We start from the raw sequence: 140,378 nt of genomic DNA, 5'->3' as shown, positions 1-140,378 counted from the left end.
TAGCCTGCAAGACACCGGCTGCCGGCGGGTTTCCGTAGTGTAGTGGTTATCACGTTCGCCTCACACGCGAAAGGTCCCCGGTTCGAAACCGGGCGGAAACAGCGCGCAGCTCTTTTTTGTTTGTTTGTTTCCTTTCTTTTTTTCTTTTATTGTAAACTCTGTTTCAATCCTATAGAAGAATCCACCAAGATAGCAGGAAGATCCCAGGACTCCAGGGTCCGAGGTGAGTGATTAGGACCTAGGCACAGACCGGAGATGCCCAGTGGCTCTCTGCAACGCGCGCAGGAGGCGGACAATGGCGTCCCCTGGCGGCAGCGGCTGTCGGTGACCGGGTCCTTCGAGAGCAGTGAGACTTGAGACCTACGGCGCCGTTCTGCCCCGTCAGTTTGTGTCGAGTCTTTTCTGACACGCGGAAGACACATGACACATTGGGAGCCGGAAATGGCTACTCAGTGAAGTTGTCGGTTCGGACCTGGACCCCTGAGGACCAAGTCCTGAACAGCTGGTCCCTTTTTCGGACACTGCTCAGGTTCCAGCCTCTTCGGCCGGAGCCACGATAGGTCCGTCTGTCTCTGCCAGAGAGATTATGATTATCTCGCTTTGTGCTGATTCCGGGTGTCATTAGCCCTGCAGTCCGGACCAAACTTGGTGTCAGAGCCAGGATCACAAGTCGCTCTACTCTATCACCCCCACCAAACCTACCTTTACTGTGTTTCTTTTCTTGATTTAAGTTGTCACCAACCAGTTCTCAGTCATGAAAATCGTTAGTTCTTTCTCTCTCCCTACTCTCAGTGTCTCCCCACGGGGAATCTTAAGATTCTTGCTTCTAAATTAGGTGGAAACATGTATATTTTTAAATTAAAAGATTATTTTCACAACCCCTCCCCAAAGGGGGGCAAAAAATTTTAACAGACACTTCACCAAAGAAGATATATAGATTGCAAATAATCACATAAAAAGATGTCCAACAGCATTAATCATTAAAGAAATGCAAATTTAAAACACAATGAGATACCACTACACACATATTAGAACGTCTAAAATTAAAAAGACTGACCATACAAAGTTGGCTAGGACGTGGAGGAACACTTATACACTGCTGGTAAGAATGTAAAATGGTATATCCACTTTGCAAAATAATCTGGCAGTTTCTTAAAAAGTTAAAGTATTAATACTACAGTATGAACCATTCCATTCCTAGGTGTTTACCCAAGAGAAAATAGACATATGTTCATACAAAGCCTTATACCCAAATGTTCACAGCAGCTCTATTTGGAATAGTCCCAAACCGGAGACAACCCAAATATCAATCAATAGGTGAAAGATAAATCCATACAATGGAATATTATTTGGCCAAAAAAAGAACAAACTATTGATATACACAACAACATGAATCTGAAAAATAATTATGCTGTGTGAAAGAAGCCCAACCAAAAATGAGTGCTGTATAACTTCATTTACATACATTCTAGACAATGAAAACCAGGCCAGGTGTGGTAATCCCAGCTATTCCAGGGGCTGAGGCGGGAGGATCACTGGAGCCTAGGAGTTTGAGGCTGCAGTGAGCTATGATTGTGCCACTGCACCCCAGCCTGTGTGACAGAGTGAGACCCTGTCTCAAAAAACAAAACAAAACACCTAAATGACAGAGTTCAGAGAGCTTCTGGCTTGTTGAATACATTAAGGTGCTAGGAGGGTAGCAAACCTGGAGAGAGCATGGAACCTCCAAGCCCCTCCCCCATACTTGCCCTCTGTACCCCTTCCATTTGACTGTCCATCTATAAACTTTGTAATATCTTTTATAATAAACTGGTAAATGTAACTAAATGTCTCCCTGACTTCTGTGAGCCATTATAGCAAATTATCAAACATAAGGATGGGCATGGGAACCCCCAATTTATAGCCAATTGGTCAGAAATACAGGTGACAACCTGGAACTTACAATTGGCATCTGAAGTTGGGAGTAGTCTTGTGGGACAGAGCCTTAACCTATGGGATCTGCATTAACTCCAGATAGTGTTAGAGTTGAGTTAAATTGTAGGACATGCAGTTGGCATCCATTGAGAAGTGAATTTCTTGGTGTGGAAAACCCACATTTTTGGTACCAGAAGTCTGTGAGCAGAGGAAACAGAGTTTTCTCTATTATGTTAAATGTGATAAGTGTTAAGGAAAAGTAAAGAGGGCAGCAGGATATGAAATATCTGGGTGAATATGTATGTGAAATAGTGTGGCCAAGGAAGGCCCCCTGACAAAATGACTTTTGAGTTAAGACTTGAAAGAAGTGAGGGAACTAGCCATGTAGATATCTGGGGGCTACAAGTACAAAGGTTGGGTGGCAAGAGCAAGCTGTTGTGTTCCAGAAATAGCAAAAGACCAGTGTGGCTGTATCAGAGTGAGCTAGGGGTAGGTAAAGGGCCACGTAAGACATAGTAAAGATTTTGGTTTTCACTTCACATGAGATGGAAGCCTGGAAAATGCATTTTCTTGCAATGCACAGAGTGCAGAAGTAGGGCAGAGAGTGGATCTGAGTGCAAAAATGTAAATAACCAGTACACACGGTTTCATTGGGACTTCTTCAAGGCATGGGAGAGAAAAACTACAGCCAAATAGCTGCAATCAACCCAAAGTGGTTGATTCCTTTCCCTTGCCCTTGTCTCAGACTAACCACTCTAGCACCCCACGGTCACCCATTCTACTAGCTCCTTTCTAAGCAGACACCAGTAACCTGGGGCAGTGGGGGAGGAAGAGGATGGGGCAAATACCTCAGAGCTCTGTGGACCTTGAAAAGAGTCCATCCCTGTTGGTCAGAATATTTCAGGACTTTATGGAGAATACAGAGAAATAGTAGAGTGCTGGGCCTGCACCACCCAGTTGGGCCAGGATCTTCCAAAGTATGATCCTTGGTGGAAGGTGAGAGGGAAATCCAGGGTCAGAGAGCCAGGCCTTGTTTATGAGAGGAGGCCATCGTTTTGGAATGAGCTCCTGTACTAGACCTCTACAGACCAAGTCAAAATAGAGTCACTTATGCCAAAGTTCCACGTCACCAACTAAAAACTAAAAAGTTATCTGACCTTTCTAGAAATCAGGAGAGAGAGAGAGACAATTGCAAATCCCCAAACAGGCCAGTTTTAGTCAGTGTGATAAGAAAGTTCCCTCTGCTTTAACCCTTAGGAAGAAAGTAACTTTGAAATGACCAATCTGCTTTTTGTTCCCTGTTTCTGCTTTCTTCGGCCCTTTTCTGCCTATAAAGCCAACCTCCTCTGCTCAGCGCATCGTTGCTAAATCTTTGGATCACATGTTCCTGATTTATGATTCACAAATAAATGCCAATTAGATCATTTAACTAAATTTGTTGAAATTTTGTCTTTTGACAAGTGGCCCTGAATTTGGCATTTCTCTAAAGGCCCAGGAGGTCTTCTCTCCCAGCTCCCTTTTCTGCTGCCATGTGGAGCCCAGGCTACCGTCATCCCAGGTTAGAGGAAAGTATGATGAGCCTTTGAAGAATTGCAGGGTAGAATCAGTGCGGCCTGCCTCAGAAATAGGAAAATGGCTGGGTCACACGTACTTTGGGCCTGAAAGGAGTGGTCTGCATAACTGCTTCCTATCGGGGGAGGCCTGGGGATCTCCCACGGAGAGAAAAGCAGCCTCGGCTTTCAAACGGTCCATTGCACAGGTCAGTAATTCCACCCAGGCTTCGGTACTTCAGGCAAGGGCCACCCATGCTCCTGAGGAAACGGCTTCTTCAGGCACGGGCAGGAGCCTCAGGTTTCATTATCCCGAGGAACTGCATTGAGAACGCTGGAAAGCCCGTAATCCTAGCACTTGGGAGGCCAAGGCGGGCGGATCCTTTGAGCTCAGCCTGAGCAAGAGCAAGACCCTCGTCTCTACTAAAAAAATAGAAAGAAATTATATGGACAGCTAAAAATATATATAGAAAAAATTAGCCAGGCATGGTGGCGCATGCCTGTAGTCCCAGCTACTCAGGGGTGAGGCAGGAGGATTGCTTGAGCCCAGGAGTTTGAGGTTGCTGTGAGCTAGGCTGACACCACTAGCCCAGGTAACAGAGTGAGACTCTGTCTCAAAAAAAAAAAAAAAACAACCACTGGAAAGATACTTCCTTTTGTTTAGAAAGAAACAGCCACTTCGTGGCAAGGGCCAGAAATGCATCTTTTAATTCTCATAGTTGGCCCCCCTGCCTATATTGGCAAAAAGCTGGAAGTACTTTAAATCCTGGCCATAGAAAGTTTTAAATCACTCTTCATTTTGCAAGTCATCCTGCTCTTGGACTGGTTCAAGACATATAGTTAATTGAAAAAAGACTCAGGTGCAGAGCAGTGTGTATAGCATGTGATATTTGGTTAAGAAAAAATGGAGGAAATATATGCATGCAATTATAAATATATACATACATAGATACAGTTGGCCCTCCACATGTGCAGGTTACACCATCCATGGATGGAAAATATTAAGGAAAAAAAATTAAAAATACGACAATAAAAAATACAGTATAAAAACAATTTGCATAGCATTTACATTGTAAGTAATCTAGAGATGATTAAAAATATGCAGGAGGATGTGCATAGGTTATATGCAAATACTATGCCATTTTATTTATTTAGAGCTGGATTCTCACTCTGTCGCCCGGGCTGGAGTGCGGTGGCGTGATCATAGTTCACTGCAACCTCCAATGCCAGGTGTCACGCGATCTCTTGCCTCAGCCTCCCGAGTATTTGGGACTACAGGTGCGCGCCACCACACCTAGCTAGTTTTTTATATTTTTCAGAGACAGGGGTGGGGTGGGGGATGCAGGAAGGGTCAGGGGGTGGTCTATGTTGCCCAGGCTGGTCTCAGACTTCTGGCCTCAATTCATCCTTCCTCCTCAGCCTCCCAAAGTGCTGGAATTGCAGCGTGAGCCACGGCACCCAGCCAGTGCCATTTTATATGAGGGACTTAAGCATCGTGTTCCCCACAGATACCAAGGAGGACTATGATCTAGGGAGGGCATACAAGAAATTTCAACAGTGGTTGCTTCTTGGAAAGGGAATGGGGAACTCAGGGTAGGTATGGAAAGAGACTTTCCACCGTGAATCACACCAAGGCGAGGCGTCCGGTGACCTCCAGGCCTGGGCTTCGCGAGGGCCCAGGCGCGCTGTCAGGCAGAGTCCAGCGCGGAGCCCCAGCGAACAGAGCCCGTCTCCGGAGCATCGACCCTACACATCGGCCAACTTCGCCAGCAGAGCCCGTACGTTGCGGAGACCCCAAATTCGATAGAAAAGGCATGAGGCTTGTTGAAAAAGTGATCCAGGGTTTCCCAGAAGCTCAAGGACGCCCAAAGGCCCCAGCCCTCAGCCCCCGCGTCGCGCTCCGCCCGGTGTCCCGGGACCGCCCTGCCCCCCTCACGCGCCCGTTTCCTCCCGGCTGTTCAGGCTTGAGTCAAGACCCGAAGGCTGGGAAAGGTAGATCTCGGTTCCCGACAGTGGGGACAGGACGAGATGTTACCGGCAAGAAGCCCGTGGAAGGGAAGCTGAGCACAGCGCGAGAGGTAGGGAGGAGGCGGAGAAAGGGCCGAGAAAGGGCCCCGCACAGCGGTCCCCCGGCTCGACCCTAGAAGGGCGAAAAGACCCTGTGAGTCCTCCCCTCGCGGGGGAAGTGGCGGTCCGGTTGACCTGCACACCTCGTACTCGTGCGTGCGTGGGCGTGTTCCAACAGAGTCCCGTCCACTCCAGCTCCTCGATCTCCACCCTAATTCTCTCTTACCGCACTCATAGGTGTGTTATTTAACAGGGTTCTGTGAAGTTATCAACCAGGGAATTTCTGGGTCCGACAGAATTCAGCCCTTCTCTTTAATTAAATAGTTTCTGGAGACTTTAATTTGCTAATACGCACTTTCTAATCATAACTAACGTTTGTTTTACATTTATTTTGTATCAAACTGAGTAATTTACAGTGTCATCTAATCCTTTTAATAATCTTATGAAGTAACCATTATCAGAATGTTACAGATGAATAATAAAGTTGTAAAGAGACATGCCCAATATCTCATTCCATTAATTAAATGATGATGTACACTAAGAACCAGGTGGGGAAAAAAACAAAAAAGTATTAAGTGATGGAGCTAGATCCAAACCTAGGTCATTTATACTCATTGTCCACAAATCCTCTTTTATATTGGAGCATCACTTGAAACCAGTCTTACAAAGAATGCACTTTATTTTGGAGTCCTTTGAGGGTGCAAACTGTGAGGTCCAAGCCAAATATGGAACATGAGCTCCAGCCCTACCATTGAAGGGGTGGATTGCCTTGCCTGGCTTCTGGCCACAAGGTAAGGCAGTGATGAAACTATAGGAGGTTAAGGTTGGGGTATCAACAATACTTCCTGCTGCCTTAAAGGAATATAGATGCCACCTCTACACTCCTTGTAGGACACTCTCAAATATTCCAATGAAACCCCGAAGGCAAGACTAGTGCTGGAAGGATTCTGAGCCTCCTGCTCCTGAGGGAATGGATTTTAAAAACCCTAAGAGTAGGTGGTAAGAATTTCACCCAACCCAATCAGGAATTTGGGGGCTGGTAAAGAGAGAAATGGTTTCTGAACAGATTTAACTCCCATATCCTTCCAAGGGAAGACACCTAGACAAGAATAAATGTCTTTTATAGAAATCTAGGAATAAGACAAAGAAGCCCATTAGGCAGGGGCTTGGCAACTAGATGGATGAGGTGAATTCATAGACTTGAGAAGTTCATGTCAGTATGCTACTACAAAAGGCCCCGCAGAAAAAGCTGCACCTTGCTGAGCACAAGGCCAGCCTGGCACAACTGAGAGCAGTGAGGAGCCAGAGTCCAGCCACAGGGACCTGAGGGTGCCTCCTTTTTCTGCTACTTCTGCATTGAAGGCTCCACCTTCACCAAGATGCTACCTTGAGGACAAGGGAGTGTTCCAATTATCCACTGCTGTGTACCAAACCACTTCACACTTACTGGTACAAAACAACAACAAGTTTATTATGTCATGGATTCTATGGGCTAAGAATTTGGAAAGGGTATAGTGGGGACCGCTAGTCTCTGCTCCAAAATCATTGGGACTTCTGCTGAGAAGACTTGGAGGCCAGAGGTGACTTGACAGCTCAGGCTGGAATCATCTGGAATTGTTCATTCACACATGCAAAAAGGTAAACTCAGGCACAATAAAAAATTTTAAAGAGTTTATTTGAGTAAGAAATAATTCATGAATTGAGAAACACCAAACTGTTATGGTCTGAGACTCGAGAAATGACCACCTAGAGACCAAACTGAGCCAAATTAGGAGTCTTTATTTGCTGGTCAGCGATTACTCTCAGTGCCGCCACCAAAGGAGAGCAGCATTGAGCTTTTGAAGCAGAAAGCTTTTATCATGAATGAAAAATCACTGGGGCAGAGCAAGCATGATTACAGGGGCAAAAAGCACCATTACATCACTCTCATGTCCTGGTGCAACAGGATCTGGGCAGTTTAGGGCTTGGTCATGCAGAACATGGGTGTTGCATTCCCACACTTGGGGCACTGTCTTTAGCAAGCAGTTTTACAGAGGTGAGATAGCAAGTTAATGATTTTTTGGCACAAAACTCACATTATGACATTATAGAAATAGCTTTGACAATGTTAAAATTTCAGCCTTTAACATTATATGGCCAAAAGTTATAACAGGCAGTAGTCTTGAAGCTTTTGGCCCTTAACACAAACAGAAAGAAGTTTAGTGTTCTGATGACAAATCGTCAGGGGCAAGTAATACAGGGTAAATACTGAAGCAAAATAAAGTATTTGATTAGTTGCAATAATATAGTTGCCTTATTTGGTCTATCCCATTGGAAAGTCCCTAGTTATATAACTACAAGCATATTGGCTACTCTAATAGGTTAAGCTTAAGTTCTGTTTTCCTTTAATATAGGCATTTACAAGAAATAGATCAAGATAAGTTTTGCTTATGTTTGCAAATTGAGCAAGATTGAGGTCACTTATGTGGCCTAACTGGTTTTGTCTGCTCAGGGATTCTTTAGGCCTGGTCTTCATTTTAATTTGCTTTAACACATGTCTGAGGTTATGCTGGGCTGTTGGCTAGGATCTTGGCTGGGATTGTCAGCAGGCAAGCTTACATGTGGTTTCTCCATGAAGTCTCTCTGCTTCCTCATTCCCAGGGTGGCTGGATTCTAACTGCATCTTAAGACAGAGGGGAAGATGTGTCACCATTTTTTGACCTTGCATCACTTCCCCCGTAGTCAGAGGGCCACCCAAATTCAAGAGGAGAGAATATAAACTTCACCTCTCAATGGGAGGAGTAACAGCATCACATTTAAGAAGAGCATATTCCTAACAAATGTGGGGTGATAAAAAAAGAAAGAAAGAAAAAGAAAAAAAAAGGACATGAAGAAGAGCATATGGTGTGGAATATCTTGTTACAACCTTCTTGAAAATTACAACCTGCCACACAGTGGGGAAGAAGAACCATGAAAGACCAAGCGTTTACCTGGAGGGACTAAGTTAATACTGAAATGCTAAGTCTTATTTACTTATTTCTGTATAACAATTTCAAAATTTAGTGGCTTAAAATAGCAATTTATTTCTCATGGTTCTGTTGGTTGGCTGGGGCTTAGCTGGGCTATTCTGATGGGCACTTGGCTGGGGCTGGAACAGTCAAGATAGCTTTAGGTCTCTCTCCACATGACCTTTATCTGTGGCAGAGTAACTGGACTTCTTACATGGTAACTAACTTCCAGGAGGGAGTGTTCCAACCAATGAAGGCAAAAGCTACAAACCTGTTAAGGCTCCAACCTGGAAGTTACATTTCAGCACTTCTACCCCATTCTATTAGTCTAAATAGAACATAGGACCAACCCAGATTCAAAGGGAGGGGAAATAGAGTCTACCTCTTGAAGGGTAGTTGTTCAGGTCACAATGCAAAAGGGATTATGGGATGGGAGATATTGTCATGGTCATCTTTAGAAACACAATCACCACTATTACTTAAATAAGAAGAAACTGAGATATCTTTAATTGTACAGTTAAAAACTTCCCCATTTATCCCTACTTTGTAGAATAAAGTCTTAAGAACAAGGTTAGATCAATTATAAAATTTGCTACTTTTTCCTCTATATATCTAAGAGTAATGAGTAAATTGTGAGCTACTACATATGTCAAAATACTGGTCTGAACTAGAAAGATCTTAGTTTTATTACAAGAAATAAAATTGAAGAACAAATTTGGATCAGGATGAGAAACAGGAAGATTGACTTTGGTGTTGCTACTAAAGCTTTTGTACCTGCATCTGTCCACCATATGTGTGTTTGATGTGACTTAACAAACACCCCCAAGGTGAGATAAATGATTAGTTGAGACCTTTAAACCTAATTCACTTAACTCTTCATTTCCTTTTCTCCCACCCTGGTTCAATCTACCATTATCCCTCACCTAAACTACAAGAAGATGCCTAATCAATTTCTGTGCACCCACACTTGTCATCTTCCAAACCATTCTCCATTTATGTATCTTTAACATATACATTTAAACATGTAATCCTAATAATATACCTTGAAGATCAAAAAATTTACATAACTTTCTTGTTAGTAATTTCATTATAATATTTGTAGTCCCATAAAGCTGGAAGGGAACTTAGAGACCAACTCTTTCATTCTAAGGGTGAGTAAACAACCTCATAGAAGCTAAATAAGTTGTTCAAAGGCATACTGGTTAGTAAGTGGTATAAAATAGAACATGACTTTTTTTTTCCTTTTTGTTCTCTTTTTTTCTTTCACAGATTGGAAATGGAAAACGTGACTTCTTAATCTAGTGATCTTTTCACTCATCATATTACCTTTCAAGTAAAGAGAGAAAACATAATAATAATACCTTATTTTTTATAAGCCATATTTATACTTTTCAAAACCTTTACTTGTTTAAAATCTGATTTTATCCTTATAACCATGTGAAGTAGGCAAGGTAGATGTTACTATCCTCCATTTGTAAATTAAGACAATGAAATACTTGATGACTTCTGCAAGTCCATAACTAGTTGGTAATAGAACTGGACCTAAGAATAAGGGTCTTTGGGCTACTCATTCAGAATGTCTTATTTTTAAAAAATATTTTTGTTACCAAAGAATTATGTGCTTATTATAACCAACAGAGAAATGTAAAATGAGACATTCTTAAGCAAGAATAACAAAACAAAATGGAAGAGCTACAAAGGAAAAGACATATTTAACTACCTTTTTTCGAAAAAAAGAAAAAACTAAGGCAAAATACTATAAATAACATTTAAAAACTAGAAAAATGCTTAGAGAAGTGATTCTAACACATATGACTGATAAAGAGTATCTCTAATATACAAAGAATACCTATAAATTGATAAGAAAAAGAAACAAACCAATAGAAAATGGGCAAAAGATATGAACAGGCAATTCATGAAAAGAGGAATTCCATGTAGCCAATAAACATACGAAAAGGTGCTAGTAGTCAAGAAACTGGAAATTAAAAGAATAATGATATATTGTTTTTCACCCATCAGACTGATAAAAAGAAAAAGAGTAATAATATTCAGGGACTGAAAGAATGGAAGAAAGAGGTGCTTTTGTATTTTCTGGTTGGAATATAAATTACTATAAAAATTTAAAAGTAATCTGGGAATATATTATTAAAAATAGAAATACACATTCAGTTTTTCCCAGCCACTGCACTTATAAGAATCTAGCCTACTGAAACAAACCATTAGAATATAAGGCCAAATATGCAAAGATGTTTATTACAACATTGTGGTGGCAAAAATTGGAAATATCTTGAATGTCCATAAATTATAGTATATCTCTACTGTGGAATATTAGGCAGCTGTTCAAAAGAAGGAGATAAATATATATATAAACTCATGTGGTTCTATTTTACTGAGCATTTCTGATTCCTTTAGGCTATTGGGTCTCTGAACCTGCTTTCTATGTTTGGGGGCTCTCCCTCCACCTTATAAGATGCAGCTTTCCTCCCACCATAAAACAACAGATATTCATTTTTCTAGCTTCCATTGTAGCTGGAAACTCTGCAGAGTAGATGCACTAGTCCCACATCTTGAATTGTTAACAGATGAGGAAAAGAAGGAGGAAAGCATTGAATTCATTCTGGTGAGGGTATGGCAATAGGGCAGCTTCATCCAGTTCCTAGAGGTAGTACTGACAGTGACTCTAATAGCAGCACACAATGACTAGAACCCAGGACCAGCTACATAATTTGTAGAGCCCAGTGCAAAATGAAAATGCAGGGTCCCTTGTTCCAAAATTATTGAGAATGTCAAGACGACAACAGCAGAGCATGAAACCAAAAGCACAGCCCTTGTAAGTGCAGGGTCCTGTTTGACGGCACAGGTCTTATGCTCACCAAGCCAGCCCTGACAGTGCCAGTAAGTCAGACATGCAAGTCCCAGTGGTTGTGCCCAGTGGCAATGTCAGTTCAGGGTACCACTTCTTCAAGATGGTCAGGAATGATTTAAAATCCAAGTCTAATTCTTAAGCCATCCAAAAAATTGTGCAAACTATCCAATGTCTTTTAATAAGTTAGTTTTCTACTTAATTAGCCAGAGTTGGTTTGTATTGCTTGCAGCTAAGGACTCTGACACTTCAATGATACATTATATTAAAAAGGCAAGTTGTGTGGAGTACAAGAAGGGAAAACAATCTGAAAAAATACATAACAAGCATTCAAGATTATTTAGTTGCCACTAAATGGTTGCCACAGTTTCCTGACACAATTTCCCTACCTACTTCCACAGTAATAGAATTTTTAGTTGGGCACCTGTCCTCTCAGAATAAAAACTCTATTTGCAAGCCTGCCATGCGGCCAGATATGGCCATGTAAGTGGAAATACCTTTATGTGGACAGCTTCAGGATCATTCCTTAAAAGACAGCTGCTGTGTGCCCTTGGGAACCACTGCCATCTTGGATTCTGAGGACCAGAGATGGAGGAAGAGTTATCTGGAAAGAGCCTAAGTCCCAGAGGCCTTCAAGCAGCATAGCTGCCCTAACAACCTTGATTGCATATCTCTGGACATTTACATGGAAGAAAAATTAACCGCTCTGTATTTTTAAGCCACTCTTATTTTGGATTTTCTGTCCCAAATCTACTTTAACTAGAATAGTTTTTTGCCCTAAACTATTGAAGTGAGATTGAAGTGGTATGTGTGTATGTGTAAGTGTATGTGTTTCTTTGTACATCTCTGTATTGTTTGATTTACTAAATGAGAATGTATTCCTTCTGCAATTAAAAAAAAAAACTTTAAAAAAAGACCCATGAAATTGTGTGCAGAAAACCTAGATTCTAATTCCAGCTCCAATATTAACTGATTATGGCCTTGGGCAAATCATTAAGTTTCTCCATATCTCAATTTTTACAATCTTCTAAATGGGAGAAAATAATTCAAATATTTTCTTAAAGTAGTTGAAAAAGGCAGACAAAAGTAATATTGCATATTAAAATTTTGCAACATTTGGGCTGAGAAAGTTCCTTAAAATGCTCCATGAAAAATAAATCCAGTGGCTAAATAAATTGAGGAAATGCTGTATATTATATTCCCCTCCCATTTTCAAAGAATCTCAATGCACATTAAGAAATTAAACATCTCGGCCGGGTGCGGTGGCTCACACCTCTAATCCTAGCACTCTGGGAGGCCGAGGCGGGAGGATCATTTGAGCTCAGGAGTTCGAAACCAGTCTGAGCAAGAGCAAGACACCGTCTCTACTAAAAATATAGAAAGAAAGTATCTGGACAACTAAAAATATATATGGAAAAAATTAGCCAGGCATGGTGGCGCATGCCTGTAGTCCCAGCTACTCGGGAGGCTGAGGCAGAAGGATTGCTTGAGCTCAGGAGTTTGAGGTTGCTGTGAGCTAGGCTGATGCCACGGCACTCTAGCCTGGGCAACAGAGTGAGACTCTGTCTCAAAAAAAAAAAAAAAAAAAGAAGAAGAAGAAATTAAACATCTTTCAGCTGAAAATTGGAAGAGGGGGGAAAATAAACAAACAAATAAAAAAAGAAATTAAACATCTGAGAATTCCCACAGGAAAGAAATTTGTTTCAATTTGTGTACCCAATCAAATTAAATGAAGGCTAGGGAGGGTCTGGGTTTCCAGAACAGGGAAGTGTGGGGGTTTGCCAGACAACCTAGGTTTGAAATCTGGTTCTGCAACTTAATAGCTGTGTGCTCTTAGAGAAATTATTTTAATAACTTCCCCATGCTTCAGTTTTCTCACATGTAAAATGTACTAACATTAGTCTCATTTTACATTGGGTTGTTGTAAAAATAAGTTAAAATACTTTGGCTATATTTTAATAGCTCCAAAATGACAAGAGTCATAACTCTGATCTAGATTTTTTAAGGAAATTACTGACTCCGTGCAAGATTTCTAACAAAAGAAAAGGGAGAGGCTAAAATTTAGGAGTTGTTTGAGGCAGAGATATGAGTGATGATTGAGTGATTTATGCACGTAAAAAGCAGGGACACAAACTTGGAGAGAAGTGTTCCTGGCACTTGTTGAAATGAGACATGAGATCTCATCCTAGCATCAGTCACTGGTGCCTCATTTCATTGCTCCTCGGCAGTCCTCAGTAAGGTTCACATTACTCTTTTTTCCTAATTTTTTTTATTGTGGTAACACATAAAGTTTACCATCTTAACCATTTTTGAGTGTACTGTTCAGTGGTATTAAGCACATTCATACTGTTTTGCAACCATCGCCATCACCCATCTCTGGAACTCTTCATCTTGCAAAACAGAAACTCTGTACCCATTAAACACTCCTCCTCACCCCTCTCCCCCAGCCCCTGGCAACCACCATTCTACTTCCTGTCACTGTGATTTAGACTACTGAAAGTATGATTTAAGTGGAATCATACGATATTTGTCCTTTTGTGACTGGTTTATTTCGCTGAGCACAATGTCCTCAAATTTCACCCCTGCTGTAGCATATGTCAGAATTTCCTTCCAGGGCTGAATAATATTGCACTGAGTGAGGTTCACATTACTTTTTGTTACATTAGGAATTATGGTCTGAAGGCTGGCCTTTAGCAACCAACATGTTTGGGGAAAGAGTACCTTTCTTCCTGGCCTATCTTCTTTGTTGATGGACTCCAGAGAAATATCTTACATTTTGCATCCAGGAAGAGTCACCACACCTAGTTAGCCCAATTTTTCCTTCCAGAATTTTAATGTGTCTGGAAATTAACCTCTTAAAAGGAGAAAGTGAAGGCACGACAAGGAAAGGTGTGGGAATTGGCAGAAATAATTATTCAAATGAGTCCTTTCCTGAACAGCATTCTCAAGCTAGATATGTAAAAGAGCAGGACTAGTGGTTAATTAAGGAATTAGATTTTATAGGATCAGAAAATGAATTTAGGAAACTGGGCCATTTTTAGTGTATATTTCTTCTTGTATTCTTTCTTTTTTTTTTTTTTGAGACAGAGTCTTGCTCTGTTGCCTGGGCTAGAGTGAGTGCCGTGGCATCAGCCTAGTTCACAGTAACCTCAAACTCCTGGGCTTAAGCGATCCTACTGCCTCAGCCTCCCAAGTAGCTGGGACTACAGGCATGCACCACCATGCCCAGCTAATTTTTTATATATATATTTTTAGTTGGCCAGATAATTTATTTCTATTTTTAGTAGAGACAGGGTCTTGCTCTTGCTCAGGCTGGTCTTGAACTCCTGACCTTGAGCGATCCACCCGCCTCGGCCTCCCAGAGTGCTAGGATTATAGGTGTGAGCCACCTCGCCCGGCCATCTTCTTGTATTCTTATTGAAAATTGTAAAAGGGAGAGGAGATACATGCTGAGGTGGCACATTCTCTACTGAGGGCAAGATTGCAGTGCCAACAGGGAATAAAGAAGAATGGCATATACTTCTGGAAACTGGGAGTAAATGTTAGGAAAAGTTCCACTCTAAAGGCTTCCCTGTTAAGGCAGTTCTCCACTGAGTAGTATCCACTATGCCAGGTCTGATGAGACCTATGGTAGCCCAGCACACAAGGACCCTCCCATCATACCCCAAGGGGCCACTTTCAACATGGGTTATCTCTGCCCCTCCCTGCCAGGAACTGCAGAGGCTGTGCCAGTACTTTTCCCCTGATCTTTCCCCTGCTCAGTCTCTGGGAAGGCAAAGCTGTCATCCATCTGACCTCAGTGGTCAGTGAGACTGGGATAGTCCTGAAGGATGGGAGGTACCCCTGGAGTTCACCCCATTACACTGCATCTGGCTCTGGACAATCACTCTTTGTGCCCTGCTCATCACCCTTCCTCGCCACGGTTTCTCCCTATGGCAATGCTCTGTAGGAAGCTATTTTCCTGAGTATGAAGCATTATTACTAATAGCATGTTAATCAGCTTTTTCTTGGCAGAGATAGTGGGAAATTTTTAACCAAATGGAAGCTGAAGTTCCTTCCCCATTCTTAATAGAATAACTCAAATCTTCTTGGCTCTTAGAGTTTCTCATCCCCCCACTTTCTTCTTTATTTTCTAGAAATTTTTTAGAGATGGTCGCTATGTAGCCCAGACTGGTCTCAAGTGACCCTCCTGCCTCAGCTTCTTGAGTAGCTGGTATTACAAGGCCGAGCAATCGCGCCCGGCCCACTTCCTTCTAAAATTTAACTTCGTCCCTGACTTTTTGCTATCCCATTGCTCAGTATCTTCCACCACATCCTCCTTCTCATGACTCTAACACCTATGTAATTTAGGGAATATAGCTGCAGGAGACAAGAGGCAAAGGATTTATTTTAAGACGGTGTTTTACAACTAGTTCCCACTAGAGGGAGCCTTAATCTCAAGAAAGAGAACAAGACACGCCATTTGTCAGGTTGAGGAAGTAGAGGTCTTAATTTGTTTACATAGCTTTTGTATTGCAGCCAGCTATCTCTTATTTTAAAAACTTTTTGTTGTAAAAATAAAGAGAATTCCTTTGTTTTTATTCAAGAATTGCTTTTTTAAAAACAATTTTGTTTTATAATTGTGTAGAATACTTACATTGTTTCAAAATTCAATTCTGCAAAACAAAGTATATCCAAAGAACTCAAAGCCTTTGACTTCTACCCCTGTCTCTGCCTTCCACTTTATGTCTCTATCCCTAAAGGTAATCACTTTGTTGTTAGAGACAGGCTCTTGCTATTAATATGTTGCTGAGGTTGGGCAATCATTTTCTTTTCTTTTTTCGTTCTTTTTTTTTTTTTTTTTGGAGACCAGGTCTTTTTTGTTTTGTTTTTGTTGTTGTTTTTCAGACAGAGTCTTGTTGCCTAGGCTAGAGTGCCATGGCTGGCGTCAGCCTAGCACACAGCAACCTCAAACTCCTGGGCTCAAGCAATCCTTCTGCCCCAGCCCCCTGAGTAGCTGGGATTACAGGTGCCCACCACAACGCTGGGCTAATTTTTTTTCAATTTTTAATAGAGACAGGGACAATAGAGACACTCTTACTCAGGGATCAGGCTGGTCTTGAACTCTTGAGCTCAAGCAATATCCTGCCTCAGACTGCAAGAGTGCTGGGATTACTGGCGTGAGCCACCATGCCCAGCCTCGGAGATAGGGTCTTGCTCTGGGCTAGAGTACAGTGGTGTCATCATAGATGACTGCGACCTCAGGGTCCTGGGCTCAGGAAATCCTGCCTCAGCCTCCCAAGTAGCTGGGACTACAGGTGTGCACCACCATGCCAGGCTAATTTTTCTTATTTTTTGTAGAGATAGGCTCTCACTGTGTTGCCCAGGCTAGCCTTGGACTCTCAGCCTCAAGTGATCTCCCACCCCAAACTCCCAAACTGCTGGGATTACAGGTGTGAGCCACTGCACCTGGCCTGAATTATTTTTTAAATATTGAAATTTACAAAAGCCATTCAAAGCATAACATAAGATTCAGAAGCATAGAAAGAAAGAGCAATAAATTTGACTACATAAATATTAAAAACATGTCCATAACAACAACAATAAAAAGAAAGCCACAAACAAAACAAAATCAAGTGACAAACTAGGGATAAATGTTTGCAACCTATTTGACAAAGGACTAATTTCCTTAATATATAGAGTCCAGGCCGGGTGCAATGGCTCACGCCTGTAATCCTAGCACTCTGGGAGGCTGAGGCAGGAGGATTGCTCAAGGTCAGGAGTTCGAGATCAGCCTGAGCAAGAGCGAGGCCTGTCTCTACCAAAAATAGAAAGAAATTATCTGGACAACTAAAAATATATATATAAAAAATTAGCTGGGCATGGTGGCGCATGCCTGTAGTCCCAAACTACTCTGGAGGCTGAGGCAGAAGGATTGCTTGAGCCTGGAAGTTTGAGGTTGCTGTGAGCTAGGCTGACACCATGGCACTAGCCCAGGCAACAGAGCACGACTCTGTCTCAAAAAAAAAAAAAAGAGTCCAAACAGATTAATAAAAATGATCAACAGCTCAGTACCAAATGGCAAAAGATATGAAAGGTCATTTTCAGGAAAAAAAGGAAAAGTAATAAAAAAAAAAGGCTTATATACATATGAAAACACCCTAATTAAAGAAATGCAAATTTAAAACAATAATATATCATGTTTAACCTACAGCTTAAGAGGCAATATGGTATAATGGTTAAAATTGCTGGCTCTAGAGTCAGAACACTTGGTATTTCATCCTGGCTCTACTCCTTACTGTGTATGCCCCAGTTTCCTTGGCTGGGTTGTTGTGAGAACTAAATGAGAAAATGTAATAAAAAGCAATTAGAACCATGCCTGCCATATTTACAGTAACTACTCAATTAACATGAATGCCATTAGTTCAATTAATTAGTTTGATTAAAATTAGTTCAGATTGACAAAAGCAGGAAAAACATTGATAAACAGTGTGGGGCCGGGCACGGTGGCTCACATCTGTAATCCTAGCACTCTGGGAGGCCGAGGCGGGAGGATCACTTGAGGTCAGGAGTACGAAACCAGCCTGAGCAAGAGCAAGACCCCGGCTCTTAGTAAAATAGATAGAAAGAATTAGCTAGGCTACTAAAAATAGAAAAAATTAGCCAGGTGTGGTGGTATATGACTGTAGTCCCAGCTACTTGGGAGGCTGAGGAAGGAGGATTGCTTGAGCCCAGGAGTTTGAGGTTGCTGTGAGCTAGGCTGACACCACAGAACTCTTGCCTGGGTGACAGAGCGAGACTGTCTCAGAAAAAAAAAAAGTGTTCAAAAGAAAGCAGAGAACTAGGCACTTACATGCTGTTGGTAGAAGTACAAACTGGTGCAATGTCTTTGAATGGTAATTAGGCATTATCTACTAACATTTTAAATACACAACCCCTTTTGACTTTGCAATGCACTTTTAGAAATATAGCCTGCAGATCACATGTTCCTAAAAATACATACATATGGATGTTAATAAAGATGTATATGTACATATGGATTCTCATTGCAGCAATGTTTGTAGCAGCAGAAGACTGTAAATAACCTAAATGGTCCTCCATGTGGACTTGAATAAATAAAGCTACGGTGCCTCTCAAAATGGAATACTATACTATCATGAAAAAATAATCCCCAACATATTCAAAAAAGCAAATCACAAAGCAAAGTGAACAGCTTGCTCTTACTAATGTCTGAATCCCTAGGGCATTTCTGAAAGGAAATAGAAGAAAATAGTAACAGCAGTTGCCTCTGAAGAGCAAGACCAGAAGTTGAAGTCAGATGGAGATTTGCTTTTCATTGAAATGTAAATCCTTCTGTAAACATGGACCGTCTTGCCATGCACAAGTACAGTACATTTTCTATTAAATAAAAACTAGTTTTTAAGAGTGCAGTCATCACATATCACTACATCCGTATCAGAAAAGCAGAGGGGACGTATACCACTGAAGACAGAAATTCTAAGAGAAATGATGCTTGCCAAACTACCATTGTGGTTAAGGACCAAAATGGATATCCTAGAGCACAGATAGTCCTTGGTTTAAATAACTCCTCTTTCCCATCACTCTAGAGGGTGATAAAAACCACAGGGGCTAAACACACAAGTTCTCTTTCCAGACCTCATATTATCCAGCTGTTAACTCCAGAGCCTATAAAACAAGACCTGTATTTACCTCTGTCTTCTAGAAGTGTTAGGAGTGTTCTCATACTTGGTGTGTTGGTTGGGATGAAGACTTTGGGGGAAGAAGGAAAAGAGAAGGGACTGACAGTTATCCTTTATAATGCTCTCCTGGTCTCAATCATCTATTTCTTTGGACAACTTATTTCTTTGCTTTTCCCTTTCAGCTTGACACCTTATATACAAACAGACTTTACAAATCACAAAGCAATTCCCATTCCACTTTCTCATTAATTCTCCTAACAACCTGGTAGATGGGTACTATAATACCATTTTATTATGATTATTATTTTTTTAGTATGAAGGGAGAGGATAGGGGTTCAATTTCTTTTTTTCTTTTCTTTTCTTTCTTTTTCTTTCTTTCTTTTTTTTTTTTTTGAGACAGAGTCTCACTCTGTTGCCCTGGGTACAGAGCAATGGCATCGTTGTAGCTCACTGTAGCCTCAAACTCCTGGGCTCCAGTGAGCCTCTGCCTCCTGAGTAGCTGGGGCTACAGGCACACGCCACAACACCTGGTTAATTTTTCTATTTTTAGTAGAGATGGGGTCTCGCTCTTGCTCAGGCTGGTCTGAACTTGAGCTCAAGCGATCCTCCCGCCTCAGCCTCTCAGAGTGCTAGGATTATAGGCATGAGCCACCGAGCCCGGCCTATAATACCATTTTAGATGAGTCTCAAGGGGGTTGCCTAGTTCCACAAATATTAGGCTTGTGTCCTGGCACCACCACTTAACTCCAAACCTGGTGCTTTCCACTCTGGGACTCTCTCTCATCACCCCTGATCAATCTCCCCGCACTAGCCCCTCATTCCATCTTATCCCAGACAACACTAAGCACCTGTGTTTTTAGACTCTGTAATTCCAGAGAGTTATTGAGAGGGAACAGAATCATTTAAGGATCAAGGATAAGTTTTTCCTTCTGGGGACAAATTTGAACTAGTCACTTTTTAAACATTGTCCCTTTGTTATCCTGCCTGAGGAAACGAAGTAGTGGGCCTTTTAAACAAGATGCTATGATATCGCCTAGACACTTTATTCACTTTATCTCACTTACCCTGTAAAGGCAGGCTCTATTATCTCCCCAATACATGAGTGAACAGAAATTTAGTGAAGTGAAGCCAGTAGTTTAATGCCATTATAGCTCCTGTGTTCGTTCCCCTGTTGAATGACTCAAACCCCAGTATCTGGCTCTACAGTCTGTGGTATGCTGCACCACACTGCCCAAAGAACACAGCTCTTGAGGTTACATGGTTTGTTAAAGTGGTTAAAAACCCCAGTCAAAGACAACCTGGCAGGAATAAATTATGCTAGAAAGAAAGAGAGGCTGTTATTCAGCTGTCTCACGTTTACTCAGTCAGTCCCTCCCTCACATTTCTAAATGAAAAGGAATCTAAATTTCCTAGAGAAAGGATGAAGGCAGTATGAGCCAAGGAAGTGAATAATTATAAGGGAAAGGCAGCCCCCTGCTGATTGGGAAGTAGTCCCAGAAGGTTGGCCTTCAGCAGTTGCCAGGCAACAAGTGTACACAGCACAAGATCATGGCCACTAACTACAGTGCTAACCAGGTAAGTTCCCTTTCTCCATCTCTTCAACATTTACTTTTGTCATCCATATTCTATCTTTGGATTGACCCCTCTCACAGGATTCTGAAAAGCTGTGAGTGGGTGAGATAATATTTCACCTCCTCAGGGTAGAGAGGGCCCAGGGACATGCAAAAGGCATCTCTGGGTTAAATTTGTAGAGTGTAAACCAGAGGTCAGCAATTTTTTTCTGTAAAAGGCCAGAGTAAATGTTTTAGGATTTGCCAAGTAGCAAAGTCAAAGGTATTATGTAAGTTCTTACATAATGAGAGGAAACATTTTTCTATAAAATTTTTGACAAATTCAAAATATAATAACTGAGTACATTTTTGGTACTACTAATGAAAAGAATGGAATTATTTTGGGGTGAGAAAAACATTTCACTTAACTGAGATTCAAAGTTAATGTTCCCTTTTATCAAATCAACTGTAGGCCAGGCACGGTGGCTCACGCTGGTAATCCTAGCACTCTGGGAGGGCGAGGCGGGAGGATCACTCGAGGTCAGGAGTTCAAGACCAGTCTGAGCAACAGCAAGACCCCCGTCTCTACTAAAAATAGAAAGAAATGATTTGGACAGCTAAAAATATATATATGGAAAAAATTCGCTGGGCATGGTGGCACATGCCTGTAGTCCCAGCTACTCGGGAGGCTGAGGCAGTAGGATCGCTTGAGCCCAGGAGTTTGAGGTTGCTGTGAGCTAGGCTGACGCCATGGCACTCTAGCCCGGGCAACAGAGCATGACTGTGTCTCAAAAATAAAAAATCAACTGTGAATGTTCGTAAAAACCATTCTTAGCTCTCAGGCCATCCCAAAACAGGCAGCAATATGGATTTGGCCCATGGGCCACAGTTTACCAACTTCTGGCCTAGACCAGTGCTACCTAGTAAAGAGTGAGCCACAATGTAATTTAAAATTTTCTAGTAGTTACATGAAAAAATTAAAAAGAAATAAAATTTTAATAAATTTGAGAGGGAAGAGGGTGATGAAGCAAAAAATATATAAATGTACTTACTACCACTGAACTGTACACTTAAAACGGGTAAATATGTACATATATAACTCAATAAATAACATAAATTTAGGCTGGGTATGGTGGCTCACCGCTGCAATCCTAGCACTTTGAGAGGCCAAGTCAGGATTGCTAAAGGCCAGGATTCGAGACCAGCCTGAAAAAAAGTGAGACCCCATCTCTACAAAAAAAAAATTGAAAAATTAGCTGGGACTTGCCTGTAGTCCCAGCTACTCGGGAGGCTAAGGCGGAGGATCACTTGAGCCCAGGAGTGTGAGGTTGCAGTGAGCTATGACGATGCCACTGCACTCTAGCTCAGGAGACAGAGAGAGACTCTGTCCCCCCCTCCCCCACAAAAAATATATACAGATAGATAAATTTAACCCAATAAATCAAAAATATTATTTTAACATTTAATCAGTATGTTAAAATTATAATCAGACATCCTATTTTTGTGTAAACTCTTCAAAATCCATATACTTACAAAGCATTTCAAATTGGACTAGTCAGAATTCAAGTGCTCAACAGCTACATGTGGCTACTAGCTCCATGCTAGACAGCACACAAATTACACCCTTGTTACGGGTGTAATTGAGTTAAAGACTACATGGTTGTTCAGGCCTTTGGTCTTCAAATCTAAAGAACTGTGCGTAGTCATCATTTCCTGGACTTGGGGCCTTCAGGCCTTACAGGGATTCTTATCTTTCTCTCCACAGTATGAAAAAGCTTTCTCTCCCAAGTATCTGCAGAACTGGTCTCCTGCCAAGCCAACAAGAGAGGTATTCCATGTTCAGTGCACCTGAAAGTCTAGTTTCTGGTAGACTTGTTCTCTGTAATTCTGTAACCTAACTCCTTTTAAGCCTTCTTTAAACTCCCATATCCTCTTTTCACCACATCCTTAATTCAAGCCCCCTGGATACTTCCCTCTTTTTCATTCATAAGCACTTCTCTCCCCCACTTGTACCCCAGAGCATCTCTTCTCATGAAGGCTACACTCAGATTATCGCCAATGATCGTGGTCATCTACTGCCTTCAGTGCCCCGTTCCAAGGTGAGATACCCATCTCCATTCCTATCAAGAAAGGTAAAGAACTGAGACATAGAACTAGGAGATTTGCAATCTCCCACAGCCACTATCTGGAAAATTAAAGTTTAATCTAATTCATGTTGTAATGTGAGAGGCCCCAAACTTCCAGCCAGCTTTTCCAACAGCACGGAGTTGTGTATAGCACCCAGAAGTCCTTAAACTGATGAATGATCTGTATAAAAAATGCCTTCCAGTGATATTTGTGTAGTGGGTACTTCTTTGCCACACTTAGCCTATGGATGCAGAATTTAAGTAGGCAGAAGGAAGGGGATAAAATTTTTTAGGGTAACCTAAATGAGGGAAGGGGAAAAGGAAGAGTGGGGAGATTATGCTTTCAGTCTTGTTTCATTCCCAAAGGTAGAGTGGAAATTAGCACTCCTGCCAATAGGTTACTGGGAGCGAGAAGTCCTGTTGAAGAATCCCTTTACCTTTTAGGCAAATCCTTGGGGTTCCTTCATGGGCACCTGGCAAATGCCTCTGAAGATACCCCCTGCTCGGGTGACCCTGACATCCCGTACAACTGCTGGTGCTGCCTCCCTCACCAACTGGATACAGAAAAATCCTGATTTACTCAAGGCCTCCAATGGCCTGCGTCCTGAAATCTTAGGCAAGGTATCTATTCTTCCCATCTAACCCCAAACCCTATTCTATTTCTTTTCAACCTCAAAAAATACCTATTGTTATACCAGCCACTATCCCAGCAGGGAGAACCTCTAACCAATTCCATCTTATCCTATCCCCTCCCTAATCACCTTCTGAGGTCTGAAGGGATGAGCTAAGGACATCTTACCCACCACAGTAGAAAATGATCTAATCTCAAGGGGAGTTTAAGGGGAATCAAATTTAACTCTTCTTATTTGAAACCTGACCTGTTGCCCATGGTATGGGGAGAAAGGCAGTTAGAATTCTGAAATGCATTGGAAATGATCTGGGCCTGACCAGAAACATGATTGTCTCTTCCACTGTACCACCAACAGCCCAATGATCCAGACTGTCAGAAGAAACTCAGGAAGAAGTGTATCACAAAGACTGTACAACAAACACCAAGTCCAGCTATAATTCCATGCTCCCCAGCTGCCAAACTCAATTCCCCAGATGAACTCCAAAGCTCACACCCCTCTGCAGGTCACACTCCAGGTCCCCAAAGCCCAGCCAAAACTCCTAAGAGCCCACCTGGAAGCCCGTTAGAACAGTGGGCAGGTCCTAATCTAGCTGAGGTCCAGAAATACAAACCTGGAACTTCAGAAGGAACCAAGGGGCCATACTGAGAAAACCTGTCTAGAGATGGAGTGAATGAAGTAAACAAGACACCCTAGTCAGGACTGTGGAACAGGGAAATCATGGGGTGAGAGTAAAAGCAAATTTGGAAAATAAACATTGTTTGTTGAATCTTTTACTGATCTGGATTTTCTCTTCTTGTTATGGCTGCCTCTTGTGGCACACAATTAGGAGAAGGAAGGTGGGGGTGTGGATAGAGTAGGGAAAAGAACATGACAGTGGTTCAGGGTGGAACACACTTCTATAAGAACTGAGTCAGTTACACTCCAGAAATGCCAAAGAGAAAGTTGATCTGAGTCTCTCACCCCTACCCACTCATTTTTCATCCTAAGCATATACAACTAACAACTTCAAAATCAGAAGCAGAATTGTTTAATAGAACATGTGTATGTGTGTTTGGAGAAGGTGGAGAAGAAAAGGTAAGGAAAGCCAAAGTCGAAAAGTAGAAGATACTATCCTTGCCTAAGACTTTATATCTGAGCAAAAGTACAAATACTGTTTGAAAACTGAAGATATGGAAAGGACTGGAAGACAGAGAAAAAAAAATTAAGATGGTAAATAGAGGGCCGGGTGCAGTGGCTCACGCCTGTAATCCTAGCACCCTGGGAGGCAGAGGTGGGAGAACTGCTTGAGGTCAGGAGTTTGAGACCACCCTGAGCAAGAGTGAGACCCCATGTCTACAAAAAATAGAAAAATTAGCCGGGCATGGTGCTATATGCCTATTGTCCCAGCTACCCAGGAGGCTGAGGCAGGAGGATGGCTTGAGCCTAGGAGTTTAAGGTTGCAGTGAGCTGTGATGACACTACTGCACTTTACCCAGGACGACAGAGCAAGGCTGTCTCAAAAAAAAAAACAATGCTAAGTAGAAATGGAGGGCATTTAGGGCAGAATAACAAACATGAGGTTCTGTCACAGACCCTCCTTCAATCACCCGAATGGTAAGAAAACACCAAAAAAAAGTCCCTTATCCATTTCCTAGCCTCCAACATCTGTTTATCATTGACCCCATTTTGCATTTTTTGGCACTGGCTGTTAAATTTAATGCCCTTGCCAAACCTCTCCTGGTCCCCATGCCAAAGTGTTCTTTCATGAACACTTGTCCCTCACTCCAAGGACAAAGAAGAGGACAGCTGGTATAAACTGGTAGAAGGCTACAAAGACTTCCCAGGGCCAGTATAGCAAAAAGGGAAAAGCGATCAGTACTTAGGGCCAAAGATTATCTGGGAGCTGGGATGAAGATTGATGAGGCAGCAGGTCCCCACTGTCTTAGCTTATCCAACTGACTCCAGCTAGAGTCATTATGACTCCTCTTCAATCCATGGCTTTAACTAGTTGGCCAACAACTCAAAGTGACAGAAAAGATAGATCTCTTACCCCAGAGTTCCCAAAGACTATCTAAACAGCAAGCCCGCCAAGGGATTGAGGGACCCAAAAGCCTAGCCTAACTGGATTATAAAAGCAGCAAGTTTTCTCAGTAAATTATAATTTTTTTGCCAGGTTTTCAGTAATCCCTTCTTTTTTTTTTAATTTCAGCTCTTCATGGGGGTACAAAAGCTCAGGTTATATACATTGTCCGTGTCCCGCCCACCCCCCTCAGGCGTGTCCATTCTCCAAACAGTGTGCCTGGCATTCACCATGTAGTCATACCTCCATCCCCTCCCCCCCCACCTCCCCAAGTCAGCACCTTCAAGCATGACCATTCCCCAGACGGTGCGCAACACACTCATCATGTAGGCATGCATCCATCCCCTCCTCCGACCCCCAGTCTCAGTCTGATATCCAGTTGGTACCCTTCCCCGATGTGCATTTAGGTGATGATCAGGGAAACCAATTTTCTGGTGAGTACATGTGATGCTTGTTTTTCCATTCTTTGGATACTTCACTTAATATAATGGGTTCCAACTCTCTCCAGGAGAACCAAAGAGATGTCGTATCACCGTTATTTCTTATAGCTGAGTAATACTCCATGGTATACATATACCACAGTTTACTAATCCATTCATGGATTAATCCCTTCTTTTTTTAATCTCTACTCTCCTTTCTCCCCAAATCTATATCTTTAGGTCACCATCCCTTAGCATCTACCTCCAGTGGTCCTCTATATCCCTCACTAGGTCACAATCTGCTGAACTGTACCATGAGACTTATATAAATCATTAACAGAATTTTGGAGCCTGTAATAACCCAAAAGCTCTCTACATGCTTAACTTCCTTTCTTTTTCTCCTTCTCTCTCTGAGACATTTAAATCTCGCACTAACTTGTATTCGATTCCCTGAAAATTGTTCCAGTGGTCAGTTGTAGGACAAACTGTGTCCCTCCTGGGAAAGGTCAGATTGCAGATTGGGATGAGGGTGTGTGTAAATGCCTGAGACCTAACAAGGGGGAGGAAATTTGCTCCTCCCCAGCAGCCATTCTCTTGGTTTCTCTAGATTTCAAGGAGAGTCAAAGATAAAATGAGTATTTTAATTCAGTTTCAGAAAAAGATGGTACATGCACTTGGATTAGAAAACATGAAATTAAGAGGTTTGTTTGTCCAAAAATACAGGAAAAAGAAATAACCCTTAATATGTTAAATGATAATTTTCTGGATCTTCATCTTACATCAAAAGCTGTAAATTTTCTCCCCAAAGCACCTGTTCCAAGAACCAACTCACCCTCTTTTTCTCCCTCTCTGGACAGGCTAATTCCCCTCCACCCCCACCTCTCCTCTTTCGGTCATACTGTGTAGGTTTTAAAAGCCTAGGCTCTGACCAAAGAACAGAACTGTCCTTTAAGCCAGCAACCCACAAGCTGTGGCACCCAAAGCTTCACCCCCAGTCCCCAGAGGAGAGGCCACAGTGCTGGCATTGTTTCCACTGTCTCAGGAAGGAGCCAAAAGCTGACCCTCAGCACAAATCAAAGCCCAATATGGAAAGAGGAATAAGCGCTCCTAGGCACAGGGTAGGCTGCAAGCTGTGGGCAGGAAAAGGGAGTTTTTGCAGCCACTCCATCTTTAGAAATAAGAGAAAACTGGACCCTTTTCCACTACTATGGTTCTACAAGGTACTCTACTGCTACTGAGCTCCAAGGGGATCTGTAAACACAAAAGGATCCAAACAAATCAAAAGAACTTTGCCCTGGATGGAGATAAGAGTGACAAACAGGAAGACAAGTCAGTGTTGTAATTTGTAGGAAGATGATGCTGGGAACTTCAGCTCTTCACATGGCTGCCAGCCCTACAGAGCACAGAACAGTAAGAACCAAGACAGCCACTCCAGATTGGTATAGCTGGGGAACCTTCAGGCCTTTTCCTAGGTCCCACATCTGTAGAAAAAGGAAAAGGAAAAAAAAAGAATTTCAGTAATTAGGACTCTGGTCACCGTAACAGTTCCTTTCTCAGGAAGAAATTCTCTGTACCAGAATAGGCACCTCCTCTCAACATGATTCTAGAGAAAAGGACTTCTATCCTCATGCCCCACCTTCTCCCTTCTCAAAACCCACAATATGGTACCTCCCACTCACTTATTCCAATGACAGAAAATCAAGTCCTATTGTGTTGTGGTGGTAGGAGGAATATTTTCTAGAATGCTGCAGACCCTATACAGTATACAAAAGCTTCCGGACTGAACAGATAGAACTTTTCCTCATGACAATACATCTAGATCAATGTTTCCCCAAGTGTGTTCCTCTAAAAAGTAATTCCTCAGAATATTGAAAAGCATTATATGGGGGGGCAAAAAGGTCTGTGGTCAAATAAATTTGGTAAACACTTAACTGCAGGGCTTTTCAAACAATTTATTAATGCACATTGTGACTTAACAGGCCAATTAAGTCCAAAAGGGGGATAGAACATGCATGATTTCCTAGATATAATCAATCACAGAATCTCTTTTTAGAAGGAACATCCAACCATTAGAGGACTAGAATTTTAAAGAATACTCTTTGGGATCTAAAACATTATTTCTCAATTTTGTTTTGACTATGACCCCACTATGAAATCTCTTTTAAATTGAAACCCAGTGGATATGTATATATAATATAGTGATAGTTCATGAAACAATAAACAGCATTTACTGTTATGAATGTGTGCTGCATTTCATATTTTCTGTTCTATTTAAATTTCTTTTTTTGTTGGTTGCAACTCACTAAATTGATTTCCTACCCATTGGGCCAAAACTCGCATTTTAAAAAACGCTAATCTAGACTCTCTTGTGCCCTAGAGATATTACATGTTATGCTCTAAATCGCTGGAAGAGTCCCTAGGGCAAAAGTAGATTCTTCAGGTTCCACACTTTCCATACACATGGAACACACACATACACACCTATGCCTGCATTCTGAATGTAAAACTGACTAAATTAGAAGTCACTTCAGAGGAAAGTTGGAGATGGCCCAGAAAAAAAATCAAGATGAGAAGATGCCCCCACCTCAACCCTCAAATAGTTTCTACCTAGATCAGGAGTCAAGTAGATTCCACAAAGAGTTGTTTTGCTTATATAAGCAGTGTTTTACAAAAAATCGAGTCCTATTGGGTGGTGACGGTAGGGAGGATATTCTCTTGAATGCCATGGACCCCATAACTTCCTACTCTTACAGCAATCCCATTCTCCACTCCCCCATCAGACCTTCTGGCAAGTCAGCTATCAAGCTCAGAGGCCAAAAACTATGACTGTCACAAAAAACAGATAAAATTCTGACCCACAGTCAGAGCGAGTACTTGCTAGAAGAAAAAATAAAAGCAGATTTAAGAGCATAATAAAAGCCTTTTAGCCTCCTTACTTCTCTCAACAAAAAGATTGCCATCATAGGTAGAAACCAGGACAGACGAGCCCTGACTGAGTTCTGGGATTTTGTAAAATCTCTTCCCCTCCTCTCCCTCCATACTGAGACAAAGGCAAACATATAGGGCAAGTCCCCGCCTGAGCCAGGATGTGAACAGGAAGCTGATCAGATGATTTTCCTTACAGAGCTTTGTTCTGTGAATAAGAAGTCATTAATGGAAATGCCATCCCTTCCCCCTCAGGGAAGTAAAAAGTCATTTTAAATCACACTGAACACTGCCCCAGGGACCAGTTGATAGATACATTTAATTTAATATGTCATTCAGACTCTCACTTTTTTTTTTTTTGAGACAGAGTCTCACTCTGTTGCCCAGGCTAGAGTGAGTGCTGTGGCATCAGTCTAGCTCACAGCAACCTCAAACTCCTGGGCTCAAGTGATCCTACTGCCTTGCCCGACTAATTTTTTCTATATATATATTTTAGTTGGCCAGATAATTTCTTTGTATTTTTAGTAGAGACGGGGGTCTCGCTCTTGCTCAGGCTGGTCTCGAACTCCTGACCTTGAGAGATCCACCCGCCTCGGCCTCCCAGAGTGCTAGGATTACAGGCGTGAGCCACCGCACCCGGCCCAGACTCTCACTTTTTTGATTCCATTAAACTGTCTGTTGGAACAGACTTAAATCCAGAAAGTACTCATCTCTAAGGCTCTGATGTGGAAGTTATAAAAGGTCAAATTAAGGCAAAAACAACCATTTTGACAGTTGGCGCAGGTTCAGAAGCAATGGAAAATCAAAAAGAATGGAATTTCAATTGTCTTCTTGGAAATGGAGGCAAGACTAGGGCTAGGGAGACCACAAAATATGAAATCTCAAAATGCTGGAGGGACTGATCTCTAACCTGGGGCAGGTTTGATTAAGCTGTAATTCCTTTATAAAGAGAAGAGGGACATCAGTTTTGAACTGACCCTAAAGTCATATAGGAGGCAACACAGTTAGTTTTCAGTCCACTAAAAGATTCCTAAACCCAACATTAGAGCCTGGGATCCTTGGCATCCAGTTTCTATTCAAGTTGGTCCCATTCTTTCCAATAGCTCAAAACAAAAACAGTTAACACAATCTAATGTCTAGATAACAAAAGTCAATATATTTGAGTCCAGCCAAACTTGTCACTCTGAGTTGACATGAATGTTAGATTGAAAGCAGCAACCATGTTTATCTAGCTCATAATTGAACCTCCAGTGTCTACAACAGTACCTGACACATAACAGAGACCAATTAATATTTATTTAGCAAATATGCCTTCTATGCCAGATGTGGCTTCAGGGGTCTGTTTTAATAATACCCCTCTTAAAACTGGAGGAGTTCACACTAAAACCCTACAAGTTATCTGCCAGGCCTACGCTCATTGCTCAGCTACACCACCAGCAGGGCTGCCAAGGAATGCACAGCGGGTCTTTTCAGCTTTCCCCAAGAGGACTCTGAATAAAGGTCAGCACAACTAACCTTAAGAACAACACTAAACTCAGCAATGAAGGAGAGAGAATCCTCCCTGCCTCCGCACTCCCTTCACCCCGGATATGTGCAAATCCCCAGTTAACTTACCAAGTGTCGGATCCCATTCCAGGTGTGAAACATGAGAGGGAAGACAAGTGCAAACTTAGCTGTGTGGATCAGTGCTGGCCCCAGACATAGGGACTTCACAAATTCCAAATAAGACTCAAAGTTCCCAGGGAGCAACAGGGCCGACAAGCCAAAAAGAGAGACACCTGAGGAGAAAACCAAGTAGCCCATCACAGCTGCCCACAAATTACAATTCATATAATGCATAAAACTGGGTTCTGTGACAGCCCCTGGCACCTCATACAACTCTAAATCATTTTGAAATGGAGATGATTTAAACTCACATTCAAATTTTAGTGGGAGATAGGCTACTTGGGATCTGATTGTAATCTGAATGTGTCATACCTTTTAGCACATTATTCCTCCTTTCAACATCCTTCTCTATAAAAACCTCAATGGCCAGTTTACACCCTCTTGCTACATGATCTACAAAATCATCTCAGTAAGAAAAAGTAAAAACAGTATACTCAGTTCAGGGAGAAGAGTGAGAAAAAATTTTAAATCATTCAAATCTCTACCACACAAAAATTTAAATAAAAATGGATTAGAGACCTAAATGTTAGAGCTAAAAACGATAAAACTCTTAGAAAGAGAGCATGGGAACAAACTTCATAAGTTGGGTAAGGCAGTAGTTTCTTAGATATGACACCATAACCATAAATGACAAAAGAAAAAATAGTTAATTTGGACTTCATCAAAATTAAAACTTTTGTGCGGCAAATAATACCAACAAGAAAGTAAAAAGACAACCCACAGCAATGGAAGACAATATTTGCAAATCATATGTCTGATGAAGGACTTTTATCCAGCATATATAAAGAACACATACAACTCAATAATAAAAAGACAAATAACCCAATATAAAAACAGGCAAAGGATCTGAATAAATATCTTTCCAAGGAAGATAAATAAATTGCCAGTAAGTACAAGAAGAGATGGTCAGTATCACTGGCCATTAGGGAAATGAAGTACAAATCAAAACCATAATGAGAATGACTTCACACTCACTAGGATGCTATTATTTATATACATAAAATTATATTTTATTTATGTAAACTATAAGTTCATATAAACATAGATTTAATAAAATATACAAAACTAAAATTATAAAAAGACAGATAATAACAAGTGCTGGTGAGGATATAAAGAAATTGAAACCCTCATTCACTGCTGGTGGGAATGTATTAATAAAATGGTGAAGTTACTTTAGAAAACAATATGGTAGCTCCTCAAAATGTTAAACATAGAGTTATCTTATGATGCAGTAATTTCACTCCTAGGTATATACCCAAAAGAAATGAAACATGTCCATACAAAAACTTGTACACAAATGTTCACAGCAGCACTACTCATACTAGCCAAAAAGTGGAAACAACCGAAATGTCTATCAATCGATGAATAAGTAAATTATATATGGTATATCCATATAATGGAATATTTTTCAGCTATAAAAAGAAATGAAGTACTGATAACATTTATCTACCACATGCATGAACTTTGAAAACATTATGCTAAGTGAAAGAAGCCCGTCACAAGGATGATATATTGTATGATTCCATTTATATAAAGTGTTCAGAATAGGCAAGTCTATGGTGAGAGAAAGTAGGTAAGTGGCTGCCTAAGGCTTGAGGAGAACTGGGGGGAAATGCTAATGTATATAAGGTTTCTTTTGGGGGGTGATTAAAATATTCTAAAATTGATTGTAGTTACTGTATAACTCTGAATATATTATACTAAAAATCGTTGAATTATACATTTCAGATAAATGAATTGTATGGTATGTGAAGTATGTTTCAATAAAGCTATTAAAAAAATCTCTACTAATAGTTACTTAGTTTCTATCACTACCCATTTCCATCAGTAACTGTGGCTTAATTATAGAGTTATTCTAAACAGTAGGAGTGAAAGGGCACACCTGTTGAAAATATACAAGATTATTTTAATAACCATTTACTTCTCCATTTCCATGGGTGACAGAGCAAGACCCTGTCTCTTATTAAAAAAAAAGAAAGAAAGAAAGAAAGCAACTTCAGCCAGGCATGCTGGCGCACGCCTGTAGTCCCAGCTACTTGACACTGAAGTAGGAGGGTCACTTGAGCCCAGGAGATTAAGGCCAGCCTGGACACTTAGCAAGATCCCATCTCTTTAAAGAAAATCAACCTGGCAGCAATAAGAGGATGAAATGTAGAGAAATAAGAATGAAGGCATGAAGTTTGAATAGGAGGTCATGTTAACTCTAAGTCTTCAGTTGATAAAGTGGTAATAGCTTGATCTAAGATAATAACAGAGAGAATGGAGAAGGGACAATTAATAACAAAGAATACAAAGGAGGTAAAATTTTGGGGTGGGGGGTGAAGGAGTTAAATCAAGGATGGTGGTTTGCATGGGCTACTAAATAATGCTCTTCATCCATTTAGGGGACAAAGAAAATGCAGGTTGTTTTAGTTTAGTTCAGCTTTGATTTATTTGGGGGTTGACGTTGATATTTGGGTGGAAGATGAGAAAATAGGTTCAATTTAGGCTAATGCCTGCAATCCTAGCACTCTGGGAGGCCGAGGCAGGCGGATCGTTTGAGCTCAGGAGTTCAAGACCAGCCCGAGCAAGAGCGAGACCCCGTCTCTACTAAAAATAGAAAAATTAACCAGGCATGGTGGCATGCACCTGTAGTCCCAGCTACTCGGGAGGCTGAGGCAGGAGGATCGCTTGAGCCCAGGAGTTTGAGGTTGCAGTGAGCTATGATGATGCCACTGCACTCTACCTGGGGCAACAAGAGAGAGACTCTGTCTCAAAAAAAAAAAAAAAGTTAAAAAAAAATATCCAGGCCGGGCTCGGTGGCTCACGCCTATAATCCTAGCACTCTGGGAGGCCGAGGCGTGCGGATCATTTGAGCTCAGGAGTTTGAGACCAGCCTGAGCAAGAGCGAGACCCCATCTCTACTAAAAAAAATTGAAAGGAATTATCTGGACAACTAAAAACATATAGAAAAAATTAGCCAGGCATGGTGGCGCATGCCTGTAGTCCCAGCTACTCAGGAGGCTGAGGCAGGAGGATCACTTGAGCCCAGTTTTTCCAGGTTATCACATCGTGGTAACATAAGGACTAAGATATAGCAGTCATGAAATGGAAGGGGCTCAGAATGAGATTTTTTTTAACTACAAATGTTCATTTCCTGAGAGGCATAGGATGAACTATTCCAATTATTAATATAAATACTAATCACCACCAGGCCTGTATTTGGAACTTTATATAAAGTATTTAATTCTCACAATCCTAACCAGGCATATTATTAGAAAAAGAAACAATGATCTAGTAGATTGAAAGGTAATCTACCTTTCTCAAGAGATCTTAAAGGTGACAAGAACTCCTGATGCATTTTCTGCAGTCCATAGCCTACCTGGTCTTCAGTCTTGTCAAAATTACAAGAGACTAAAATATATACACAAACTGCAATGAGTTAACATACACACTGTAGGATATCACTTCCAATAACCAAAATCTAAGGCCCAGAAAGCCAAATTAAAATTAGTAGATTAGTTAGAGCAAATGGAGAAAATAATTTTGAGAGAAGTGTCACCTAGGCCAAGATGAGGCTTTTTTTTTTTAAGAGATAGGGTCTCACTCTGTCGCCCCAGGCTAGAGTACAGTGGCAACATCATAGCTCATTGTAACCTGAAACTACTGGGCTCAAGTGATCCTCCTGGCTCAGCCTCCTGAGTAGCTAGGACTACAGGCATGTGCCACCATGTCCGGATAATTTTTTTATTTTTTGTAGAGATCTCCACATTCTAATTCCTGCCACCCCGCCCCTAACCCCCCATCCCCTGTACAGCAGAAAGGTATTATCCACAAATCTCAGGAGGGTGGGGCAAATAACTCATCCAAAGTTTCACAGCTAGTTAGTGACAGAGTTGGAACTGAACTCTAATCTGTTTTATTTCAAAGTCTGCACTTTTTTCACTTTCTCTACACTGCCTCAGTCTGAAATGACCAGGATTCCTAATGTATAACAGATCACATTTAATAATCAATAACTAATGTCCCAGCTCATGATAAGCCCAGAAGAAAAACAGCCATGTCAGGTGTTCATTAGTTACTTTATAAATCTATAAGTCCTTTGGCTTTTCTAGAAAAGAGGCTGCCTGACTGAACAGCAGGTTTGCCGATGGATTCAGGCAATCTCTCACTGATGTTCTGATTCTCCAATCTGACTGTTTTTAAAGACTACCCAAAACATTCAGGAGCATTCTTGTATCCATTCAAGTTAATTGTACAATTCATATATAGTTGCATTTAATACCAAAATATCTGTTGTTTAGCATCCTTATTTCCTCTTCCTAATCTCCTGCTTTTTTATTATTGTATGTTTCATCTTGTTATTTATCCTTTCCTAGTCTTATTCATTCTTGCAGCTTCAGCTATCTGCTCTTCTCAAGGAATTTACTTAATTTCGCCTAGAGTTTTATACTGATACTATTAAAAATCGTTAGTATTTATTCTATCCCTACAGAACCTAAGCAATGGAAGAATGCTATTAGCCTCCTCTTTCCATCTTTTAAAGCACTGTTTATAAAGTTCCTTTTCAATAAATTCTATTTTAAAATCAAACTAGTGTCAACATGCTTTTTAAAATTCATATATTAGCCATAAAATCTCTACAGTCTGAATAAATAATGTATTATGGATTTATGTAGGCCAGCTTGTCCTGTTGCTGGAACAAAGGAGAACATGAACCTTTAATGGCTTCTCCTGGTCTACACGATCAAGTTCCAACCTCTCAGCATGGCAGTGAAAGTCCTTCACAAAGTCTGGCCCACTTTCCAGCCTTATCTTCTGTTACTTTTCCCATAAACACCACTCTCAAGCAACCAGACCTTGTCATAATTATCCAATGACTCTGGATGATTTCTAATCCCTATGCCTTTGCATTAGGGAGTTTCTCTGTTGGTGCCCTCCTCCACCTCCTCTTCACGAACTCCTCTATTCATTTTTCTTTTAAGCTCTCCAACTCCTTCAAAGTACAGTCAACTCTGTATTGTGGGTTCCACATCCATGGATTCAACCAACTACAGATCAAAAATATTGGGGAAATAAATGGATGGCGGCATCTGTACTGAACATGTACACACTTGTTTTGTCATTATTTCATAAATAATACAGTATAACAACTACTTACATAGCATTTACATTGTATTAGGTATTATAAGTAATCTAGAGATGATTTAAACTATATAATGTGCATAGGTTATATGCACATACCACACCATTTTATATAAGGGAATTGAGCCTCTGTAGATTTTGGTGTCCAAGGGAGGTCCTGGAATGAATCTCTCAGAGATATCAAGGGATGACCATATTTGTTGGTCTCTCATATCTCTTATTAAAAATGTATCACTTATTAAATTTATCATTTATTTATCTCACTCTTTAGATTCTTCTACCCTTGAGGGCAGAGGCTATGTATTATCTTTATCTAATTTCTAATGTATAAGAGGAGATTAACTAGAAGGAAGGAAGAATAAACCCTTCTAAGTGACCACTATGAGTAAAGTGATTTACACAGATATGTTCATTTAGTAAATAATGATTTACTAAGCACCTACTGAGTGCTAGCAGGTATGAATGGTAAATAAAATAGACGCAGTGCCCAGTCTCTGAAGAGTTTGCAGTCTAAAGACATAGATTTACAAAAAGTTAGCAAACAAATAATTACAAATTGTATAATAAAAGCTATGAAAGAAACAACCAGCTCAATAAGAAGTATAAATGAATAGTGCTGTGAAACAGAAAATTAAGAAGGAAGCTACTACTTTAGATATGGTGGTAAGCAAAGTATTCTTTAACAATTTTGTAGAGAACTAAAAGATAAAATCATTATCCTTTCATTATGCCTTTTAAGGCATTTCAGACAAAGGAACAAAACATGCAATGGCTCTTGGGTGGGAAAGAGCTTTGCCCATTCTAAGGAATTTCAAGACCAGTGTGGCTAGAGCAGAGTAAGGGGAGGAACGGCAGGAATGAGTTAGGCAAGGGCCAGATCTGGTAGGGCAAAGGCCATGGTGGGTATTTGAATTTTAATCTAAGTGCTAAGGTAAATACAGTCATTGAAGAGTCTAAGAAAGGGAGTGACATAATTCCATTTATTATCAAAATATTTTTCTTGCTGTTGTATGAAAAATGGATGGGAAGAGGGCCACAAAAATGCAAAGATCACAGTTGCTGGAACTGACTTCACTTCAGGCCACATGATCCAATTCTTCTTGCCATTTGGTCCAGTGCACATCATCTTCTAAGAAAATATTGTTATTAAATTTATCATGGTTTTCATCCTTATTTCAATAAATTAACATCCAGAGTATAAAGTTTCTTCAACTCCCATCAATTCTGAGACAGGCATTATTAATATGCCCGTTATGTAAGTAATAAACCAAGGGTGAGAAAGTTAGGTAATTTACCTAAGTCATCTACCTGGCAAAAACCTGTTCCCTTCCAGTTTTTGTTTTTAAGAGACATAGTCTCGCTCTGTTACCCAGGCTGCAGTGCACTGGTGCCATCATAGCTCACTATAACCTTGAACTTCTGGGGTCAAGTGATTCTCCTGCCTCAGCCTCTCCAGAAGCTAGGACTACCAATGCACACGCCACAACATCTGGCTAATTAAAAAAAAATTTTTGTAGAGACTGGATCTTGCTGTGTTGCTCAGGCTGGTCTTGAACTCCTGGCCTCAAGTGACCCTTCTGCCTCAGCCTCCCAAAGCATTAGGATTACTGCCGTGAGCCACTGCTTCCTGTCCCCTTCCAGTTTTAAAGGAGGGACCGTCATCATTTGATAAAACAATATAACTACTACCCTAAAGAAAACAGCTACTGTGTTCTATCATGGAACTAGGGAAGAAGGTTTGGGAAAAATGCAAGGCCATTCAAAGGAGTAAAGATAAAGAAAGAACAAGTAATTATTAAGTATGTTGTGAAAAATATTCAACCTTAGCTATGTTTAGCATATGACTATTTTTTTATCATTACAGTCTTTAAAAGAGTCAATATGTTTTTTATATTCAGTGGTAAAAAATATACTAAGATAATAAGAGAAGTTATAGCTAATATTAATAAACTGCTCTTGTTCTTCCAGTGATTTTTAGATTAAATCTGCATATCAGTATCACCAAACTGAGTAGAAAGCATCAATCTAGAAATTTCTTAATCAATCTAAAAACGTCTTTAGGCAGAAATAAAAATAATTATGAATCTACAGTTAGAATGGCCTAATCTTAGTATTTATCCTATCAGGTCAGTAGAGATAGATTAAAAACCAAGAACTATACATGGATTCCTAGGAATACCAATCATCCTTCCACCTGGATTCCACTGTCCCTTTACTAACAAAAGGAATTATAGCATAGGAATGACAGCATCAGATCTTACATAGGAATTCCTACCCTTATCAGCAAAACTTATCAACAAAACTATATATACATGTATCTGATTGCAAATAGCAGAAGCTTAGCTTCAGATAATTCCTGCCAATGTTTCATCAACAGTTCCCTATGTACAGGATCCCTACACTAGAGCCACCAGCCGTGATGACTGCCTTCAGTAAAAACATAGTCTACAGAAGGTTAGGAGGGGTCCTGAAGGACACTATGAAAAGCAGAAAGAGCACTTTTCCAATACCACCACCACTTCACCAAAGCAAAAGTCAAGAGAAATTCCATATCCCACCTTGACAGCTCTATCTGGCACCAAATTTCTGGAGCAAGAGCACATTACATGCTAGGACCTGAAGGCTGCCATCTGCTCTACTCTGTACAAATGGGCCATTTCCTGGCAAGCTGGTAATAATGCCTGATGTGATGAGTAAAACTTGGGCTTTGCTCCCAGGCTAAAGTGCCAAAAGAGAAGAGACAGAGGGACTCAGAGTTTTACATCAGGTAAAACAGTGAAGCTTCTTTCTCTCACACATAGGACCTCATGCAGATTCTAGGCAAGATATTTTCTCTAATTCCCTAGGATGAGGTTAAAGACATGCCAGGGAAATAGCCACAGGAGAAAAAAGTTTGTACACACAGCAGGGATTTATATGCTGTTCAAAGTCATAAGCTCATTTTCCTTTGCCTGAAAAGGGCCTAGGACTATCGACTTGGAACAGACATCTTACTGAATATATGCTAACAGCTCATTCGAGCATTTCTTTCAGAAAGCACTTCATCACTCTTAGTTTGCATCTGTTCTTCCTGTGGATATATAAAAGCTAGATCACCTTTGCTGGGAGAAAGCATAAATTCCCTAGGTTATCTCAAGGAGACTGATCAAGAACAAACTCAGATTTACCTATGCAGCACTCTAAAGTCTGATAACCTCTTTTTTTGCTCCCACTGAATTGAGTAGCCTTTAGCTAAACTAGTAATCACATAGTACAGAAATATCAGTGGTGAAATATAATGCTAATTAAGTAGTTATCATAGTCAGTATGCAGGCAAACAAAATAAGATACCTGCCAGAGTCTGAAAATATGATTATAAACTGAACAGAAATTTAGGACACAAATATATGAAATGTGTAACAGAAAAAGGAAATGCTATTCATTTTGCATTCAGCAAATATTTACTGAATTATCTATTGCATTGTAGGTACCATACTCCCTGTTAAAAATATAGACAGATGCAGCCTAAGTGCTCATGGAACATATAAACCAATAAGGAAGAATGACAATGAACAAGTAAATTACAACTGTGATGAGTGTTATGAAAGAAAAAACCAGAATGCTTTGAGAGTGTGTATCTGGGGAACCTAAACTAGTTTTTGTTTTTGGTTGGGGCAGGGGAGCAACATATGCTATATGGCTAGAAGGAGGAAAGCTAAAAAAACAAAAAAAAAAGTCTTGTCACCAGCATTAGCCAGAGAAAATTTTTAAAATCTAGCCAATCCTCTTGTAAAGCATATCCCTACTGTGAAAAAATGGATCAGATTCCAGAAACGTGATTATAATCTGCACTCCATGTAATAAACCTTCCTACCTAAAATGGAATTACTACTTACCTAAGACCAGTATACAATTCACTCTGCAGGTGTATTTCCTATTATATAAATGAATAAATAGACATTCTGGTCTGTTAACCAAGATTTTGTGAGATTGGTTAGTGAGTTTGTCTTTGGGGGCCTGATCAATTCTAGGTGACAAGAATGGGTGCTAGGCCGGGCGCGGTGGCTCACGCCTGTAATCCTAGCACTCTGGGAGGCCGAGGCGGGTGGATCGCTCGAGGCTGGAGTTCAAGACCAACCTGAGCAAGAGCGAGACCCCGTCTCTACTAAAAATAGCAAGAAAATTATATGGAAAACTAAAAATATATACAGAAAAAATTAGCTGGGCATGGTGGTGCATGCCTGTAGTCCATGCTAGTCCATGTAGAGCATGCTACTTGGGAGGCTGAGGCAGTAGGATCACTTAAGCCCAGGAGTTTGAGGTTGCTGTGAGCTAGGCTGATGCCATGGCACTCACTTTAGCCCAGGCAACGGAGCGAGACTCTGTCTCAAAAAAAAAAAAAAAAAAAAAGAATGGGTGCTAAAACTAAGTTTCCAGAAGAATAAGGTTAATGACTGATCTTGAACTGTGTTTCATCAATGATCAGTCAGCCAACCCATCTCTATTACATTTCTACCTCTGCTCTCTATAATTTCAATAAATAGAATATCAGGAAGTGCTAAGGAATGAGTTAAAAATCTGCTAATAAAAGAACCTGAGCATAGTGGGAACTCTAATTAATTGTTAAAGGAATAAATGAACAATAAGCTTAAAGAGACTCACCATTCCCTCTAAATTGAGTTGCTGAGCTGTAAAGGAGGCAGTGATAAGAGCCACAGAAATAGCAAAGTTCTTCAAAGAAGCATGTGTGTGTGTGTGTGTATGTGTGTAAAAATATACATACATACCTGCACTCACAGCAATACCAGTGCCGCGATGGCAAATGGACATTGCCATGGGAAGAGACCAACTGCAAAGAAACACACGAAGACAATTTAAGAAGGAAAATATGACAACATAGTAGAAAGTCTGTCTGTGCAAACAGAATATAAATTAATTCTGAAATGGGCCCTATTTTAGCTCTCACATTCCTGTGTTTCCACTTTCTAATTTGAAAATAAGAAAACTGATTTAAGGAGAAAAGCCCCCTCTTTTACCAGCCTGTGTCACTGATAGAGCTGAGAAGAGAAAACAATTATAACTCAAAACTTCTTTCACAAGGAGAAACATGGTTTAAAAATACTGATTAAAGTTCGTACAATTACGACCAGGCACTGTGGCTCATGCCTATAATTCCAGCACTTTGGGAGGCCAAGGTGGGAGGACTACTTGAGGCCAAGAGTTCAGGAACAGCCTAGGTAACATAGCAAAACCCCCATCTCCACAAAAAAAATTTTTTTAATTAGCTGGGTGTGGCACACACCTGTAGCATTGTGTGGCAGAAGGATCACTTGAGCCCAGGAGCTTAAGGCTGCAGTAAGCTATGATTAAACCACTGCACTCCAGCCTGGGTGACAGAGGGTGACTCTGTCTCTTAAGGGAAGAAGAAAAAAAAAAGTTGGTACAATTTGAAATAATCACTAGAATACAACCACCTGGGTCCTTCTGTTTCTTTAGTCATGTCACTGAAATGAAAGAAAACCTAGTGAGCTTTATTTACCTTTGGTTTTATATGATATATGGTCATCCTTGAATTCTCCCTTATTATATGCCCCAAAATATCCAAATTGAGCATAATCTTAAAAAATTACCAATCTCAAATTTTTACATCCAATTTCCTGGATTTAGTATATATTTCTTAATCCATGGTAGTTCTAAAATGCTTTTTCATCGAGTCTCTTTTAAAATCATGAATCATCAATTTGCCAGAGTGTTTCCATAAAAGCACAACCAACATTGTTATTCTAGACCTAGTTCTCATGCTCAAAAGAGAACTGGTTGGTAAAATGGAAAGAAAAGAAGACTTTGGAGAAAGTTAAAATTCATCTTGGAATTAGCTTCGACAAGGAATACCGAGCATTATCAGACCACATACTCAAAACTTTAAAGAGAAACAAATTAAGGAGGTTGAAAAGATCTCAATAAGAAATCTTACCTACATAATGAAAATGGTAATAGTGAGTAAGAAAGGAATAACATCCAAAGAAACCAAAAAAACTGGCTAGATACCACTCTGATTAACTCAGATTTAACAAGAGAAAAATAAAAGGTAGAAGAGCCACATAAACCAAGTACAAAGAGAGAACAATGGCATAATTTGGGGAAAAAATCAGGAGACTGAAACCCAGAATGAGCTGAGGCTTGCAAAAATTTTCAAGGACAACAAAAAAGAGCTGTTAAAATTGTATTCTGGGAAAGAAAGCCTCCTAACTGGAATGGACAATCTTATGCTAATTGATGACAGAGTAAGAAACAGATTGTGCAACCATTTTATATGTCAAAGAGAATGATCATCAGAATGAAAAAGACAGAACAAATATTGATTTGAAAGAACTGCAACCCTAAAGAGGTGAGGAAATTGTAAAATATCACTTAAAATTCCAAATGCACTTACAGCTTCTGCCCAGATCCATTAAATCCTATGACTGAAGGAGCTAATGAAAGAAACATACACTGTTCTGGTAATCTTCAGAAATACTGGTATGGAAAGTGGAAGTAATGTGACATGAAACTGCTGACTTCAAATGTTACCCTAAATTTCAAAAATGGTTAAAATCATAGCATGGTTAGTCTACTATTGAGTAGACAAAAGAGATTTTATTTTCCAAAATTAACTGTAGTTTGTTTTTGTAGTTATTATTCTAGTCCCCCATGATTTTCCAGAATCTTGTCATTTCTCATCAGGCAAGTACTTAGCCCCTACCCTTGAACCTAGGCAGGATTTCATGACTGATTGCCCTCAAGAAACAGAATGCAACAGAAGTGCTGCCGCATGACTTATGAATTTCCCCTTCGTCCCTCACATTATGAGGAAGCCCAAAGTGGCCCATGCAGAGAGATCATGTGGAAAGGCCCATTTGGAGAGAAATAAGGGGCCCCTCCAACAGCAACAATCAACCCAAGACATGTGAGTGAATTGATCTTCAGATTAATTCAGCCTCTAGCTTTTGTGTTTTTCAGCTAAGACCCCACACATCCTGGAGCAGAGTACAAGTTGTCCTCACTAGTCCCTGTTCAAACATTAGAGTTAAGTATAGAAAAATCAAGATTGTTTTAATTCACTTACAGAAAAGGTAATCACTAGGAGCCAATATGATTTCCCTTGGGAAAAAAATTTTTTCAGGAAATACTGAGGTCTTTTTTAATAAAGTTTATATCTTATTTATCTTTGCATTTCCAACTCCTGAAAGAGCACCAAGTACACTGTGAGCAATAAAAACCAAAAATCTACTCACATGAACTGAATTAATTTTATTTCACTTTTTGACTTTGATAATAGAATGTTAATCAAAGGAAAGCTAGACACTAAATAAATGAATTTCAGCAGGTGATCTAACAATTGTGCTGCAAACAATACCATAAAGAAAGTAAATGCATTTCTCCAGAGATTACAAATGGCCAATAAGCACATGAAAAGATGCTTAACAACCCTCATCATTTATTTCCAGGCCTCTTCCAAAAAACTCTAAAAGTTGGTAATAGAAAATGTGATTTAGATATCTCAGATATCTTACCCTGACATGTCACTCTGGAAACAGCCCCATGTTTCCTGCTGTTTCTTTTTTTCCACAAGTATATCTGAAGTTACATAACTAGAAAAGCAAACTAAGTAGGGAAAGACTAACCTCATCAACCTACTACCATACTTTATATGACCTATGAAAAAAGACCTAAGCTTTAAATACAGATTGAGAATAAGTTGGGAAGTTCTTCATCATTATAACTCTCTCTTTCTTAAAACAAAAAGTTTCACCATTAAGTAGCAAGAATTGAGATCACTTATTAGCCTCCTTCTGTTTTAGTAGAATGTCTTGTTTCTACAATCAGGATTATTCCTGGAATCTGGCTTGCAAAAAAACTGAAGGGTTGTGGTATTTGTGAAGGTGGTTAAAAAATGGCCAGCCTCCTTGGCAGGAACCCAAGTAAAGAGGGTAGCAGAGCTTAAGATGCTTTGCTACGTTAGCTTTAAAAAAAAAAGAAAGAAAGAAAAGATCTACAGGGACTTTTCTTGGAAGACACCAGCAAAAACAGGTATCAGCGCCAATTCTGAGGACAAGATAAACAGATGTATGTATATATGTATGTACTGACATACACGTATACAGTATGTGTGTGTATCTATGTGTGAAATTGCATACATATATATCCTATCTCTACCGAGAGGGCCTAGAAGAAATTACATCCTAGTAGCAATGAGCACATCTAGCACCCAGATATTGATTTCACAGGAGACATCTTGAAGAATTCCTATTGACCAAGTCTGGGACAATTTGAACATCAAAATAAATATTAACAGAGTATAACCCTTTGGGCAAAATAACAATCCTTGAATCCATACTGATAAAGAAAGTAAGCTTTACCCTATCATAATAAATCAACCTAGAAGGTATATGAAATTAGAAAAATTACAATTTGGAAACCATCATAGTAATAACTGATTTAAGTAATTACCACCAGCAGATACTGGTGAGTAAACATCTGACAAGAAATAGAGTTTCAAAGTGTCTTCCCACAAGATACATATTAACTAATAAATACAACATCCTTATTCAGTAACTTTACAGTGGAGAAACCTAGCAGACACATCTTAACCAGTGGTAAAAGTTAACATCACCAGCAATGGGATAAATCATCATCATGTGCCTCCTGATACAATGTACCCTCTACCTTGAAGGGTTCACTTCATCTGTATAGCTGTACTTCAGTTGAGTAAAAGTGAGAGAAATACCAGGTAGGCTAAGGGTCAACCTTTAGAACTTTCACCCACTACCTCTAGATTCTCTGGCTCCAGATCCCTTCCTTACCTGTAGATAGAGATATGGGGGGATAAAGGACGGTTTGAACTTGTGTTCTTATTCCAGAACCGCTCCATCTCTTCTTTGGCTGTGGTTCCCAAGGGAACAGCACTAAAATAAAACCAGAAAGTTTTAAAAGAATTAAAAGTAAGGTTGGTTTACTATTTTGCATAACAAAAAGCTTTTTCAAAAATGGTAAGGTGGACTGGACAAATCTACTATATTAGGAAAACATATTCCTTCACTTAAACTTATTTTTATGCCAAGTATGATTCAGTTAATAACCCAATATCCAATGAGGTCCTATCAGAGGAAACATGCTTTCCAATCCCACCAATACACAGGTCTGGCAACGAAAGCCCAACTTCTTTCTTGCTATGCTGTAGGGCAAGTGCAACATTTCAAAACAATTGGAATAAATGGATTACCCTTTTCCCAGGCCACAGGTGCTATCTCATACATTACTATCTGCTCTCATCTGGCTTTTCAAGATTCCCTTTCAGGTTCTTAAAAACCAAGAAATTGTTTCAGCTCAGTACCTCTGAACAGCTTCTTGGTTTCCCTTGTCACTGGGCTAGGTTGAAACTAACTGTTAAATAGCTATGCTCAACAATTTATTATGTGCCTATATTAAACATGATTCTATTCTCCTTAAGAAAATATCCCCTATAAATTATGAATTATAAAAGGAAATAAGAGTAACTTTATAGCAGAAAAAAACCTAGCAGACATTTTCTTTTCTTTTTTTTTTTTTGAGACAGAGTTTCACTCTGTTGCCCAGGCTAGAGTGCTGTGGCATCAGCCTAGCTCACAGCAACCTCAAACTCCTGGGCTCAAGCAGTCCTTCTGCCTCAGCCTACCGAGTAGCTGGGACTACAGGCATGCCCGGCTAATTTTTTCTATATATATTTTTAGTTGTCCAGATAATTTCTATTTTGACATTTTCTTATTCAAATAATCAAAGCTAAAAATTACTGGTAATGGGACAATAATGGCATCATATGGACCCTGATATCATGTACTGATGCTCTAATGTCACCTATTACTCCTGCCAAAAATGCATAACCTGAATCTAATCATTAGGAAATAATCAGAGAAACTCAACTTGAGTAACACTACAAAATGACTGGCCTGTATTCTTCAAAAACGACAATGTCATAAAAGACAAAAGAAAGGCTAGGAAACAGTTCCAAATTAAAGGATACTAGCCTAACTAGATCCTGGATGTGGGAATATGGGGTTGTATTTCTATAAAGTACATTTGGGACAAATGGAAAATCTGGAAATCAACTGTATATCAGATAAGAGTTCATCAATGTTAAATTCCCTGAATTTGATAATTATGTTTGTATGATTATACTGTGTTACATAAGACACTTTTTGTTCTTAGAAGTATTGAGAGGTAAAGGGTCATAATATTCACAACATACCCTCAAAGCATTCAGTGACAATAATAATAATAATTAAATATATATCAGGCTGACCACACTACACTATCAATATTCAATCAGTTTTAACCTACAAAAATAACAATTTCATATGGTACAACCTAAAATACAGAGGAAGAGTGATAAGCAAACATAGCAAAATGTTAACAATTGATGAATCTGGGTGAAAGATATACAGAACTTCATCATACTATTTTTACAATTTTTCTGAAAGTGTAAAATATTTCCAAAATAAAAAGTTACAAAAAACACAAATGCAATTGTTGAAGTCAACAGACTAGGAATGAATATGTAGACTAAAGAAGTGTATTTAAAGACTGAGTCTTGGCAGCTGCCCAAAATTAAAGGCTTCAAGAAAAAAAAAAGCATAAGAGAAGAAAGACAAAACAAAGAAAAGAAGAGAATTAGATATCAAGGAAGGAATCAAGAAGGCAGAACAAATCAATGAAATTAAATATAGCAGAAAAGCTGAAAGTAAGAAAAATTAAGAAAAGACCAAATAAATATCTTTCCTTCTACTCCCAGATGAGAAAAATAGTAACCACAATTACTGAAGTTTCAACCAACTGTCTACAACTATCCGCTTTCATACATATCCCCCAAATCTAAGTCAACAACCTATTGCTTTTTCCTAAGGGGAAAAAAAAATAATCTCCAGACTTAAAAACTTACTTTCTGATACACAGCTGAGGACTAAGGTGAACTCGGAGACAATGGCGGCCAACATGTCTGCAAGATAAGAGAATCAAGAATCAATACACATTTAGAGATCAACTTCAGTATATCAACTTCTCTATTTCTGTAGTGTATTAGACTTAGGGGTGGAGGATTAAAAGATGAAAACAATGACAGTATCTGTCCTTGAGATCACTTTGTAGTCAGAAAGCTACAACTCTAAGTAACCCAAGAATAATCAGAAATATTACCTACAAATGCAAACTAAAGTTTTAACTGAACACAAATAATAAGGTAAAAAATAAGGCAAAAGAATAATCAGAGTCGGTAACGTTCAACAAAGAAATATATCATATTATAGAAAGTGATTTTTTTAAAGCTAGGTCTTATAGGAGGTGATGATTAAAAGACAGGGTTAAAAAAACAAACAAAAAAACAGAATAAGCCATTGGCAACAGTAAGCATATAACTTAGCTACAGCAAAGACTTGCCACAAATGGATGAATTAAAAAGGCTGAAAAACAAGGGGTTTGTGGAGAGAGGGTCCTGAATATTAAGCTAGGTCATTTTTGGAACTACCATCAAGTTCCAGACAATCTGGATGAATTTCAAGTCCAAAAGTCTCTCCTATATTAGTGCAAAAAAGGGTGCGGGTGGCAGGGAATGAATGAATGAAAGAATAAATAAATAAATAGAAAAAAATAGTGCAAAAAATATAAGAACGCAAAATTTTTTTTTATCAACCCATGAAAAGGTATTTAAAGAGGATACACAAATTTTCTACTAATAAGTTGCTACTTTTGAAATGTATACATTAGTGCCAGAATTGCTTTTCTAGTCAAAATACAAGATATGCCCAGGCATTCTATCTAAAGAGAATTTAACTGATCCAAAGTTTACATAATATAGGTTCAATATCCCTAATCTGAAAATCCAAAATCTGAAATGCTCCAAAATCCAAAATTTTTGAGCACCAACACAATGCTCAAAGGAAATGCTCACTGGAGTGTTTCAGATTTCGGATTTTTGGTATAGTGATGCTCAACTGGTCAGTATAATGCAAATATTCAAAAATCTGAAATCCTAAATCCCAAGCATTTTGGATAAGGGATGCTCAACCTGTATTACGAAAAACAAATGACTGCTATACTCATTAGTCACATCACTGTATCAAATCTTTCCAAAAACCATTTAAGGTGATCAGAGTGAAGTTCTGGGACTAAAACTTAAATATACATTGATTCTACAAAAGTTTACTGCATTATCTACTATGTGCAAATTACTATGGGGATAAAAGGTCTCATTAAGTCCCGTGATCTTTTAAGAGCTCCTGATGTCCCTCATACCACTGATATTAGACACACAATTTCAAAAGACCTATGCTTTATACTAGTATACTAGAAGGGCCCACTATTTGAAGGAAAAAAAATCCAACTAACACTTCCTTCTTTGGCTCTTCCCTCTTTCCAGCTTTGGAGGCAAGAGGTGAATACAGACATTGTGTACCCAAGACTCCCAGAAAGAAGTGGGAACAAATCTCTTTAAATCAATTGAATTGTGACTCTGAAGTTGCAGGGCATGCATTCCTCACACCAGGCTAGGCCCAGTCACTCAGCTACCCAGCAAGAGTTTGCAGATGTGGGTTGGAATCTATGGCGGGCTCTCTGTCTAGTGCTATTGTTTCCCAGACAAATACCAATGTAAACTTTCCACAAGGCCCTTACAGAAACAAGTTGCACAAATGCCATAACCTTATTAGAAATATGACAAAAGTAGATATCTATCCTTGCCTTTCATGTGAAACCAGGAACTCTGAAAAGATTTCTTTTCCACCCAGGAATGGTGCTTTATACATTATAGCTAGAAAGTAAGAGTACTTTGTTTCACTTTTTCATTTTTATTTCTTTATTTTAATTTATTTGGTTTTTTTAAAGACAGGGTCTCACTCTGTCACCCAGGCTTGAGCGCAGTAGCCCAATCATAGCTCACAGCAGCCTTCAACTCCTGGGCTCAAGCAGTTCTCCCACCTCAGTCTCCCAAACAGCTAGGATTACAGGTGTGAGTCACCACATCTGGCCTTTATTTTTATTTATTTTTTAAATTTACTTTTATTTTTTGCAGAGACAGGCCCAGGCTAGTCTTGAACTCCTGGCCTCAAGTAATCCTCCTGCCTTAGCCTCCTAAAGTGCTAGGATAACACGTGTGAGCCACCATTCCCACCCCTTTGTTTTTAATTAACAAGCCATAACTTATAATTTCTACTTAGTGTTGTCCCCTTCCACATGTACTATGTATGTCTCCCCCAAAAATGTAATCATTACTCAAATCATTTTTGAAACTCTTCTTTGGATTGGGGCAAAACCAGTAATGCAGAAAGAACACTGGAAAGTAAAAAAGCCAGACTGGAGTCTTAGATCTGCATAAGTTGTATAACTTGAGTGAGTCATTGAACTTCAGCTTTTGCATGTGTAAAATGGGACTGATAATACCTACCTTATTGGCTGCTGGAAGGATTACATGAGAGAATCCAGAGGAAAGCATTCTCTAAACTACAATATATATAAGATATTTTTTCACTGGTCTCCTCAATGTCTTTAACTAGAATTCATATCACATTAATTAGAATTCATATCACATTCTTTTTAAACCCTCAGTGGTGATAAAAATATTCATCTGCTAAAAATGAATTTGACTTCTGGAAAAAAACAAAAGTTATTCAAAGCCAAGTCTGCAATCAAAATTGAATAATACCACTTTCAGTCCAAAACAAGATGTGACTATTTTTCTCTTTTATGACCTCTAAACTTGATTTGATGGCATCCCAAAATCTTACAAAATACGGAAATAACAGCAACATATAACGTTGAATGACATGATGAAGAACAATCATTTATATACAAAGTTCTGGTTAGAGATTATTACCATCCAACTCACAAACTATATAACCTAAATCATTCTTGATTTCTTCTCTTCTCTCACTCCCCACATATATGCATGGCATCATCCAATCCTACCATTACTATCTAGGAAACTTCATTCTAGTTCATTACTTTCGTCTATACCCTCTTCATTTCTTACTAGGGCTTTAACAGGAGCTCCTAAACTGATCTCCTTAGCACAAATCTCTTCTCTACCATTCAATATCACCAACACTAACTTACTGAAAAATAAAGCTGATTTCATCATTCTTCTGCCTAGAAGTCTTTAACAATTCCCCACTGCTCATAGTATAAGATCCAAACTGTGAGCAAATGAAGCACTTCCCAACATGGCCCAATCCAACTCTCTGGACCCATCTTCCCACAAATTGCCTTCAGCCCCCTATATTTCTGCCACACTGAATGTGACACTACACCCAGATAAAGCAAGCTCTCTTATGACTGACTACATGCCTTTGCTAATGCTGTTCTCTGCCAGACCCTTCCTCACAGCCTGATAAACTCATTCTTCAAAGCCCAACTCCTGGATGACAAGTTCACCATTTCTTTAGTCTTACTTGCTGTATCTGCCATTCTCCCACACCACTTTCTCATATCTACCAATATTTATTACATTGTTTAATAATTAATCTATTTATTTATCTTCCCTGTTAGACTTTGAGCTCCTCAAGGATAGGACTGGAATGCCTTGCCTCCATAAGCACCTAGAATATCTGACATGTAGAAGAGGTTTAAAAAAATGGCTTGTGAATATACTTATCTTAAAAAGCAATCTCATGAACTGAGAGTTAAATCTTACTGTTTAGAGGGATTTCACATATAGCATTTAATATGATGAACACTAGCCAGATAAGATAGTTAATGACTCTTGGTGACTTTGTGCTTAAGGAGCATGAACATTATTAGATAGAAGCCCAGTTGCCCTTAGCTTAGTTCTCTCTTCTCTTGGCTTTGGCAAATCATTCCTTGACTGAGTGCCAATGGACTTTATTACTCAACTGGTTGTTCATCCCTGGCTGGTCCCTAAACTGTTTAGGAAACATACAAAATATAAAGCATATATTCAAAAGCTATGACATACAATACTCTCATAACTAATAATTTCTAATTAGCCAAGCATTAAAAATGTTTAAATGGGAGGAAGGGGGGATATGTTGGTCAAAGGATACAAAATTTCAGTTAGACAGGAGGAATAAGTTCAAGAGATCTATGGTACAACATGGTGACTATAGTCACCATGCACTGTATACTTGAAAATAGGGCCAGGTGTGGTGGCTTACACCTGTAATCCCAACACTTTGGGAGGCCGAGGCAGGTGGACTGCTTGAGGCCAGGACTTTGAGACCAGCCTGGGCAACATAGAGAGATGCCATCTCTACAAATAAAAATAAAACTAGCCAGGCATGGTTGCACACGCCTGTAGCCCCCGCTACTCAGGAGGCTAAGGCAGGAGGATTGCTTGAACCCAGGGGTTTGAGGCTACAGTGAGCTGTGATTGTGCCACTGCACTCTAGCCCAGACAACAGAGCAAGACCCTAACTCAAAAAAACAAAAAAGAAAATTGCTAAGAGTAGATTTCAAGTGTTCTCACAAGTAATGTACATGTTAATTAGCTCTAATTAACATAAATAATGCATATATATTTGAAAACATCATGTTGCACACTGTAAATGTATATAATTTTTATCAATTAAAAATAAATAAGTAAATAAAATTCTTTAAAAGTTTAACCAATATTTCTAAGTAGGCCCAACTTATTACCATTTTGAACTCACAAATGAGGAAACCACATCATGGAATCAATGACCTCGACTTTTTCAAAATAAGTAGAGAACTAGAAACCAGCTCCTAGAATTTCTTAAGAAGGTATTTTCCGTTGAGATTAAATCAGCACATCATAAACAGTTCCAAATCCCCCTAGTAAAACAGAATTAGACTGGGAACTTGTATCAAGAAAAAAATATTTGTGGCTGGTCCAATGGTAGTGGGTTATCAAACCTTGTTAACATTAGTGTCACTAAGATGGTATACAACCCCACACTACTAAATTTGACTGACTTAAAAAAAAAGAAAGGAAAAAATATTCTTAATTCCCTATTTCTCCTCCTAAAAAATCCTGTGTGAGAAATGGAGAGAGGAACCATTACCATGAGAGCTTCAGGATTACCACTAATGAAAAAGAAATCTGTTTGTTCGCTAGTGTAGACACTGCTATACAACTCAAAATGATACTGTATGCATACACTTAATGAGTATAATGACCCTTAGTTTCTAAATGCTAATCCTAAAACTCCTAAAAAGAACTGTTTGGAACCGATATGATCGTTTCAAGTTAAATGTTAATTCTACCAAAAGCCCCTAACATCTACTAAAATATGATATATCAAAGAATTCAAAAACATTCAATTATGGTCAAACCATCTGGAATAAAGGAGGCAGCTCTGGCAAGACTAGCCTTGACATACCTTAGAAAAAAGATACATATGGAGGATGAAAGACAGGGAGAAAATGAAGAATTAAGATAAACCTGATCTCAACTCCAAGAGGAATCATTTTGTCACTGAGAAAAACTAAACAAAGTCCTTCTATTTTTATACTGGATGACTGAAGTGGAAAGAGAAATGAGAAGACATTTGGGGAAATCAGGAATTGAAATCTCAACAGCATTGAAGCTAACTTTCCATAACAAATAGTTTCCAAAAATAGGGCTGGCACAAAACTATGCCGGGATCTGTACCAGGAGTGTCTAAAGGCGCTAGTCGCTACAAATAGAGAGGCTCCGAGTAGAGAATGAGACCTAGACAGTGCAAAGTTCAGAATGGAAGAAAATCTAGGGTATTTCTCCAGGTACCTAATTCGTCTTTTAGAGAAAAAGTGGGACACCCACTCCCCCTCTCAAATAAAAAGATAAACTAAAAACGAATTCCCTGGGCTGCTTCCGGGCAGCAGAGGACGGACCGCTCTGGGTGCTATTGCTAACTGCCAGCCCAGTAGGGGTCCAGACCTCTGCTAGAGGCCTGTTAGGGATCCAGACAGTGCCCACTCCTTGCCAGTAGCAGCTAGCGTTTGCAGGAGTTAGAAACAAAGGCAAACTACACCATGATATCTCTCCCCGTGATCCCTAAATAAGATCTCGAAATTGTGGGACCAGACAGGTGCGTTGGCTCACGCGTGAAATCCCAGCACTTAGGGAGGCCAAAGCAGGAGGATCGCTTGAGCAGAGGAGTTCCAGGCTGAAGTGAGCTATGATTACACCGCTGCACTACAACCTGGGTGACAAAGTGAAACCCTGTCTCTAAAAAAAAGAAGAAAAAGAAATCGAGGACCGATGGTCAGCTGACCTCGAAGTCAGAGCTACTACATTGTCTCAGGGCTCGGCTCTGTGTATGGCCCCAAGAGCAATTTGGGGAGAAGCACTAGAGGTGGGGGAAGTAAAAGGGGAGAGAGCAGCGCAACGGCTCAGCTCGGAGCAAGTGACCCCGAAGCCCTACGGAGCGCACCGGAGCGGCTTGTGGGGGATGGGGAGAGAGGGTTCTAGGATTCCAGAGCGCGTGACCTTCACACCCACGGATCCTTTCCCTGCCCGGGCACAGGGTAAACAGTTGTCAGCAAGACGTGAGAGGCCAGTTCAGGTCTCCCAGGGCCACAGGCACCGACTCCCAGCCCCACACTAAAGTCACCTCAGCAAGAGCGCAGCCATCTTGGGTTCCGGCCTGGACGGAAGTGACGCCAGGCGGCCCAGCCACCTGAGGGCGGCTGCGGGGAGGGGGGGGGGGGGGGGGAGGGTCTGTCACGTGACAACAGCGGACTCTCTAAAAGGCTCCGGATCCTTTCTGCTCAGCTCTACCCAGATGGTTTGGTTTTTCTGTAGTTCTTTCGTTTCCTCCCCCGCTGACTTGTACCGGAATTTGCCCGGATTTCGGTGGCAACGCCACTGGCTCAAAATCTGCCGTCCCCGTGCCGGCCGCGTAGGTAATCATTTTGTGTCGCACTACCGGGCGGCGAAGAGCCGACTTGCCCAGATTCTTCCCTGAGGACTTCGCAGCGTGTTTCCCTCCCTCACTCTCCGAGGTCGACCTGAAAGAGTCGTGGTTGGCCAGCTGAGACACCCAGGAAAAACAGTACTTTGGACTCCCTCCCGTTCTAATGTGAAGGTTCACCCAGACGGAGATACACAAGTTGAGACCCCAGTGCGGAGGGGTCCTCGAGAGAACCTCGCTGACTACCATTCCCAACAACGGGAAGCCTCGATTAGGCCCCACAATTCCTGGGCTTGAGCTGCAACGAACCAGACGCCCACTAGCCCAAGACAATGCTCCCTTGTTCCCTGTTTCAGCGCTAGGTGGGCGACACCCACAGCCAGAAGAACCTGGGGTGAGGGGGATAACACGCTTTGATTTACATATATAAACAGTTTTGAGGAACCCAAGCACAGGAATCAATTGCAGAGCACTCATGACTAAGGAAAGAAAAAGAGCAAGTAAGAAGGAAAGGAATAGAGTGCAAAACTTCGTGACCCTTTTTTGGGGAATAGGGTAGGGAAGAATAAAGGGGACAGCCCAGAGCAACTCCTATTCTACAATAAAACATCCTCAATCATATTAATATTCAGATCTTATTTCTATTTAGCAGCCCTGCACTTTTCCTTTCAGGATTTAAATAGCACAAATTCATTTATTTATGCATCAAACGAATAATACTATTTTGCATTTCTATAATGCTTGACAAAAAAGGCATTTTTATAGACTTTAGAATTGGAAGACACATTAAAGCCTCTCTAATCCAACCTATTCAGTGCAGGGATCTCCCTGACAGCAGATCTTTAAGACCCTGTTCCCAACGGTGGGACTTTAAAAAATAAGCTTCTGGCGCACTCACACCTGTAATCCCAGTACTTTGGGAGGCAGCAGTGTTAAGATCATTTGAGGCCAGGAGTTAGAAACCAAACTGGTCAACATAGCAAGGCCCTGTCTCTACAAAAAATTTAAAAACTGTAAAAAAAAAAAAAAAAAAAAAAAAAGCTTCACTTAGTGAACAACTTATTCATTACGAAGTTATTATAGTAAAATAGAGTTTTCTGCTATCAAAATTCCAGTCATTAATCCTACCTTGGCCCTCTGGAGCTTCACGTTAACAAATCCAATGAATGCCTCTTCACTTAGTTCTTTAAATAATTTCATTTAACACATATGCATTACATTTTTGCCAGAGTATGTGAAAAGTGCTGTGGGGGATTCAAAGCTACAAACATATTGTCCTCAAGAAGCTTATAGCCTTAGCAGGATCAATAAAAATGCCTGTAGTCTCAGCTACCTGGGAGGCTGAGGCCAAAAGATCACTTCAGGCCAGGAGTTTGAAGCCAGCCTGGGCAATATAGGGAGACCTCATCTCTTAAAAAAGAAAGAAAGATTAATACAACAAAGAAAGTAGCTATTCCATGAAAAGAATATAGATAAAGCAGGTAGATAGATAAGGAGAAAGTGATTACGTACAGTTAGGAGGTGGAGTTAGGTAGAAATGTTGACTACAACATCCTATAAACATTTGTTGATGATGATGATTTGCCTGTGGAGTTTATGATCAAGTCCCATATTTAGAGCTCCACAACCCAAATCTGATACTACTCACCAAACTTCCCAGGACTGTGATCTAAGGAGATACCAAGAAGATACCAAGAGACTGTGGCCTTACATGGATAAGCCTGCAAATGGTCTCATAGGAGAAACAACAATGACTATCACACTCAAACTAACTTCTAGAGCCCCTAACTCTAGAGGAGTTATGGAAATGAATGAATCACAATTGAAAGTCAAATCCAACATAAATCAGGCCCTATAAAGGGCTTATCTTAGAAGTAACCAGGAGGAAGAAACAGGGTCTAGCCAAGGCCTGAGGTGAGAGAAAGAAGGGGGAAGAAAAAGGGAAAACAATTCCAGATGGGAATATGGGAGGCTCAGTGAAAAGCAAAATCATTTCAGATGATCCCAAGGAGGGAAACAAAGGAGGCAACAATGAAGAAAGCTGTGTCTGAAAGAATTTTCTTGCCAGATTTGTCTCAAAAGTCAGCTCTGGGCTGGGCTCGGTGGCCCATGCTTACAATCCTGGTGCTCTGGAAGTCCAAGGCGGGAAAATAGCTTGAGCTCAGGAGTTCAAGACCAGCCTGAGCAAGAGCAAGACCCTGTCTCTAAAAACATAGAAAAAATAAGCTGGGCGTGGTGTATCATGGTGGAGTATCATGGTTTATTATAGTTGGTTGGTTGTTTTTTTTTTTTCGGAGACAGACTTGCTCTGTTACCTGGGCTAGAGTTCCGTGGCATCAGCCTAGCTCACAGCAACCTCTAACTCCTGGACTCAAGCAATCCTTCTGCCTCAGCCTCCCCAGTAGCTGGGACTACAGGCAGGTGCCACCATGCCCGGCTAATTTTTTATATATATTTTTTTAGTTGTCCAGATAATTCCTTTCTATTTTTAGTAGAGACGGGGTCTTGCTCTTGTTCAGGCTGTTCTCAAACTCCTGACCTTGAGCAATCCTCCCACCTCGGCCTCCCAGAGTGCTAGGATTACAGACATGAGCCACCATGCCCGGCCTATAGTTGGTTGGTGATGGGTTTGTCTTCTAATTGCTCCCACCTCCACCTCCTCAAACTGGATTGTTTTTTAGAGACAGGGTCTCATTCTGTCTCCTAGGCTGGAGTGCAGTGGCATGATCACAGCTCACTGCAGCCTCAAACTCCTGGGGTCGAATGATCCTCCCACCCCAGTCTCCTGAGTAGCTGGGACTAAAGGTGCCTGCCACTGTGCCCAGCTAATTTTTAAATGTTTTGTAGAGATGGGGTCTCACTGTGCTGTACTCCCAGCACTTTGTCCATTACTAAAGTGAGTATCATGGTTTATTATAGTTGGTTGTTGATGGGGTTGTCTTCTAATTGCTTCCACCTCCACCTCCTCAAACTGGATTTTTTTTTTAAGACAGAGTCTCACTCTGTTGCCTGAGGTAGAGTGCAGTGGCGTAACCATAACTCACTACAACCTCAACTCCTGGCCTCAAGCAATCCTCCTGCCTCAGCCTCCCAAAGTGCTGGGATTACAGGCATCAGCCACCATGCTCAGCCTACAAACTAGATTTTTAACTCCTTGCAGGAGGGACTTGGTTTTTATTCCTCCTTCTGTTACCTGCATTCCCATACTTTACATACAGCTGGCAGTCAGTACAATTTTATCACCTTGCTCTAAATTAAAATGGACTTAAAACTGAAGCACAACCCATTGAAGGAGTTCCTGACAAAGAGGGAAAGGTCAGGGGCTTCTTCCCTGAAATATTCCAATGAAGAACAGCTTCTATCTGGGAAGAATCACCCATGATGCAGGAAGGTAGAGGGGGAAAAAAGACTCTCAGAGGACCTGGTCATCTCAAGAAGTCTATAATGCAGCCCATGGTAGGTCAAGATAACAAGGGCTAGCCTATTTTCATCATTCTCTAGGGGAAACCTGCCTCTAGGTCCTAGAACTCTGAGGTAGCTGCTCTCAGCCAAGAAGGCTAAGGAGGAATCCCTTTTTATGGCCTTTGGAATGAGGTTTCCTGCCTATCTATCCCTCAGAGAAGTGTGTCTGTGTCCCTTTTTCTGTCCCTTTCTCTCACCACTCCCCCAACATTCCAGCCTGGGGCAGAGGGAGGCCAGTAGACACAAAGCCCTCTGTTTATGGGGTGGTATGTGTCCCCCCCACCCCTCTACCCAGACTATACAATGCTCCTTCTGCTCCCTGCACTCTGCCCCCCTCCTCACCACCTCTCAACTGCACATGCCAGGCTGCAATTGGTTCCTGGCTCAGGACAGCCCCCTCATGCTGGGGTACTGGGGGATTTTAAGCAGGTTCCAGGAATCCCCGCTCAGTTCCTGGTCCCCCACTCTCTCAACCCCACAGATGCTCTGGGCCCCTGTCCCTGCCCTAGCCATGGCTCCTGGGGCACCCTCATCCAGCCCCAGCCCTATCCTGGCTGTGCTGCTCTTCTCTTCTTTGGGTAAGTGGAGCCACCCCAGTCTGGGAGCCTTGGGACTCAGGTTGTCTCTCAGCAACCTCCCCCTGCCTTCACTGCACTCCCCACTGCAATCAAAGAAAGAGTAAGCAGGAGCAGGAAGGTGACGTTATATTCAGAGAGAAAAAAATATATGTTTGAAAGGAGGCAGTAAAAGGTATTCTATAAAGGAAATGGTAAGAGACAGTGTGCAGAGAGCTTCCCTGTGTGGGCATGGCTGGACCCAGGTTGGAAATCAGCAACATGACCCTAGAGCCATTCTAAGAGTCTGGTAGGAAGCAGTGTTAAAGCATGAGAAGCAGCAGGATCAAACCCCTGGGTTCTGGTCCCCATTCATCCCCTGATAGTGCAAGAGGAACCTAACCTTAGTTTCCCAGAAGAGAGAAGTCAGACAGTGTGATCTAAGGAAGGAGCCCAAGGTTTGTTGTTGATCTTAGCTCCTTTGACTCTTAGTGCCTTAATTTCTTTCTGTAGCTCCTTGTCTATTATGTGGGTGAATAGAGTAGAAGGGAAGTTCTATGAGATTCTAGGATCTTGTCCTTCTAAAGTTACCTTTCTTCACAAGTTGACCAACCCTTTCCTTGCCCCCCTGGCAGATGGTGGGTGAGCAAGAGAAGGACAAAGCAAGGTAATTTGAATGGATCCTTCCTTCTCTGAACTGCCCCAAATCCTAGCACAATCTGTGAGCGGTGTAGGCAAGCTGGGGTGTGGGTAGGGGACAGTGAGGGAAGAGGGGCTGGTGAGAATGCCCAAGGTTCTCTGCTGTCAGCTCCTTGAGTCCTAAACTCTTCTGAGCTGTACTGGATTCTAGGGTACCCTGGGAAAATGTTAAGGACAGGGAGTTGGAAAAAGACATGGCAAGAGAAATGGGGAGAAGAAATCTTGGAACATAATGGGGAGGGAGAGTTCTGTCCCAGCACCTGTCCCATTCATAGAACCATTGAGCAGAGCTGAGAAGGGCAATGGCTGATGTTATAACAGGAGGAAAAGAAGTTAAATCCAGTGAATAACCTCCCTAGTTATACTGGGGATTCCCAAGAAGGCTCTAAGGCAGAAAAGTCCCAGGAGGTGAGTAAATAATATTGCATGCTGAGGTGGGAAATTCAGGACAATGGGGGTGGGGTGACATAAGCCCCCCAACATTGGTCTGACAATGGGACTTTGTTTGGCGGCCTCCCCCTCCTCATATAGAACAAAAGGTCTACAGTTGCCCTACCAGGGTCCAGCCCACACACACAGTCTTTCTGGAATGACCTTCCTTGTGTGGGTGAGTCCTGAGGGTGGCACTGGGCCAGAACGGCCAAAAGGAGGGTAAGAACTGTTGAACCACAAAGGATTCATGTGCAGAGTTCTGGGTGTGGGGTCTTGCTCTGCACACAGCTGAGAGGGTTAAATAAGGTCCTTTCCTCCCTGTCTCCCCAGTCAAGAACAAGCTGTGTGGCAACCGGGGATTCAGCCACAAGGACAGTTGTGCCAGGGAAGAAGACTTATACTCTCTAGTTAGCTTCATTTTATTCTGCAAGAAATTTGGGTTTGCTGTACTGTGAAATACTATGCAGCTGTTAAAATTAAGATTGAAATCAACATGGAAAGCTCTCCCAGATACATATATTCTTAAGCAAAAAAAAGTAGACTATAATGCAATGAGTATGTAAAAAAAGAAAGCTCCACAAAATAAAACTATTTGTTATAAGTACATGTATATCTTGAATTTATTGAGTTTATATTGAGTTTGATTCTTAGGAAATGGTACACATTAAATTGGTAACAGTGGTTATATCTGGGAGGGGACTGACTACAGGAAAGGAATTGGTTGGCTGGGTGTTAAGAGAGACTTTAGCTTTATTTCTATTGCTTGACTAGTTTATAAGAAGAATGCAGTATGTATTACCTATATAATTTATAATAAATTTTTAAAAATTTAAAACTCTGCATCTAAAGGATAGCTTAAGAGTTAGAAACTGACCCAAAGGGAAAGTGAGACTTGGTAACAGAATGCAACTTCTAGAAGTCCTCAGGAGAGTGCTTTCTCTCTGCGCTCTGCAAAATTACATTCAGCTTCACCCATGTGACTTTCATGATGAGGAGAAAAGATTTCCTCGGGACCTCAGATTGCCCTTATGGTGGTTTCTCTTTCCTTGAGGGGTACAACAGATCTTGGGGAGAAAAAAAGAAAAGAGAATTCTGTTACTGATGATTTCATTTCCTCTACAGAAATGCCGAAGAGCTTTAACAGACACAGCATTTATGCTCCTCTGTTCAGTGCAGAGAGAGATTTGGGCCTCAGAATTTGTTTCTTTCCCAATCTTTGCTATGGCCTCTGGCCTAAGACTGAGCCCTTGATTTCCTATTGATATCACTCCCTCTATAGCCCTTACTGGGTCACATATGTACCTGATTCTCCCTCTGTACTTGCAGTGCTGTCCCCGGCCCAGGCCATTGTGGTTTACACGGACAGGGAGGTCCATGGTGCTGTGGGATCCCGGGTGACCCTGCACTGCTCCTTCTGGTCCAGTGAGTGGGTCTCAGATGACATCTCCTTCACCTGGCGCTACCAGCCTGAAGGGGGCCGAGATGCCATTTCGGTGAGTGTCTGGGGGAATCCTGGGGTTGGATAACAGAAAGGTTCTTCAAAGAACAACAGAAAAGAGAACTTGGGCTAAGGAGGGGGATATGCTTTATGAGCCAAACCCCAACTTTGGCAAGGTAAGTGGCAAGCTTTGTCACTCTTACTAGGGCCTGTGTGCATTATCCTCCCTCCCCCACAACTACCCTCTTCATGCCAAGATCCCTTACTCGGAGCCTGGAGCTAAGCTTTCACAGCCCTGTTCTCACTGGGGTTCTTTCACATGCTTTCTCTTGTTCCTCATAGATCTTCCACTATGCCAAGGGACAACCCTACATCGACGAGGTGGGGACCTTCAAAGAGCGTATCCAGTGGGTAGGGGACCCTCGCTGGAAGGATGGCTCCATTGTCATACACAACCTAGACTACAGTGACAATGGCACTTTCACTTGTGACGTCAAAAATCCTCCAGACATAGTGGGCAAGACTTCTCAGGTCACACTCTATGTCTTTGAAAAAGGTGTGAAGGGGCAGGGGTCTGGGAGGCAGTTCAGGGAGGGTACCAGAGAGGATCGATAGGCTGGGGGAAGAGGCAAAAAGCCCAGCCTAATGACCTTGGCTCTAGGAGGGTAGGCAGAAGGCAGCCTTAGCTGGGAGTCCTGCATCCTCAACCGCAGGAAACAGGTGTGGGACTAGAAACCAGAGGTACAGGTCCCTGCTCATTGGCCCACTTCTTTTCCTTCCCCTCCTAGTGCCAACTAGGTACGGGGTGGTGCTGGGAGCCGTGATTGGGGGTGTCCTCGGGGTGGTGCTGCTGGTGCTGCTGCTTTTCTACCTGGTTCGGTACTGCTGGCTGCGCAGGCAGGCGGCCCTACAGAGGCGGCTCAGGTAAGGGGTGGAGCCTGACTCCCCTCCCGCTAACCCACCACCCCTATCTGAGCGGAGACTGCTTCAGTGGGTGCAAGGGCCAAAGGGAAGAGGTTGTACGCGATGTGCAAGGGGTTCTGGCGAGGCCACACCCACAGCGCCCCCTTTTTCTGCAGTGCCATGGAGAAGGGGAAATTGCACAAGCCTGGAAAGGATACGTCGAAGCGCGGGCGGCAGGTTAGCGGCACTTGGGGCCTGGATAAGCTGGGGAGGAGAACCCTGGGAGATGCGGAGCAGCTGTGAGGGGTGGGATGGAAACAGTCAAGCCGCACCAGGTCGGTGACTGATGTGTGACCCCTTCGCCCAGACGCCCGTGCTGTATGCCATGCTGGACCACACCAGAAGCGCCAAAGCTGCCAGTGAGAAGAAGGCCAAGGGCCTGGGGGAGTCTCGCAAGGATAAGAAATAGCGGTTAGCGGGCCGGGCGGGGGCTCGGGGGTTAGGGGCGGAGTCCGCCAAAGGCGCTAAGGTGGTGGTCATCGAGATGGAACTACGAAAGGATGAGCAGAGCTCGGAGCTCCGGCCAGCTGTCAAGTCCCCCAGCAGAACCAGCCTCAAAAACGCCCTCAAGAACATGATGGGCCTGGACTCGGACAAGTGATTACCACCCACCAGGCCCTGTTGGAGCAGGGAGACCTAGGCTCCTCTTATTCCCGTCTAGGTGCTTTCCTCTCTTGCTCCCCCCCGTCCAGCCCTGCCCTGCCCTCACCTCCCTTTGAGATGTAAGTTTCATTCCAGAATCCTTTCCCTAGGCGCTTGTATTCTCCGCCACCTTCACCCCTTGGTTTTCTGGGAGCCCAGGGGCTGATCCTACCCCTCATCTGCCCCAAGGGCTATGTGTTTGGTGCCTGTCCCTCAGGCACTGAGAAGAAAGGGACCTTGACACCCTCTGCCTCAACTCCAGGCCATCTGGCATTCTGATCCCCTGCACCCCTTAGCCTGTCCCTCTGGCTCTTTCTTCTCCTGTCCCCTCCTCCTCCTTGCCCTCTATCAGGTGGCCCAGCTTCATACTCTGTTCCCCCAGCTAACACTCAGATCACCCACATCAGACTCTCCTTCAGGGTTTATTTAGGTTGTTGATTATTTTTTATTTTTAATCCATTCTTTGTTTGTTCGCTTACCTGTGCCCATGCTCTGCCCTTATTCCCATGACTGAGGACCAATGAAGTCATGTGGCTTTTGCAATTCCTCACCCCTCTTAAGTCCTTAATAGAGAGCCAGCCTAAGCAGAGGGGCCTGATTCTCAAACGTTGGTTATAGCATTGGTGCCCCCTGACCACTTTGGAGCACTGTTCTGGGACTCAAGGTCCTGGGGAAGGACAGAGATCAGGATCCTCACAGGTCAGGCCATGGAAGAGGGGTAAATGACCCTTAAGAAATGATGTTTAAACAACCAAACAGAAAGCAGGAAAAACAAATGGGAACTAGCAGAGGGAAAAGGAAGAGGCTACACTCTAGCCACAGGGGAGTCTTAGGATTTTTCTACATTCTGTATATTTCTTCTCAAACCTCCAAATCTCCATAAATGTTTAATAAAACTGACATTTCCAGAAACTGCTGCCTCCATCTCAAATTTCCTATTTCTCCTGGGAATAATCCCTGCCCCCTACTCCATCCCCAACCTCCCATGCATGGTTTCAATTGTTGTTTGTTTGTTTTTTTTCCCTGCCCCATCCTTGTTGTTTGGTTTTTGGTATAAGCTTATATAATATAGTGGGAAAAAATGTATAATAGAACATCCCAGCAAGTCACTAGCTGTGTGACCCAGGATAGTTATTTGGCTTTGGTAAGCTTGTTTATGCACCCATAAACTAGATACCTGGCTTACTTAATTCTCTGGGGTTTTGTGGGAATCAAATGAGATCCTGTGTCTGGAAACCTTTGTAAACTATAAGTTGGTATACAACTAAATATTAAGGTGCTTAATATTTGTTTCTAGCTTTTGTCTAAAAGAATGCACTTTACAAACTAGCACAAATCCCATTCACCTTTCTAAATACACACACAACTTTGTTTTGTTGGCACACTATTTTAGGTATACTATTGATACCTCATTAGTTTGTTGGTATGTCAATTCAGGCACACCACTAATATCCTGGAATTCTTAAATGATTGTTCAAAACCATAATGTATCATTTTCCCTTGGGGGGGGCTCTCTAACAGCAAAAAACCAAGATGCCCACAAGTCATTTCTTCCCTTTCTTATGAGGCTAAAGCTATGATCAATATCAGCTTTGCCAAAACTCAAAGTGCTTCCATTTATTCCAGGGGTGTCTTCCACTTCTTTTAAAAGAAAAAAAAAAAATTTTTTTTTTTTTTTGAGACAGTGTCTCACTCTGTTGCCTGGGCTAGAGTACCGTGGCGTCAGCCTAGCTCACAGCAACCTCAAACTCCTGGGCTCAAGCAATCCTCCTGCCTCACCCCCAAGTAGCTGGGACTACAGGCATGCACCACCATGCCCAGCTAATTTTTTCTATATATATTTTTAGCTGTCCATATAATTTCTTTCTATTTTTAGTAGAGACAGGGTCTCGCTCTTGCTCAGGCTGGTCTCAAACTCCTGAGCTCAAACAATCCGCCACCTCAGCCTCCCAGAGTGCTAGGATTACAGGCGTGAGCCACTGCGCCCGGTCTAAAAGAAAATTAGCCAAGCGCAGTGGCTCACATCTGTAGTCCCAGCACTTTGGGAGGCTGAGACAGGAAGATAGCTTGAGGCCAAGACCAGCCTGGGCAACGTTAGCAAATCCCCATCTCTACAAAAATTAATTAACCAGGCATGGTGGGATGCATCTGTGGTCCCAGCTACTCCGGAGGCTGAGGCAAGAGGATCACTTGAGCCCAGCAGTTCAAGGTTACAGGGAGCTGTGATCGCACCACTGCATTTTTCAGTCTGGGTGTCAGAGCAAGGCCCTGCCTCTAAAAAAATAAATAAATAATAAAAAAATTATCTGAATTCATTTGAATATAAAAGCTAATAGATTCTATATATAGCTTTTAGAGGATAGGAGAGGACACTTAGTCACAACTCAATAAAGTTGGGAACATCTAAGCTCAAGATTCTTTATTAGTTAAAATACTAAACTATCCATTATTCATTAGATAGTTGCAGCTGCGTACCCTGCTTAAACTTTCCAGCTGTTACAAGAGTCAAACAAGACCGGGCGCTGTGGCTCATGCCTTTAATCCTAGCACTCTGGGAGGCCGAGGCAGGCGGATTGTTCCAGCTCAAGGAGTTCGAGACCAGCCTGAGCAAGAGTGAGACCCTGCCTCTACTAAAAATAGAAAGAAATTATATGGACAACTAAAAATATATATGTAAATTAGCCGGGCATGGTGGCTCATGCCTGTAGTCCCAGCTACTCGGGAGGCTGAGCAGGAGCATTGCTTGAGTCCAGGAGTTTGAGGTTGCTGTGAGCTAGGCTGACACCATGGCACTCTAGCCTGGGCAACAGAGTGAGAAAGAGTCAAACGAGACATTGTGTCATTCGTTCTCAGGTACAGCATAGCCCAAAGCTTCTCATTTAATTACACTTTTGTTCTAAAATTTATCAGCCTCCTGTATTTTGCTAGCTCAGTTTACCCAATTATTTTAACAGTTCAATTCCATCAAGATTCCTGGTACTTTAGAAAGCATTTTGCAACCTTTCCACTATGCATTTTCACAAGCATTGTACACTTTCATGGGTTTACCCAGGACTGAGTCCATTTTCCACAATTGTCACCTTGACCTGAATATTGTTTTTCCCCTTTGGGTGGGGCCTGCATCCTCACTTCTATTTCCTTACCAGCCTGACTACTCTGAACATGTGAATTTGCTATCCCCAATCTAAGAAATTGTTGGACAAATATTCATGTGTGGGAGTGAGGTGGGAGAAGGAAAGGCATGGTCAGGCTATACACATGGAGCTTTTCATGGTTCCTCAAATAGACCAACAGTGATTGCATCCATGTAACTATGTTAAATTCAGTCATAATCCCATGGAATATTGTTATGTGAATACGAAATTGTATTAACTTTCAACAATTTGCATAATATAAAAATGGGAAGGAGAGAGATGAATAAAATGGTTAACATAAACAAGTAAACACATACCTATAACAAGCAAATAGAAAATTTGCCCAGTACTGTGTAAGAGCAAAGGTAACTCCATGACGTGCTAGGTTTCCTGGAATAGGCCTAAGTTTCGGTTTCCCTGGCGTGGGCCCTCCCCTTCCCAGAAATGACGCCGATGACCACCGGAGGATCCCGAGACTTGGAGCCGACCAATCAGGAGTTAACACAACCATGGAACCGACCAATCAGGAGCCGACATGGTCAGCCAGTCTTGAAGGAACAAATGAACTGAGGGAGGGAGGGGGGATGGTGTGCCCAGTGTATGTAGCCACTGGAAAGTATAAAAGCTTAGTTTTACCCCAGGGCGGGGTCCTAGTTCGTGGACAGGCCACTGCGTTGGTGCTCTGGGACTTGGACCCTAGCTCGAGCTAGCCAGTAAACTCCTTTGCCTTTTGCAGCCTCGGTGACTCTGCCTCTCTGTTCCTGGGGCTGAGGGAAACCGGTTCTAACAACTGCAATCCTCATTTCTGTAATTGGTCCAGAAGCCATAATTGACATCTATTTTCTGTAATTCCCTGCTCTCCCAGCCAGAAGCTCAGATGGTCAGGGTTCTTTACCTGGTGGAGTGACCCAAACTTCCATTTCTGACTCAAAGCCTGAATTCTCAATTGTCTTGCCTTTTTTGTTGTTGCTATGTTTGTCCATTAACCTTTACCATTAGGCATGAAAGTACTAAGTGGTACTCCCAGAGAAACCTCTGGTTTCCAGAAATAGCTTTTCTCATCTCCGCTGTGCAACAACAACTCAATTTCCCCTAAGTAATCAGGACTGTAACTGCACCAGACCAAATCTGGCTCAACTTTTAAGTAACAAAGTTGTGAGTTGTTTTTCAGGTACCATGGACCCCCAGGTTGAAGGTCATGTAACCTGAGCATGCCCAAATGAACCAAGCCTGCAACCACAGGCAAAATCTAAGTACTTGGGGTTATCTCCAATTAGGCTGTCTCCAGTGTGCTCCTTACTTGTGCCAAATAATAAAACCACCTGCTATAACCAACTTGGCTGTGTCTTGGCCTGATAAATGCCAAGTGAGTGCACCTCTCCATTTGGGAGGTAACAAGATCAATCATACCAGCCAGTGGAGTATAGCAGTCCCCACTTATCTATGGAGGATATGTTCCAAGACCCCCAGTGGATGCCTGAAACCACAGATAGTACTGAACCCTATATATACTATGTTTTTTCCTATAGGTATATACCTGTGATAAAGTTCAATTTATAACTTAAGCACAGCAAGAGAGTAACAACAATAACTACTAATGAAAGACAACAATTATAACAATATGCCAGCATCACTACTCTTGTACTTTGGGCCATTGTTAAGTAAAACAAGGGTCACTTGAACACAAGCACTTCCACAGTTGATCTGATAGCTACTAAACGACTAATGGGTGGTAGTGTATACAGCATGGATACACTGGATGAAGGGATGATTCACGTCCCAGTTAGGATGGAGTGACAGGGTGCAAGATTTCATCATGCTACTTAGAAGGACATGCAATTTAAAATTTATGAATTGTTTATTTCTGGAATTTTCCACTTAATAATTTTGGACCGAGGTTGACTGTGGGTAACTGAAACATCAAAAGGCGAAACCTCACATAAGGGGATGGGGAGCACTACGGTAATCCTTTTATTTGCCTGTTGGGTCAGTAGCATATAGAACCCAAATGGCCTCTTGACATTCTTGTTAGGGTATGAAGTCCGTACGCGTGTGAGAAAGAATTCTTAGACAGAGTTTAGGATAGAAAGAAGCACTAAGCTTATTTTACTCCTTCTCTGAAGAGAAAAAGGGCAACAGCACCAGAAAATAAAGAGAGGCGCTGACCTTGAGGCCAAACGTCTCTGTTTATTAAGGCAGGCTGAAGAGGGGTAGGGGGAGATGTGTGATTGCACCCCAGTTAGTAGAGGATAGCTGGGAAACTGCTGAGTTCATCCTTCTCTGTCTCTCACGTAGCAGGTTGAAAACAGGAATTGGTTTCTTCTTTCTTTTTGATAGCGAGAAACATCTGGTGCTGTCTCTTCTTGAAGAGCTCATGCCTCTGCTGTTGGCCCAAGAACCCTTCAAGTCTGTTTAAACAAACTCAAAAAAACTTTTTGTCCATAGGTTGTGAATCTAAAATGACAGTTGATCAGATTGTTTACCCTTTTCGTCTCCCTCTCCTGAAGAGTCCATTCCCTTTTGGAATGTGAATTGACCAGCTCTGGCGAATGTTAATGAAGATTTACTCTTTCCTTTGTTAGCTCAGCTTCTTTTCATTGCTAGGTAAACATCATACTAACCTTAGAAACAGAATTCATACCACTCTAAGTGGCTGCCAGTTAAAAATTCATCTTCCTTGTTAGCCCATTGATAAGGCTGTCCTCTCAATTCTCATCCTCCAAGTGTATGAAACCCATTGCTGTGTTCACTGGTGGATGCATTTGGAGACTAAGTCCTCCAAACCAGCAGAGCTCAAAGTCACTGGGAAACAAAAATTCTATGAGTGGGTTATCAGGTGTAATAGTAAAAGAGCTTCTCCCATTTCCACCCCCTGACTCCTTTTTTTTTTTTTTTTTTTTTGAGACAGAGTCTCACTCTCTTGCCCAGGCTAGAGTGAGTGACGTGGCATCAGCCTAGCTCACAGCAACCTCAAACTCCTGGGCTCAAGCAGTCCTACTGCCTTAGCCTCCCGAGTAGCTGGGACTACAGGCATGCCTGGCTAATTTTTTCATTCTAGTGTGTTTAGTATATGAATGTTGTTTAATATTGCTTTAGGTGTAGAATAAAGGTTTGACAGAGTCTCTGATTCACCTAAATCTTTTCACTTATTCTAAAAGAACCAAAATTAGGGATAATCTAGAAACTCACCTCTGTTTTGGGCAAGACCTAAAACTGGGATCAAACCAGACCTGGTTGAAATGCCTGCTGTAGCTCTACGTGACCTAGGACAAATCACCTGACTCCAGAACCTTGTGTTTTGTAAAATTAATATCTTATGGTATACATAAAAGAAGAAATGGAAGAATATATGAAAATGTATGTAAACTATGTCACTAAGTACTTGGCATAGAGTAGAAGCACTATCCATGCTAATTCCTAGTCATCCTATACTTCTCCTTTCTTTTCTGATCAGTTGAAGGAAGTGGGGGAAACGTTCCCCCAACACGGGCTCAGGGAACAGGGATTCATTGTTCAGTGGTTCAGTCTATCACTGTCTGCTTCACAGTTCAGACACCTTCACAACTCAAGAATCCTTTCGTCCTGCAAAGGGTTTCCTTTCCGAGCATTAAGCATGCTCCCAGCTGAGCTCCCACTGTTTATCCTGCAATCTCTTCTTGAGTGCCAAGCCCATGGTAAAGACTTACAACTTGGCAGGGGGGTTTAGGTACTCTTTAGACAGAATGGGGGCAGAGGCAGGAGAAAGACAGGATTCCTGAATCTTTAGGCTAGTTCTGGATGTGGCTTTCCAAAACCTTAGGTCAATAGTTCCCAACCCCCTTGAACCTCATGACCCTTTTACTACCCTGAAGTTAAATTCATATGCAATATAAACTATATACTTAATTTCAAAAAATAAATATAATACTCTAACTATATTATAAAGGTGAAATAAAAGATTAATTTATAATAAAATTACAAGTATTTTAATACTTAAAGTTCAGGCATGACTACACTGGAAGCATATAATGTAGAAGTCAGAGCCTCAGATCTATACATAATCTCACTGTGAATGTAACAGCAACAAATGCAAACTGATAGGGGTGTAGGTATCAGCTACTCAAATCGCACAGGTAGCATTGTCATTAATGACATGGATGTCTGAATTGGTAAAGAACTCTTAGTAAAGTTCTGAACAGAACAAATTATGTTCCCTCAATCCACACATTAGTTGTATTTCTGGGAAATTTAAGATCTAAAATGGTGCAAAAAAATGCTTTGCATTTATGTGTAAAATGGAGTTGGGTTCTAGGTTCCCTCAGATAGTAACAGGTTTTCACTTACATTAATATCCAACGGGACTTTTAAAAGTCATGCAGGATGTGGGACAATTCTTTTCTGTGCAGCACTGCCCTGGTCATTACAGTATTGTCTGGCATTCTTGGCTCCTAAATACCAGGAACCTCCACCCCTCACCACACTGCCACCCCCCATTGTAAAATTAAAAAAAAAATCCTCACAGATTCTCAAAATATCCCCTAGAGGGCAGTACATTCTCCCATTGAGAACTGCTTTAGGGGACTAAATGGGGCCTGGGGGCTTTCTATCAGTTAGAGAAGAGTTTAGCTTTGCTTCAGGATATCCACACCTATTCACTGTTTTAGGCTAACAGGAGCCTGTTGACCCTTTCTTTTGTTTGTTTGTTTTTTTTCTTTCTTGTGAGACAAGGTCTTGCTCTGTCATCCCGGCTGAAGTGCAGTGGCACAATCATAGCTCATGGTAGCCTAGAACTCCTGGGCTCAAGCGATCCTCCAACCTCAGCTTCCTGAGTAGCTAAGACTACAGGTGCACACCACCCCCCTCCCTCATTAATTTTCTTCATTTCTTAGAGAGGAGGGCTTTATATGTTGTCCAGACTGGTCTTGAACTCCTGGCCTCAAGTGATCCTGCCACCTAAGCCTCCCAAATACCTGGGATTAAAGACACCAGCCACTATGCCTAGCCCTTCTTTCCTTCTAGGCCCACATATTAGCCCTACCTCCCGAGTCTGAGTTCCATTTCTCTATCCTTTTCACTTCCAACTGCTTTTAATTCCAGAGAGTCTGGCCACATGTTCCCTGGAACGCCAGGAGAGGCAGCTGGATGAGAAAATCAAGGCACTGGTACAACTCTGGGAAGAGTCTGCTGGAGCAGTCAGATACAGCCAGGATCTTGTTCTCCTCTGGAAGGATGAGGGACCAGAGAGGGTTCACACTGTACCTGTCTAGATGATGAGGGACCAAGTAGGTATGCCTGAGCTCAGCTAAAGGGAGCTCTGCCCTCTCTGCCTTCTAAGCTAGGCTGCCAACATCCTGGACAACCAATCTGCTGTTCACTTACCCAGTGCCTTATCAACACCGTACAAAGGGCACAGACTCTGGAGCCAGACTGCCTGAGTTCTGCTCCTGACTTAACCATTCGCTTGCCTTCCACAGGTTATTTAATATCTCTGTGCCTCAGTTTTTTCAGTAAAATGGGGACAATAATAGTATCTACGTCATTGAGTTGTACAAATCAAATGAGTTAATATATGTAAACATGCTTAGAACAGGATCTCACATGCAACAGTTTACAAGTCTTAGGTACTACTGTTATTACCATTTATGTACTGCAGGGAACATAAGGATTGGGAATCACCCCAACTTGGGGGATGAGCATCCCTAGGGACCCAAACTCTGATGAAACCTAAGTCGGAGAGTTATGTGCAGGTAAGAACTCTCTCAGGGATCTAGTGGGGATGGCTCCTCTTGCTTCATTCTTAAATACCTAAGTGACTGGCGAGTAAGGAAGGCTTGTGATAATGATGACCATGGTGAGGACGGTTGTGACAATGACTGAAGGATGATACTGGGAGGATGGGTTCAATGTAATCTGATGACTGCAGGAAGGAAGTAGCTGAGGAGGGAATGAGGAAGCTTTTTCTGCAGCCTTGTGAACAGGCTGGCTTTCTGCCTGTCTGTAGACTGCCAGTTATTGCCTTTGCAGATCTGGAGTCAGAGCTGCCACCCAAACAACCAGAAAGAAAGGCACCAGTGGTATCTATCTTAATACAGAAAGCAAACCTCCTGACCCCCAAACCCTCGGTTTTCAGAGGCACAGACAGCAGAGGAGCTACATTTGGAGAGAAGATGATGAAGAAAAGGAAAACAACACCTCGCTGGAGAGTGATTCCAGTGACGGCTCATTCTCAAGAACTGAGTACAGCAGGGACAAGGAAGCTACCAGGAGCCATTACCACTGCTAACAACTCCAGAAATAAGGGAAACTCAGCCGGGGCAAGAAGGGTGGAAAGAGAGGCAAAGAGGTGGGCAGGAAAAGCAGCTCCCAAAAAGGACATTAGCGCTGGGATTAATTGCAAAGGAGATGGAAGAGACGCTAGTAGAAAAAGCTGGCTTTGTATTGGGGCAAGATTAAGGGGAAATCAAGGGTCCTACCCAGCAAAAACACCAAGTCTCTAAAAATAGGATTACAAGGTTGTCCAGGGAGCAGAATTCCAATACCTTTAGTTGCCTGAATTGCCGTCAAGATCTTCATCTCCAAATTTGGGCTTTAGGAACATATTTAAAAGTATATCCCCTGCTCAGATCACCAGACTTCTCCATGTCTGTCAGAACTATAATCCCAGCCCTGCTACCCCTACACAGTTGAAAAAGCACCAAAAGAGATATCAGTGATATGGATGTGATATTGTGATATAATAAGAAATATATATTCGGTCTTCCTCCCCCAGTCCTGGCACAGAGGTTTACTTTTTTACTTAGAATTTTCTGAGTAAGCCAGGTGCAGTGGTGCATGCCTGTAGTCTCAGCTATTCTGGAGGCTGAGGTGGGAGAATTGCTTGAGGCCAGGAGTTCAAGTCAGTTGCTATGATCATGCCTACAAATAGCCACTGCACTCCAGCCTGGACAACATAGCCAGGTCCCTTTCCAAAAACAAAAATTAAAAAATAATAATAATAATTTTGTAAACAGCCACAGATGCTGTGAAAAAATAATAATTTTAAAAAAGAATTTCCTGAGTGGTAGGAGGAGAGCATCTTTTTTTATTCACAATAAGCCCCTTTCAGCCTTACCTGAGCTTGTGCTAATATGGTGACTTTTGGGCAAGGCTGGTTGCTGCAGAAACCAGTCATGTGATTAGAGGGTTCAGCCCCACCCACTGAACTTCAGGAAGGGCAAAGGGCTAGAGAATGAGTTAATCACCAACAGTCAATTATTTAATCAATCATGCCTACATAATGAAGCCTTCATAAAAACCCTAAACAATGAGGTTTGAGATTCATAGAGCTTCTGGGTTGGTGAACACATTGGGGTGCTGGGAGGGTGGCACACCCAGAGAGGGCATGGAAAGTCCATGCACCCCCCATCCCCATACCTTGCCCCATGCGTCTCTTCCATTTGGCTGTTCCTGAGTTGTATTCTTTATCATAAACCAGTAATAGTAAGTAAAGCAATTTCCTGAGTTCTGTGAGCCATTCTAGAAAACTATTGAACCCAAGGAAAGAGTCATGGGGACCCCTGATTTGTAGCCAGTTGGCCAGAAATACAGGTCACAACCTTAGACTTGCAACTGGCATTAACTCTGGGTAGTTTGTCATAACTGAATTGTAAGATGCCCAGTTGGTGTCCAGAGAGTTGGAGAATTGCTTAATGTGAGGGAAAAACTCATACCTTTGGTGTCAGAGTGTTGACTATAAGACAAATAGAGATTTTTCTTTTTTAGCTTTCTTCCTTGATTGTTTCTTATGCCTGTCTCTTCTGCTAAGCCATTTCTAATGGCATTCACCGATTCCCCCAAAGACTTGCGGTTTTTGCTCCACAAAACAAAGCACTCAAGAATAATTCCTCAGTGATTAGTACTTTAGGATTATTTCTCCAACAGTAGGTACTGAAGGGACAGAAAAGAAAAGCAGGGTTTACAGCCTCAAGATGGAGATCCCAGCCCACGCCCCAGGGCCCAAAGGAGGAGTTACAGGCATGCCACAGAGAAGAGGCTCAATTTAGGTATCCAAGGTAGGAACAGCAGCCTGGCAGAGGGAAACTAGCTTTCAGAACATTTATTGAGAACTACCATTGGTTCAGCAAAAGATGCCCAAGTCTCTCTTTCTGGTCAGAACTATCTTTCCCAGAGCAACAACTGTGATTTTTGCTACCATGCACTTTATTAAAAATATGGATGAGGACAGGCATAACACTCTTGAAGCAAGAGATGGTAAAGCGAAAAATCATTTCAGCACTGTCCTCCAGATCACTGCGGCAAAAAACAAATCCGCAGATATTCCCCAAACAGCAGACTGTACGGGAGAGGTGACAAAGAACTCCACCATTGCCTTAGGAGCAGCCAACTCTCAAGAGCCCACATCAGGGAGCACCTGCCTTACCTTAGTGTCCACAGGAGCAGACCAAGATACAGCACCAGTCAATTCTCTCGTGTCCATGGGACAAGGGAACAGGGAATACTTTTGTTTTACCAGAACACACTGGACACACACCAGGTGTGGCAATGAGGTATCCTTTTATTTACCTATGAGATCAGAACTAAAGGCCACCATCATTACTATACTGCACTCAGAACAGATTCCAAATGTAACAGTAAAATTTCCTTCTTTTCTGTCATCAGAAGAGGAAGTACTTCCTTTAACATGAGGCCTGCCCATGAATTACTGTTCAATTCCCCTAATATCCTATAGCCATGGGCATAAATAAACTTTGGGATATAGGTTGCCATCCAGGGATATTGTCTCTTGCCTCTTGTTTATATTATAGCTGCTACATAGTTTTGACTTTTATGTTCTTTAATCAAGAAGGGAAGGAGAAATACTAAGAAAAGAAAATCATAGCAACAGAAAGTAAGTGGCAGTTGCCAGAGGCTGGAAAGAGGGGAGATCAGGAGTTATTGTTTAAAGGGTCTAGAGGGGCTGGGCATGGTGGCTCAGGCCTGTAATCCCAGCATTCTGGGAGGCTGAGGCACGAGGATCGCATGAGCCCAGGAGTTTGAGACCAGCCTGGGCAACATAGTGAGACCTCATCTCTACAAAAGATTTTAAAAAATTATCCAGGCATGGTAGCACATGCCTGTAGTCCTAGCTACTTGGGAGGCTAAGGCAGGAGGATTGTTTGAGTTCGACTCTGTAGTGAGCTATGATCGGGTCTGGGTGACAGAGCGAGACCCTGTCTCTGAAAAAAAAAAAGGTATAGAATTTCACAAGATGAAGATGATAGATGGGTAGTGATAATGATTGCTCAATGTTATGAATGTATTTAATGCCACTGAACTGTATACTTAAAAATGATTAAGAGTCAGGTGTATTTTACCATAACAAAAACAATTTAAAAAGAAAAGAAGTGAAAGAGGGGGCAAAGGCAGATCATTCTTTGCTCAGTCTTCAAGCATTTGGCTTCTGGTTGCAATGCATATAGGTCATTTCTCAGCAATATAAGCTCACTTGAAAACCATCATTTTATTTAATTCATGGTTTAAAATCATCAGTGTAACAGTGGTACTCTCTAGGGACCAGTCATCTTCTCCTTCACTTATGTTTGATAAATAATGGGAGAGGAGGGGAGAGTGTGGGAGGAAGACAAAGCAGGAAGGAAATCTAGGATAGGTCATTTGGGGACAGGGAGCAAGGAAGACTAGGTTTATTTTCAGAGGGATGTGTGTCCCGGCCCGCAGGACTGTCAACGCGGACCCTGGAAGAGGGAGTGGGAATTGGGGGGACAAGAGACGCGAGAAATGGAGACAAGACAGGAGTCTGATCAAGTCTCGTTTATTGTACGCTGAATGGCAGGTTATATAGGTCAGCAAGGCGGGAGAGGAGAAGGCGGGGTAAAGACAAAAAGCAACCCTTAAGCAAGGCGGGAAGCATCAGTCCCTCCCACAGTGGAGATAACTGTGCTGCTGCTTGTGGAGTGGAAAACTACTGAGCTCAAGGTCAGAGGCAATGCTGTAGCCGGGCCTCAAGGCTCCGGACAGGTCCCCCTTTTTTATTATTTTTAATGCCGAGAGCATTCCCCTCGGGGACTGCGCCTGTCTTAGGTTGTCGAGTCTTAGGAAACCACCCGTACCCGTCATCGGTCGATAGTCCTCAGAGCGACTAAGACCTGTCTTAGGTCGGTGTGGTCTAGACCCAATCTTACCCGTCTTTGGCTGTCCAGTCCAGCTCGCAGGGAGGTGGCTGACAATGTGTCATCTCTTATTTAAAGACAAGCATGAACCACCCTGTTCGTTCATCTCAAGGCGATGATAATGGACCTGTATAGGCTTAGCCTGAATGGCCTCAATCTGTTGTCTGATGAATGCCATGAGCTTATTAAGCAACAAAGGTGCCAGTGTAAGGAGGAGCAGCAGGGTAATGAGGGGACCGAAAAACGGTAAGAGGTAGGGTAAGAGTCCATTTAATCCGGTCCAGAATGGGTTGTCTGCCATCTCCTTTCTGCGCCGTTCTAGGTCGTCTTGTAGTTGTTTAATCTTGTCTCTGACGATTCCGGATTTGTTTGCATAGAAGCAACATTTCTCCTGTAAAGTCAAACAGATGCCTGCCTGCTCTGCTGTAAGTAGGTCTAAGCCCCTTCTGTTTTGTAGCACTACCTCAGCCAAGGAGTCCACCTGGTCTTGTAGGTCCTGGATAGTGTCTGAAAGGATCTGAACATCTGAGATTAGCTGTCTGGATAGTTTGGTGTATTGGGTGAGGGAGACACCCAGGCCTGTAGTTCCAGATGCTACGGCGGTAGTTACTCCCAAACCTACAAGCAGCGGAATTAGCTGCACTGCTCTTTTGGACATTCCTATGATGTGATCTATGGTAGGAATGGGAACAGGTTTGTCTCCAGGGATGATGTCTATGTCTGGAAAGAGGTAAGTGACTGCACACCTGCCTGTCCAGTTCCCAGGCAATAGAGTGTAAGCCCTATTGCTACCACAGACAAAAACTGTACCATTTGGAGCACATAAAGGACCCGTAGCATTAAACGCTTCGCTGCAGTTGGCAAAGCCGGCCATACCAACGTCTACCTCATCAGTGCTGTTGACAGAGACAAAGCTTACTGTCCCAAAAGCTTGTGTCGGGGCCTGGGGCTGGCCCCTCATCCCATTTCCCTGCTGGGGTGGCAGAGAGTTTCCCTGACTATCAGTTTTGGACTGACACTCATTGGCCCAATGTTTCCCTCTTTTGCACCTAGGACAGAGACCCGGAGTTTTTGTTTCGGCGTTCTTGTTGTGGGCCCCCCAGCAGTCCTTTGCGAAGCGCCCTGACTTGCCACATTTAAAACAGCCCCTTTTATTTTTATCTCTATTATTGAGGAAATCTTTTACTGTTTGTCCACTAAAGGCTGCCGCCATTGCCAGGCCCTGTTGATATGAGGGGCCGATATCCGAACAGAGGCGGATATACCCTGTCAGATCTGTCTTTTTTCTATACGGTCGAATTGCTGCCTGACAGGCCGGATTGGCATTTTCGAAAGCTAGTTGTTTAACATAATCTACACCAGCCTCAACATTACCAAAAATCCTTCCGGCTGTGGTCATGAGCCTGTGGACAAACTCCGCAAATGGTTCGTCAGGCCCTTGTTTGACTCCAGTGAGCGAAGCTCCTGGGTCCCCTTTAACGGGGAGCTTTCTCCAAGCTTTGGTAGCAGCTGCCTGAATTTGTGCAAACAGTCCGGGATCGAACTGCATTTGAGCATCCGTGTTTGCATAATTACCGGAGCCAGTTAACATGTCAAAATCCCAGCTATTTCCCGCCTGGAAGTTTCTTTTGGCCGTCTCCCTGCAGTTTTCATAGTATTCTGATTTCCAGAGCAGATGATCCCCTCCTGAAAGGACTGCTCTGACCAGAGTGTTCCAGTCTACCGGAGTGAGCCATTGTTCAGCCGCAGATTCTAAGATGGCCATAGTATATGGGGCAGTAGCCCCGTATTGCGAGACAGCTGTTTTTAGTTCCTTTATCATGGTAAAATCAAACCCATTGTGATGTCTCCAAGCCTGTCCCTGTACATCGGCAGTTTCAGTTACTGGAAAAGCCTCCATAAGGGAAGCATCCTCCCCCTTAGATATATATTTTTTCCCTTTTGGGATATGCTGTCCAGGCCGCTGAGGTGGGAGGACATTTCCTTGGTCACTCCCCGTTCTTATCATTTGTAACCTAGCAACCAAGGTCTGTTACTGCTCCTCTAGTTTTATCTGCTCCTCAAGCCGTGCAATGTTTTCTTTGAGTTCCTCTCTAGGGTCTATGGCTGCCATCACCGTGGGTGCGGAAGCCATGTTATAGGGAGAAGGGTATGAGACAGACGGAGGCCAGTCAGGATTATATTTTGCTGTCTCCTCCTCTATTTTGCCCCAGTCCACCTCTGAGGGATCAGGATTATTTTCATTATTATGTTTTTGCAGTTCCCTGCTCACTGGGAACTTTTTAGGCCTTGTACTGCACTGCAAACTCTTTCTCCTTACAGAGGAACATTTGGCCTCCTCCTCTTCATTTTGTGCCAAAGGAACCTCCTGGGTGCCCTTTGCTGGAGGAGCCTTGGCTCCTTCATCATCACCTTTTAAGGAGATAAGATCTATCTCTTTCTCCGGCGGGGCTTCTCAGAGATCAGGTTTTGAACAGGATTGTCTTAATAAATCTTCCGTTTGGGCGATTGCTGCCACTATCTGTGGATAGTCCTCCCTTTTGTCTATTAATTCCTTGATCAAGTTCCAATATGAAAATGCTGTAATGGGAACCTTTTCAGGCCCAAAAGTTCTGTAGTAATCTTGTAAGGCATCTCCTACTCTTTTTCATCTCTTTATATCAATGGTTCCTTCTTGCGGGAACCAAGGACAGGTGTCCTTTATGAAGTCAAAGAATTTAAGCAAGCCATAACCTTTAACCTTTACTCCTCGCGCCTTTAAAGCCTCTTTTAATTGTTTCACATAAATCTTATGCTGGCTGAGTTCTTGCCCCATGTTCAGACGCTTTCACTTACCTTCGGTTCCAACGCGGCAGGTTCCCGCGGCGGCTGAAGGACACTTTGCTCACTTATATCGCCGGCCTTTCTTTGCGTCTGTTCCTCACGTTCGTCCCTCGTGCCCAGGCCCCACGTTGGGCGCCACTTGTCCCGGCCCGCAGGACTGTCAACGCGGACCCTGGAAGAGGGAGTGGGAATTGGGGGGACAAGAGACGCGAGAAATGGAGACAAGACAGGAGTCTGATCAAGTCTCGTTTATTGTACGCTGAATGGCAGGTTATATAGGTCAGCAAGGCGGGGAGAGGAGAAGGCGGGGTAAAGACAAAAAGCAGCCGTTAAGCAAGGCGGGAAGCATCAGTCCCTCCCACAGTGGAGATAACTGTGCTGCTGCTTGTGGAGTGGAAAACTACTGAGCTCAAGGTCAGAGGCAATGCTGTAGCTGGGCCTCAAGGCTCCGGACAGATGTGTACCAAGCATGCTCTTAGCTGGAAAGAGAAAGGAAAGATGAACACCCTTGCAGGTGTGCACTGGGGGTGGTAACAGCAGCAGAGAGAATGTGGGTGGCAAACCAAGGTGAGGACAAGGTCAGAGAAAGAAAGTAGGGTTGGCTTCAGTCTGAAAATTGCTCAGAAAGTGTTAGTTTCCTGTCCTACCACGTAATCCATGCAGTTGCTCTCCCACCCTCCCTGAGGCCAGCTCAGGCTTACATTCATATCCTCCCAAGAAGAAACATTAGTAGAGGTTAAATGACCCCAATTTAGGAGTTTTTATTGTTATAATTATTAAACATGCTAAAGTCACATAGAATGGCTATTCCATTTCTGCCCTGACTCCACAGTGGGGCAAGAGGGAACTACAGGGGTAACTTGGTTTGTGTGGCCTCTGGTGATGGGTAGACTTTGGGGGCTAGAGGTAGGAAGGTTAGCTAAAGCCCCAAGAATCCTTCATGAGCATACTTTCACCAACAGTAACTTGTGACTTCAGAGATTTTTCCCTTCTTCATTTTTCTTTCCTCCCTAAATCTACCCTACTTCTCATTTCCCTGCCAGTGGCCTTGGAACCTCTTCTACCGCTGCCCCTCATGGTCCTAGACTAGACAATAAAGGGAACTTTTCCTTGCGGGTACCAGGCCAGTCTTCCTTCCTTGGAACTAATGTACTTGGCATGCACTATTGTGGTAAACTGCGGGAATCAGGTTTGCCTGGGGGAAAGGGAGGCTCCAGTCTGCATTGTGGCTTAGATCCTAGGAGGGGAAGTTGGAGGCGGTGGTGCAGAAGGATCTGAAAGGGAAAGAATGTTACCTGAAGTGTGAATGCTGTAATATACCCACCTGCAGGTACCCTACTCTGAAGGCTTTCCCACACCTCCTTCCCACACTGTGTGTGTGTGTGTGTGTGTGTGTGTGTGTGTATGTGTGTGTGTGTGTGTGTGTAGGGGGAGGTCTCTCAACCTCAAAGCCTCTTGTTCTTCAACCCCATAGGGCAGGCATAGGTACTGATCAGGGAGCTTTATCCCCAAGGAGAAATTGGTCCACCCTTAGCCAAGTGGCTGCCAACTGAAGTCTTCATCTTCCCCACATTCCTTGTGCCTCTACTGCTGTGATGGCTTGATGGGACCAGAGAAAATACATAAAGGGTTGAATTTCCCTCACCAAGAGACTAGAGGAAAAAGGGGACAAAGATACACAGGAGTCAGGGCTGTGGAAAAGGGGAGAGAAGGGAATAGGGTGAAGGACAAGGCTGGCCATTCAGGAGCTGGGATCCTTTTTCCTTTTCTGAAATCGCCGGAACTTGCCCTGAATGGCAAGGGCAGCCTTCTCTGTTTCTGGTGCTGTCAGATCAATGTCAATCTCCTCCTCCTCCTCTGCCTTCTTGGCATTGCCAGCTTTTCCTGCAGATAGTTGGAAGACTCATTAATGGGTTAACCAGACCTGCCTCAGTTCCTTTCCCCAGGTCCTAAATACAACGGTTAAGATCCACTTTGTGCTGGACTCCTTGAGGGGACCAACTTTGCTAGGACTATCAATGCCTGATAATTTTCCTAGAAGTTTGAGTCAGGGTACCTAGGCTGGGAGTTAGCTATATTTACTTAGGGGAGCTTTGCTATTCTTGGACCAAATCACAGATGTCTTCTATCATCACTTATTCCTAAATCCTACAGTTCAGGTCCCAAAGCACACTGACTTCCCCAGCTTTCCTTCAATTTCTGTTAGAGACAGTATCTGGGATTATCTAATGAGTTTCTTCTTATCATTATACCTGCTTCCTCTAACCATTCCAGACCCAGTTTCTAAAACCAAAGAGCAAATACTGATAGGTTTACTTCCTAGGAAAAACTGGAAAGAAGACTATATATATATATAGTGAAGACTATAGATAGACAGATAGATAGATAGATAGATAGATAGATAGATAGATAGATAGTAGTTCTAGCCTAGTTCTTTGTTTCACTTATCCACATTCTTAATCCATCTGACATTAAGAGCTCCCAGATTTACAGTCCTACTTGCTTTCACGTCCCTACATTCACCCACTCTACAAACTGCCCAGCCCAACCCACTCACCCTTTTCATCTGGGCCAGATGCCTGGTTGGTTGCTGGGGATGTTTTGGTGTTAAGCTGGAAAAAAATCAGAATATTAGATATTAGTAGAAATATTAAAGTGCCAACACCTTAGACCCCTTAGATACTCTCAAGCCTTCCTATTACCAGGTGTATTTACTTCATCATATGAAGAAGTGGATCTTGATATCAGAGCATAAGAAAAGTTATCAAAATTTATTCAACAAAGATGTATTGGTGCTAGGGAAATTGTAGAGAACAAAATGGACAAAATTCTACCCCTATGGAGCTTACATTCTAGTTAGTGTATACACAGACAAATAAACATATTAATATAAAATGACTGCTATGTTAGATGATGATAAGTGCTCTAGAGCAAAGGCAGGGAAGGGAGGTAGTGAGCACTAGGTGGAAATGGAGGAACACAGTTTGACATGGAGTAGTCAGGAGAAGCCTCTCTGAAAGGTGGCATTTGAACAATGAGCTGAAAGAGATGAGGGAGTAAGGCTTGTGACTATCTGGGGCAAGAGCTTTCAAGGGACCTGGGGTGGAACTGTGACTAGCCTGTTTCAGGAATAGCAAGAGATCAGTGTAGCTGGAGTGGACAGAGGAAGGAAAAAGGAGGAAAGATGGATGGAGATGAGATCAGAGTTAACTAGGGGTGGGAACAGATTACGCAGGGCATTGGGAGCCTTTTTAATGAGTTAGACTTTTACTACAAGTGAGATGGGAAGCCACTGGAGACGTCTGATTTGTGCAAAAGGGACATGACAGAGGAAACAGAAAAACCTGGTAGGAGGTTATTGCAGAAAACCAAGCAAGAAGGGACGGTAGCTTAAATCAGCATAGTGGCAGTAGAGATGGTAAGTGGTTGGATTCAAGCTGTGACCAATATGATTTATTGATTGGAAAGATGGTATTGTGAGAAAGAGAGGAGTCAAGGGTGACTCCAGAGTTTTGGCCTGAGGATCTGAAAAAAAAGAGTTGTCATTTCCTAAGATGGAGAAGACAGCAAGGGGAGCAGCAGGTTTTAGGGAGAGAATCAGGAGCTTGTTCTTTTTTTTTTTTTGAGACAAGAGTCTCATTCTGTCACCAGGCTAGAGTGCAGTGGTGCCATTATAGTTCACAGCAACCTCTAACTCCTGGGCTCAAGCAATCCTCCTGCCTCAGCCTGCCAAGTAGCTGGGACTACAGGCACGCACCACCATGCCTGGCTAATTTTTCTATTTTTTATAGAGATGGAGTCTCACTCTTGCTCAGGCTGGTCTTGAACTCCTGGCCTCAAGCAATCCTCCTGCTTTGGACTCTCAAAGTGCTAGGACTACAGGTGTGAGCCACCACACCTAGCCCAGAAGCTTGTTCTTTAACAAATTTGAGATGCCTGTTAATCATCTAAGAGGAGACGCTTTTATGAATAGATAGTCAAGATGAATTAAAGAGAAGGGTCTGGACTAGAGATACAAATTAGGAGGTTATTGACATGTGAATAGCATTTAAAGCCACGAGACTGAATGAGATCACCAAGGGAGTGAGTGCAGATCAAGAAGAGGATCAAATCCTAGGGCATTCCAGTGATCAGAGTTGAAGAAATGAAGAAAAATCAACAGCTGAGAAGTCAGGTAGGAGAGAAACCAAGAGATTATAGTAGTGTAGAAGCCATGTGAAGAAATATTTCAGGGAGAAGAGAGTGATTACTTATGTCAAATTCTGCAGGTAAGCCAAGTGAAATGAGGACTGAGAATGACCATTGAGTTTTGCTGGATGGAGATGAGATCACTGGTGACATTGACAAGAGAAGTTTCCGTGAAGAAGGAAAGCAAGAGTCTGGTTGCAGTGGATTCAAGAGAGAAAAGGAGATGAGGAATTGAAGCAGCCAATGTAGAAATAGTCCACAGAAATGGAGATGAGAGTTCGGGGGGATATGGGGGGTCACAAAAAGATTTTATTTTAGATGACAGAAATTATAGAATGTTTGTGTTCTTATGGAAATTAACCAATAGGAAAAACTGTAGCAGAGAAAGAGGATCATTACTGGGGTAGGAGAGAGTAGGTGAGATCTAGTGTGTAGAGTAGAGGGATGGCCTTTAATAGGAGCTAGAACAGATCATCCACAGTAACTGGAGGGAAGGCAGGGCATATGGGCCCTGATACAGGCAGCTGAGAACATTTGGAAGTTGTCCCCTAATTGCTTCTGTTTTTGAAGTAAAATAGGCAACAAGGTCATCATCCAAGAGGATGAGGGAAGAGATATTAAAGGAAGGAAGGGGGAAAGAAGGAATGAAATACTCATCTAGGAGAGTAGGAGAATAAATGGACTAAGAAACAGTAATAGGACTGCTAGGAGACATTAAGGCCCCTCATAAAGTAGGAGGTCATGAATTTGAAGTGAAACTAATCAGCTGATATGTATGCTTTTTTCTAGCTTCCCTGATCAGATGGAGAGTTAAACATAACAGTAAGGCCTGGTGCAGGACACATGCCGTAGTCCCAGCTACTTGGAAGACTGAGGCAGGAGGTTCCCTTGAGGCCAGGAGTTCAAGACAAGCCTGGCCAACAGAGCAAGACCCAGTCTATAAAAAAAAAAATTGTTTTAATTATCCAGGCATGGTGGCAAGTGCCTATGGTCCTAGCTACCCAGAGGACTGAGACGGGAGGATCGCTTGGGGCCAAGAGTTGGAGGCTTCAGTAAGCTATGATCACACCACTGTACTCCAGCCTGGGTGACAGAGTGAGACTCTGTCTCTAAAAATAGTAATAATAATAACAATAATTCACCTTCCTCAGAATCATATTGATAAAGCTGCTTTATCTAGACATTCATCAGTCTAAAGGTACAACTCATCCTGAGACAGAGTCATTCCCATAATTGATGCCCTTGGAATCTGTTTATTCATTTCACAATTTTGAGTAGTTTATATTTAACAAAATACAGGAACTGGATGCTTTCACATATTTTTTCTAATCTAATTCTTAGAACAGTTCAATGGAGTATGTATTATTATCCCCCATTTTAAAGATGTGAACTTTTGTTGAATGACTGCAGATATAAGGGCTCTGCTTTAAGCTGATGGAATCCAATTTATGTTCTGTAAATTATGCTGTTTCTACCCATTTTGATAAATACTAATCAAGCACTTACTTGTGTTCATCTCTGTTCTATACACTAAAGAGATATGGAAGAAACAAAAGTTTCGTTCAGCAAGTCAGTGCCTGATATATGTCAAGTATTCTTCTAGGCATTGGGCATACAGCAGTGTGCAAAATAAAGTCCCTGCACTCATTAAACAAATATGTCAGTTAGTAACAAAAGCCATAAGAGAAAATAAAAGGGTAGTCTGAGAAGGTCTCTCTGAAGATTGACATTTGAGTAGAAGTTTTAATGACATATAAGAACAAGCCATGTGAATGTCTAGGAGAAGATTCTTCTAGGCAGATGAAATATCAAGTAGAAAATTCCTAAGGCAAATTTGTGCCTGGTATGTTGAAGGAAGAGAGAGAGAGAAAAAAAAAAAAAACATCATGGCTGGAGCTAAATAAAGGAGGAAGTATAAGAAATGAGATGCAATGACTTTAAATTTTGTCTGCGATAACGGAAAAGTGTTACAGGTTGCAGGGCAGAGGGAAACATGGTCTGATGTGTTTTTAAAGGATCACTATGACTGATGGATAGAGAATAGGCAAGGGAGAAACCAGGAAAAATAATTAGGAAGGCTTGCAGTGGTACAAGCAAGATGATGAGGGCTTGGTAAAATAAGCTGGATCTGTTGATGGATTTTTGCGTACAGAGAGCCTACCAAAGAGCTTTTCTTCAAAGGGCAGCAGAGGAATTGGACAGTAGTTGGAGATGAATGTTGGGTCATGGGAGGGTGTTTGGTAAGATGGGAGATTTAGTGAATGGTGATGGGAACAACTTAGTAAAGAAGGAAAAAATGATAATGCAGGAGAGAGAAGGGATAACTACCAGAGTGATATCTTGAATAGGCAAGAGGAAATAGATCTGGCACACAAGTGGAGGGGTTGGCCTTAGCTAGGAATATGGACAGTCATCTACAACATAGGGATGAAGGCACAGATGCAAGCAAGATAGCAGATGTAAAAGGAATGCATAAAAATTTTCTTCTGATTGTTTCTATGTTCTCAGTGAAATAAGAAGGACCGTTGTCAGCTGAGAGTGAAGAAGGGTCAGGAAGTATTGAAGGGTTGAAGAAAGAGGAAGAATGAGTGAAACAATCATCCAAGAAATTAAGAGAGAATGAAGGAGTAAGATACAGCAGGATTATCAGACAACATGAAGGGCCCACTTGAGGTGAGTGGCCATATGTTTAAGGTGAAACTGGTCAAGATATTGTTCTATCTTCCAGGCTAAGTGAGGAGATAAGACAAGTACCCAAATGATATTTATTGAGCATTTATTATATGCCATATATATATAACATATAATCTTATATGTTAATCATATAATCCATTTAATCTTCTGAAACTCTGACCAGATGTCATCTTATTTATAGTTGAGGAAACAGGCTTAGAGAAATGTTAAGGATCTTGTCCGAGATCAAGTCACACAATAGAAAACAGTGCACCTGGCTTTGGAACCCCAGCAGACTGACTCTACACTCCTAACTACCAGGCAGTCTCCTTAAAACCAAATATTGTCACGTGCTGACACAAATATGCTAATATATTAACAATTACTGAATCTAGGTGCAAGGCACATGGATATGCATTGAACTCTTCTTTCAACTCTGATAAGTTTTTCTAATAAAATGTTAGGAGAAGATAAGAATAAAATAATTTGAGGTAAAACAATGATTATTAAAATAAAAAAGCTGATGCAGTATTGTATTTGACATGGGAAAGTCTTTAAAAGTAGATTACAAATCGATATAGTCCAAATTTTGTAAAAGATACAGATGTATTTATGTACATAAACATTTTCATTTAAAAATCTAGAAGAAGGCCAGGCGCGGTGGCTCACGCCTGTAATCCTAGCACTCTGGGAGGCCGAGGCGGGTGGATCACTCGAGGTCAGGAGTTCGAGGCCAGCCTGAGCAAGAGCAAGACCTTGTCTCTACTAAGAATAGAAAGAAATGATTTGGAGAGCTAAAAATACATATAGAAAAAAAATTAGCCGGACATGGTGGCGCATGCCTGTAGTCCCAGCTACTCAGGAGGCTGAGGCAGTAGGATTGCTTGAGCCCAGGAGTTTGAGGTTGCTGTGAGCTAGGCTGACACCACGGCACTCTAGCCAGGGCAACAGAGCGAGACTCTGTCTCAAAAAAAAAGAAAAAAAGAAATCTAGAAGAATATATACAAAAGTGGTCCTGAAACTCTATGGAATTCCTGCTAGCTTCCTTTGACCAAAAGAAAGGTTCCATGAGCGGAAGGATTGTTCTTGAGACTCTTGAGGGACTGGCTCAGTCATTACTCTTTCTGTCCCCATAATCTCCTTGTGGTCAAATTTTTTTCTTTTTTTTCTTTTGCACATGATCAATATAACAACCTAGTAGTTACCTAGGTGACACCTTCCACTATGGCATACTGCCATCAGAAGAAGTTTGTCCACACTGCAAAGCATGATGTAGATGGGGTATGCGGTTAGATAACAGCAACTGTGCAGAAAGAGGGTCACAGGTTAAGAGGCAAGTTCTATAGTCCCATGATCTCTGACTTCACATCCTACTTTCTCTATGCCGACAAATCCCTGGCTCTGATCCTTGCTTCAGTCATTATCCCTCTGTGTGACTCCAAACCTATTCCCTTAATCCATCCATTCTTTTCTCTCACCCCAACCCCTCCCCTATGAAGGAAAATCTGGACCCTAATTCTAAATATGTCCCCTCAGGTGGCTCTTTCCTCTTCTTTCCTTCTCATATCAGCTGACCTTGAGAATCCGCTGAGCGGGAATATGGTTCAGGACTGAACCACACAGGCTGTCACTTTCCCTCTGCCCTGCCAGCTGCTCCCTTTCCTGAGTCTCTCCTGAGATCACTGGCCCTGGAATGCAGCAGTGGCTCAGCTAACGTCTGGCCCCCTTGGGGTTTCCAGCTGCATTTGGGTTAAATTTATGAGATCTCATAATCCAAGAGCAAAAGTCTCCACTAGGGACACCAGAAAACAGCGCTGTAAGGAGAAGAAAACCCCTATTACTCACAATGCCCCTTGAAGTCTCCCTCATACCTCCTGCTGAAAAGCAGTGTGCTGTAGCCCATCCCTCCTGCACCCTCTCTAGCCAGTTCTCAAAATAGCCACTCTGGACACTCTGGATTTCTGGATTTAGTTGTCTGTGACTTTCTGAGGTTGGGTGTAGGGGCAATGAGCTCACAAGTTGTTGCCCCTACCCTCTATATGGTACCCAGTCCTTTACTGGTCCTTGGCCTCTACCTCAACCCTCCTGTTTATCTTCCAGAAATGCAGCAATTTTAGATGAATGAAGGTGCTCTTGAATATCCATCTACAAGCCATAAGAATAAGCGTACTTCAGGTAAACTGTGGAGGCATGGAGGACCACTGTGGGTGAATCAGAAATCACATGCTCTATAAGAGTATCTCTTATACAAACTCATACCTCCAGAGGAGTGAGGCTAACCTGCAAGAGCTATAACAGGCCAGCATTTCTCAGCCTCTCATGCAGCCCCTCACCCTAGCCAGGTATAGATTATAAACCTCTCAGGTGTTCTTCTAATTCTTTCAATACTGAGCTTTTCTGACCAGAAATAACATCAGTTAAATGGTCCAGCAAATCCCTCTTTCTCCCTATGAGACCCATCTAGGGGAATTGGAAGAAATCAAGGACTTTAGAATGTCACTTCACCTTATTTTATTAATAATCACCTATGTAATACTATATGGCTGGGTGCGATGTCTCATGCCTATAATCCTAGCACTCTGGGAGGCTGAGGGAGGAGAATTGCTTGACCTCAGGAGTTGGAGACCAGCCTGAGCAAGAATGAGACCTCATCTCTACAAAAAACAGAAAAACTAGCCAGGAGTGGTAGCATGTGCCTATAGTCCCAGCTACTTGGGAGGCTGAGGCAGGAGGATTGCTTGAGGTCGGGAGTTTGAGGTTGCAGTGAGCTATGATGACACCACTGCACTCTCGCTGGGGCAACAGAGCGAGACTCTGTCTCCAAAAAAAAAAAAAAAAACCCACAACAACAACCAAAGAAAACCCATCACACCTTATAAAAAAATACTTACTATGTGACAGTTACTTTTGTTAGCACTGTTAGTTAGTTTTGTTATAAACACTAACACATTGAATCATTATCACAGTCCTACGCAATAGTTACTATTATTATTTCTATTTTTACAGAGAAGGAAACTGAGGTTAAGAGAGGTTAATTATCTTGCCTAAGGTCATAGAACTAAGGAGTCACAAAGCCAGGATTTCAACTCAGTCTGGCCCTAGAGTCCACCCTCTTGATCACTGTATTATTCTATCTCTCAGTCTCCAGTCAAACGCATGGGCATGTATGTGCATGTGTATGTGTACACTCGAGGACGATGACCAATGTGAGATTAACTTAACTAGACAAGTTCTTCCACACAGCAGAGCAATCTACGCCTAAGAAGGCTAGTCCTAGTGGTCATGATTCCCTTCCATTCCCGTAGTTAGGCAGCTGTATTCAAGACCCAGCCTTTCAATCCACAGTCCCCAACATTATCTTCATGTACACTCCACTGGGAACATGGGGAACAGGGTTCTGTCCTCCCATTATGGGGCAATTTTACATGTTATTTGAGGACGAATCCCAGACCATGCCTACCACTCAGATTCTTGCTCTGCTAGTTGATCTAACCACCCTGATTCTGGCTTTCATCTTAATGTTTGCTCAGTGGACCTCCTGACACACACCAGGCTAACCCCTGGAGGACAGCCATAGTCTGTATGTGTGTTCTTTATTCACAGGGCCAGATCCTAGCCCTCCATGTACAGAATCATCCCATCGGCTTCAATTTCAAAGGACTCCCTCATTAACATTCAAGCCTGTTATTCTAAGTTTCTAGTGAGCTTGGGGCTTGATTCAGTTCAGCCTCACTGCCCACACAGGACTGAATATTTCTCACTTCTCAATACATACCAAACACTAATTAGCAACTGTGAGGCCCATCAATTCTTGCCTTTCCCTAGAGGGCTCTAGTTTCTTTTCTTGCCTACCTTCCTGTATTCCTTTTCTGCTCACCTCTGGGCCGGATGTGCACCAATATTCCATTCCATCATCTAGGTGATGCTGCGAATTCCCAGGAGTGCTCTTTGTTTCCTCTGCAGCTCAAAGTTGTGGACTTTTCCTTCTCATGGGGAAGGAAGAAAAGGAGAGGCCTGCTAGCCTAGGGGTCTTTTTATCTTTAGGCTTTGAGATTGCAGAGGGACATGACATAGCAACACCCTCCCTTTCCCTAGTACTTTCCCAAAGAATATCTACCTTTTTTATTTCCTCCCACTTCCAGCAAGGGAAGCACCACTCCCTTGCCTTGTCACCTCCTCCCAGAGCATTTGTCAGCATTCAGACGATATCTTGTCCTTCCATTGGTGCTCTAGATCCCATCTCCTTTCTCCTTCTCAGGAATCTTGGCCATCAGTTCCTTTTACTCTCTTATATATAAGGCCTCTCTCTCTCTCTCTCTCTCTCTCTCTCTCTCAAAAAGAAAAGCCTTCCTCAATCTGAATTTCTTTTCCAACTACCATTAGAGTGAAAAGCAGCAGGTCTAGGAACAAGCCTTAAGGAACACAAATATTAGAAGGTTAGGGAGTCCTGGAGAACATTTAGGGGCTTAAAAAAAAGTTTAGGGAGACTGGATGTGGCGGCTCACACCTGTAATCCCAGCACTTTGGGAGTCTGAGGCAGGAGATTGCTTGAGCCCATAAATTCGAGACCAGTCTGGGAAACATAGTGAGACCCCATCTCTATAAAAAATAGAGATTAAAAAAATTAGCTGGGCATGGTGATGCATGTCTGTAGTCCTAGCTACTTGGGAGGCTGAAGCAGGAGAACCACCTGAGCCCAGGAGTGTGAGGCTGCAATGAGTTATGATCATGCCACTGCACTCCAGCCTGAGCAGCAGAGTGAGACCCTGTCTCAAAAAAAAAAAAAAAAAAAAAAGTTTAGGGAGATCTTTCCAATAAATAGTGTTGGAACAATTGGATAGCCATACACAAAAAAACCACTCTATCTCAATCTTTGCACCTTATATAAAAATTAACTTGAAATAGATATAAAATCTAAAACTATAACATCTTTAGGGAAAACATAGGAAAAAAGGCCAGGCACAGTGGCTCATCTCTGTAATCCTAGCACTTTGGGAGGCAGAGGTGGGAGGATCACTTGAGGCCAGGAGTTCCAGACTCGTTTGAGCAACATAGTGAGACCCCATCTCTACAAAAAATAGAAAAATTAGTCTGTTGTGGTAACGCAGGCCTGTAGTCCCAGCTATTTAGGAGCTTGAGGTGGGAGGATTGTTTGAGCCCAGGAGTTTGAGGTTGCAGTGAACTATGATGATGTCACTGCACTCTAGCCCAGGCAAAAGAGTGAGACTCTGTCTCAAAACAAACAAACAAACAAAGAGAACATAGGAAAAAAATCTTTGCAACCTTGGGGTAGGCAAAGATTTCTTAGACATACCAAAAGCACAATCTACAAAAGAAAAAAATTATAAATTGAAAAATTAAGAAATATTTTTTGAAAGACACTCCTAAGAAAATGAAGAGACTGGAAGAAAATATTTGTGAATCAAATATCTGATAAAAGACTTGTATCCAGAATAAATTTTGAAAGAACATTCAAATCTCTATAATTTTTAAAAATGGGCAAAATATTTGAACAGACACCTCAGCAGAACATGCATGACAAATAAGTACATGAAAAGGTGTATAACATCATTAGTCATTTGGGAAATGCAAATTAAAACCACAGTGAAATATCACTCACTATACACCTATTAGAAATCTTTTGAAATTATATTAATTTTTTTATTTTTTTAGAAATAGGGTCTCACTCTGTCCCCCAGGCTGGAGTGCAATGGTGCGATCATAGGTCACTGTACCCTCCAACTCCTGGGCTCAAGAGATTCTCCTGCCTCAGCCTCCCAAATAGTTGGAACCAGTAGCTGGGACTACAGGCATGTGCCATCATGCCCGGCTAATTTTTCAAAAATTTTTTGAAAAAATGTTTGTAGAGACAGGCTCTCCCTATGTTGCCCAGACTGGTCTCAAACTCCTGGGCTCAAAAAATCTCCCACCTCGGCCTCCCAAAGTACTGGGACTGCAGGCACGAACCACCATACCCAGTAGAATTTTTTTTAATGGCAATACCATGTGTTGGCAAGATACAGAGCAACTGGAGCACTGTTGCTGGTGGGAATGCAAAATTGTATAGCTACTTTGGCAATTTCTTAAGCACACACTTACCATACAACAGCAATCCTACTCCTAGTTATTTAACCAGGTGAAATAAAACTCATGTCCACATGTAAACTTGTAAGTGAATGTTCATAAAAGTTTTACTTGTAATTGTCAAAAACTGGAAACAACCCAAATTCAGTGTCTGGTGAGGGCCCACTTTCTGTTTGTGAATGGCTGTCTTTTTGCTGTATCCTCACATGGTGGAAGGAGAGAGGGAATCTCTCTGGGGTTTCTTATTTTTATAAGGGCACTAATCCCATTCATCCATGAGGCTCTGCCCTCATGACCTAATCACCTTCCAAAGATCCCACTTCCTAATGCCATCACCTTGGGGGTTAAGATTTCAATATATGGATTTGGGGGGGACACAATATTCATGCCATCACACACCCTAACACCATTGTCTCTTACATGGACCTCTGTAATACCCCAAGTGGTTACTGATGCTCTTGGAATAAAGAATTAAATTCTTAATATAGCCTAAAAGGCACTACGTTATGCAGCCTCTGATTATCTCAGTAACCTCATCTCTGGAATATACCATGTTCCTTCCCACCTCAGGACCTTGGCATGGTTCTCTTACCCCTGCTTCCCTTTTATCTGGTTAATTTCTATTGATCCTTTACACATGATTTACACTAAGTATTTGTTAAATGAATGAAGGGAACTCTGCTTTATTTGCCACCTCATCTAAATTTCTGACATCAAATTTGTTTTCAGACAGATGAGGGCTCCATTCTGTCGCTAGTTCAGAGGTTATGAAAAAGGGAATTTGGTATTAACTGATCAACACTTAAGTGCACATAGAGTAGTAACATTTATCGGGTGTCAGGCAGATGGGAGAGAGGAGGAGGGGATGGGTATATTCACACCTAATGGGTGCAGCGCACACTATCTGGGGGATGGACATGCTTGAAGCTCTGACTCAGGCAGGGCAAAGGCAATATATATAACCTAAACATTTGTACCCCCATAATATGATGAAATTAAAAAAAAAAGAAAAAGAGTATCAGAAGCCACGTCATTGCTTTTCCTCACTTTAGCATATGTGCCTGAAAATGCTGAGGAGGAAGGGAAAACCTTCTCATGAAGTATGTCATATTACCTGTACTATAGGTATTGTATATTTGTCTTACCTCCCCTTCTCCATCCTCAGCACCCCGCTATATTTCATTTTCTTAAAAGCACTGTCCATATTTCCCACTTACTTCTGTATTGTCTACAGTAACTGCAACCTGTGTCTTGCACATAATAGGTACTCAATAGATATTTGTTTATGTGAATTAAAATTTCTTCAGGCTTCAAATTCCTGGGAGCAGCAATGTGGCATATTAGATGGAGTCAGACAGATCTGGGTTCATACCCTGGATCTGCATTGACTATCTGTTGAAATCTTAGTCCTGCCACTTCTAGCTATGTGACATTGGGTAAATTCTTTAGCTTTGCCATGCTCAGACCTCTCAACTGTGGAAGAGAGATAATACTTATCTTGAAAGATGAAAAGAACTAGAGGAAATGTATGTAAAATGCCTAATGCATATTGAAATAAATAGTCATTATTCTGAAGTAATATAACCTTGGGGCCAGGCATGATAGCTCATGCCTGTAATGCTAGCACTTCAGGAGGCTGAGGCAGGAGGATCACTTGAGCTCAGGAGTTCAAGACCAGCCTGAGCAACATAGGGAGACCTCCATCTCTATAAAAAATAGGAAAATCAGCCAGGCATGGTGGTGCACACCTGTAGTCCCAGCTACTTGGGAGGCTCAGGCAAGAGGATTGCTTTAGCCGGGAGTTTGAGGTTGCAGTGAGCTATGATGATGCCACTGCACTCTAGCCTGGGCAACAGAGCAAGACCCTGCCTCAAAATAAATAAATAAATAAATAATATAAAGGTAAAATAGCTCATCGATAATTTTTAATATTGATTACATGTTGAACCAATAATATTTTGGATATAATGGATTAAAATATATTATTAAAATTAAAAAATGTATGTTAATATATCTCCCTGGGTTCAATATAAGAATAGGTCTAGGTCAAGTTGCTGAGGCTTTGCATGGTTAAAGTAGTGGAATCAAAGAGTGGAGTTGCCACAGAGTAGATCTTCACTATGAGGAAGGAGGAAGAGAATACTTGAGATTGCTCTTGGGGTCCTAGAGGCTTATTCTGCTACCACAGGCGTTGCATAAATGATCTTTACTTTACTCCAAACCAACTGTGGAAATCACAATCTCCCTGTATGCCCAGTGTCTGTCCCCCAAAGTGTTGAGAATGGCTCCAAACCTCTGGGAACCCATAGACAACCCCGCCCCCAACACACGCACTTTATTTGAATTATAGACCAAAAGGAGACAGAGATTAGTGCTCAGGAGTAAATCATATTTCCTTGATCAAGTCCTTTTGTTCACCTTTGTGTTACAAAAATGATTGTGTAAGTCTATTCCTTGCCTCACAAGGTAGTATTGTCTGGGCAAGCAACCAAAGACAGTCAAAGAAGAAGTAACATAGGTGCTGTTTTTCTGCTGTCACTGTTGGGCAATAGGAACCCTCTGACTCTAGGCCCGACTCACCCTGCCCCCTTCTCAGGCTGTTGTTTTTTTCCTTCCTTTGTGGCTTTCATCTTTAATGGCGTTGCCACAGCAACCATTGTCACCAGAAGAGGGAAGATAGTGTCACCCCTTCTGCTCCAGGCAGCAAGTTAGAACTAACCTTGGAAAGGATAAACTACCCAGATTTCTCCATACTCCTCATCCCACTGGGCTCTTTAAAAAGGGATAACAGGCTGTTAACAGCAGCAATGAACAGCAACATGGATCCCTTCATCATACCTGGACCACCTATACCTGCATTTGCATGACATAGCTTGGATACTGTGCAAATGAAAATACATTATAAACACATTACAGCAGTTACTGCCAGTATCACCTAATGTGGATGATTAGGAACTAGTATTTAGAATCCTGTCCTACAGTCCAGGGCAGGAAAACCTAAAAAGAAACTGAATCCTAAAAATCCTAAATAAGATACTATAAAAAGCTCTTCTATTGCCTTTGTACTGACATAAATCCTAGGCTTTATAAGCTCCCTGCTTGCTGTAGAAGTGCAGGAATTGAAGAGGGAAGTGAGTGAGTGGATCTGCTGAGTGGTGACAAAGGGGCTTTGCTCTCCCACCCCCCAGGGACCCTTCTATCCTTGATGATATATTCTCTCTCCCCCAATGTTAAATGAAGGTCACTGCCAAAGGACCTTAGAGAGGCCTCTGGGATCCTGTGGTGCTCCTAGAGGACCCTAGTCTGCTGTTTTTGGAGCACTGTTGGAACTGTTTCAATTCTTCCAGTGCAGCAACCAGCTGCAGTCCTCAAACAGCTTCAGAAAGACTTGCTCAAGGTCACCCTCAAGATAATAACAGAAAAAGAAATAGGAATCCTTACTTCAGATTCTACATACACACGTTCCTCTCCTAATATGTGGAATATTTCCCTGATGCCCTGTATCTCAGAGGTCTCCTAAGACAGGAATAGAACCTAAGCAGCCTTAGCTCCCAAGCCCCCTGGTCTGTCCCTCTTCTCTGAGCCACCCCACCCCTGTTTCCTGGAATAGCAGTACCCCCCACTGGAGTCACAGGCAGAATTCCTTGGCCATGCCAGCTCATGGTATGCAGTGAGTCAACAGCCCCAGCCCATTCCCCCCAGCATGGGCTGCCACAATTTAATGAGTGGTTATTTGTGGTACTCTGCACACAGCTTGGAGCTGTGCCTTCACCCCATACTGGGGGTAGGGGGTGGGAGAGAGAGAGTAGTGCCAAAGAATTATTTATTGCTATAATCTTCAATGTGCATCCCACCCATGGTGTTAATGTCCCAAAATAAATGTATTAATCCCCCCACAGCCTACAAAGCAAACACTCAGCTGGAGGGCTTTGTGTAGGAGGGAGACAGCACCAAGGATGGTAGAACGTTAAATGGTACCTCTTTTCCCTGGATAGGGTGTTGGGAAACCCAGGTGGGCATGCATTCAGGAGTCAGCCTGGAGGGAAGAAGAAATCAGGCTTCCTTGAGGAGAATGCCACAAGGTCTAGGTTTCTAGGTACTTGTTTATAGGCACCTCGCAGGGATGCTGATCTCTTGGAAAAAGTGGTTTCAGAACTCCTCTGATTTAGCTTACTCTTGCAGTTAAAATAATCCTAGGGCAAGTCAAGCCAGTTTGAGCAGCAGGTCTAAAATATGGATTTAGAAAATCATGCACTTAGGATCTGGTGTTCCAGTAGGCTTTAATCATTTACCTTGCCAGTCTAATACATTCTTCTTTCCCTGTCTTTCTTACCTTTCTCTTCCCAAAGTCTTTGTATTCCTCACTCAGAAGCCAAATGAAGGAAGACTAAATAACCAGAGCTTGTTTTGTCACCAGCTGTGCCAATTTTATTTAGACACGTGCTTTCCTGCACTGGGTCCTTCAGGTCAAATAGAGTTGAGAGAACTGTTCTCATATTAGTGTGCTAGATTTTAGAAGGAAATCCTCTCTTTCTGGTCTTTTTTTCTTTTTTGAGACAGAGTCTCTCTCTGTCACCTGGGCTAGAGTGCCGTGGCATCAGCCTAGCTCACAGCAAACTCAAACTGCTCAAGGCTCAAGTGATTCTCCTGCCTCAGCCTCCCGAGTAGCTGGGATTACAGGCGCACACCACCATGCCTGGCTAATTTTTCTATTTTTAGTAAAGACAGGGTCTCGCTATTGCTCAGACTGGTCTCAAACTCCTGAGCTCAAGAGATCCTCACACCTTGGTCTCCCAGAGTGGTAGGATTACAGGCATGAGCCACCATACCCAGCCTCTTTCTGGTTCTTGATGCTCTGCAATTACAGGAATCAGTGATGAACATTGAAACTAAGAACCCATGAAAAGAGGCCCTCCAGGCTTCCCCCTCCCCTCACTCCTACCAGCTTACCTACTCCACTCCAGCACATTCAGCACATCCATTTTTAAGTTGACGAGGCATCCTGCATAAGGATGGATAGGACCTGTCCTGCCTAATATTCTACCAAAATGTACCCTGTTGATAAATATTATCCCATGTTAGTCTCTCCTCTCTACATACCCTCTTGCTTAGCATTTATTAAATTACACTGCTTTTATTTCTTACAGAAAGTATCTGTAATATATTCATTAAGAGTTGCATGCAGATCAAATCATTCTCTATTTACTGGGGTAACATGTTAAAGAAGTCCTACGGAAAGTTCTTTTGAGATGAGAAGTCAGCAGTACTGTGCCCTAGTCTTGGTTCTAGTACTGTTCAGAAGTTCAAGGTTACAGTGAGCTATGATCATGTCAGTTGCGCTCCAGCCTAGGTGAAAGAGCAAGACCTTATCTCTAAAAAAATGAAAGAAAGAAAGAGAGAAAGAACCACCACCTCAAAGAGTTAAGTATTGATCTTTCTTCATCCCCTCCACCTGCAATCCTATCTCTATCACTTCCCTCAGTGAAGACCCTCCATAAGCAGACATGATAGATGCATCAGGTTTGCATATTTGGACCTCAGCCACATTACTTATGTTTGCCTGCCCCTATAGAGACTTGACATTCTGAAAGGTAAGTTAGCTGTAGCTTGAAAGAAAGAGTCATCCATATTCCCAGGTCACAGGTTGACAAAGTCATCTACTTCTACCAGCCAGAGGCTCCTGCTCAAGCAGCTAAAGCCAACAACCTAAATGGGTGACTAATAATAGTGGCACATCATTGAGAGAGAAACTTGGATTTCCTCCAAGTCCCTATCACGTTCCCTAACAACTGGCTCATGGAAGACATAATAGAATGATATCACTCTGACTGAACTTCCATTATGGGGAAGACTACAGATGCAGACAGATGTGCACAGGAAAGAGAATGTGATCCCCTAAATGTAATATCCCATTACCATTCAGTAAGAAGACAGCAAGCAGAATAATAAAGGGAGCACCAGTTCTAACTGGTCACCACTCGGAAATCTCCCTAAATGAGATTTCTAGTTGATCTGTCCCTTGTTCCAGCCCCTGCCAGCCAAACACAGAACAGACAACATGACAATGAAATTCATGACTCCCATTCAGCAGAATGACTGCTGGACCAAGGGATTTCTCCAGCTAAGCTCGTCACCAATGAGAAATGCAACAGGATCACAGAAGAACCTGCAGTTCTGCTTTAAGTGGCCAACGACACTGTATGAAAGGGATTATAGGAAAGAGCCCTCAGGGACTGAATGCATCTCCCATTCCCATCCTTCACTGAAACTAGGGAAAAGTTATTAAACTAAGGAAACAGACTGTGAGCCATAGCAATCAACTCCTGCCTGCAGCTGTGAATGCAGACAAGCTGGATATGAGTCCCTGCAGCTCCTCTGTGCACGAATGCACACGCACTCACAGGGAATGCTCTGCTGCAGTAATGAGTGACAGCAAAGAGTCACAAGGCAAAGCGGAGCCAGAGATCCTCCCCAGCAACCCCACCAGAACCTCTACACTGTTGGTTGCTCTAGGTCTGGAGGCTCCTCCCAGTTTTTGTTCTTCAGTTGAAATGGGAATCTCTTAAAGACATTCCAAATCCTCTCATTTCACACAGTTTCTCTGAAGCAAGAAAAAAAGCAGGTGGGGGAGGGGAAACTTACATAAGATGCAGGGTACACAGGGCTTTCCTGGGCTGAGCTCTTCAGCCTGAAAGAGGAGACCCATGGGGCTGGGCTGAGAGAAATGAAGCAGTTTGGAGTCTCCCTAGAGCTCCAGAGCTCTGGGCAACACTTCCACTTTTCATCATAGCTTTTATAAGAGGAAGAAAATAGGTTGAGTCTTGGCCCCTAGGGAAGCAGAGACCCCCTTGGTGATCTGCTTCAGAGACAGCTGGTCTCTGTGTACACCCAGGTGGCTGCTTCTGGATTTTATAAATACTCATCCCTGAAGCCAGGCTTAGCTCCGTATTAGGAGGCAGCTTTGATGGCTAAATTGCTAGTTAGAACCTGTTCCCTCTCACAGCCTAGGGGGCTGGACAGGCTTGCATACACTGACAGTCCTCATCCAAGGACCCTACCCTCACCCTCTCATCATTCTACTGAGCCCTGATTAAGGCTAGCCAAGTTCAGCCGCTGAGTCAGGAAGGACCCTAAGACTTGACTTTTCTACCAAACACCAAATTGGCTCCCTTGACACAAAAGAGCGTTGTTGCTCTGCCAAATAGCACCCTGAATGCCAGGCCCTGTAGTGTGTCCTACGGAGGGGCCGTGCACTTCCCCTCAAAAGCACAGGCTAACCACAAATCTTCATGCTGGCTTAGCCTACAGATCATAAACTCCCAGGGGATGGCTAAGATTACAACTTTCAGATTTAGAAACACTAGGGTGGGAGGAGTGGTTTGAACCCTAGACCTCAGTGAAAAGAGGGCAAAGAAAACCTCTCTTCTCACATTAGAGCTGAAAAAAGCAAGAGGAGCAAAGGTTGATCCATTTTTTTTTTCTTTCTGAAAGACTGTCATGGTCACAGTGACAACCAGCTGAGAGGCTGGAAACAACTTTGGTTCATCTGCAGCCCCCAGACCTGGCTGAATTTTCCAGGATAAACTTAGTGGACATGGCAACCAAGACAACAGAACAGTTGGCACTAATTGGCTCCCTGGGTGACAACTTTTGGTAGGAACCAGCAGAGCTCCTACTAAAGATCTTCATTTTTAGTATCTAAACTGGGACCCAGGTTCCAGGGTCCTATTCCTTCACTAACCTAATGTCCTTGAGAACTCTTATGCTAGGTTTCTGTAATACTCTAAAAGAAAAAAAGAAACAGGGAGATAATAGCTAACACAGATTGAGTGCCTACTCTGTGCCAGGTATTGTCTGAAGTAGTTTGCATATATTATCTCATTTAATCATTAAAACAACCAATATCATCCCCATTTTACAGATAAAAAGCTGAAGCATAGAAAGGTTTTGTAATTTGCCTGAGGCTACAATGCAGGTAAGCAGTAGAGCTGGGGTCTGGCTTATAGCCAAGATGCTGGATTAACACAAGGACCTGGGTACTAGGAAAGAGGTTGCAGAGGGCAAGCTTGTGATGCCACTGCCCAGACTGACTTCAGCTGGGAAGGGTGATTCTCGTTCTTGGATATGAGACTGTGCCTACAAATACAGTCAGACAATGAGAGGTCTTTCCAAAGTCTCTGCTTTTGACTCCCACCCATGGATAGTGTTTTCTGAAAAGAGCAAATCAGTTAATGGACCGGGTTTGGCTCCAATGAACACCACGGAGCCTGCAGGAAGACCTAGGATGTAACAAGCACTGCAGAGGGAGGTCTACTCTGGAAGAGGACATCTCCCCAGGAGCTGGACATGCCTCCACTACAGGGGCTTCTGAATATTAGAAATGACCCCTTCAACGTTCCTGACTGAATGAATGGGGGCAGGAAGCCACCTTCCTAAAAGGGGGAAAGTGGCCATCCTTGGGGCCCAGGGATGGAGTTCTCACTGGTTGCTAAATAAGAAGTACAAGAGCAATACAGCCCTCCGAGAGGGAGGATAGACGCGAACTGAGGGGAGTAAGGGAAGACAATGTTAGGGCAAGACAAATGCATAGGACAATATCCCGAGGAGACGACTTATCACCTGAGAGCTCAGCGCCCCACCCCGCCCCCGCCACAGCCGATTCCAGTCACCCCCAAAGCACCATCCACGGTAGGGAGACTTAAAACACCCCCTCTTCCAATCGCTTCCCAGTGCCCCGTGGTGGCAGCTTTCCCAGAGGGGCAGTAGGGCGCCACTGGAGGGTTCTCCGCGGCTTCCTGGGATCCCGCGCAGCAGCCCCCTCCCCGCCGCAGCCCTGCCCGGAGCGCCGGGGGCCAGGCGGCGCCGCTCACCTCGCTCATCGCGGCAGGCGGACCGGGCGCGCGGGGCGCGGCACGCGCAGGTGAGGCGAGGGGCCCTCGGGGCTACGCGGGCGCCGGCCGAGAGTTGCCGGGCTCTGAGGCAGGGGCCCCGGCTGACCGGGACAGGGGAGCTAGCGCCCAGAGCCGCTGCTCCGGAGCTCGCGCCCAGGGTTCGCGGCGCCCGGCTCCTGCCAGGGAACTCCCTTCGACCCCGTCCTGTCGGAGCCGAACAGCGCACCGCCTCCGGCCCTACCTTTTATACTCGGCTCGGTACCCGCCTCCAGCCCGACCAATAGGAGCTCCTCCTACCGCAGAGTGACAGCCCTTCACATCCAGTAGTGGCAGTCTCAGAGGTCTGCTGCATTTCCAAACTAGGGTAAGACAGACAGCGGGAAGGAGGGGGAGACCGTCGGGGGCTGAGAGGACAGAAAATGAAGCATGGGGAGCAAAGAAGGAGAGGGAGGAAGGAGCAGTACACGAAGGAAGGAAAGAGAGAGAAGAAAGGAAGGAGAGTGTGAGTATGAGAAAGAGAAGAAAGAAGAGCTGGAAGGAAATCAAGAGGATACATGGGAAGCAGCAGTGAATGAAAGGGGTAAAGCCCAGGGATGTTGCAGATTAAGATTTAGTCGTAGGATGGCACCCTGGATAAGGGAACAGCAGAAGCCGGGGGTTGGGGGGTGGTGAGAGAGAGAGAGACTGAGAGACTGCAGAAAATGAACAATGTTCTGTGGTAAAGAAGAAGGAAATTGTGAAATGCCCATTTAGAAGATCATAGGTTTTAAGAGTTGGAAAACAGTTTAGGATTCTTCAAATCCCACCTCCCACACAACGCAAAAAAAAAAAAAAAACAACAACAACACACAAAACCACCCAAAAACCAAAACCCTCTCTCCAGCAAAATGATGGTCCCCAGTGTCTACTTGAACAGGTAATGAGCTCCCTGCAAAAGTTAATTTACAACTGCTCATTCATTCCATCTCACTCTTACAATGTGCCCTCCACTGTGCCAAGGCTGTGAAGCTATTATTTGTTCTTTAAAGGCACTCTTATTATGACCTTTGTTGCCACTATTACCTATTGTTGCCACTATTACCTATTGTTGCCACTAAAATATGCAAGTCCTATCTCCTAGAGTCTAGCTTGTTTCTTCCCACAGCCTACCATGGGGTGGTCCATGTTCGAGTACCAAACTAGCCAAGTACATTCTGCCAGTGGGTGGGGAGCAGATGTAAAAGACAAAGGCCACAATCCAATCTAAACAGATTATTTTCCAATAAGATGGAAGTTTACTAAATAATTACTATGCTGCATAATTTGTAAGGAAAAATATGACTGCGGTAAGATAAAAAGGTAGGTAAAAGTCATGCACTTTCAGATAACTTCAGCCTCTATTCCTGTTTATCTAAATATCTAGCTTTTGTTTCTTCTTTAAGGAAATTCTTTAAATTCTCATGCCTATAACACTTCTAGTCATTGTAGAACCTCTTAGCCTACTTACAGCTTCAGTCAGCTAAAACCAAACACTTTCAGCTTTAGCAGTTACACCCTTTTGGTGGTTTCGTTCATGGCCTATTATAATTGAGTCATTAATAGCTGAGGTTCTCTCAGCTAGCAACTACTGATCTCCTCTCAACAACCAGATTCAGGTAAGATCCCAAATAGCCATTTCTCTAGCTAGACCCTAAGTGTTTTTACATTTTCTCTGACAGGTCAAAAAAAGAGAAGATAGAAAAAAGATCACCTCTTTTCCCTCATCCACCTGAGATCCTCTGACTCTCACCTTCCAATGGGAATCTGGTTACCTAAGTTACTAAGTGTCTAACTAGGCTAGCTCCTACTCATGCTATGCAGCCTACTCCTCCAGCTTCCTCCATCTTTGTAATGAACAGCTAATTAGCATTGGAAAGATTGTCTTTAGCGAAGTAGACCTCTCCCAAGTTCTTAAACAGCTATGAAAAGATTATAAAGACAATTCAAGACAAGACCAAGATCAGCAAGGTTTTTCAATAACAACCATATGGTAAATATTTTAGGCTTTGCACGCCATAGGTGGTTTCTGTTGAGACCACTCGAGTCTCCCCTTGTAGCTTGAAAGGGGACATAGACAATATGTACCCAACCAAATAGATTTGGCTATGGTCTAATAAAACTTTACTTGTGGGCTGGGCATGGTGGCTCAGGCCTGTAATCCTAGCACTCTGGGAGGCTGAGGCAGGAGAATTGCTCGAGGTCAGGAGTTCGAGATCAGCCTGAGCAAGAGCGAGACCCAATCTCTACTAAAAGTGGAAAGAAATTATCTGGACAACTAAAAATATATAGAAATAATTAGCTGGGCATGGTGGCACATGCCTGTAGTTCCAGCTACTCGGGAGGCTGAGGCAGAAGGATTGCTTAAGCCCAGGAGTTTGAGGTTGCTGTGAGCTAGGCTGATGCCACGGCACTCTAGCCCGGGGAAAAAAAACTTTACTTGTGGACACTAAATTTCACATAATTTAGTGTTAGGAAATATTCTTCTAAAATTTTAATTTAAAACCATTCTTAACTCACAGGCAGCAGGCCACATTTGGCTTATAGGCCATAAATTACCAATCCCCACCATAGATGATTAAATGCCCAAGTATGCTACAATAGTAAAGTATATAATAATAAATAGTAATAGGTCAAACAAGAAAGATATCAGATGGGACCAAAAGTCAAAAGCTTCCTGGGAAAAGTGAGATTTGGGTTGGACCTTAAAGGAAGGGTAGAATATAAACAATTGGAGGAAGGGAGAGAAGAAGGAGGAAAAGATGTGTCTCTGGTGTCTCAGTGATAACAAGAGAAAAGTGATGAAAGAAGACTCAGGTCTATGTTGGAGAAGTTACAAGAGATATGGGAGGGCCCTGAATATCAGAATAAGGAATTTAAACTTATCCCTCATACAAATAGGTTTTTGATCCTTACAGGAGAAACACAGGACTGATTTGATAAGAGAAAGACTAAGAGCAGGGAGGCCAACATGTGGACATTGCAGTTGTACAAAGTGTAAGAGCTTGGGTGAGTGTAGTGACAGGAACAGAAGAGAAGGGATAGCATCAAGAAACATATGGCTTGGCCAGGTGTGGTGGCTCACGCCTGTAATCGTAGCACTCTGAGAGGCCAAGGTGGGAGGATTGCTTGATCTCAGGAGTTTGAGACCAGCCTGAGCAACAGAGGGACCCCATCTTCACTAGAAACAGAAAAATTAGCCGGGCATCGTGGTGTGGGCCTGTAGTCCCAGCTACTCGGGAGGCTGAGGCAGGAGGATCACTTGAGCCCAGGAGTTTGAGGTTGCTGTGAGCTAGGATGATGCCACCATGGCACTCTCTTCAGGGAAATGGAGTGAGACTCTATCTCCAAAAAAAAAAGAAGAAACACATGGCTTAAGAAATCTATAAGACCTGGTGACTAAAAAGATTTAGGGGAGGATTCAAAGTGACTTGGAGTTCAAGACTGAAAAATTGGGAAAATTATTCAATCATTTATTATGCACAAATTATGGCTGGGACCTATGCTGGGTGTTGGGATAGAAAAACCCACATGACACAGAGCTTACAGTCCAGTGGGGGGAGACAGTCACGTGAGTGCAAAGGCATGATATCATTATAGGTGCTGTGATAGAAGTTTGGGCAAGTGCAGTGGGAGTGCAGAGGAAGGAACAGAATGAGATTTAATCTACAGAGGTATCAGAAGTGACAACTAAAAACAGCAAAATTTCATGGAGGTAGAATTGTAGATTTTGGAGATATTCACATACTGAGATGAGGATAAATCAAATAAAGCATATGAAGGTACTCTGTAAACTATGATGTTAAAATGTTAGCTATGTTTACTTTTTACCAGTGCCTTGTAAATAAATGAACTATTAGGAAGGAACACAGAGGAAGGGTAGGAAGGTTAAGATCAAGCCTTAGGGAAAAAACTCATAGTTTTTCCTAACCCATAGCCCTAGGAAACAGAAGAATCCATTAGAGGAGAAAGAAAAAGAACTATTAGAAATAAAACTGGAGGACCAAGAATGCATGACATAATAGAGGTTAGGGAGAAAAAGAGTTTCAAAGAAGAGAAAGTGGTTGTCAGGAGGTCAAAAGCAATAGGGAGGTTGATTGGGAGAAACATAAGAAAAAGCCCACTGAATTCAATAGACCACAGGAGATCACTGGTGGATGTAAAGAAAGAAAATTAGAACCAGATTACAAGGCTCAAAGGAAAGGAACACTTCCTGCTCAAAGAAGTATTTGTGCCAGAACCTGGGGTGCCAAACAGGACAGAACAGGCCCATCCTAGAAATTTGGCTCAATGGATACCTGACTGAGGTCAGCCAGATATCAAATGCAAACATGGCAGGTAGCAACAGCAGGTGGCAACAGTTCAGAAAGGAGTCAGGAATCAGACCAGCAGACTAATGGGAATCCCAGAGAATCAGGACAGCAAAGGATAATAGGCTCTGAAAGACAGCAGCTGAAAGGGAAATAGAAAAGTATTCAGATGATACCATGGAACCTACAGTGCTAGCAAAATGGTAGACATGAAGTAAATACCCATTAAATATTTATTGAATGAACAAATGTATTAACTCACAAATAATAGCATTTGATGCCATGTGGAAAGAGCATGAGTTTGAAATCAGACCTTAATTCATATCCTAGCCCATTTATTCACTCCATAACATTTATTATATGTGCCTGGAGTACCAGGGACCCTAAGGATTCAAAAAACAAACATGTAGCCCTTGACTTCATCAAGGCTGGTTGACAGAGTCAGAAAGAAACCTATAATTCTTCCATAATGTGGTTCATCAAGGTTGGTTAACAGAGTAAGAAAGAAATAGGTAATTCTTCCACAATGTGGTAAGTGCTGCAATAAATGTGTGCCCAGAGGTGTAGCTCTAAACCACAGGCTCCCAGAGGAGATCTGCTGCATTTAGGCCTGAAAGGGCCCAGAGGATCAGGAGGAACAGGGGAGGAAGGTTTGGAAGTGGGAGTATGTGAAGTGATTCCAGACAGACGGAACAACAAGGACAGATGTTCAGAGGTGAGTGAGCACAGCTTGTTCAGGGAACTCTAAATGCTTAAGCACTTCTAGAGCCAAAGTGTGATGTGCTAGGTCAGGGGAGGGAAGTGGAGATAGAATAGATGAGGCCAGAGTGATTAAATAGGGGCCAGATCAGAAAGGACTTTTTATGACATGCTGAAGAGATTGGATTTTATCATGAAGGTGATGGAAAGCAAATGAAGAATTTTAAGCAGGGGAGAGACATGATCAGATTTGCATTTTAGAAATAGCAAGAGCATAGAGGATGGGTTGGAAGGAGATGAGGCTGGGAGTGGGGAGAATAATTTAATAGGCTATGCAGCAATAAGTGGAAAATGATGAGGGCCCAAACTCAGCTAAGAGGTGGTGGGCACGTAGAGGTCAGAAGATAGGAATGACAGGTTATGGCATCTGGTTATTTTTAGGAAATGAGGGAGAGAAAGGAGGATAGGTGATGCCCCAGTTCCTGGCTTGGCATCTGGAGGGTAGCAGTGGAGGGGAAGGAAAGGAAGAGGGTAAGAGAATGAACATGTATTGATTTCCTTTCATGTTCCAAGCACTGTGTAAGGAATTTTACGTGTATTACTTTATTTAATCTTCACAACAAACCTGGATAATGGATGTTATTACTCTTTATTCCAGGTAAGAAAACTGAAATTCAGAGAGCTAAACTGACTAGGTCACAACCAACATAGATGTTTTTCAGACCCTAGCTTGGAAGAGGGTGAAGACATCAGTTAACCCTGGAAGCCTGTTCACCATGGATGCCAGGAGAATCCTGCAGCAAATTCCAGTCTCAGTCTGCTTTATGGGATAGCCCCTGAAGCTGAGGAGCATTTCTGTACATAGAAGAGCAAGCTCAGAGAGGTCTGCCCCAAGTCAACCCCATCTCAAAGAACTTCAAGTTGGACTTCTCCAAGAAGAACAAGGCTTGAGATAATCCCTGGACCAGAATATCTTTCTGTGTCTAGCCTCTCTCTAAGCACTCAGTGCTGTTCTAGGAAGAAGAGGTATACCTCCCTTCCCTGGTCTCGGGTTGGCCTGATTCTCAGGGCCCCCTGGAGCTGAGTCTCCGTCATGGCAAACAATTAGGGAAATGGCAAAAAAAAAGTAATTCAGCTAGCAAGAGCCAGAGTCAGAATTTGAACCCAAGTCTATGTGACTCCAAATCCCACATTCTTTCCACTTTCACATGTTGGGGTAGTCAGCAAGTTAGGCAATATAGGAGAGGTTGGTTTGTGGGGGAGGTTAGCAATGAGCTCCATTTAGACATATTGAATTTGAGATGTCTGTGACATCCAAGTGCAGTCATCTAATAAACTGCTGGATATGTTGGTCTTTATACAAGTTATTTAAACTCTCCGAGCCTTGGTTTTCTTATCTGTAAAATGGTGATATTACCTGTCTTACAGAGTTAACACAGGTAAGGATTCTTACATAGTACTCTACTCATATTGGGAATTCCATAAGAATAAATGAAGCAATTAATACCTATAATATCATACATAATCTTCTCCACAAAATTTAGAGCTTGATCATATATTTCCTTTAAGATCTAGGAGTTCAACTTATTTATTCAGTCCCATAATTAGACTGTAAATGTCTCTATAGTAGGGATTCTCTCTTTTGTTCCTCCTCATGGTAACTAATGACATAATGGACACTTGATAGCTTATTGCTAAATTGTCAACTGTGGAAGTGGATCAGGGCCTCTTCCTGTAGTCCCTCTCTCAGTTGGTGGTACCACCATCCATTCAATCACCCATATTAGAAACCTCGAATCATCTTTAACTGCTCTTCTTTCTCAACCCAGACATTCTAGTAGCCACCAAATTCCAATGATTTCACCTCCCATGTATTTCTCAAAACCCTTTTCTCCCCTACATCCTACCACTATTCTAGCTCAGGCTTAATCTTCTCTCACCTACATTATGGCGTAAGTTTTCTAACTGATCTCTTTGCTTCCAGTCCTGCTCACTCAAATCCATCTTTCAAATAGCCAACAGAGTAAGATATCTAGAATACAGATCTGACCAGCTTACCCTCTAAAAGCTTCTTGATGGACTCAAACTGCTTAACCTGAAACATGAGGCCTCCTGTGATCTGGGCCTGCCTACAGTTCAACCCCATATCACATCTCCCTAGCCTTGTCTTTGCTCACTCCCAACCTGAAATGTTATGCATCACTTGTGGTTCTATCATATGTACCTTTTGGGTGGGCGGGGCAGAGACTTACTCTGTTGCCTGGGCTAATAGTGCAATGGCATCATCATAGCTCATGGCCACCTTAAACTCCTGGGCTCAAGCAACCCTCCTCTCAAGTAGCTGGCACTATGCCACCATGCCTGGCTAACTTTTAAAATATTCTGTAGAGATGGTGTCTTGTTATGTTGCTCAGGCTGGTTTCGAACTTCTGCCTCAAGTGATCCTCCTGCCTTGGCCTCCCAAAGTACTAGGGTTACCGGCATCAGCCACCAAGCCCTGCCATATGTAACTTTTTGTATCTGGCTTCTTGAACTTCTCAGATTGCACCCTCTGCCTGGACTGCCTTTTATTTTCCCTTGGCTAACTCTTCATTATCCTTTAAAAATCAATTCAGTTGTCCCTCCTCCAGGAAGCCTTTCCTAACTCCTCCTCAACATCCTCTTGCCAAAGCAGGGTTATTTGCCCCTCTTCTGTGGTCCCTTAATGCTCTGTGCACAGCACCATCCTTGATCTGACCATATTTCTTTATATCTGTTTAAAGATCTTCCTATCCCACTAGCATTTAAACTCCATGAGGGCAGGAAAGCATCTTATTCATCTTTTTATCCCTAGTATCTAACATATAATAGGTAGGTTATGAGTCAATATTTGATTAATAAATTAGTGTGAATTCTCAGAGTCACAAAGACACCAACAGATATATACACATAAATATGCTTACCATCTCCCAAAGACCAGATCCAAGCATCTGTGCTCTCTGGAATTCAGCTTATTTCAAAATGCAAAGTTATGCATGGTTTGATGCTATACAGCTTGAGATTAAGGGTTCTACCAATTCATTCTGGGAACCTAAACAAGGCTCTTTATGACTCAGTCTCCTCTCTCTCTTTCTCTCTCTCTGTGTCTGTGTGTGTGTTTATGACTCTGCACTTGGGGTTTTTAACTCATCTTTAGAGAAACATTAATTAAATTGAACTCTTAACTGAAGCAGAAGACATGATAGCAAAAAAAAAAAAAGGAAAAAGAAAAATAAATGCTTATTTCTAGTAGGAAAAGACTATAATATACAAACAGCAAACACCCAGAAAGATCGGCAGTGAGAAGAATCTTTCTTTTTTTTTTTTTTTAGGAGACAGGGTCTTAAAACACAGGCTCTGTCACCCATGCTGGAGTGTGGTGGTGTGATCATAGCTAATTGCAGCCTCAAACTCCTGGCTCAAGTGATCCTCCTGCCTCAGCACGCCCAGTAGCTGGGACTACAGGCACACACCACTACACCTGGCTAATTTGTCTTATTTTTTACAGGGCTGGGGGTCTCGCTATGTTGCCCAGGCTGGTCTCAAACATCTGGCTTCAAGCAATCCTCTCACCTCGGCCTCCCAAAGTGCTGGGATTATAGGTATGAGTCACCGTACCCTGCTGAATCTTTCTGATTGAAAGACTGAGACTTTAGACTTTATTCCAGTTTGTATGGGACCAGATTTATCTAAAATAGATTTATCCAACATATTGCTCATCCCCAAAACATCCAAATATTTTGAAATGACTTTTTCTGTTCATAGATGTTGGGAGAGCAGATAGATAGATGGATATAGACACAAACACACTTATAAAAATATTCTCCAGTGATGACGATGAAGCACTAGACAACTCCAGTGAAGACTTATACTTTTGAATCTTAAACTTATTCATCTTATTAGTTAGAGGTTCTTTAAATTGACTCCAGACAGAACTAGGTACATAATTTGGGGGGCCCAACTTAAAATAAAAATGTAAGGCCCTTTGTTCAAAAATCATTAAGTATTTCAATACAGCAACAGTAGAGCACTGAACCAAGCATGAGAGTCCCCTGAATGCAGTGTCTTATGCAACTGCACACAAAAAGCCAGCTCTTATGCAAGAGTTCCCAAATCAACCGTAACTACCTCTAATGAGAGGTCACTCTGGTTTGTTTATTTATCTTAAATATTCCTCTTTTCTTTTCTTTTTTTTTTTTTTTTTTTTTTTTTTTAGAGATGGGCTCTTGCTATGTTGTCCAACCTGGCCTTGAACTCCTGGGCTCAAGTGATCCTCCTGCCTCAGCCTCCTGAGTAGCTGGGACTACAGGCTTGTGCCACAGTTTCCTGAGGTAACTCTGATTTAATTCTCAGCACTCTCTAGTTAGGAAGTGGGATCCTTTCTAACTCTTTACATAGGCTCTTTTTTTTTTTTTTTAGACAAGGTCTTACTCTGTTGCCCAGGCTGGAGTGCAGTGGCATGATCATATAGCTCACTGCAGCCCTGAAGTCCTGGGCTCAAGAGATCTTCCTGCCTCAGCCTCCTAAGTAACTGGGACTACAGGCATGTGCCAGCACACACCTGGCTAGTTTTTTAACTTTTGTAGAGACGGGGTCTTGCTGTGTTGCCCAGGCTAGTCTCAAACTCCTGGCCTCAAGCAGTCCTCCTGCCTTAGCCTCCCAGAGCGGTAGGATTACAAGCATGAGACACCTCACCCAGCCTGCATAGGCTCTTAATTAGACCCCAGTCTCTTTTTAAGAACTTTCCTTTTGGGAGCTTTGTGCAACTGTTATACCTATTCTTTTACTACTGACATACTGTGTGTGAAAAAGCTTGCTGGGTGTCTCCATCTCTCTCTCTCTCACTTCCCAGCTTGTCTGGGATCCACGTACAAAGGAGGCTGCAGATCAAAGCCTCTAATGAGTCATGAGGTCCCTGCCCACAAAAGTCCCTCCCCATGTGCCACCAACCAGCACCTTGGGCATGCTGGGAAAACCTCCTACCCAGCCTTTGCCCTGAGTCCAGGGTCTGTACCCTAACTTCATAGTCACTGAGAGCAACTGGAAGGCACATACCACAGACTCTTGTCTTCCGGGTACTGAAGGCCATAATCCCTAACTCCAATCACTGGCAATTGCTGACATCAAAGGGAAAGCACAGTCAGCGGGGGAGTTTGGGAAGGGGCATTCCACACCAGCTTCTGTGGCCTGCGGATGACATGCTGCCTGAGAGAAGCAGGTAGGAAATCTGGGAGGCCAGAGACTAAACACAATGAACTGTAGGTAATGCTGGGGATCAGGTTCAGGGCAGGTTTGGGAAGAGACTGTGCAAAAGGGGGAGAAGAAGGTTGGTGAGAAGAGGGTCAAGTGTTAACCCCTTCCACATTCAGGGATCTGTGACAGCGACCTGAATACCTGAAGCCATGGCCAGTTGGGAAGATGAGCCAAAGAACTGTGTGGTATGTGGAGACCGAGCCACAGGCTATCACTTCCATGCCCTGACTTGTGAGAGTTGCAAGGGTTTCTTCAGGTGAGAGCCTACTCCTCAATAGAAACCATCCCCCCAAACGGCCTGTCGGTTAGCCTCTAAACCCTGGCACATGCCCAAGCTTGTCCAGCTACATTACTCCTCTATCTTAGAGTCTAACTACCCTGTAGCTAGCACCCTACATCTTGCTAACCATGACACTGTATAAACTGGTGACATAACAGAGAGAAGGCCAAACATTTATTTGATAGACACAGCACATTAGTCAAGAGTACACATGTGGTCACTACCTGCAATGCACCAACCCAGTACTACATCAACTAGGCTTTCTTGTGTGATCTTGTGTCCCGATGGAAATGTTTGAGATGTGTAGGACTCTACCCACCCGGGGGACCTTTGGGCACTGCTCAGCTTAGCCCATGTTACCAGATTCCCAAGTGTTTTATACCATGTCATCTTAGCCCCTCACACATCCACCCGCCTGTTCACTGCCATCCCAGACCCTAATAACGTCTCTGTCTCTCACAGACGAACAGTCAGCAAAAGCACTCGTCTTACCTGCCCCTTTGCTGGAAGCTGTGAAGTCAGCAAGGCCCAGAGGCGCCACTGCCCAGCATGCAGGTTGCAGAAGTGCCTAGATGCTGGCATGAGGAAAGACAGTGAGTTGGCCCCCTACCATCTCCCAAACCCACTGACAATGCCTCTCTGCTTTGTCCTTATTCCCAACAGTGCGTGCTGCATATAGCGGGCAGAGCAGGCTTTTTGAAACTAATCAGGTTGAACTCCTTGTTCTGCTGCTTTCCACCCTTCTCACTACTGCACTTGACTGGTCTTAAAAAAAAAAAAAAGAAAGAAAAGAAACTAATCAGATTATGTCACTATTCTGCTCAAAACCTCCAATAGCTCCCCATCTCAAAGGACATGATCTCATGGTCTAGCTCCCCCACACCAGCTTTCAGACTTTATTTCCTACTCTTTCCCCCTTGCTCAATCCATTCTGGTCACACTGACTTTAATGCCATCCTTGAACACACCAAGCATACCCTTTCCCAGGACTTTCGCACTTGACATTCCCTCTACCTGAACTTCTCTTCTCCTACATGTTCACATGGCTAGCTTTTTCTTTTCTATCTCTTAAGTATAGTGCCTGTCAGCTAGTAGGTACTTAACAATTGAATTAATGCTTTCTCTGTGCCAGATAACTACACTATGCTCCCAACAGACAATGTAAGTGGAGTTCACAGAAGTCAATTTGCCCAAGTCCATTCAGCTAAAAAGTTGTACAGCCAGTATTCAAAATCGAGTCTCTCTGACTCCCAAATTCTTGCTTATCCCATGATATCATACTACTTTTCAATATGGAAGGGTAGAGAGGAAACTGTAGAAGTCAAAAGATCTTGGTTTGAATTCAATCTACATTACTTATTTTGTGGACCTGTTACTGGAATCTAAGCCTGTTTATGTTTCTGAAAAATATGAATATTACTTGCCCTGACTACCATAGGGCTATTTCAGCCAGGAGATTCAACCTCAGAACATTTCATATTATAATGCTATGAAAACATAAGGTGATGTTTTAGGTATCAAGGCCCCTCCCTCTTCAATGTTCCCCCAGAAGCCAAAAATGTCTCCTCACCCCTTTGCCACTTTACTCTCCACCCTTCCCTTCCTTCCATGCACTGTTTTCTGCTACAGTGTCTCACAGGTCAGTGAAAGTGTGCAGGAATTCCTGCCTCCGGGTGGCGCTAGGACTTCAGCCAAGCCCAAGGAAGCCCCAGGAACTCTCCTCCCTCCCCCACCCTTCAGGGCGGCTGAAGGGCCCCAGATCAGGAACTGGCAGAGAGAGGTGCTGTCAGCTGGTCTCAATAGCTTTGTCACATCTCTTGCTTGGCACAGTGATATTGTCAGTAGAAGCCCTGGCGTTGCGGCGAGTGAAGCAGGCCCAGCGGCGGGCACAGCAGGCACCTATGCAGCTGAGTAAGGAGCAGGAAGAGCTGATCCGAACACTCCTAGGAGCCCACACTCGCCACATGGGCACCATGTTTGAACACTTTGTGCACTTCAGGGTGAGCATTTACAGGACTTAGGCTGGAATATGAGCAAAAGGGTGCCAAAGGAGGCTGGCCTGAGGGAGAGGGCTGTGTGCTATGCACCAGTACAGAAGACAGGGCTTCTCCAAAACCCCTGCCCCGGCAGGCTCCTCAGCAAGGAACCCTTTTAAGATAAAGCAGGTGAGACCTAAAGGAAGGCCTTGGGCCAGGGCCCCTCACTCACATTCTGATCTTTGCAGCCTCCAGCTTATCTATTCATCCATCACCAGCCCTCGCCCGCCCTGGCCCCTTTACTGCCTCTGCTCATGCACTTTGCAGACATCAACACTTTCATGGTACAGCAAATCATCAAGTTCACCAAGGACCTGCCCCTCTTCCGGTGAGTGACTTCTGCTCATCTTTTAGGAAGTGAACACTTCAGTAAACTATACATCCAACCACCTACAAAAGTTATTGACCAAAGATTAACACATCCCTCAGCCTTTCCAAGCACCAGGTCTCAAATTCCCAGCTTTGTCTTTAATTGTGTCAGTCAGGATTAGGAGTTCCTCTCCCTCTCTGAAGTTGGGGCTTGAGTCTAAAGTGCCCTTGTTTCCTGTCCCCATAGGTCCCTGCCCATGGAGGACCAGATCTCCCTTCTCAAGGGAGCAGCTGTGGAAATCGTTCACATCGCACTCAATTCCACTTTCTGTCTCCAAACACAAAACTTCCTTTGTGGGCCTCTTCGCTACACGATGGAAGATGCAGCCCACGGTGAGATGGTGCTAGAGCAGGAGAGGGCATGTGTCCTTGTGGTATGGCATGTGGTTGGGTGACCTGGAGACTCCTAAATCTAGTGTCTCCCATAGTGGGGTTCCAGGTAGAGTATTTGGAGTTGGTCTTTCGCTTCCATGGGACACTGAGACAACTGCAGCTTCGGGAGCCTGAGTATGTGCTCTTGGCTGCCATGGCCCTCTTCTCTCCTGGTGAGCATCTCCCAAAGCCCAGAAACTTTTCTCCACCACGTCTGCCCAAACTCTCAGCTCCTCAAATCCATCCATCTCAGGCCTTCTAGCCTTCAAACCTGCAGAGTAGGTCTACACCAGCCTCAGCCTCCAGGACACTGCGCAGGCCTTCCCCTTCCCTCCACCTTGTCCTTCCCAGCTCCATATCTTACAGACCGGCCTGGAATTACCCAGAGAGAGGAGATCGATCAGCTGCAAGAGGAGGTGGCACTGACTCTGCAAAGCTACATCAAGGGCCATCAGCCAAAACCCCGGAATCGGTACAGTGGGAGACTAGGAGCTTAGAGGACACACTGAGGCAGTAAGGGGTTAGAAAAACACTGAGCTTGGGAGGAATGTTTTTTACTGTCCTTTCCTTAGGGAAACCAGGTCTCTTTTGGTCTATCCCATCCCAGTCTTACATAGTTCCAGCATCCAAATTGCTCTTACTGCTGTTTCATCTCACTTTTTCCAGATTTTTTTATTCAGTAGAGATGCAAAGTAGTAGCTCACAGGCTGTGTATAATAGCATTCCTGAGATTGATGACATCCATCACCTCACTAGTCCAACCTCTCCAGACTAAAGCAGATTTTGAAGAGTCTTGTTCATTCTTTCCCCCTGGCCCTTCCTCTCCTCTCCATTGGACCAATTCCTTCAATTTTTCATTTCCTTTGAAGTTGTGGTCATTCATAGTTTCATGGCCAAAGCCAGTTCCTGGTTCAATAGTCCATGATCTTTCCAGGCTTTGAGGTATGCACCACTTCCTCCATGAGGCAGTTTGGCCAGAAAGGGGACACTTTATACCATAGAACACACCCACCTTCTAGAATCTGCTCTAGCCAGACCCTCAGATTCCATACAGTTGAAATTCTAGCTAAGTCTGGGGCTTTCTTCACACTTGGCCCTCAGAGCTCTGGGTTCAGGAAAAACGGGCATGATCAAAGATGATAGTGTCAGACAGAGGGCCTCCTAGGGGACCTTTGGGATCTTTGATAAATTTGTCATACCAGAGGATGATTTTCTCTAATGTTCAGACCCAGTTTGACTTAGGGACAGTTGTGGGGATCAGGGCCTCAAGACAAGACTCCCAGCTGCCTTTTTTCCCTCCTATTTTTCTGGTGACCACACTACTTCCTCCAAAGGTTTCTGTATGCGAAGCTGGTAGGCCTGTTAGTTGAGCTTCGGAGCATTAACGACGGATATGGGTACCAAATCCAGCGCATCCAGGGATTGCCTGCCATGATGCCCCTGCTCCAGGAGATCTGCAGCTGAGTCCCAGGCTCACCCCCTTCCCCAGCTCACCTGGGGCACACTGGACTGGAAAGAGAAAAATGCTGTGACCAGAGATTGGGCTCAGGAGAAAGGGAGCCCAGTGGTTGCAATGAAAGTCTAAAGCAATAACTGCCTCTTCATGCGGTCATGGGGGTGGGGGGGGGTGACTGTGGGAATAAAGTTGTTCTCTGGAAGCACAGAAGATGGGGAAGGAGGAAGCCTCAGGGCTAAGAGGTAATGAAGCTCCTTCTGGGAATGGGTGGGCCCCGCTTTCTGAGGCCAGAGATTTGGCCCTTCAGCCCTACTTTTCCAGCCTTGGGAGGCTCTGGGATGGAAAACAGGGTAGTAAGCTAATCCCATGCAGGATTAACCAAAGGGAAATGAAGAAAGAAGTGGGTCAGGGGAGAAAGTCAGCCAGACATACCCCTTAATCCTCTTCCCTTAGTCCAGAGCCACAAGAGCATGGGGAAGATGATAGTGGGGCTTGTGGTAGTGGTTGGAGCCTCAAGCCACTGCCTCATCAGCTGCCCCTGTGGCAGCTCCAGTTCTGAGGAGGGCATGGTCCTGTCCCCCACTCTGTTCCTAGGACCTAGAGGTAACCCAGCAAGGTGGGCTCTGGAGAGGGGCCTGGTCTCTGGCCCTTGGGCACCCGACTCAGAGGTTCCAGCTGCTGTGGGGACCTCAGCCCACAGTGATGCTGAAGCCACAGTGGAATCTGTTGCGCCAGTGATTGAGGAAGGCTCCAAGGGCTAGAGTGACAGGCAGGGGGGGCATCTTCTTCTCCAGCACAGCACCTACACACCAGTTACTATCCACCAAGCCTGTTGGGGGAGAGAATATCAACTGGGTTATTTAACAAGGCTTGGAGAAAGGAGTCAGCAGAAGTAAGGTAGAGCTTCCCTCCCTCTGCATCCCCCACCCCTCAGCAATAACCCTCACCTCTAAACACCATGTTGGCCTGGGGCAGAGTCAGGTGGTAACCAAAGGAGAAGGTTGTGTCCTGTAGCCTTGTGTTTGCCTCAAACTCCACTCCAACCTGAACCTGAGAACCATGCGCAAAGATGAGAGGGATCAGTGTCAGTGAAGACTAGGGGGGTCCTGACAGGGGATCAGCAGAATGAGGGCATGCTTGGCAATGTATATGTAGCACAGATAGGAAGAATACTAAGTCAGCAGGGCCTGTGGAGGTCCAGAGGCACAGAAGTTCATGACCTGCTTGCTGGGCTGGGGGATAAGATCAGTGGTCTCACCTGTTCATTTGCCCTGTGGTAATAACTTGCATGGGCCCCGCCTGATCCCACATTCAATGTAGCTACCCAGTGTACAGCTGTGAAAACCAAAGTACAGGGGGAAAGGAGTGTTACTGTAGTAGGACACAGGCCAGGGACTGCAGCAAAGTCCAGAATTGCCTCCGTGCCCCCACTACTCCACTTTGCCCCATACCCGAGTACTTCCCAGCCAGTGTCAAGATGGCCCCCTCTTCGCCTGGCCGCCGGTGATAAACTAGCTCTCCTCCCAGCACCAGCCGATGAGTGAGACTCTGTAGGAAGTGAGCGACCATGATCACTGTGGGGGAATAGGGAGACATGGAGTCAGTCATAGAAACACCCAAGCCTGCTCCCTTACCCCCAGTAACCGTCATGCCAGTCTACCCAAGAAGTTCCTTTTCAAATCCCCGAACTGTACAGAACATGAAGAGGCATAGCCAACATTAGCAAATGGGCAGCCAAGATAAAAAGAACCCTGACCCAATTCCTCACCTGATTCCCCAATCAGGTCAGGATTTCCTAGGGTCAGAGTGGCTGTGTAGTCATCTCCTCGATACTCTCCATCAAACTGCCATGTCAGGAACTTGGCCTGCTGCGTCTGGGTGGGGAGAGCAAGAAGTAAAATCTCCCTCTCTCTTTCTGATCACTATTGCCTCTGCTCCCCGCCCCCATTTGCCAGAGCAGGAAACTCATGGGGGAGAAAGAGGAAATGGATGGAGGCAGGAACTGTGGGTCACCTGGAAGACAGCCTTAGCTCGGAGCCGCTCTGCCAAGAGAAGCAGGACCTGGGCGTTGAGGCTGCCACTGCTGTCCATATCCCCTACCACAGTGGGGAACACCTGCAGAAGAGTAGACAATAGTAAGGCTGAGTGAGCTAGGTGGCACCACTCAGCCTAAACCCAAATATAGAATTTCATTAAAGGCCCCCTGCGCCCCCTGGTGGAGGCACAAAGACAAACAGGGCTCTTCGCACAAATGTTTCTCTGCTCTTACCCATTCAGAAGAGACAGAGAAAATCAGGTTACTGACCATTTTTCTCCATAACCCACATTTCCTCCTCCACCAGACCTGGATCCCAGGTGGGCTTTTAGGGAGATGCCCGGTGTGTGGAGTCCTCACCTCAGTGGGGCTAAGCTGCCAGTCCCCTGCATAGGCCGCATGGAGGTGATAGCCTGGCAAGCCCAGGGCACTCATGTGTACCGTGTGAGCAACCTGAGGAAAGAGGCGTCAATGGAGAAGACAGCATTGCATTCCTGCTCCATTTCAATCCCATCCCACCCTTCATCTTCTCCCCATCCAGAAGGCCTCTTAAGAATCCCAAATATTCCAACACATACAGAGGGTCACCAGATCGAAAGCAACAAGTCTCACAGGCAAGGGAGGTAAAGAGAGCCCCACATCCTCCCTTATTTGTCCCACATCGCCTGGCTAAGGCTGGAGTACAAAGGAAAGGAGAAGAGGACCCAGGAACAGGCAAGGAGGAATAGTAAAGAGGGGCCAGAGAAGTGGGAGCACCTGGAAATGGCTGCTCAGAACCTTGTTGACAACGAGCTTCACTCCCTCCATCTGTGCAGGGAATACATCTGAAGGGGGTGAGGGGAAGGGAAGGAATAAGCACAGACAAGGAACCCCTACCCCAAGCGGTAGTCTCCCCTCTCAATCCCATAGGAAGCACCTTGGAGGAATTGACCTCCTTTCAAGTCCTGCAACGAAATGCTCCACTTCACTTGGGCACCTGATCCTCCCTGACGCGGGATACCCAGCTGTGATCTCTCCTTTCCTGCTTCCATCCCTAGACGCATTCAAGACCCTCCCCTTGTCTGCCCCTTCATCTTGAGACACCCAAATGCCAAGTTCTCACCTTTGCATAGCCGATGCAGCTCATCGAAGCTCCCAGGGTTGGGCAAAGGTTCCTCTCGGCGGGGGCTCCGGCGGAGCAAAGTCCCCATCGGTGCCAGGCCCAGTGTATTCCCCATTTTAGTCCAGAGGACCGGCAGGGGCAGAGGTTAGCCTGGGAAAGAACTATTGCTCCCTCTACCCTCCACGGGCCCCACCCCCCATCATCCAGCTCCCCAGTCCTAGAAACTTCCACATGGTCCGACGCTAGACCTGGAACAGGAAGAGTTGGGGGAGAGAGCACTGATGGGGAGACTGAACCCCAGGCACACTCCCCCCCCGTCTTTGATCCTTCACCCCCACCTGTCACCCCTGTCATCTCTCCCATTCTCTAATCCTAGCCCCCACCACAGACTTCATCTAGCTTCCTATTCCCTCTACTCTTCATTCCCAGGCCCCAAGGCCAGGCTCGCAATGGAGCAGTATCCCTTACCATGTCAGACCATCATGCTGCCCCTTTCCCTCCGGCACACCCCGGTCATCTTGATGGGGGCAGCCATCTTGGGTGATGGCAGAATTACGGCTTCACGCTGTATTACCAGCGTGGTCATGAGCGCCATCTTGGAATAGGGCAAAGAAAGACATCAAAGACCCAACCCTCCCCTAATTAGGCCCCGCCCAATCCATGAAAAAAAGCCTCCTCGATCTCCCAGGGGCCAATGGGAGAGGTGGAAGCAAAGGAGTGGCAGGCCTGACGGCCAGAGAGCTTCGGCCCCGGCGCTGCAGAGCTGGGCGGATCTTAGTTGGCGGCTCCTTAGACTTAAGTAGAAGGCCTTAGATCGCCAAGCGAATCCTCTCCAAGGTCGGGAAAAACCTGTGAGCTTGCAAGACACTAGAGGGAGTATCTTGTAGCTTGGGCCCTTGAAGCTCTTTCCACACCCCTGAGAAAAGTGAAACCGCAGCCTGAAGACTTGGCTTTTGTGAAGGGTGACAGAGGGAACGACTCTGAATACTTCTTTCAAACCTTGGTTCATTTATGTCGCTCCCTCCTTCCCGTAGAACTCGTGGGGAATCCTGCTCACAGCCCTCCACAGGTGGGCTACTCATAAGCACCGCTCTTCTTAGGACAGAGACCCACACTTCCCTCTGGCGGTCTACCTTTCTCAACGTTCCCCCTCTTGCCCTCTTGGTGGAATGGGGATGGGCGGCAGAGTTTGGGGCAGTGGGGTAGGTTCTAGCAGAACTATTCCCTGAAACAGCTGCCCTCTGTAGTTAACTCTTTCTTCCCTGCGTACCTAGGCAGAGTTGGCCATATGGACTCCAGCCCCCAAATGGGCTCCATCCCAGGCCCAGGGGTAAGCCAAGGGGGTGACCGTCAAGCACTAAGAGCTCACAGGGGAATAATTGAAGATGGAGTAACATTCTTGGTCTCTGGTCACTACCTCCCTCATTAGCTCTATTCCTTCACTCACACCTTTCAGAATGTTCCATGTACACAAAAAGTAAGCTCTGAGGTCAAAAGGGTGAAAGATACAAATGCTTCTGATATCTATTTGGCTGCTTTCACCCAAATGCTTTGGGCCTGGGGAATGTACTTCTTTCCCCCTCGCAATCAGGGCTGGGACAAGGGCCAGGGCCTTGGCCAGAGGGATGCTATAGTGCTATAGCCCCTCCTAACTCAATATTGGCTAACTACTGCCTAGAACCGATAATGTGATCAAATGACCAGTCACCTTCAACCTTTATCCTGGCAGAAGCCTCTTTTTCACCTCTTTTCCTGCCAGAGTCCTCCAGTTGGGAGGGAGAGGGCAGAAGTGTTTCCTGAATTTGTTTTATTGGGGGTAGGGTATGCTCATTGATCAGCACCTGGGTCATTCTGGGCTCTCATGTTTTCTTCCCCTATCTCATTACACATTAACTCAAAAAGGGACAAAGTCAATCACACCTGCCCTCTGTCCCTGACTCTCATTCCCCTAACCCCCATTCCGCTCACCCTGCCCCTGATTTCAACTCATTTCTCCTTCTGTTCCCCAATACCTCCCTGCCAAGTTGCAATGAAGCAGGGTAGGGTTGGGGAGATGAAATCTATCCATAATGGGATAGAGATACCAAGAATTGAGAGCTTGACATATCAGACCTTTCCAGAGAAATAACTAGGAATCCTGCTTCCCTCTGCATTCAAATCCAAGGATTGCTCACCCCAGACCCCAAGAGAATGGATCTTCCAAAGACCTGGAGTATACCAGCTTGGCCTCCATTAAGGCCTGTACCACTTGTCTCTCACCCCATCATGGAGCCCCTTTTTACTTGTCCTCTCCTCCCCCATTCCCCATTCCTCCAATTTGTTTATTCCAACATGGCCTCTGCCCCACTGAGCCCATCCACAGTTCCTGTCATCTGACTGGGGGTGGGTAAGGAGACAGGTATATAGCCCCTACCCCTCCAGCCAGGCCAGGAACAGATGCCAAGGACAGAGACGCTGACTAGGTAGGATAAGGGAATAAGAGGTGTGGGCAGCATCCAAAAAAGACCGGACTTTAATTGTGGAAAGAGAGGGAACCAGGTTGGAGTGGGCACCTACTTAGGGAGATCCCTGGGGAGGGGCTGAAGCCCATTTAGCTTCAGTGTCCCTCCTACTGCCACCAGCTTTGTTTCTGGCCACTTTCCCTACTGTCACCACCATGAAGCTGCTTGCAATGACTGTGCTGCTCCTCACCATCTATAGACTTGAAGGTGGGTGTGATATGGAGAAAGGGGCCAATAGGGGAGAAGGTGCTGGGGGTCATAGCTACCCATCTGTCTGTGCTACTGTGCTGAGGTCTGGCAACCTGAGGGCTCAAAAGGAAGATCATTCTGTCTCTAAATAAAGCCCAGAAAGCCCATCCAAAGACCTACCTGGATATCTTTTTAGGGAGAGGGCTGAGAGCTGGGGTAAGGTACTGGCAGAGGTGTGGCTGGAGGCCAGGATTCATTGCTGTGAACCCAGCTGAAAAGAGTGAGTGTGTGTGTGTGTGTGTGTGTGTGTGCGCGCGCACAGGAGCTTTGGTTCGGAGACAGGCAGAGGAGCCGAGTCTGCAGAGCCTGTTCTCTCAGTACTTCCAGAGCATCACTGACTATAGCAAGGACCTGGTAGAGAAGGTCAAGGCCCCGGAGCTTCAGGCCCAAGCCAAGTAAGTCTCAGGGAAAGGAGTTCAGAGGCTGGGGGCTCGGGAGGGAAAGAAGGAAAGATGGAAGGTCCCACAGAAGACTGAACTCAGGGGTGGGGATTAGCAAGGATTAGGCTTAAATTGGAGAGAAAAATTCCTTCATCACCCAAAGGTTCCACACACTTCTTGGACAGATAGGAGCAGTGGGAACTGGGCCTTGAATCTCAATCTCTAGGGTCTATCCTATGCTAGGATGGACCAGGCACTAGAATTTGGGGACCTGGGTCAGTCTGCTCTGACCTCCCACCACCACCATGGACCCTGCCAGTGCCTAGGGTCTCTCACGCTGACCTCTAATTCCTCACCTATCCAGGGCTTACTTTGAAAAGTCAAAGGAGGAGCTGACACCTGTGGTCAAGAAGGCTGGAACTGATCTGGTTAAACTGTTGAGCTATTTTGTGGACTTTGGAACACAACTTTCCACCCAGTGAGCTGTCCAGACCATTGTCTTCCAGCCCCAGCTGGCCTCTAGACACCCACTGCCCAGGCCTAGAGCCCCTCCCTCTACCTAATCCCTGTTTGCTACAATAAATGCTGCAGGAGTCAAGCTGTGAGCCTGGTGTGTCTGGGGGGACTGGGAAAAGTAGGGGAATGCGGGAGTAGTAGGAGGAAGGAAAAAGAGAAATCTGCTTCTAAAAGGAGGGGGATTTGGGTGTGAAGAGGTAGAGAAAGGTTGAAGAGACAAATGATGGAAATGACAGGGTGATTCTTTTCCAAGCGCAAGCAATCTCCTACAGGCCTGGGAATGGCTCTGTAGTGGAGAACTAAAGAGCCTTTACATTGAACATGGAACTAGGAAAGGCATGGAGGATTCATAAACAGAATCCCTAGACTTGTGGAGGTCTCAGGAAATGAGGGCACCCCTCAGAATTTCCTTCTAATCATTCTATGAAGAGGGGAAAGCTTCCAAAAAAAATGAAACCAGAAGTGTCACCCAAGACCCTTCCCTTCTGAGCTAGGCCAACACTATGTTTCCCCCCATCCCACAATAAAAGACCTCAGTTCACTCCTCTCCCCAAAAGGGCTCTGATTCCCGCATTCAAAACCTCTCATCTGGACACTCTGGGGAAGACCCATTCCAAGCCCCTCCCCCACTACTATCCAGGTGCTATTCCTAGAACTGGCCTGGTAGGCATCTTAGAGCCTGGAACTAGTAGCTATGGGAGCCACTTTAAGGCCTGACAGGTATCAAACTCGGTGGACACGTGGGACTAGAGAAACTTTGGGAGCTGTGATACCTAGATTAAATCAAAATGGAATGAAAATCAGGCTAGGTTGATGGGGAGAGACTCACAATCCCATAATGTAGGGCAAGGGAAAATGAGGCATTTTCCAATCAAAGTTTATCCCCGCTTTATCTTTAAAAGAGTTACTTTCCTAAACCAGGCAACTGGCACACAACTGTAATTCCAGCTACTTGGGAGCCTGAGGTGGGAGGATCACTTGAGCCCAGGAGTTTGAGACCAGCCTGGGCAACCTAGTGAGACCTCATCTCAAAGAAAGAGCAACTTCCCTACCCTGGCTCATTTCTCGTATCTCATCTGAAATCACCTTTCCCCTCAAACACTGGAGATGGCCACAATTTCTTGTATATATTGATCAACGTCCTTCATCTGGCCTTCTAGACCTTCACCATTCATGATTACTCACCTCCCCTTCTCTTTCCCAATATCTGCTTTTTTCTCATGTGGCAAAATGTGCAGGGACAAAGAGATTTCAGTCGGTCACTTGCAAGGCGACCTTGGACAAGTTAATTAACTTCAAAGAGCTTGAATTTCTTCACTGGGTTAATAACTGGATCAAATGATACAACGAGCTGGAAAACACTTTGAGAAGTATAAGTCACTATGCAGTGCAAAGTACTGTCCAGCATTGGGGGTTTCCAGGGGTAAGCTTGGGGACTCTAGACCCATTCTGAAAGGACTGCTGGGGCAGAGGTAGGACTGGCAGCATCTGAGGTTTAAATACTTGCAGGCAGAGCTTCCTTGCAGCTCTGGAAACAGGACAGGCACTGACAGGGGGATTCCTTGGCCACCACCCATGCACTAGGGGGAGATGACCTCCCATCTGGATCCAATTTGTTCCCCCTTGCCCTACCCACCACTAACCCTATCTGGCTCTCTAAGGTCCCTCTTGCCCCAAAACCCACTGAAAACTCATTGTTCCATTGAAACCTTCCATTAGGGGCTTCACACAGCCCTAGTCACACCATCCCTTCTGCATGTTTGGCTTTTTGATTATGCTCATTCCCATATGCATGTGGATTGGTCCTGTCTGGATTGGCAACTATTTGGAGTTGGACAGCCAAGCTCATCCACAACCTAACCTTGGTTCAACTGTCAGACATAGAAGGCCATGCTGGGTACAGAAGCCATGTCTTAGGTTCTAATGCCTTGGAATGTACCTAGACTCTCAACACATTACTCCTTGCTCCAGCTCCAGCCCAGAGCACCTGGGGGTCAAAGGTCTCATCCCTCCTCCAGACACAGTCAACATTCATCCTTCAGTTGAGCAAAACAGCCCTGAAGTCCATTAGACTGTGAGTTCTATGAGGTCAGGAACTGAGAAACTGTATCCAGCCTAATACTTAGTAGAGGTTGAATAAATACATGATAAAGGAATGAATGGAGTCCAGTCTATGGCAGCTTTATTGAGAGCATTCCCTTCCTATTGTTTAGTGGGAGATGGGCATGAGGAAAAGAAGAAGCGTAGGACAAGGAAGTGAGACTAGAACATAAACATCCATGAATAGCATCTGAGCATTAGTCTCTGACAGGGAGGAGGAACCACTGGTGTATATTAATCTGGGGTGTGGCATCATTATAGGGGTAGGGTCAGCTGGCATTAACAGCATGGAGGCATATGTGATGCCGACCATAAGGACTGGGAGGAGAACTAGAAGCCGAAGGAGGATGTGATCACATCTGTCCTAAAGCTATTGTGGCGGTTTCTCATGCTTCAGAGTCTCATAAGTCTCCTGGTTCCGGGTGCTCAGGCCCTGGAGGTGGCAGTTAAAGGATGATCAGGAGCTTGAGCCCATCACAGGCCCCCTCCCACCTCCACAGACTCTGCCCCTTCTGAAGGTCATTCAAAATCCCACCCTTTTCTGCTGACTTCCTGGGTTGCGGAAGCAGGTTCACTTACCGTGTAAACGCCATCTGATTTCTGCAGAGATGAAAGGAGCAAGGTATTAGAGACCCACACCTCCTTCAGGGCCCCCAGCATCTCCCCACCCAGGGAGAGATCTGGCCAGGGGTGGCTAGCCACCCTGGTCTAGAGGGCACTCACAAGGATGCTCTGAGACATAAATACACATTTGCCCACGTGGCTACGAACACATACACACATACAACACGCAACACACAGTCTCTCACATATGCATTGTCACGCTATGCTTGATTCTTCCCTGTCACCAGCTGAATATTTTACTTGTGGCTTGGCTAGGTGGCAGAGTGGGTAGGAAGAGGTGGGAGGGCCTTTGAGGTGTTCGAAGATGAGCACCTGAGAAGTATGCCCTCCCAGAGGCCTTGAACCCAGGCTAGAGCCCCAAAAGGGCTGAGAGTCTATAAAGGTGTCAACGTGCAGGTGTGGGAGGGTCCATACCTCATAGCTGGCTATAGCTGCCTTTCGAACTTGGATCTGGAGTGGGAGAAATGTTATCAGTAAAGGGGAAGTTAGTGGCCCATCCCCCTGCCCTCCAAACTTTGTGGGGGTTCCCCTTTTATTCCCTCTCCTTGAATCCATGCTGCTGCCACCCTCCCACTTCCTCTCCCAGCCCTCACCTCCCCCCTGCCTAGCCTTACCTTCAGTCGACAGTAGAGCAGGGTGAGGACAATACCGTACAGGAACAGGATGGCATCCAGGATATAGCAGAGCTGAGGCTCTCCCAAAGCCGCTGAGGGGACAGAGGGTGCCCATGGGGTCAGGGGATCAGGGAGGACCTGGTGCTTGGCGGAGAGAAGGGAAGGGGCTCTGGGAGGCAGGACAGGGGCACTAAGGGAAGAAACTCTACCTTTCTCCCTGGACTCCTATTTCTCTTACCTCTCTTTTTTCTCCCCCACCCAAGGGTTGGGTAGGATAGGAAGCGTGAAGGGTTCTATTGTGATAGGACTTACATGGACTAATAGTTGAGGACTTCCCCTCAGCCCCCAACCTGTTCTTTTTAGCACTGCGGGCTTCTCAGGCACCATTGAGTATTTCATCCACCTCAAGGGGCCCATCTCAGTCCACTGGGCTGAAACAAAAACCTCAGCCCAGAGCAGGAAAGGAAGGGGGAGGCAGTGCAAATTTCAGTGAAGAAACCACAGAAGTGTCTTTACTAAGTCCTGTGACCTGTGGCTGAGGGCTGGACAGGAAGGATGTGAGCTGGGGAAGGGAGGGAAGGCAATTACTCTATCATTGGTCATCTCCTAGCCTTAGCCTCATTGCTTTCTGTCCCACCACAAGACACTTTAATATGGACTAATAAAAAAAAAAAAACAGTCCACTTTCCTAGGCCTATAGATACCATTGGCCTTGCACACAAAGCTAGGGAATGACCATAGGCTCAAGAGAATGACCATAAGCTGTATGGATTCCATCTCCTGCTACTTTGCCTGTTGCCCAGTCTGGGTCTCTAAGAGGGGAAGTTTTACGCAATGTCAAAAATCAGATAGCCAGCCGCGGTGGCTCACGCCTATAATCCTAGCACTCTGGGAGGCCGAGGCTGGAGGATCACTTGAGCTCAGGATGTCAAGACCAGCCTGAGCACAAGTGAGACACCCTCTCTCTACTAAAAAAAAATAGAAAAATTAGCCAGGCATGGTGGCGCATGCCTGTAGTCCCAGCTACTTGGGAGGCTGAGGCAGGAGGATCACTTGAGCCCAAGAGTTTGAGGTTGCAGTGAGCTGTGATGACACCACTGCACTCCACCCTAGGGCGACAAAAAAATAAACAATCAGATAGAGTCTCGGCTCCGGAGATTGCTCCTGGCCCCTAACAGAAGGACTGATAGGGTACCTGTGACTAACATTGGTCAAGTACTGACATTGGTAAAGTACTTTCCATTCTACAATGCTCTTTCACACACACGGTATTGCATAAATCTTAAAACTATCCTGTGAGGGAAACAATGTCATCGCCATTTTATGGATGATGAAACCAAGGCTCGGAAAAGCTAAGTAACTCATTCAGGGCCACAGAGTTTAAGTGACAGAGCTGGAACTCACTTCCAGGCCTTCTGCCTCCAAAGCCTGTGCTTTCCTTTATGCCTCAGTGGCCCTGCTCCATTCTCATGCCATCACAGCAGACCAGTGAGTGGCCAACTTAATCCTTACCCACCTTCTCTGCTAGCCTGGTGGAACGTTTCCCCAGTCGTTCTCTTTCACGTACATCAATTTCCCTGAAGCTTCCTAACCTCCTCCTCCCCTAAACCCAGCTGCCACTGACTCTCTTCAAAACACACACACAGGGCAGGACATGGTGGCTCACGCCTATAATCCTAGCACTCTGGGAGGCCGAGGCGGGAGGATCACTGGAGGTCAGGAGTTCGAGACCAGCCTGAGTCAGAGCGAGACCCCATCTCTACTAAAAAAAAAAATAGAAATTAGCTGGACAACTAAAAATATATAGAAAAAATTAGCTGGGCTTGGTGGCACATGCCTATAGTCCCAGCTCCTCAGGAGGCTGAGGCAGTAGGATCGCTTGAGCCCAGGAGTTTGAGGTTGCTGTGAGCTAGGCTGACACCACAGCACTCTAGCCTGAGCAACAGAGCGAGACTCTGTCTCCAAAAAAAAAAAAAAGAAACACACACACACACACATACTTTCCAGCATAGACAACCCGAAGTGAACAAGAAACAAGAAATGAAAAGTTCTTAGAGTAACTGGAGCCTTAGAGCTGCTGGAATCTTTCCACTTCTGCCTCTATTTCTCAGCTGATGTTCAAGTCTCTAGCACTGGGCAGCTCATGCTGCCCACCCCCATATCAACTGTTGACAGTTGATGACATTAGTTCATTAGCGATGACCCACAGAACCAGCAATCACATCTATTTATCTTGACTACCCTGGCCTTACTCCCAAGCACCAAGACAGATCCTTGCCTTCCTAAATGGCGGTTTGTATGTTTAACCAGCTAGACATTGGCTCCCAGCAGACAAGACCAAAGGTACCCCATGGGAAATGCTGATCATGGGAAATGGAGCTTTTCCTCAGACCAGCTCTTCATGCCATATAGCCATCTCCTTCCCCTGCCAAACTGACTCTTCCTATCAATCCTGAGAAGTGAATGAGATATGAAGGCAACAAGGAAGGAGCTATGACTCTAGTGCCCTGGGTGTGAGCTGGATAGGACCAGCCTCAGAATCTCTGTGTCTATCGTAGCCCTATGTCCACCTGCCTGCTGTCAGCCTTCCTCCGTCTGTCCCTGACTCGGCCCCTTGATACACGCCGTTGATTTTAACCCTGGATCCCAGCTCACTCTCCCTCACCAAACCCTCTCACCTGCTTGTTCAACCAAAAGGAGTAAGAGTAAGACCACTGCTGGAATCATCTTGGGCTGGGGATCGGACGCTCTGACAGCACTGCGCAGCTGTGCTCGGCAAGCAGCTCCCTGACCACAGAGTTCCCCCCTTCCTGCCACGCCTTCCCCCACACTTTGGCCCCTTCCCCTTCCTGCAGTAGAGCAGGCGGCTCCCGGAAGGGCCAACTAAGGAAGCTGGGAGATCTGGGCCCTTAAGCCTCAGCCTGTCAATGACCAATCCCTAACCCACGGACTCTCATGCCTGGGAAAGGCTGTCTGTACCTGCCATCTTTCACTTTACCCTATTACAAACTGCCCCTCGAGGAGTTTCCCTTAGACACCACTATAGCCCTTTCCCTCCCACCAGGAACTTCATTTGAGCACTTTACCAATTCGTGTAGGCATTGAGAAGGTTTGGGCAGGGGGAAGCTGAGGGGAAAAGACAGTACGGGGAATGGAGAAGTGGAAAGGGCAAGAGTCAAGAGAAGCGGGTGGAGATGAGCTGGAAAAATTGCTAAGACCTAGGCCAGGCACGGTAGCTGATGCCTGTAATCCTAGCACTTTGCGAGGCTGAGGCAGGAGGATCACTTGAGGCCAGGAGTTTGAGACCAGCATGAGCAACAGCAAGACTCCATCTCTACGAAAAATAGAAAAAATTAGCTGGGCATGGTGGCACAAACCTGTAGTCCCAGCTACCCGGGAGGCCAAGGCAGAAGGATCACTTGAACCCAGGAGTTTGAGGTTGCAGTGAGCTATGATGATGCCACTGTACTCTAGCCTGGGCAACAGAGTGAGACCCTGTCTCAAAAAAAAAAAAAAAAAAAAATTTTGCTAAGACCTGAGTCTAATGAAGAAGTGGAGGGTTAATGAACATTCTGTTTCCCATCAAAGTAAAAGACAGTTAAGATACCAAGAAAGACATACCAGAAGTTTGGGCCTAGGGGCCGTAAGGCGGCTAATTTATTATAATTTCTCCTTTTGTAGTACATGCACAGAAAGCTCAACAGCTAAGTGTACATATACATGTACACACACACACACAGCCCCATATCCAGTGAGGGACAGGCTCCACAGAAGAAGCTGACAGGCAGAGGAGATCAAATGCTGTTTGTCAGCTCATCGATCTACTTCTCCAAACACAATATCTTGGGTACCTAGGAAGTCAGAGGATGAAGAAAAAAAGTCATGTTATCAAAGATACGCAACTCATTACTGTGCTCAGGTGACTTGAGGACTTGACTACATGCCCATAGTCTATATGCTGAACAGGAAGTGTTCAGTTTCCATCCCCCATGGGAGTCCCAAACCCCCTTCTCTAGGATACTGTTACTACACAATAGTCCTTATACCTATGATGGCAACAACATCCGCCAACATGTGTCCCTTAGACATCTTGTCCAAACCAGCCTGAGGAGATTGAGATAGCAACAGCGTTAGATAAGATTGGCAGGGTGGAAGGAGAAGGAAAGAGAGTTCATAAAAGTCTCAACCAAGGTTGATAAATCATTGCATCAATTTATTGGAGTTAGAATTATTGATATTGGTTCTTACCAGGTGGGCAAAACCCGGAGCCTTAATCTTGCATCGATAAGGGCGGCTGCTACCATCAGACACCAGGTACACCCCAAACTCTCCCTGTCCAAGGAAGAAGGTTAGGTGCCTCCAGTAATAGGAAGAACATTTTTCTCTGCCAACAAAACCTCTCTATTCATGCCCTCCTGTCCTCTCACTGATGAATGAGGATTTTGTTAAACATCTCTCTCCAGTTACTTACTCCACATATAGTCTTTTCCTTGCCCTCCTCTCCTCACCTTAGGAGCCTCAATGGCAGTATATGTGGCTCCCGGAGGAACTTGGTAGCCCTCAGTATACAACTTAAAGTGATGGATCAGAGACTCCATGGAAGTCTGCAGAGAGAAAACAGGGAACATCAATAAACCAAATCCAAACTCTGTCTCCTAGGCCTTCCTCCAGCACAGAAAATAATCTCAACCCTCAAAGAGACTAAACATGCACATAAGTCAGTAAGCAGAGAGGATACAGAATAAAAGAGGAGAGCTATGGAAAGTTAAGAATCTTATACAGTGAATTCTTTGAAAAAGGAAAACCGAAAAGTGGGACTCAATCCAAGGATACTCCTCCCCGGCCACTAGCTCCCTTCCAATTCCCCGCTTTCCCTCTCCCTGCAGCCAACCTTCATCTCTGCTCGCTTAGGTGGAGACACTTTGGCATCATCAACCTTGATCTCCCCGGGAGGCATCTTGTTCAGACACTGTGCGATGATTCGAAGGGACTGGCGCATCTCCTCCACTCGACACAGGTACCTGAAATGGACGAGACAGACTCAGAGTGAAGAGAAGAACGGTCAGAGGAGCAGGTGTGGGGCTAAGAAGGATGCCCTTCAGCTGACCTTAAAAGAGTTAGATCCTTCCCCAAACCCTCTCCTCAATTTTTCAGACCATGCCCTGTAGTATTTCCCTCTTTAATTATCCTCTTAGACACTTTTTGGACTACAGAATGGGTGAGAGTCAAATGGACTAAAAAACAACAAAAAAAAGACAGTAGCAAATCTGACTCAGGGTCAGTAAACAGGAGCGGAATCTGAAGCTCAGAATCTAGTAGAAAGAGCACTAGATCAGGAAGATTCTAGTCTCAGCCAGTGCTGACACAATAATCCCAGGCTAATCCCTAACTCACATGTCTCAGCTTTCTCAGCTCTAAAATGAAGCCAAAACAAGTTCTATCTAGGACAGGGTTAACAGAAGGTAAAATAAGATGCCATATACATGAAAGAACTTTGAAAATCAACCGAGTTTAACACACTCACGAGCTCCCTTAGATCTTGGGAAGTAGGATAAAGAAGAAAGTGACAAAGAGAAAAGTGAGGCAGGAGAAACTGGCTGGACAGTGAGCTGAGAAAAGACCAGCCCTTACCTATCATAGCAGTCCCCTCGAGAGCCAATAGGAACATCAAACTCGACCTGGTCATAAACGTCATAGGGCTGGGTCTTCCGCAGGTCCCACTGGATGCCTGAGCCCCGGAGCATCACTCCACTGGGGAAAGTATAATGGGCATGAGAGCCATTCTCCACAAACCAAATAAGGAAGCATATTTCTCCTTCATCTCCCCCTTTTCTCCCACTCGGGGTATGGCTAGGAGGGTGCCAAACACTGTTAGAAGCAAAGATATTAGGCTGGAACTCCCCCACTCCCACTCCCACCCCTAAGGACAGAAGTTGTATTCCTCCCACCTAAAACCATAGTTAAGGGCGTCTTCTGCTGTTACAACCCCAATGTCGACAGTCCGATTTCGCCAGATCCTATTGTTGGTCAGCATCTGTTGATCAAGAAAACTGCCATGTTAATATTCTTCATTACACTCTTCAAATACCTCTATATTTCTTTACAAAACCCCACAAAGCCTTCTTGGGGGAAAAGAGAAATTTTTCCCATTGACTCCTATCTTACCTCCTCTACCTCATCAATACGAAGAGAGAAGTTCTTAGAAAATTCATAAATGTCATCCATAAGCCCAAGGGGTAGGTCCTAGAAGCCAAATGGAGGTGATATTGAGTTCAGCACAGCCTTCCCCTGGGAGAGCCAGCTCAGCACCCCTCCCCCAAGGGCTACAGGGTTAGTTTCCATCAGCCAGCACTGCCCTCCAGTGGCCACAGAGAAAACAGGCCTGGACTGGAGGTCCAGGGAAGCAGGGGGCCACTCACCTGGTGCACACCTCCTGGCCGGACATAAGCCGCATGCATTCGGGCTCCAGACACTCTCTCGTAGAACTCAAACATCTTGATAGGACACACTGGGAATTAGTGACAAAGTCCCAGGCCCCACGTCCAACAACACAGTGGCCCACTCCCTTGCCCTCTTGTGCCCAACCAACCCCTCATGACAGAGTTCCTACGAATATAACCCAAGTTAAACATACCTTCTCCCCCTAAGTGTTCTCTCTTTTTAATCCCTTGTCTCCTCATACCTTCTCTACTTCCTGTACTTCCTTCCCTATTCCTATCTCTTCCTCCCTCTCATACCTTCTCCCTTTCTTCAAACATCCAGAAGAAAGGGGTCATGGCCCCAATGTCCAGGGCATGTGTGGTCACAGCCATGATGTGGTTCAAAAGCCGGGTGATTTCTCCAAACAGCACTGTCAAGAGGTGAAGACAGAGTGAAGAAAAGGATACAGAAGCTGATAGAGCAGCCTGGGCAGAGCCTGGGGTCTGAATACAAAGCCTGGGTTCAAAGCCCCTTGTAAGATGGGGAAGGGGTGGAGAGGGCACTGTGCTCTGCTCACAGTGGGCTGTAGGAAGAAGAGCTGGGGCATACCTCGGATCCACTGTGCCCGGGGCGGAGGCTGGATGTTTAACAACTTCTCCACAGCCAGTGAATAGGCCTGTTCGTTACACATCATGGACACATAGTCTAGCCGATCAAAGTATGGAAGGGCCTGGGAAGAGGGAGGAATCTGGGTCACACCTAACAGGCCCAAGAGCTCACAGTCTGGCTGCTGGAAGCTTTGCTCTCAGTGGGCATCAGAAATCGGTGCTGCATAAGCCTTTCTAGTCTTAGGAGCCCCAGCAAGGCAGAATGAAATATCCCAATGACCAGTGGTATGCTGGTAAATGTTTAAAAATTGGCTCTCCAAAGATGGGGAAGGACCCTGACTTGACATGTTCACCAATTTTCATGGTAAAAATGCTCCTGCCACAGCCAATTTTTTTTTTCTTTAAGACAGAGTCACACTCTGTTGCCCTAGGTAGAGTGCAGTGGTATAACCATAACTCACTGCAACCTCAAACTTCTGGGCTCAAGTGATCTTCCTGCCTCAGCCTCCCAAGTAGCTGGGACTACAGGCGCACACTATGATGCCTGGCTAATTTTTCTAGTTTTAGTAGAGACGGGGTCTTGCTCTTGCTCAGGCTGGTCTCCAACTCCTGAGCTCAAGCAATCCTCCTGCCTTGGCCTCCCAGAGTGCTAGCCACCATACCCAGCCACCATGGCCAATTTTAAGCTACCAATATTATATAAACGGGCCTGGCACAGTGGCTGATGCTTGTAATCCCAGCACTTTGAGAAGCCAAGGCAGGAGGATTACTTGAGGCCAGGAGTTCAAGACCAGCCTGCACAATAAAGCAAGACCCTGTCTCTAAAAAAAATAAAAAAATTAGCTGGGCATGGTGGTACATGCCTATAGTCCTAACTACTCAAGAGGCTGAGGCAGGAGAATCACTTGAGCCTAGGAGTTCAAGGTTATAGTGAGCTATGATTGCACCACTGTACTCCAGCCTAGGCAACAAAGTGAGACTGTGTCTCTTAAAAAAAAAAAAAAATTATGTAACTGAATGCAGCATTGGGACGAATAGCACACCATTATACAAATTTCCATTACACAGATACAATAAAAGTAAATACCTCAAGGGCATAGCATAGTAAAATGTATTAAAATAAGTGATGAGTTGTGAGTATTTCTTGCCTTTGTTTTTAATATATATTAAATCATAAGCTCATACAGTTTAAATCTTAATAATGGCCATGTTCAACAACTGGCTCATAAAATTCCTGAAAATTTAACAATCAAGATCTTACAAGCCAGTATGAGCTGGCTCTGGCACAGCATAGTCCCCTGGTTGAGTGACACCTCTGTCAAAGAAGAATGTTTCAGACTTCTAAGTCCCCCTTTCCTCTTAAAATTGATATATTGAAAGAGAAAGGTAATCAATCTTAAGAGTATCTTGGAATGAAGCATTTAAAGAGAGAGAGCATTGGGTAGAAATGATCCTTCCTCTAGAATGCCACAAAAGCTAAGTTCTAGCTGTCTGCTGAACCAGCTTCAGCTTCCAGGAAGAAGGCGGAGCTAAGATGCCCCTCTTTGGGACAGCCTGTTCTTGTCCTGATGTCATTGTGACGCAGGATACACTACAGGAGTTAACCCATGGACTCTGGGACCAGAAACCATCACTGCCTGGACTCTCTAGGGGAATCTAGTCACATTCTAGTCACTGTTCACTCCGACACAGAGCTGGCTCTAAATCCTAACCCACAATCCTCTGTTATCAGGACCTTTATTCAAAACAGTAAGAAAAAAACTACAGATTCCCATACCAGATTCAACTCCTTCAAATCTGACCCTCACCACTTAGGTCACACAGTTCTCCTAAAAACGACAAACTCTGTCACAAACCCCCTCTTGGTTGCTCTGACTCTTTGAGTGTTTTGAAAACAAACTTAGACAGCTGGAAGATACAGGAATCAGCTGTTAATCCTAGAGAGCTGACGTCTCTCTCTTCTTTCCCTGCCCCCAGGGACACAGGCTTTGATGCACTGGTGTCAAGAGCAGGGAAACTGAGGCACTAGAGTAATGGTAAAGGGGCCAGCCAAAAGTCAGCCAGAGAAGCTGGGAGTGTAGCTCCAGCTCCAAAGTACTGCTGCTGAATAAACCAAATTCCAATGGCTCAAGCATCCCTTGCCACCTCCCTCCATTCTCCCAACCAAGACTGTCCTAGTAACGTCAATGAGTTACTCCTCTCAACACCTTCCTCCCCTGAAGTTTCAGAGGCAGCAAAGTCCCAAGCTAAAGCATCCCCAGATCCCGTCAAAAGGCCCCTATTCACCCACCACACCTGCAGATAGGTCTTGTATTCAATGAGCTTCTCAGTGCCTCGGTGCAGGAGCCCGATGTGAGGGTCACACTTCCGCACCATCTCCCCACTCAATTCCATCACTAGTCGCAGGACTCCATGGGCTGCTGGGTGCTGGGGCCCAAAGTTTAGGGTCAGGTTTGACACCATTGTGTCCTTTGGAGGGTCCACATCTGAGAAGTAGGAAATAGTTTAGCCAAGTGGTAATTCCCTTGGGAACCCCCAAGAGAAAGCAAGGAGTTCATCTCTCCCTATAGATCTTCCATCTCACCATCTAAACCTTATTAATTTGCTAATTGCCAACATAACCAGAAGACCATTAGATGGGGAAAAGGGGAGATCTAAACTTTTGGATGAGAGGTATCATGAATCTCACTCTTTCCATGTCTCTTAGAATACCTTTTTAATAACAGTAACAATATGGGGTACAGAGGCACATGCCTGTAATCTTGGCTACTCGGGAGGCTGAAGCAGGAGGATTACTTGAGCCCAGGAGTTGTAGGGTGGAGTGCACTATGCCAACTGGGTGTCTGCACTAAGTTTGGCATCAATATGGTAACCTCCTGGGAGCTGGGGACCACCAGGTTGCCTTATAAGAAATGAACCAGCCCAGGTTGAAAATGGAGTAGGTCAAAACACCCGTGCTGACCAGTAGTGGTATCATACCTGTGAATAGCCACTGCACTCCAGCCTGGCCAGATAGCAAGACACTGTCTCAATAAAAAATTAAATTAAATAATAATAGATATTTATATAGTCTTATTATGTGTCAGGCACTACTCTAAGCACTTTACTTATTTTAACTGATTTAATTCTTATAACAACCATATGAGTAGTAAGTACTATTATTATCTCCATTTTACCGGAGAAACTGAAGCCACATGCTTTTTGACTTCTCCAGGATTACAAAACTAGTAAGTCATAGAACCAGGATTTATATTGAACCTGTTCAGCTCCAGGGTCCATACACTTTTTTTTTTTTTTTTTTTTGAGACAGAGTCTCACTCTGTTGCCCGGGCTAGAGTGCCGTGGCGTCAGCTTAGCTCACAGCAACCTCAAACTCCTGGGCTCAAGTGATCCTCCTGCCTCAGCCTCCCAAGTAGCTGGGACTACAGGTATGCACCACCATGCCCAGCTAATTTATTTCTATTTTTAGTCGAGACAGGGTCTCGCTCTTGCTGAGGCTGGTCTCCTGACCTCAAGCAATCCTCCTCCCTCGGCCTCCCAGAGTGCTAGGATTACAGGCATGGGCCACCACGCCCTACCCAGGGTCCATACACTCTTAACTATAATGATATACTGCCCTCCAAATGTATCTGATGAATGGCCAACCAATCAGGAAACATATACTTAATGCTTACTCCTACTAAATGACGGTTTTTACCCTCAAGAAGCTTACACTTTAACTTGGGAAATAAGTACACGTGAAAAACTAGTAACACAAGTCAAATTTATAAGTTACAAAGTAAGTGGCTTAGCCACATGTATTTAAAGACAGGAAAAAACACTGTGAAGACTTCATGTAGGTAGGATCTGAGCTGGCTCTTAAATACAGGAAATGATTTAGATAGGTATAGAGAAGCAGAGTCATTCCAGGCAATGGAATCAACAGTGGACAAATCTTAGAAACAAAGAAGTAAATATCTGTGAAACTCTTATCAGGACTTCCCAAGAGGCAGAATATTAATGTTGGGAGGTAGTAGGGGGTAGGGGTTCAATTATCAGTACATATCATTAATAATAACACTTATGGAGGACTTACATGTGTCAGGCACTACATGTTATTACCATCTCATTTAATCCTTACAATAATGCTATGAAATAGGTACTGTATTATTCACTAATAAATGGAGAGTTGAAATTTTTCAAAAATTCTTCATCATAAGCTTTAGAGTCAGACAGACCTGAATATAAACACACCTGTGTGTTCCTGATCGAGTTTTAGTCTCCCTGCACCACAATTTCCTCAAAACTGGGATAATACCCTCACAGTGTTTTTGTAAGAATTAAGTGAAATAATGCATACAAAAATGTTTAGCAAATGGTAAGCATTCAGCTATTGTTACTGTAACTTTTTGAAAGGTAACTGGAAGTGTCTTTGAAGGTTTTTGAGCATGGTAAAATAATGTTTGAAGAAGATGAAGGTGATGACATTGTATAAGATAGCTGGAAAGGGAACAAGATTATTGGCAGAAACCCAAAAATAACCCAGACTCCTGAAATAATCAAGGTCTAATACAAGAGAAGTCTGAACAAGAGTGATGGCAATGAAATTAAAAGGGAAAGGTGAGCAGATATAAAACATTATGAAAGAATCTACATGGTTTGGTGACTTCTTGGACATAGACATAGAGGGCAAGAGAGGCAAAAGAGCCAAAGATGACTAAAAAGGATGCCACTGATAAAAATCAAAAAGTCAAAAGGAGGAGCTAGTTTTGATGGGGGAAAAAAGGGTTTGTATTTAGGTAGGTTTCATCTGAGTACCAAGGGGAAAGCTATCTTGTCCACAGAGGGAGATGGAAATGTACTGAATGTGGAAAAAGCTGATACTAAAGATTTAAGTTAGATATTGACTGGGACCTACTCTTCCTTTCCTTCTGGAATGTCCTTCCCCATCTAACAAACACTGGTTATTATTACTATTATTATGTTTGTTGAATTGCATGGTGAAAGAAATAAACTGGGTAGGAGCTAAAACTTGCCTAAGACAGAGAGTTCAAGAGCACTTAGAAATCATCTGGGGGCAGGGATGGGTGTGGGTTGGGCCAGCAACTCTGGGCACACTCACCATTCCAAGGTGGAGGCTTCCAGTGGGCTGTTTCCTTGGTTGGGTACATGACAGCTCCTCCAAATTGCTCTGCCCATTCCACATCTGGCTGCCATTGTCGAGCACCTCTGAGGAGTTAAAAGACAGATCCTAGACCAAGGGCCTGAACAGTGCCTGGTTCCTCTGTTCCCATTCACTCTCACGTGGGACCAGGGAAAGGTGTCCTAGATTCTTAAATGCCAAGCCACTGGCACACAGTGTAGCTTTGACAAAATAAGCTGGAACTCTAGAGGTACCATTCCTACTAAACTTATTTCTGGAATCACTTCATCCATCACCATTGTGCATGCAAGGCTGGAGACACTAGCTCCTTCATATTTTCATCATATTCATATTCCCATCCGGGTAAGTATGAACATGAGAAAAGTGTTTATTCAAGGTCAATCTAAGACTGAGAAGAGAGACAGAGAGAGAGAGAGGGAGAGAGATGGTATTCTATTTCCTTGGCTGAGATCTGCTCAGGTAAGACAGGAGAGGTGCACTCAAATCACTAAAGTTCAGGGGCAGGGTCTCCCACTTCGCTGATATCACCTCTGGCAGAATGAGCTCAAAACCCTCTTTTCTCCCTCGGACAGACTGGGCGCCACTGCATCCTGGAGACCGATAAATCAGGCCTGGGCGAGAGGGTCACAGGCCTGGGTCATTCTTTCCTGGCGGGACGGGGTTCACCAGGCCCGTGGAGTGTCCCCAGACTCGACGAACCCTAGCCTTGAGGAAAGCGCGTCGAGGGCTGCCCTCGGTCTCACCTGCTGGGCTGAATCGGCAGTCGGACCCCAGCCCCGGGCCGCAGCACCTGGGCCGCTACGCCCCGGAGGCTGCACAGAGCCCTCAGCGCCGCCATCTTACCCCGACTGCCGACTGCGGGAAGGAGAACCGGGCGGAAGTGACTCCTGCGCGCCTCCGTGTGGGCTTCTCACCTACTGACACAGCGAAACCGCCCTCTTGGAAGCTGGCGAGGTTGTCAAACGTGAGCCAGATAACATCCGGGTTCTCTGCCTTGCCTTCACTTGCGCTCAGATAACGGTGACTGCCGTCATCTTTACTGAGGGCGGCTCCTCCTACTGCTCCTGGCTGGCTTTTCTAGGAGCGAGCAAGCGAAAGTTGCGCACTCCTGCCAAGGGCGACAACGCACTTTTTTGCGCTGTCTCGCCGAGCCCGCCTGCGTGTACCTTGGAAACTCGCGCGGGGGTTCCTTCCCTACTCATTTCCGCCTTGGCTGCCTTCTTGTTGTAGTGCTGCTCTCCGATTGTGTCAGAGCCCTGCCCTTGTCGGGTAGCCCCAGGCTTTGCTAATTACCTTCCCATCACTGAATCCAAAAGATTCAGAGCCGGGAAAGCCAGCTAATTTCCAGATGTCCTGAATTGGGATAGTGAAAAGGGGCCCATGTGGGGCTGGGCGGGTCTGAGAGTTCCCGCCAAACCAAAAGAAAAAAGGGTAGGACGCCAAGGCCACCAGCATTGGTGGTGCCGAGGGGGGTGCCCCGGAGTGTGTAGGAGCTACCTCCTCCCAGATGGGGGAGGGGAGGCTCTCTGTGGGTGACCCTGATATCCGTCAGGCTTCCTGGACCTACAGAATCACAGACCCAGGAAGCGCCCTTGGAGATGTCTCACATCCCACTTCCGTCCTGCGTCAGTCTCTTTTCCCTCATGTCTTTCTGACCCTGACACAGCCCTCATAGTGGCCAACAGCATGGAAATGTAGCACTGGGAGTCTGATCCCAATTCTGTATGGACAGAGTTTTCTAGCCTTGGAGGCTAGTTCCTGTTCTCTCCTTCTGCCTTCAAGCACGGTTCCAGCTGGGCCACCCACCCATAGAGTTTGTACAACTCTCCCACCCTGAGCCTGGAAAGAGGCCTTCCCCAGATCTCCCCTAGACAGGGGCCCTGGGACACGGCCCACCAGCATCGCAGCAAGGCTGAGCAGACAAACCACGGGAGTGGCAGAGACAGGGAATTCTTAGCTACAGAGAAAGAGGGGAAAGCCAGACTTCTAGCCGGGGAATGGACCTAATGGGAACCGTACCAAAGGGTGGGGCCGGATCCCCGGTTGTGGGAACTGACCAGGACTTGAGGTAGACAAGGCAACCAACCCCCACAGAGCCAAGCCAGAGGTTTGGTCCCCCTACACTCATTCTCCATTCTTTCCCTGGACCTTCTCTCCTATAGTTGAAACATGGCAAATGTAATGGTGTTGGGGGATGGCAGGGACTGCATTTATTTGCCCTGATCCAGCCCAGGAGAAGTCAGGATAGACTCTGGGCTGCTTGGCCCTGGGGGCAGCTTGAACTGGGACTAGGGTGGGAGCTCCTGGGGAGCTGCCTAGGACACTGCAGCTTTTGTGCCTTCTCCCTGCTGCCAACACCCCCACACACACTGCTGCTGCCACTCTAAGGCCCTTTGTCTTTCATTGCTTAGTCACCCCCTTTGTCCTCATCTCAGATGGGGGAGTAGAAAGGGGCATTAGAGTCCTCTGGTGATAGCTCCTCTTGCCCCTGCTCCTGCTGGTCTCCTATCCCTTGTCTAACTCCTCTAGCCCCAGCCCCCTCCACTTAGGACCAGGCTTAGGGTATGTGGGGGGGGGGGTCAAGAGGTGGGTCAGGCAGTCACAGGGGGTGGGTAATACAGGAAGTGATGGGCACCAGAGCAGGTATTAGTGACCTGAGCAGGAAGGGAGTGGGAGAGGAAGTATTCTGGCAGAGGATATGATGTGGGGGACAGGAGGTGACAAAGCAGAGAGTGAATAGGGGAATGGGGGCAGGAGGAGGTGGTCCACCTGAAGGAAAGGGAAGAGACTGCTGACTGCACTCTCCTTCCTGGGGATTTCCTGGGGAAAGGAGTGGCCATGGGATGGGGTGAGCAGAAATTGCCCCTACTTCTGAACCTTTTATTTCCTTGCCTTGAAAGTCCACCCCCAAGACCTCTTTTCTGAGTTCTCTCCAATCCAGAACCAAAGGAATCATTTCCTTCCTTTCCCTAATACTACCTCTTCCTCCCCTGCCGTTCTCCCCATCCCAGGTGCTGGGTTCCTGTTTCTCCCAGTACCCTAATTTCCCTATGTGCACAAAGCTGCCTCCACCTTCACCCCGCCCCATGGAGAGTGAGAAGTAAGATTACTAGCTATTCCAGGAACAATTGTGTTCTCGGGGCAAAGTGGAGCCAGGGGACAGAGCCAGGTGGGGATTCCCCCCAGACTGACACTGAGTAAATCTGGGCTCTTAAGAGAGCAAGTCTTGCCTGTGCTAGGGGCTGGCTGACTTGAGACCTGGGGAGGGTTTAGGGTAGTTGGGAGTGGGTAGGAAGAGGGCCAAGAGCCTGGGGGAAGCTACTGGGAGCTGGGCCAGATAAATGGGGAGTCAGGAAGTGGGGAGGGGGAACCCTGGGGGAAAATGGAGGCGGAATGGCTGTTGCGGACTTTGGAGGGGGTGGGTAGTGGTAACTCAGGAAAGGGGAGCCTGAGGGAGAGAAAGGGCCCTGGGAGAAGAGGAGGTGCCAGCCTGGATCCTCTTTCTATAAAAGGAAAAGTCATTAACCCCTCCTGCCTTGTTATCTGCCTCCTTCATATGTTCATTCTAAGCAGAATCATCCTACCTTTGGGCAGTAAAATCCCTGATCATTGCCTCCTTGCCTCCTCCATCTCTCTGCCTCCTCTGTTCTCTCCAGCTTAGTTCCATCCTGAGCCAAGTCCATCTACCTTCTTTCTTTGTTCTTCCCTCTTGATGTTTCCTTACCTGTTCCCCAC

The 140,378-nt window shown here is 43.9% G+C and overlaps 9 protein-coding genes and 2 non-coding genes across 15 annotated transcripts; 6 read left to right on the top strand and 5 right to left on the bottom strand.

Annotated features, from left to right (window-relative positions):
• Positions 1-28: 28 nt before the first annotated feature.
• Positions 29-101, top strand: TRNAV-CAC. The gene has a single exon. It is a non-coding gene; the product is annotated as a tRNA-Val (tRNA).
• Positions 102-20,567: 20,466 nt separating this feature from the next.
• CFAP126 (cilia and flagella associated protein 126) lies at positions 20,568-24,141 on the top strand. Its single transcript, XM_045547183.1, has 5 exons — positions 20,568-20,635; positions 22,376-22,438; positions 22,629-22,709; positions 23,181-23,357; positions 23,723-24,141. Exons 1-5 carry the CDS (start codon positions 20,609-20,611, stop codon positions 24,011-24,013), a joined length of 639 nt encoding a protein of 212 aa, XP_045403139.1. The 5' UTR covers positions 20,568-20,608; the 3' UTR covers positions 24,014-24,141.
• Positions 24,142-26,473: 2,332 nt separating this feature from the next.
• SDHC (succinate dehydrogenase complex subunit C) lies at positions 26,474-53,281 on the bottom strand. The gene is made up of 6 exons (XM_045547182.1): positions 53,116-53,281; positions 46,494-46,550; positions 44,383-44,484; positions 40,327-40,388; positions 30,386-30,549; positions 26,474-27,327 (listed from the first exon to the last, which is right to left on the bottom strand). Exons 1-6 carry the CDS (start codon positions 53,133-53,135, stop codon positions 27,223-27,225), a joined length of 510 nt encoding a protein of 169 aa, XP_045403138.1. The 5' UTR covers positions 53,136-53,281; the 3' UTR covers positions 26,474-27,222.
• A 4,044-nt stretch (positions 53,282-57,325) lies between these two features.
• On the top strand, positions 57,326-62,517 carry MPZ (myelin protein zero). Its single transcript, XM_045546397.1, has 6 exons — positions 57,326-57,455; positions 59,889-60,055; positions 60,343-60,556; positions 60,789-60,924; positions 61,080-61,140; positions 61,271-62,517. The coding sequence occupies exons 1-6, from the start codon at positions 57,359-57,361 to the stop codon at positions 61,370-61,372; spliced, it is 777 nt and encodes a 258-aa protein (XP_045402353.1). The 5' UTR covers positions 57,326-57,358; the 3' UTR covers positions 61,373-62,517.
• Positions 59,506-59,626, top strand: LOC123636264. Its single transcript, XR_006734456.1, has one exon. It is a non-coding gene; the product is annotated as a small nucleolar RNA SNORA64/SNORA10 family (small nucleolar RNA).
• Positions 62,518-77,940: 15,423 nt separating the features above from the next.
• On the bottom strand, positions 77,941-99,758 carry PCP4L1 (Purkinje cell protein 4 like 1). Its single transcript, XM_045547181.1, has 3 exons — positions 99,523-99,758; positions 80,265-80,319; positions 77,941-79,591 (listed from the first exon to the last, which is right to left on the bottom strand). The coding sequence occupies exons 1-3, from the start codon at positions 99,529-99,531 to the stop codon at positions 79,449-79,451; spliced, it is 207 nt and encodes a 68-aa protein (XP_045403137.1). The 5' UTR covers positions 99,532-99,758; the 3' UTR covers positions 77,941-79,448.
• A 9,789-nt stretch (positions 99,759-109,547) lies between these two features.
• On the top strand, positions 109,548-114,488 carry NR1I3 (nuclear receptor subfamily 1 group I member 3). 3 transcript variants are annotated; one of them, XM_045547173.1, is made up of 9 exons: positions 109,548-109,803; positions 109,955-110,094; positions 110,581-110,711; positions 111,949-112,118; positions 112,343-112,482; positions 112,711-112,856; positions 112,940-113,068; positions 113,262-113,367; positions 114,230-114,488. In XM_045547173.1, exons 2-9 carry the CDS (start codon positions 109,988-109,990, stop codon positions 114,357-114,359), a joined length of 1,059 nt encoding a protein of 352 aa, XP_045403129.1. In that variant the 5' UTR covers positions 109,548-109,803; positions 109,955-109,987; the 3' UTR covers positions 114,360-114,488. The 3 variants fall into 3 exon arrangements, with proteins under 3 accessions (XP_045403129.1, XP_045403130.1, XP_045403131.1); XM_045547174.1 differs by having other exon boundaries at positions 109,567-109,803; positions 112,952-113,068; XM_045547175.1 differs by lacking the exon at positions 112,940-113,068 and having other exon boundaries at positions 109,567-109,803.
• On the bottom strand, positions 113,542-119,402 carry TOMM40L (translocase of outer mitochondrial membrane 40 like). 3 transcript variants are annotated; one of them, XM_045547177.1, is made up of 10 exons: positions 117,957-119,402; positions 117,489-117,736; positions 117,143-117,210; positions 116,747-116,839; positions 116,365-116,466; positions 116,120-116,225; positions 115,803-115,925; positions 115,610-115,686; positions 115,299-115,401; positions 113,542-115,180 (listed from the first exon to the last, which is right to left on the bottom strand). In XM_045547177.1, the coding sequence occupies exons 2-10, from the start codon at positions 117,601-117,603 to the stop codon at positions 115,041-115,043; spliced, it is 927 nt and encodes a 308-aa protein (XP_045403133.1). In that variant the 5' UTR covers positions 117,604-117,736; positions 117,957-119,402; the 3' UTR covers positions 113,542-115,040. The 3 variants fall into 3 exon arrangements, with proteins under 3 accessions (XP_045403133.1, XP_045403135.1, XP_045403134.1); XM_045547179.1 differs by lacking the exon at positions 117,143-117,210; XM_045547178.1 differs by lacking the exon at positions 117,957-119,402 and having other exon boundaries at positions 117,489-117,820.
• A 147-nt stretch (positions 119,403-119,549) lies between these two features.
• APOA2 (apolipoprotein A2) lies at positions 119,550-121,216 on the top strand. The gene is made up of 4 exons (XM_045547180.1): positions 119,550-119,950; positions 120,110-120,196; positions 120,501-120,633; positions 120,983-121,216. Exons 2-4 carry the CDS (start codon positions 120,145-120,147, stop codon positions 121,098-121,100), a joined length of 303 nt encoding a protein of 100 aa, XP_045403136.1. The 5' UTR covers positions 119,550-119,950; positions 120,110-120,144; the 3' UTR covers positions 121,101-121,216.
• Positions 121,217-123,294: 2,078 nt separating this feature from the next.
• Positions 123,295-127,289, bottom strand: FCER1G (Fc epsilon receptor Ig). Its single transcript, XM_045547172.1, has 5 exons — positions 127,151-127,289; positions 124,473-124,564; positions 124,273-124,308; positions 123,814-123,834; positions 123,295-123,667 (listed from the first exon to the last, which is right to left on the bottom strand). Exons 1-5 carry the CDS (start codon positions 127,197-127,199, stop codon positions 123,605-123,607), a joined length of 261 nt encoding a protein of 86 aa, XP_045403128.1. The 5' UTR covers positions 127,200-127,289; the 3' UTR covers positions 123,295-123,604.
• Positions 127,290-128,099: 810 nt separating this feature from the next.
• On the bottom strand, positions 128,100-137,828 carry NDUFS2 (NADH:ubiquinone oxidoreductase core subunit S2). The gene is made up of 14 exons (XM_045547171.1): positions 137,387-137,828; positions 136,602-136,708; positions 133,796-133,986; positions 131,502-131,622; positions 131,210-131,322; positions 130,892-130,966; positions 130,638-130,715; positions 130,421-130,506; positions 130,104-130,223; positions 129,364-129,493; positions 128,981-129,076; positions 128,721-128,804; positions 128,519-128,576; positions 128,100-128,323 (listed from the first exon to the last, which is right to left on the bottom strand). The coding sequence occupies exons 1-14, from the start codon at positions 137,479-137,481 to the stop codon at positions 128,286-128,288; spliced, it is 1,392 nt and encodes a 463-aa protein (XP_045403127.1). The 5' UTR covers positions 137,482-137,828; the 3' UTR covers positions 128,100-128,285.
• Positions 137,829-140,378: the final 2,550 nt, after the last annotated feature.

Source organism: Lemur catta, chromosome 3, assembly GCF_020740605.2.
Source record: "Lemur catta isolate mLemCat1 chromosome 3, mLemCat1.pri, whole genome shotgun sequence".
Taxonomy (NCBI): domain Eukaryota; kingdom Metazoa; phylum Chordata; class Mammalia; order Primates; family Lemuridae; genus Lemur; species Lemur catta.
This window is presented reverse-complemented; position numbering and strand designations above follow the sequence as displayed.

Coding starts and splice junctions, on each gene's coding strand:
- CFAP126 (XM_045547183.1), top strand. CDS start 20,609: ATGGCCACTAACTACAGTGCTAACCAG. Junction 20,636..22,375: donor CTAACTACAGTGCTAACCAG/GTAAGTTCCCTT, acceptor TTCTCTCCACAG/TATGAAAAAGCTTTCTCTCC. Junction 22,439..22,628: donor CTGCCAAGCCAACAAGAGAG/GTATTCCATGTT, acceptor CTTGTACCCCAG/AGCATCTCTTCTCATGAAGG.
- TOMM40L (XM_045547177.1), bottom strand. CDS start 117,603: ATGGGGAATACACTGGGCCTGGCACCGATGGGGACTTTGCTCCGCCGG. Junction 116,840..117,142: donor TTCTGAGCAGCCATTTCCAG/GTGCTCCCACTT, acceptor CTCTTTCCTCAG/GTTGCTCACACGGTACACAT. Junction 116,467..116,746: donor GGCAGCTTAGCCCCACTGAG/GTGAGGACTCCA, acceptor ACTCTTCTGCAG/GTGTTCCCCACTGTGGTAGG.
- PCP4L1 (XM_045547181.1), bottom strand. Junction 79,592..80,264: donor ATCTGGCCCAGATGAAAAGG/GTGAGTGGGTTG, acceptor AACTATCTGCAG/GAAAAGCTGGCAATGCCAAG.
- SDHC (XM_045547182.1), bottom strand. CDS start 53,135: ATGGCTGCGCTCTTGCTGAG. Junction 44,485..46,493: donor CCTCAGCTGTGTATCAGAAA/GTAAGTTTTTAA, acceptor GTTTTATTTTAG/TGCTGTTCCCTTGGGAACCA. Junction 40,389..44,382: donor CCCCATATCTCTATCTACAG/GTAAGGAAGGGA, acceptor GTTTCTTTGCAG/TTGGTCTCTTCCCATGGCAA.
- NR1I3 (XM_045547173.1), top strand. CDS start 109,988: ATGGCCAGTTGGGAAGATGAGCCAAAGAACTGTGTGGTATGTGGAGAC. Junction 110,712..111,948: donor TGCTGGCATGAGGAAAGACA/GTGAGTTGGCCC, acceptor TGCTTGGCACAG/TGATATTGTCAGTAGAAGCC. Junction 113,368..114,229: donor CAGCCAAAACCCCGGAATCG/GTACAGTGGGAG, acceptor CTTCCTCCAAAG/GTTTCTGTATGCGAAGCTGG.
- APOA2 (XM_045547180.1), top strand. CDS start 120,145: ATGAAGCTGCTTGCAATGACTGTGCTGCTCCTCACCATCTATAGACTT. Junction 120,197..120,500: donor CACCATCTATAGACTTGAAG/GTGGGTGTGATA, acceptor GCGCGCGCACAG/GAGCTTTGGTTCGGAGACAG. Junction 120,634..120,982: donor GAGCTTCAGGCCCAAGCCAA/GTAAGTCTCAGG, acceptor TCACCTATCCAG/GGCTTACTTTGAAAAGTCAA.
- FCER1G (XM_045547172.1), bottom strand. CDS start 127,199: ATGATTCCAGCAGTGGTCTTACTCTTACTCCTTTTGGTTGAACAAGCA. Junction 124,565..127,150: donor CCTTTTGGTTGAACAAGCAG/GTGAGAGGGTTT, acceptor CTGTCCCCTCAG/CGGCTTTGGGAGAGCCTCAG. Junction 123,835..124,272: donor CAGCTATAGCCAGCTATGAG/GTATGGACCCTC, acceptor TCATCTCTGCAG/AAATCAGATGGCGTTTACAC.
- MPZ (XM_045546397.1), top strand. CDS start 57,359: ATGCTCTGGGCCCCTGTCCCTGCCCTAGCCATGGCTCCTGGGGCACCC. Junction 57,456..59,888: donor GCTGCTCTTCTCTTCTTTGG/GTAAGTGGAGCC, acceptor CTGTACTTGCAG/TGCTGTCCCCGGCCCAGGCC. Junction 61,141..61,270: donor CGTCGAAGCGCGGGCGGCAG/GTTAGCGGCACT, acceptor CCCTTCGCCCAG/ACGCCCGTGCTGTATGCCAT.
- NDUFS2 (XM_045547171.1), bottom strand. CDS start 137,481: ATGGCGGCGCTGAGGGCTCTGTGCAGCCTCCGGGGCGTAGCGGCCCAG. Junction 131,323..131,501: donor CCGGGCACAGTGGATCCGAG/GTATGCCCCAGC, acceptor ACCTCTTGACAG/TGCTGTTTGGAGAAATCACC. Junction 129,494..130,103: donor CGAGGGGACTGCTATGATAG/GTAAGGGCTGGT, acceptor CGTCCATTTCAG/GTACCTGTGTCGAGTGGAGG.